Raw genomic sequence first — 144,179 nt, 5'->3', positions numbered from 1 at the left:
TAAATAAATAAACAAACAAACAAACAAATAAATAAATAAATAAATAAATAGATAAAATTTTAGAGAGAAAATTATCAAAATAGGCTAAGCACTAGAGACAATTTATGGGAATTTTAGCAGTGGGACTTTCATTAAAAAAATTTGAGAACAGTCTATAGGTAGGGAAAATAAAACATGAAGATATTGTCTTAGGGTTTTATTGCTGTTAAGAGACACCATGACCTCAGCAAATCTTATAAAGGAAAACATTTCACTGGGGCTTGCTGTGGAATAATCTTCTTATACACTGTAAAGATTTGTCACTCGGATTGGTTTAATAAAACATTGACTAGCTGGTAGCCAGGAGGGAAGTATAGGTGGGGTGACCAAACTAAGGATGCTGGGGTGAAGAAGGGTGGAGTCAGGAGAGTTGTCAGGAGCCATTGTTACAAGCTATTACAGTTTGCAGGATTATGAAGTAGGGATATAGCTGTCATTTAATAAGGTCAACTTATCAGAATAAGGATTCTGCTGGAGGAAACCATCACGCAAGGCATTTTTGGAATTACTGCCTTTTGAATGAATTGGCTGTTTTCTTGCTATAGGCTTTTCCCATCTGTTACAAATTTGGGATTCATTTCCCACAGTTTAGTGGTGTTCTGATCATTTATTGGGCACGATTTCCCCTATGCATTTGGGGTATAATGATAACATTCCCTAGCTATGTGTGAAACAGTCACACAGTCAAAACCTGTTTCCCACAACCAGGTCTTTGTTCCTTTCTCCAATGTAAGTGTAGAGATCTGCCTTCCTGCAATTGTCTTCATTGGCAAGCATTTGCTCAGTGTTAAGTGTCCAGGCAAAAGTATCTCATTTGAGACATTCTCAGACACCCAAGCACACAGAATTACATTTCTGAATTTATTGATTCACAGCCTTTAGACAGATAGGGAATTAAGTGTGCCCTGGTTTCACCCTACTAGTAGATAGGAAAAGTGTTGCCACAAGCTAACCTCACACTAACAAATACTTAACACTTTGTACTTACTTTCACCTTGGTTTATTAATTACCTTATTATCTAACCACTCTTAGGAATGCAGTATTACAGATGGATTCCCCCTTTTCCCTTCTTAGATTTCCCTAATTGATTTAAGATCTCTCTCCCTCTCATTTGACCCTGTTCCCTTTAGAAGTTTACTGAGGCTATTACAAGTCACTCCCACCTTGAGTCATAAAGAAAACCTGACAGTTACCACCTTGTGCAGTTCTTATCTGCCTTTATGACCCTGAAAGAATTCAAGCCTTGTGACCTTGCTTTGGCCAGAGAATTGCTGATTGTATGTGAAATGAATGATAAACAGCGCTGGTGGCTGCGCTGGTTACTGGCAGAAAGGTCATGGTCATGACAGAACCTGGTTGCTTAGTAGTGGAGAGCTTTATTAGGAGGAAGAGGAGGAGGGATAAAAGGACCAGGCCTGGGGAGGAAAGAGAGAGAAAGATGGTGGAGTGTGGGGAGAAAGAGAGAGAGAGCAGAGCAGAACAGAGAGAGGGTGGGGGTCTGCATCCATCTTTTTAAGGGCTCCCGGTGAAGGGGGCTTAGGGAGCTACACCATGCATGTGCTGATTGTGTGACCACACCGTGCATGTAGTCACCAGTGCACACTGATGACGTAAGATGCAAGAACCTTTGCTTAACTCCTGAACTGTGCCTGTGCAGTCATAGAGTTGGAGTGAGGGCAGAATTCTAACAGTGTATGCATAAAAACTAGAAAACTTTGGAGACTCTGGGTAGAAGAAAGAGAGAACAGTGGTGAGATGAGGGAGTTTACTTAGAACAATAAAGAGATAGACTGAAAGAGCACAGTGCGTAGACTGATTCTTTAGCCTTCAGATTAGATCCTTAGCTGGTTATAGAGTCTCCTTTGAACTCTGAGAGAGAGCCTTTGAGGCTGGATCCTTAAAGGCCTTTGTTAGAGAGTTGTGAGGAGATACAGAGAAACAAGATGGGCATGCTGTACTAAGAAAAGGTACCAAGCCATGTGGCAAAGCATAGATAAGAAATACGGGTTAATTTAAGTGTAAGTCTGAGCTACTGGCTGAGCATTTATAACTTATATTAAGCCTCTGAGTCAGTTATTTGGGAAGTGGCTGCCCATTATTTGGGAGCAGGTGGTCAGCACAGGAAAACTCCACTTATGGGGGCTGGCTTACACTTCAGAGGTTTAGCCCATTGTCATGGTGGGAAGCATGGTGGCACAGGTAGACATAGTGCTGGAAAATGAACTGAGAGTTCAACATCTGGATCCACAGGCAGCAGGAAAAGAATGTCATACTAGGTATGACTTGAGCAAGTGAGACCTCAAATCCTGTCCTCTAGTGACACATCTCCTCCAACAAAGCCACACTTACTCCACCAAGGCCACACTTCCTAATAGTGTCAATCCCTAGGGGCCCATGGGGGCCATTTTATTTCAAGCAACCACAGACACTTTGAGTCAATGTCTGTTGAGAAAATACACATGTGCCTAAATCCTCATCAACAGAGATACAGCTCTATGTTACAGAAAGCTGACATAGATGAATGGAGCCTTGAAAATATGGGCTAGACATTGAGATGATATGGATCCTACTTCCGCCTTCCCAGAGGCACCTGTCTTAGAAACAGTGGGTGTGGCTCCATCTCTAGATTCTACAGAGTGATCTTTTATTTCTATAACCACCAGGATGGGATGCCCTATATAAATTTTGCTAGAGACTTCAAATTCAAAGCATTGCTCTTTCCTCTTCTTTCTGTGACACCACTAGTTTTTCTTCTGTTCTGATATTCTAAGGCTGAATTGATTCAGCCAAGTCTTCAAGTTTTCTGGAGATTTATAAAAGGAATTATATTCTGTCTTTGATTCAAAGAAAGGATTTCTGAGTTCAGTTGTCTGCTAATAGAAATGCCTCTGACTTAAAACACATCTTTGCTACCCCATATGTACTATGAGAAGTGCTGGTTAACTAAGGTTTCCCCTTAGTCTACAATACTCTCCTGTATGTTTTGTGTTGCCGGGACCACAACACCTGACAGAAATAATTTCAAGGAATAAAGATTTACTTTGACTCAATTTCAGAGGTTTAAGAAAGGCACAGTAGAGCAGAGAAGTTCACACTGTAGCCAAGAAAGAGAAAAAGGGAAATACCAGGACTCTGCTGGCTTTTTTCTTTCCTCCTTTTATTTTGTCTATATAGCCATGGGATATTGTCTTCACATTTAGGATGGGTCTTTTTCCCTTAGTGACCCTTTCTGAAAATACCTTTATAGGTTTCTTAGGTGATTCTAAATCTAGTCAAGATGATAATGAAGACTTAGAATCATGCTCCCTTATAATCAGTAATATGTATAAAGGCAATAAGTCAACACAGATGGATTAATATTCTTCTTTTATTACATATTACTAGTTTGTTCTCAGGAATGATACTTTCTTCATTTGCAAAATTGGGCTAATAGTAATTAATTCATTAAAAAATCTTAAACACAAAAGGTACTGTTATGAGAACACAATTTATTTGAAAATCTTTATGTGAAAAGTAAAATTTTCTTACCTGAAGTGGCAGAGTATCAATTTTGCTTTTGAAGCCACAGTCAAAAACAACAGCACCCAGCACTTTCTGAGATGCAAAACCAAGCAGACTATAGTTCTCAAACTCTGCTTCTGAAGGAAAACCTTGAACTACAGGGAGACAAAATTATCTGTTTAAATAAAAACATCTGATAATCCTGTTTGAGAGGTAAGATACTACTTTATACAGATAAAAACTTATTAAAATATTGTGAATCTTGTGACCTTTTTTCTTAAATGTTGACTTTGGGTACAAAATCTTAGAGGTGTTTTATAAAATTCTACTATGAAAACATTATGTGATGTAGCACAATGTACATCCAACCAAGACAATCTACAGAGACAGAAAGCATTCTAGTGTTTCCTGATATGGCAGAGTTCAGAGACATACAGTTTCTTTGGAGGTGATAATAACATTAACGACTGCCATAGTGCTTGTACCACCCAAGTACACTGAGATCCACTGACACATATACATTAAATAGATATATGGTATGCTCAAAAAACAGGAGCACAGAGGATGCATGCTCTGTGAACCTATCAAGACACTCTTACGGACTGATTTGGACATTTAAAATATTTTTTCCAGCCTCTCCTGGCTCCTTCCCATTTTAAGGCTTGTAATTCTAATAAGTCTTACCTTTACTTCTCCCTCAATTCTCTTTCCAGTTGTCAGTCCAGGACTTCCTTTCCTACATTGGTACCATATTTGGAACTGGATTTTCAGATTTCCATGAAGATGGGTTATGTATATTCCACAATTTTAGCCCATATCCTAAAGGATTTTAGGGTTACCTTCTTAGAGGGGAGAATGACACAGAAACAAGGGAAAACTGGTTCCTCTGGGTAGAGACCTAACATTTCAAGCTACCCAAAACATAAAAGAGTTAGTCCAGTTTGGCAGATTTATGACCCGGACAAGGGACCACCCCCCAGGAAGGCAGGATCACTGCTAGGAAGGCAGAAATGAAAAAAAGAAAGAAAAAAAGTGGAATAATTATTCCTCGAATGAGATTTCTTTCTCTGGGCAGCTGCTGAAATTATACTTTTTCTGTCCTGTTATTTTTCTTTTTTAAAACTGTAATAATTTTTCTTTGAATAAACTTTAGCTTTGCTTGACTTTCAAAGATATATTTGAGGGTTACAATATTGCTGGCATAGTTTTTAATTTATGTAGAACTGAAAGCTCCAGGGCTGGGGACACAGCTTATCAGAAGGCTTGCCTAGAATGTAGAGGACCCATAGGTGCAATCTGCATTGAAAACAAACAAACCCAAGCCCCCAAACCAATCTTCACAAAATGATAACCTAAAGAGAAATATTGACGGACCTTTGTTTTTAACATTACAGCAAGGTAGAAAAATACCAGTTTCAGATCAACTGTAAGAAACAGAGAATGACTTATAACTCCAAAAGCAAGCACTTCTGTATTATATAACAGGAATCCGAATAACTCACATCTTTCTTATTCATCATGAATTTTGTATCATGCTTAAGGAATCAACTAGCTTCAAGTTATAAAGATTTTCTCACATGTTCTCTTCTAAAGGCTTTATCATTTTACATTTAGATCTATGACTCATTTTTAGTTAATTTTAGAGAAGATATGGATTTTCATTATTATAGCTGTTGGTGTCCAATTATTCCAGTACTATTGTTGAATAGATTTCTTTCACCACATTCTGGTGCATCATTATCAAAGTCATTCTGGTGTTTTAGTGTAATAGATCTACGTTTGGGTTCTCTCTTCTCTTACTGATTTGTCTGTCTCTACCAATTCTACATTGACCTAGTTATTACCACCACATTGCAAGTCTTAATAGTATAGAACACAGGATCCCTTTCAACCTTAACTTTCAGCATTATTTTGTTTTTACAGATATATCAGTCTTTTCTAGAAAACTTGCTTGTCTAACCTTTTATGGTGGTGTTGAGATTCTTCTTTACATTCTCCATAATTTCTGTTACCACATCAATATCAGAAGGTATGTAAATCAATTCCCAATCCTTGGCATCTTTGATGAAAGAAGGTATGGTAGAAACGGATTGAGGCTCGAAATGATTTGGCTCAGCAACATCTATACCAGTAAGTGTACGGAATATCAACAGCATTATTACAAACAACAATGCTGCCAAGACTTCTGTTACTGAACTAATCATCCGCCTCTTCTAAAATTAGAAAAAAATTATTGATTAGCTTAAGAGTAAAGAGTACACATTCAATACAAATGGGAGTTTTATGATATTTTTACTTCTGGACCACCATAGAATAAAGGGACAATGTATGCTTAGGACCTGAACTTATGACCTGTCAGCCATTAAAAGTATGGTATATATTCTATGCATTCAGTTCTCACAAATAATCTTACAGATAACATAGAAAACTGGTGCATCATCATTTATAAGTTGTATTGGCAAACTATCATGTGCTATTTATACATGCTGAGAGTGGACTATGGGAGTGAGGAACCCTTTCTTCATATTTGAACCTGTTTATCTCAAGGGTCCTCCAAGAATCATTGTTCTAGGAAGGCTGGCCCCTGATGCTGTGGCAAGGAGGAAGGGAATAGCAAACAGCTAACAGTATTAAAAACCATGTGGCCTTGAGAACAGGTAGAAGTAACCATTTCCATCTGAGGTTGCTATTGTTGATCTCACGTTATAATATACCTGTGCTGGGAATGAGAAGCCAGAAACTCATCCATGCAGAGGACATTCTGCCTTGGACTCTCTGTCAGGCACCCCAGCATGACTGTTTAAACAGTGCTTCCCCAGATGCTTCTGCTGGATGTAATAAGGACCTGATTTGATGTTTTGCTGTCTATCTGCCACTTTATATTTCTTCTTTTACTTAAAGTCCTCACCCAAGGGAGCACTGCTCTGTCTGGGATTCTCAGTCCCACACTCTAGCAGACTGTCTCAATGGGACCTCCCCAGTCAATGTCTACTGATTTTGTGAACACACACTTTTGTTATCTATCTGCTGCTTTCCTTTTGTTCTTTCACTTTAGCTTGCTGCATGCTTACTAAACTTCCTCATTTGAAACTGAAACTATAGCTCTTATAAGTTATTCTCTGGACAGAATAATCACTAAATTAATGATGCCTTTGTCACAATGTCTCCTAAATTAATCTAAGTAATTGTTAAGCTATTTAGAAAATGAGGCCATAGGGCAACTATAAAAGGACAAAGCCAAACAAACTCCTGGGCCCTTAGCCTGTTACACACCAAAGTAGAGGATGTCCTTCTCTTTCAACACTTTTGTCATGACATGCCAGATTATGAGACAAGGCCAGTATTTACAGACTAGAAGCTCTTCTATGACCAGACCACCTATAATCGCTGGGATTTTACATAGCCACTTGAATGACCACTAGTAAATCCCAAATCTCTCAAAATGAAGAAATAAGGGGACAGAATTCTTATTAAAGAAAAGCTTAAATAAAGATACCTTGGTTCACTTATTCTGTGTTGACCTTAAAATCACTAATTTTAGAAGATACCCAGTTGGACAGTATATCATTAGTTTTCTACAAGATTTTCTATAGATTCCATCTCTGATATGTGGATTATAATTAAGTTGCCTAGGTTATTTTGCAAGACCTTTAAGGCTACTTTGGTAAAACACTGACTTTTGGCCCTGCAACTATCTACTGTAACTTGAAAAACAATGACAAGCTTTGGTACCTCTGCTTTACTAGTCTGTTTCACTCCTCTCTAATCTTTGGTCAGTCTGTTCAGTGCTGAAAATAGATATGGAGATCACTTGAGAAATGTGTTCAAAACTATAATTCAAGGTTAAATGAATCTAGATTTGTCTAGTCTCTCTCCCCCAGTTCTCGTGACCAGAAACATTAGACTGTAAAGGAAGGAAAGAGGGAGTACCTGAGTTCCAGGAAGTTCTCCATGTATTCCCAGAAAGGATGTCCTTCCCTTTGTTGGCTTCTCTCTCCATTACTTTCATAAACATGCCTTTCCTATTTTAATCTCCTTCAAAAGCAGTCTCCACACCAACCTAGAGGCAGTAGCTACAGACACTCCTGTGTTGCCTTCCTTTTTCTCTGCAGTAGAAGCCCTTATCTGGGGATTTTCTTCTGGCCTTTGTATATATTACTACCTCTAAGTTCTAGGCCTGGGTTCTGAAGTCCCCTTGAACTATCTCAACTACCTCTTCCCTTCTCCTCACTTTTTCATGTCACTCTACAGTGTTGATTCATTGGCTTTTATATATTTGGAAGATCTACCCACAGTTTTGAGTTTTTCAAAAGTGCATGCACAGGTGTACACAGACTGCAATGGAACCAACAGGCTCTTATAGACATTCCCATTCATATCTTTACCTACCTTTAATGTAAAATTTTTCCAGAGAAGAACTGTTAATTGGTTGACTGTCAACCTATTCATCTTCTTCAAAAAATGTGTGCTCAACTGTAGGGATGAAAGGTAGTTTTCTTCCTTTTTCTTTTCTTTCTTTCTTTTACAATGGTGAGTTACCTAAAATGTGAGCAACAAACAATGGTGTTATTTCTTTTTACTACATTTCTCTTTAATCAGTCTCAAAATTGATAAGATTACATATCTGAAATGAAGCAAATTCTGTTGGTCCTAACTTTTTCTATTAGTATTCTTAATATAAAATAAAGATTTTTAATAGTTAATGTAGAAACTGGAAAGTAGAAAAATGTAAGTAAGATGTGGTTCCATTTTTTTCCAGGTAAAAATGATATAATACTAACAGGATCTGATTTTTTTTTAAAAAAAAATTATGTTCTTAATATATTAATCATAATAAGTAAATTGTCACTATTACAGCAACAAACAAAAAAGGCAAATTAGTGGAAAGTATCAATTAGTATGTTTTCATATGCTCAGAATATAACACTCCATTCCAAGTGTTGATGTGTAAACGTATTTAAATTCCACTATAGTATTTACTGCATATTTACTGTATATCATCATATTCTATGCTAGCTATTGAGTATAAAATCAGACTCCATTTAAGCTCTGATGGTATTAATTTTAAAGGGTATCAGTTTGAAAAATCACTCTATGGTAGACTTTCTAGCATGGCTGTATGAGAAGGTCAGAATCTACTTCTAACAGCAAAGTAGCTATTAAATTGCTGAAAATTAAAAACACAACAATTACTAGGTGTGGTGGCACACACTTTCAATACCAGCACTCAAGAGTAAGGACAGATAGGTCTACATCATCTGTTCTAGTTCAATGATGGCTATATAGTAAGACCCTATCTAAAGAAAATAAAAATAGAGAGAGGCAACTGCACCTGGGTCCCACCGCTGGACACAGGCCACCCCAGGAGGACTTGACCAACTTGGCCCCAGTTTCCTGCCAATCAGTGGGCCTGCAGGAAGGCTCCCCTTTTCCAAGACTGCAGGCAGACACTGCAGTCTCCACACCCTGCCCCCACACCCATCTGTTGGAGACCCCAGGCACTTCCTGAGAATCAGAGACCAGCCCCCGGCTTCCATCCTGCCCTGGAACTCCCATCTGGACCAGAGGATTTCCCATCTGGACAAGAGGAGCTCACATCTGCACAAAATAAGGAGACATCAGGGACTTCCTGAGACTCAGAGTCCAGCCCCCCAGCTGCTATCCAGCCAGCACTCTCATCTGGACCAGCACTTCCATCTGGCCCAGAGCTTCCATCTGGACCAGAGAGAGGCTCCTAAATCTGTCAACTCTCTCTGGACCAAGTACACTGATAAGACCAAGAACGAACCCAAGAGGAGATGGGCAAACGTCAAGGCAGAAGTACATACAACAAAATAAAGAGCAATACAGCATCACCAGAACCTAGCCCTTCTCCAACAGCTAGACCTGAACATCACAGAATGGAAGAAGAAGAAGAAAACAACCTTATAAGTAACATCATGAAGAGGCTAGAGCCTTATATAGAAGAAATCAAAAATAGAGGAACAGACAAACAAAAACTGGGAAGAACGCCATAAAAAACTAGAGGAAAGGACAATTAAAGCAGAAGAAAACAATAAACCTTGAGTGAAAATCATGAAAAAGCAAGGGAGACAATCCAAGACCTGAAGAGGGAAATAGAAAAAATGAAGAAGACACTAGCAGAAGGAATGTTGGAAATAGAAAATCTGAGTAAACAAACAGGAACTTCAGAGGCAAGTATAACCAAGAGAATGCAAGAGATGGAAGAGAGGATCTCTGGTGTTGAAGAGACGGTAGAAGAAATGGATTCATCAGTCAAAGAAAACACTAAAACCAACAAAGTCATGACCCAAAATGTCCAAGAAATTTGGGACACCATGAAGGAGAAGAATACCAACTCAAAGGCACAGAAAATATATTTAACAAGATCATAGAAGAAAACTTTCCCAACTTAAAGAAGGAAATGCCTATGAAGATACAAGAAGCCTATAGAACACCAAACAGACTAGACCCCCCAAAAGAGTCCCCTCGCCACATAATAAACAACTAAATGTATAGAATAAAGAAAGAATATTAAGGGCAGCAAAAGAAAAAGGCCAAGTGACTTATAAAGGCAAACCCATCAGAATAAGACCCAATTTCTCAATGGAGACTTTGAAAGCCAGAAGGACCTGGACAGATATAATGCAGACACTAAGAGACCATGGATGCCAGCCCAGACTAACATACCCAGCAAAACTTTCAGTCATCATAGATGGAGTGAACAAGACCTTCCAAGACAAAACCAGATTTCAACAAAACCTATCCACAAACCCAGCCCTACAGAAAGCACTAGAAGGAAAATTCCAACCTAAGGAAGGCGGATACACCCATGAAAACACAGGCAATAGATAACACCACAGCAGTAAACCCCAAAGAAGAGAAGTACACACACACTACCACCAAAAAAATAAAAATAACAACAGGAACGAACAATCACTGGTCATTAATATCCCTTAATATCAATGGACTTAATTCACCTATAAAAAGACACAGACTGACAGAATGGATATGAAAACAGGACCCATCTTTCTGCTGCATACAAGAAACACACTTCAAATTCAAAGACAGACACCTCCTAAGAATAAAAGGCTGGGAAGAGACTTTCCAATCAAATGGTCTTAAGAAGCAAGCAGGTGTAGCCATCCTAATATCCAGCAAAATAGACTTCAAACTAAAATCAATCAAAAGAGATGATGAGGGACATTACATACTCATTGCAGGAAAGATCCACTAAGATGAAGTCTCAATTCTGAACAACAGAATTGGTGCCCCAAACAAAAGGGCACCCACATATGTAAAAGAAACATTACTAAAGTTTTATCACATATAAAACCCCACGCATCAATAGTGGGAGACTTCAACACCCCACTTTCACCTCTGGACAGATCGGCCAAATCGAAACTTAACAGAGACATAATGGACTTAACTGATGTTATGGCTCAAATGGATTTAATCGATATCTACAGAACATTCCACCCAAACAAAAAAGAATATACCTTCTTCTCAGCACCCCATGGAACCTTTTCTAAAATCGACCACATACTTGGCCACAAAACACATCTCAACAGATACAAAACAATTGGAATAACCCCCTGTGTTCTATCAGACCACCATGGTTTAAAGTTAGATTTCAACAACAGAAAAAACTACAGAAATCCTACAATCTCATGGAAACTGAATAATGCTCAACTGAATCACCAATGGGTTAAGGAAGAAATCAAGAAAGAAATTAAAGACTTCCTAGAGGTCAATGAAAATGAATACACTACATACCCAAACTTATGGGATACTATGAAAGCAGTGCTAAGAGGGAAACTCATAGCACTGAATGCCCACATAAAGAAGCTGGAGAAATCTCATGCTAGGGACTTGACAGCACATCTGAAAGCCCTTGAACAGGAAGAAGCAAAGTCTCCCAGGAGGAACAGACGCCAGGAAATTATCAAATTGAGAGCTGAAATCAATAAAATAGAAATAAAGAGAACAATACAAAGGATTAATGAAACAAAGAGTTGGTTCTTTGAGAAGATCAACAAGATAGACAAGCCCTTATCCAAACTAACCAAAAGACAGAGAGAGAGAGCATCCAAATTAACAAAATCAGAAATGAAAAGGGGGACATAACAACAGACAATGAGGAAATCCAGAGAATCATCAGGTCATACTTCAAAAACGTCTACTCCACAAAACTGGAAAATCTAAAAGAAATGGATAATTTTCTGGATAGGTACCACATACCTAAGTTAAATCAAGACCAGAGAAACCATTTAAATAGTCCAATAACCCCTAAGGAAATAGAATCAGTCATTAAAAGTCTCCCAACCAAAAAAAGCCCTGGACCTGATGGTTTCACTGCAGAATTCTACCAGATCTTCAAAGAAGACTTAATACCAATACTCTTTAAATTGTTCCACACAATAGAAGTAGAAGGTATATTACCAAACTCCTTCTATGAGGCTACAATCACCCTGATTCTTAAACCAAACAAAGATGCAAGAAAGAAAGAGAACTGCAGACCAATCTCCCTCATGAACATTGATGCAAAAATACTCAATAAAATTCTGGCAAACAGACTCCAAGAACACATCAAAACAATTATCCACCATGATCAAGTAGGCTTCATCCCAGGGATGCAAGGGTGGTTCAACATACGAAAGTCCGTCAATGTAATACACCATATAAACAAACTCAAAGAAAAAAACCATATGATCATCTCACAAGATGCAAAAAGGCATTTGACAAAATCCAACACCCCTTCATGATAAAGGTCTTGGAGCGATCAGGAATACAGGGAACATACCTAAACATAATAAAGGCAATCTACAGCAAGCCAACAGCCAACATCAAATTAAATGGAGAGAAACTCAAAGCAATACCACTAAAATCAGGAACAAGGCAAGGCTGTCCCATCTACCCCTATTTATTCAATATAGTACTTGAAGTTCTAGCCAGAGCTTTAAGACAACATAAAGAGATTAAGGGGATACAAATTGGAAAGGAAGAAGTCAAGTTTTCCCTATTTGTAGATGACATGATAGCATACATGAGTGACCCCAAAAATTCAATCAAGGAACTGTTACAGCTAATAAAAACCTTCAGCAACATTGCAGGATACAAGATCAACTCAAAAAAAAATCAGTAGCCCTCCTATATACAATAGACAAACAGGCTGAGAAGGAAATCAGAGATACATCACCCTTTACAATAGCCACAAATGATATACAATACCTTGGGGTTATGCTCACTAAGCATGTGAAGGACCTATATGACAAGAACTTTAAGTCCCTGAAAAAAGAAATTGAAGAAGATGTCAGAAAATGGAAAGATCTCCTATGCTCATGGATAGGAAGGATTAACAAAGTAAAAATGGTGATCTTACCAAAAGCAATCTCCAGATTCAACGCAATTCCCATCAAATTACCAACACAATTCTTCACAGATCTGGAAAGAATAATACTCAACTTCATATGGAAAAACAAAAAACCCAGGAGAGCCCAAAGAATCCTGTACAATAAAACAACCTCTGGAGGCATCACAATCCCCAACCTTAAGCTCTACTATAGAGCTACTGTAATAAAAACAGCTTGGTACTGGCATAAAAACCAATATGTGGACCAATGGAATCGAACTGAAGACCCTGACATTAACCCGCACACCTACAAACATACAATTTTTGACAAAGAAGCCAAAAATGTATAATGGAAAAAAGAAAGCATCTTCAACAAATGGTGCTGGCATAACTGGATGTCAATGTGTAGAAGGCTACAAATAGATCCATATCTGTCACCATGCACAAAACTTACAACCAAGTGGATCAAAGACCTCAACATAAATCCAGTTGCTCTGAACCTGATAGAAGAGAAAATAGGAAGTACTCTTGAATGCATTGGCACTGGAGATCACTTTCTAAATATAACACCAGTAGCACAGACACTGAGAGAAACAATCTATCAATGGGACCTGCTGAACCTGAGAAGCTTTTGTAGAGCAAAGGACACGGTCAACAAGACAAAGTGATAGCCTACAGAATGGGAAAAGGTCTTCACCAACCCCACATCTGACAGAGGGCTGATATCCAGAATATATAAAGAACTCAAGAAATTAGACATCAAAATGCCCAACCGTCCAATTAAGAAATGGGCTATTTCTCAGCGGAGAATTCTCCACAGAGGAAGTTCAAATGGCTGAAAGACATTTAAGGAATTGCTCATCATCCCTAATTATCCGGAAAATGCAAATCAAAACGACTCTGAGATACCACCTTACACCTGTCAGAATGGCTAAGATCAAAAACACAGAAGACAGCTTATGCTGGGCAGCATGTGGAGCAAGGGGATCTCTCCTCCACTGCTGGTAGGAATGCAAGCTTGTACAGCCACTTTGGAAATCAATATGGCACTTCCTTAGAAAATTGGGACTCCATCTCCCCCAAGACCCAGCTATAGCACTCTTGGGCATATACCCAAGGAATGCTCAATCATACACAAGGGCATTTGCTCAGCTATGTTTGTATCAGCTTTGTTTGTAATAGCCAGAACCTGGAAACAACCTAGATGCCCTTTAACTGAAGAATGAATGGATAAAGAAAATATGGTACATATACACAATGGAGTACTACTCACCAGAGAAAAACAATGACATCAGGAGGTTTGCAGGCAAATGGATGGATCTAGAAAAAATCATCCTGAGTGAGGTAACCCAGACTCAGAAGGACAAACATGGTATGTACTCACTCATAGGAGGATACTAGATGTAAAAGAAAGATGACTAGACTGCTACACAACTCCAGGGAGACTACCTAGAAAATGGGACCCTAGGAAAGACCCAAGGATCACCCAATGACAGAGAAATGGATGAGACCTACATAAACAACCTGGATGACAGTGGGAGTAATGAAGGGCAAGATTGGAGGGAAAGAAAGCTTAGGGGAGCAGGAGATCCCAGCTGGTTCAAGAACAGAAAGGGAGAACGAGGAATAACAGACCATGATAAATGAAGACCACATGAGAACAGGAATAGGCAGAGTGCTTGAGATTTCCCGGAAATCCACAATGATATATCCTCTGTAGTCTGTTGGCAATGGTCGAGAGAAAGCCTGATCTGACCTAGTCTGGTGATCAGATGGCTAAACACCCTAACTGTCGTCCTGGAACTCTCGTCCAATAACTGATGGAAGTGGATGCAGAGATCCTCAGCCAGGCCCCAGGTGGAGCTCCAGGTGTCCAACTGTCGAGAAAGAGGAAGGTCTGCAAGAGCGTGAATTGTTGAATTCAAGATTGCAAAAAGCACAGGGACAAATAGCTAAACGAATGGAAGCACATGAATTATGAACCAAAGGCTTTGGAGTACCCAGCTGGATCAGGCCCTCTGGATAAGTGAGACCATTGAATAGCTTGATCTGTTTGGGAGGCACCCAGTCTGTGGGACCAGAATCTGTCCTTAGTGCATGAGCTGGCTGTTTGAAACCTTGGGCTTACACAGGGACACTTTGCTCAGTCTGGAAGGAGGTGACAGGACCTGCCTGTACTGAATCAACCAGGTTTAAATGAATCCCCAGGGGTGCCTTGATCCTGGAGGACATGGGAATGGAGGGGAGGGGCTGGGGGGAAGGTGGGAATGGGAGTGCGAGGGGGGAGGACAGGGGAACCCACGGCTGATGTATAAAATTTAAAACACATAATAATAAAGAAAAAAATAAAAAAAAAAAAAGAAATGTATGTGCATCAAGCCACAGGCTTGTGACAGTTTTATTAAAATCTTCTGTCACAACATTCATGGAAATAAAATTTATATCGTTTTAGTACAAAAAAAAGAAAATAAAAATAAAAACACAACCATTATAAGAGTCTAACAATTGACTTAGAAAATAAAGAAACTTTTATTCAAATAATTTATTAAATCTTGGAAAGAATACTGAGTTGGAGCTTTTGAACCATCTCTCCCACATTCTCCCTCCTGAACCGTCATCTTCTTCCCCTACCCTATCTGACTCCATGTTAGTTCTAGCTGGGAAAATCTGATTGAGATGAGAGCCTCTCCAAAACTCTAATATTATATTATGGTTGTACCCTATGATAGGCTGAGGACCCAGTTTTTCTTCTCAGTACTTTGATCTCTAATGCATCTCTGCACTGACTAATACACAAAAAGAAGCTCCTCTAAAGCTGAGAGTAGCCCAGGTCTATGAATATAAACATAAACTTTGAAGGCAATTTGACAGCAGGACCATTTAGTAAGATAACAATACCAGGTTCTATGCTAGGACTTATAACCTCCCCTGCCTTGGGCTTTTGACCAAGTGTATAGTGTTAGGCATAAAATTCCACCCCATGGAGCATGCCTCAAATCAAATCAGAAAGAGGTTATTAACCCCTAACAGTGTTCCACTATTGCACTAGAGGGCACATTTTTGCCTGGCAGGTTGGTATTGTAGCACACAGGGTTTAGTGGTGGGTAAGACCATATATTTTTTTTTGTTTCCTAAGTCTGCATAGCACCTTCTAGTAATGTGAAAACCAGCCAGTAGGGAGGAAGTTCTGGTCAACTTGATATTAATTTTTGTGTGTTCTGAAACCAAAATGTGTGGTGTCTTCAGGTGAACCTACCTTCAATAGGGTTTTACCATGTAGTTAGAGTGAGCAATCACAAGCAATGGTAATAGCTTCTTGACAAAGGAAACACTGAATAAAGAGAAGTGGAAAGACTTTAAGAGCCAGAGGTTGGGAAGAGGACATGTGAAATACTACTTTTTGTACATGACGAAGTTAGCCCACACATGAATTCACAGCAGCTGTGGTTACCTGCATGCGATCAAGCCAGCCAAAATTTTGGCAGACTGGGCAGGTGCTCTCAGAACCTACCGTTTACAAAGGAGCTATTGACAATTAATAGCTGCTGGGGGTGTGCTGTGGAACAATCTTTGTACACTGTAAATATGTATTGCTCTCATTGTCAGTAAAACACTGATTGACTAGTGGCTAGGCAGGATTTTTGGGGCAGAGAGAATGCTGGAAGAAAAAGAGTGAAGTCAGAGGAGTTGCCAGACAGAGAGAAAGGAAGCAGCACATGCAGGAGAGGTAAAAGCCATGAGCCTCGGGACGGCACATAGATGAGGAGAAATGGGTTAATTTAAGTTATAAGAGCTAGTTAGTAATAAGCCTGAGCTATCAGCTGAGCATTTATAATTAATAGTAAATCTCTGAGTGGTTATTTGGGAAGTGGTTATTTGGAAGAACAGAGCTGATCATGGTCCTGATGAAAAACTCCACCTACAGGGGTGGTGTGGAGGAATCTTTGTTTTTTGAGAATGTGGCCACTGGTAGTTTATCATGCTTTGGTGGATGGCTTCACATCCATAAATATATGAGCAGCACTAACTTGACTTAGTGTAGTTATCTTGGCGGATACAGTAGATGGAGGGGATAATGGGCACGGAGGCGGGGGGGACAAATGTGGTATTTCATTGCATACATGTATAAAATTCTCAAGAACAGGGTCTGGGGAGATGGCTCAGAGGTAAAGAGTACTGGCTGCTCTTTCAGAGGTTCTGTGTTCAATTCCCAGCAACCACATGGTGGCTCACAACCATATATAAGAGATTTGGTACCCTTTTCTGGTGGGCAGGTATATATGTAAGCAGAATACTATATACATAATAAATAAATCTTTAAAGAAATTCTCAAGAATAAAAAATAATTATTAAAAAAGTAAATAAGAGAGGCTTGGAGATTCTCTTTCTATCCAGGCCCCATTCATAAGTAGGAAGCCTCTCTGAGGATCTATAAGCTGAAAATCCACTCACACATTTGATTATAGGAAACATATCAACCCCAAAAGAAACTTCCAGCCTCTAACAGTGTGAAAAACTGACTGTTGTTGTAGTCACTCAGCTTGTGCTATTTTGTTACAATGGGCCTATAAATACAAGGACGTGGATACTAGACTTTAGAAATGGCTTCTTCTTAACTGTCTCAAATAGATTGATTCAAAGAGCTAAAGGAAAAAACACAATGGCATTTCAACAAATTAAAGTATCAACAAGCATATACACATTAAAGACTTAAATCAAGGAAGGGGCAGAGGAAGATTTGAATAGGCAAAAGAACCCATAAGCTTGAAATTTGGTCAAACTAAACTATCCAGTTTGAAAGCAAGAAAAAGTTGACAATAGACTAAAAGAAAGGGAAAGAAAAAAATGATAAGTGGCCAACAGAAACAGTAAAAGAATCTTTATCAGAGTTCTGGAAAAGGGAGTATATTTGTACCATCCAATAAAGCAGAAGAACATCAGAAAAGCTACATTAGAAAGGATAAGAAAATGGTTCATGCTGGCTATGTCATCTCTTCATCAAGTAGCATGTGACAGCACTGAAAAGGATTTCCTTGGCCTCTGACTTCTCCTGTAAAAGAGATGCTGAGGGTGATACCCAACTTCTCTAGTATTTAGGGTACTAACTTGGTTCATCTGGAACATTGACAGAATCATCACAACTAGACCACTTACTGAAAGCTGGAACAAATTAAGGGTGTGGTGGCTCTCAGTGACTAGTATCTTGTCCCTGACAGTACCTTCACCTTATCATGGAGATGAGGCACTTAGCCCATCTGATGGTTAGCCCCAGCCAACAGGCTTGACTATGGAGGATAGGCTAACCATCCACATTCAATGAGTGCTTCACTTTCATTGCTGGGAACACCATAGAATACCTGCTCAGGTCTATTGGAACCTGTATATAGTCTTCTGAAGAGTAGTTCCCAGTTCTGAGCATGATGTATCACAGCTGACTTGGCTATGACCCACCAGAGTGGTCTTATGGCCATCTCATCTATAGAAACTAATGAATGTCAAACACATACCAAACCTAGAGCTGCTGGCTAATCTTCCCTATCTAACACAACTACACCCTAGCTAGCAGAGCTATCCATCAAATTATTGCAAACTTAGCTATGGAGATATATGCAAGAATTGCTAGATGCTGATTACGCATGAAGACGCAAGACAGTGACTGTACAACTATGTTTACCTGGAATCAAAATCAATATTCTCTACTAATGTGACATGTCTCTACGAAGACAGATGAGTCTTTTATTGTGAAAGACACAGTATCAACGTTGTAGAGTCAGTAAACCTGACAGGAACATAGTATGGCAGGAACCAAAAGAAACATGAATCTAAGTGGGGATATATAGCTATTCTGTGCACTAAATTATTTTATATTTGAATTTTAAACAACAAAATGTCAGAACATAAAACATAAAATCAACAAATTTAAAATCTGATGAACCCTAATAAAACTAAAAAGAGAAAGGAAAGGGTATGAAAAACAAAAAGAGGGGACATCCCTTTAGATCCTATAGGAACTGTAAAGAAAGAAAAACAAAAAGTATATCAAATTTAAAGGTCATTAAAAGATAATTCCAGCTGCTCAGAGGATGCTGAGCACCAGAAACTCTAAAATACTGCAATGGAATCACAATTTCATATGAACATTTAGAAACACAGTTCTTCTTTATCTACCGAAAGTGGTGAGATGAATTTTATAATAATGTATCTATCCAAATAAAATACAAATATACTTGCAGTAATAAAAATAGAAACAAATATACAGTCTACCCATATTGATATTAAATAATATCATAATAATAATTTGTAATATATAAAGTCTAAAATCCCCAAAGTCAGCTAGCAATAATTGAAATTACAGCATATAATTATAAAGAAATGTCACAAAGTAATGCAAATGATGAACTGCAACTACCCGCTATCACTATAGAAATAAATCTCAACATAATATTGATGGATAATAAAAGTTATAGACATTAGCTCTAATTCATCTAAAGTTCAAGAGGCAAAACTCCAGTCTATGTTGATTAAGACTACATCACATCAAGTATACCAAAAAGGGGAGAATGATTATTTCAAATAGCAGAATATCTGCAAATTAAGACTAAACTGGAGCCTAGTAAGTGGTTCCAACTTCCTGAAAATGTCTTATAGCATACTTTAATGGGTAGTAAACAATTTCCTGCTTTGCTATTATTTTTAATTTAATTTTTGAGACTTTCATATGTAAGTACTATATTTATATCATTCCCACTCCGATCCCTCCCCTCCAACTTCTCTAGAGCTCCCCTATTCCCTCTCAAATTCATGACCTCTTCTTATTTAATTATTATGGTTAGGTCCCAAACCCCTGTTCTTCCCAAAATGGCAGCACTGGTGACTTTGTCTTAATAGCAATAAAAGGATTGCTATTGGGTAAACAAGGAGATCAGAAAAGCAGATCTCATAAGGTGGAGATCTTAATCCTTCAGGAACCTCCCTTAACCTTCCCCCAAAGACCAACTCTCTCAGACAAGGGCACCCACTTCCAGGTCAATATGGATAGCCTATCACAAGGATTCCCACCCTGCTGCCTGTCATATAAAATCTGCTTGCTTTTCTGCCAGTTTTGCTCTTCTCTCTGCCCTGAGAGATGGCTTTGGTAACTTGATCCCCAATAAACCTTTCTTTCTACCCACAGAGTGACTTAATTCAGTAGTTTCTCTGCATGCTGCTTATAGTTATGTTTATATATAACCTACTGAGTCCATTTAGTATTGCTCATATGTACATGCGCTCATAGCTGACCACTTAGAATTACTTAAATCATCAGGATGTTTGTCCCAGGAGGGAACAGTCTCTCTTTTGGCAGCCACTGATTGCTTGTAGCTCTTCATCTAATGGTAAAGTCTTGTAAAACAGCTCTCATCTATCTTGGCATGCCAACTGGTGTTGGGCAGTTGTTTGGCCAACCATATTGTTCATGTTTCCTGTGTGCAGCTTTCCTGTCATGTCAAGAAGATATTATCTAGGTGCAGGGATCCAGATCCTATGACTTTTATAATCTTTCTGCCTTTTCTCCAATGATTTTCCCCAAAGACCAGCTCATCAGGAGAAAATTCATGCCTGATACTGCAAACCTGGCCAACTACCTGTTCACTCCAGTGAACAGACACCTTGAAGGAGAATCTTCATTTTTCTAAGTCAATATAATTTCTAACTATTCTAAATACTCTTACTCACAGATAAGTGTAGTTATCACACCTCATCAAAGAAGCTTATTTTTGTAATGCATGGGTGAGAAGCCAGCCCAATCTATTTTTGTAATTAGGAGCTATTTTGATATTCTAGTCTACTTAAGTTTCTGTTTGCTTGGAATTGGGCTGTGCCCCAATCCATAGCCACAAAATGGGGCTTATAACAGTTGTTCCCAGAAGATTTCTGCCTTAACTGCCTGGTCTCACTTCTGTAACACACTTGCTTGTAAAATCCCCCTATTAACAGAGCTTGAGAAACTGGCTGAGGGTTGTTTTCCTAAACCCTGCATTGGGAGAAATAGCTCCTGTGTATACAATTAAGCTTGCCTTGATTTGTGGTCAGTAGTCTTTCCCCTTGTGTCTGTAGGTTCAATAGTGGAAACTATTACAAGATCCATAACTAGTCAAAATAGGTGCCCATAGGGCTCTCAAACCCAAGTGATACATTTCCAATGCTACCTTAAAAAAACCCAAAACACCACCACCAAAACCAAAAAACAAACAAACATACACAAACAAACAAACAAAAAACCCACAGGATATCTCTACATAGCCCTGGCTATCCTGGAAATTGATATGTAGATCAGGCTGGCCTGGAACCCAAAGGTTTGCCTACCTCTGCTGGGATTAAAGGCATGCCCTACCATGCCTGGTTAACAATGCTATTATTGTTTAAATTATTGTGATGGTTTGAAAGAAAATGACCCCTATAAGTTCATAGGGAGTGTTACTTTTAGGAGGTATGGTCTTGTTGGAGGAAGTGTGTCACTAGGGGATGGGCTTTGAGGTCTCAGATGCTCAAGCCAGGTCTAGTGTGACAGCCATTTCCTGCTGCCTACAGATCCAGATGTAGAACTCTCAGTTACCTCTCCAGCACCATGTCTGCCTGTATGGTGCCATGCTTCCCGCCATGACTATAATGGACTAAACCTCTCAACTGTAAGCCAGCCCCAATTAAATGCTTTTCCTTTATAAGAATTGTCATGGTCATGGTGTCTCTTCACAGCAATAAAACCCTAAGACAATTATATATTATGGTCTCCATGTACTACTACTGCACGATAGATAAATTTTTAAAATGTGTTTTTCCCATTAGGTGATAAGGAAAATAAGTGCATATACATAATTCCTACTATTTATTGATAAAAATGTGATGGTTAATCATAGTTAAGATTTTAATTACTATTCCTGAAAGATTAAAAAAAAATGCCTCAAACATGTACGAGCTGTACCCTAGCAACCCACAAGACATTGAAGACTATTCTTAAAATTGACTGATATTGTAAAACTTGCTGTTCTTGTAAGATAATAGGTCATAAGGTTAACTGCTATTTGTTTTTTTTTAAAGATTTATTTATTCATTTTATGTATATAATTACTCCATCTGCATGTTTGCCTTTATGCCAGTTGAAGGCTTCTGATATCTGATCCCACTACAGATGGCTGTGAGCCACCATGTGGTTAACAGGAATTGAACTGAGGACCTCTGAAAGAACAGCCAGTGCTTTTAACCACTGAACCATCAATCCAGCCCTGTTTCTGTTTTTTTTTTTTTTTTTTAAAGTCTTGCTTGTTTATTCTGCTCAAAAAGATGACAAATACAACTACAAGCCATGTTAAAATGAGACCCTGCCTACAGGTAGGCAGAATACATGTAATCTTGTCCTAATAAGCCCTGGGCTGACAGTCTTGATGCCAGTATCTACATATTAAGCCTCCAATTTATTAAAAATTTATTAATAGACTGGTGAATCTCTAAATGACCACAGACCCATAACAAAAAGAATATAATCTTGTCACTTGCAACAACATAGATTTAACTAAATGTCATGTTAGGTGAAATGTCAGGCACAGATAGATAAGCCCTGTGTGTTCTCTTGTATGTGGGATGTAAAAACAACAACAACAAAAAAGAAGTTTATTTCCTGGACGCTGAGGTGGTTGCCAGAGGCAGAAGACAGGGATATGGGATGGGTGTGGGGTAGGGAATACTGATTAGTGGGTCCTGAGCTATAGTCAGATGGAAGTACTAAGTTCTGATGTGGTATTACTCAACAGGATGACCAGAAATGACTATAATGCACTGGATATTTCATAGAGCTAGGGGAAAAATTTTGAAACTTTGAAAATTTTCACCTTAAAAAATAAGTTCACCAGCATATTTAGCCTGACCTAATCATTAGGCAATAATATACATCAAAACATAACACAATATTTAACATGTATAATTTTTATGTATCGAATTAAAAGAAATCTAATAAAAAGTGTTTTTGATATGCAATTTTCTGAAGCAAAATTGGCATCTGCTTAGGACAGTATCTAAGACACACAATAAAACTGACAAATGTTGACCAAAGGTATTTTCAAAGTGCAGAACAAGAAAAAGTGATTATTAGTGAGGCCAGTTCTAGGTGGGTTCATTAACTGTCACCATTCCATCAAGACCCCATCATGGGAATACAGGAGCAAAAAGTACTTATGTCACAGGATAGTTAAAAGTCTTCTGGCTCCTGTGGAAGATGTTGAGGAGCAACATCCTTTTACTAAAAAGTGAGAAATTATGGAGGAACCAATAGCTTTTGTTTTTCTAACATAACGTTTTCTCCTTTTTTCCTTTTCAAACACTGGCCTGAACTTAGCTATGCTCATTAAATTTCTCAAGTTGGAGCAACCTCCGACTCTGTGCAGTCCTATCCATTCAGTTCTGCAATACACATTGGGGATGGTGCAGAGGCGGGGCTGCCTGCCTTTCCTTTGCCTTACACCTGAGCTGTGGCCCTGGCAGTCTCCCCACTCCTTATATGGGAAACCGCGGGAGTTGCTCTCCTGAAACGTGAGCTGTTCCTCAGGAAGCTCCAGCCCAGCCCAGCCCAGCCCAGCCCTCAAATGTATTTCAAACCTCGAAGAGTTCTAGTTGACAGGCTTCAGGAAGTTGACCGGGGAGGTTCCGACTCTCACCACTCCGGCCTCACAACCGCCGCCGCCACAGCCCGTGCTTCCTCCTCTGAGGGGCGCGTGTCTATCGGGTCACGTGGCTGGCGTGGCTAGCGGGACTGGCACTTCCTCTCCTTACCTGGATCACGTGGCTACCAGAGCAGCATTTCCTCTGACCGGAAGTGTGGGGGCAGGGGCGGAGCCCGAGGAGCCAAGGACTGTGCTTGTGGTGAGCGAATATCTAACACTTATTTTATCTTGTAGTAATGTCTCCGCCCTCATTTCCGTCTGCAACAATGTTAAGGTTTTCAGTTTTTCTTATTCTAGATAAAGGTTTGTCAGTGTGTCTCTTTTCAAATACCTAAATTTTGTTTTCACTGATTTTTCTCTGTTAATTCTTTTTTTGGTTTTGTTGTTTGTTTGCTAGTGTATATGCTTCCCCTATTTTTCTACTGCTTGTATTCTTAGGCATACAGTTTGATTCTTGATTTGAAATTATTTCTTTGTTTTGGAAATCTCCATTTATAGCTACACATTTTCCTCAGCTCAGCTGTTGCCTTTTGAGGTTTGGTATGTTGTGATCTTATTTAATTTTCTGAAGACATTTTGTAATTTGTTTTCTTTTTTTTTTTTTTTTTGACTCATAATTCGTAGTTTTTAATTTTCAAATATGTGTGAATTTCCACTATTTCATTTGTTATTGATTTCTAGTTTTATTAACCATCTTTGGTAGATGAGGTTGTAAAATATCAGTATTTTTAAATTGAGCCTTGCTTTGTTTTTCCTGTTAGAGCTGTGACCCAAACCCAGGTGCTTGCTAAGCAAGTGCTCTACCATTGAACTGAAAGACCCCAGAGCCCTGGGATACTTTCGTGTGCGAGAGGGCTCCCCCAGAAACCAAGATTCCAAACCAGCAGATGCAACACTCAAGAGGAATGTATTCAGCACTGGCGCAAGTGGGCTCTCTGTCCTGGTCAGTCAGAGAGCCTGGAGCAGCGGTTACGAGCATTTTTAAAGGCAGAAATTACAAAACTAGCATAAGATACCAGGTGCCCTGGGTTTGGCCCAATTTAAAAATCATCATATATTTCAGCAATCATTTTGTTACACGGGAAATTTTGTAACATTCGTCGTAAACTGGTTGGCTCGGGGAGGTCTAGGGGGAGCGGTTACTCTGGAGGGGAGTTCGCATAGTTATAGGCTTGTGATTGGCTGACATTTGACCTAGTTTGCTGGACTCACCAGATGGTCCTTATCTTGGGTCCTATTTGAGGAATTTTTTTAAACAGGGACTTATTATTATTTTAATCTATAATTGCAGACCTTGTCCCAAGGCCGACAGCTGGGCTCTGAAACTTTTTACTTATTTCCAGGGAGAGGATGGGTCAGTGTCTAACACAAGCAAGTTTACAGAAGCAAAGTCAGCAATTTGCAATTGTAAAATGTATCTCTAATTTTTTTTTCCTCAGAACCAAATCACCAACCCACCCCTACCGTGGCTTAAGATTCAGTGAATTCTAGAGAATGTTCCAGATACACTTGAGAAAGATGTATATGCTGTTGTTATTTGTTGGAATGTTCATCATATGTATGTCTAAGTACCTATTGGAGTGTTGTGCTGTTCGTACCTTCTGTTTCCTCATCATGGCCACCATCAAGGTGTTTTTATTGCTCAATCTATACCCTCTGTATGTGTGTTGTTGTAAGGCCAAAACAGAAGCATAGCTTTCCCCACTCACTAAACAGTGATAGCAATGAACGTTGCTTTAGACATTAATCATACCTTTCTGCTGACTTGCATCATGCTACATATACCAAAGGAAAAGCTACCCAGAGTGTTGACAGTCCTAGAGCTTCATAAAAACCAAATTCTTCTTTATATAAAAAGAACAGAAATGTGTCTTCTGTGTACAATTTAAACCATTTTAAATTACATCTTATTTATTTGGGGTAAGGGCATATCATTTGAATGTGGAGGTCAGAAGACAACTAGATGGAGTCAGTTCTCTCCTTCTACCATGGGGGTCCTGGGGATCAAACTCAGGTTGTCAAGCATGACAGCATGTGCCTTTACCCAATGAGCAGTCTCACTGGCCTGGATATTATTTTATAATTGATGAGTTCCAACTAAGGGCTGAAAACTGAGGGAACCATCCTGACACACAGCAGCTCTATTGACTGGCCTGCAGGTCTACCAAGAGCCATCCTACCTGTGGGCTCATGAATTGCAGAGATGGTAAGATGTCAGAGCTCCTCCTAGAGGATACCAACTCCCTAGACAAGAATGGGGGGGGGGAACGCTTTGTATCGCTCCATTTATACTCTACTCTTTTTCTTTATTTCAGGGGAAGCAAGAATAGAAAGAAAAGTACATTATTTTTAAAGGAACATTTTTTTTTTTTTTTCTGTTCATGCCCTTCAATTTCTCTCTCTTTTTTTTTTTTTTTACCATGGAAGTAAAAGTCCATTATTTGGAATTTTGGAAGTAGTAATATCAAACTTTGATAGTGATTTAACTTAGACATATCAGGAAATGAGTCGGTGTGTGTGTGTGGGTGTGTGTGTGTGTGTGTGTGTGTGTGTGTATTTGTGTGTGCATGTGTGTGGAAAATTTGATTTGTTGCATGTTTATGCTCTTCTTGTCCACAGTCAGCTGCTAAAATGAATGCACTTCTATTTGGGCAGATGTTATGGTACCATCACCGCTGGATGTCTATGCTAAGGACTCAGACCACGGGAGAAGAGGTCCTTCCAAGATGAGAGCTGCACTTTCATCTTTCTAGGAGAGAAACATGGCTCTAAAGAATGCTTTTAGATTCTCTTTTTACATATTGGAAACAGGACATTCAGATATATCTTCAGTGAAGAGGACACAGGGAAGTATTTATTACACAAATATATTTACATGAAAATATACAAGCACAAGATGTCCTTCCCATCTACCCAGCTGAAGTACCCCCCCCAAAAAAAAATATCAATATCACCAGCTGTAACTGAATCTCAAGGCACCTCTCTCTCATAATCATTTCCTGTGTTGTCTTGATTAGCAAAAGCCAGGAAGACTTGGTCCAGGGTGATTTGACTGATGGAATAATCTTCTAAATTGAATTGTTCCTTTGCTTTCTCCAAAATGCCAAACATCTTAAACAACAACAAAAGCATGTAGTTGTCATTGCAGCCCCCTAGTTCCCAGAGGGGCCTCTCCTCCTCCTTTCCCCAGTTTCTGTCAAGTGTATTAAGTTAGACAAAAGGACACACAGAAGGGCAAAATCAGAACGCAGAAGACACAGGTAGTTGAGAAATGGAGGAGGCTGTTTTCTGTCTCATTCTTTTGATGGACATGAACTAATAATGGAATTTAAGGGTAGTAATCAAAGACATTTTAAACTCTAGGCATTTGAAGAGGAACATAAACACTCCACTGCTTCCACAATTCCACTGTCTGGACCCCCAGCACCCCATCATTAGTGCTCCCCTAACATGCAGTAGTAGAAGGAAATAGTTTCTGATCACCTTTCCCCAGCTGTTGTCCTTGCTGGGAATGTAGTAATTAAGGATCCCTTGATTCTCTTGCTTCAAGTCACTACCTAAGACAGGAAAATAGGAAAATCTTACAGGTTTCTTTAAAAATTATCAAAATAGTGCTGTACCTGCTTAATGTTATGTACCATATAAAGGTGAAGAGTTGGGTTAACACAGGAGGAGATGTGATCCTCTTCCCCCAAAACCTGCTCTTTTTGGTATACATATATAATAATATAATGCCGTCTAGCTTTATTCATGTTGCCACAAATGACAAGATTTCCTTCTTTTTTAGGGTTAGTTTCCCTACTGTGTGTGTGCATGCTAGCTTCCATATGTGTATCATATTTTCTTCATCTATTATTCCTCAACAAATCCTTAAATTGTTTTCTTTTTTGACTGTTGTGAGTAATGCTGTAGTAAACATGGGAGTGCATATATCACTTTGACATTTTTTTTTTTACTTGTTTTGGATATATAATCAGCAGTAGGTTGCTAGATCATAGGCTAGTGCTATTTTTATTTTTTAAAGGAATTTCCATTTTTAAAAATACTGGATATATTAATTTACACCCCACCAACTTTTTACTGATACCTAAAAAAGAAAAGCTCTTGACTTTTGTCTCAGTCCCTGTTCTATTGCTGAGAAGAGACACCATGACCACGGCAACTCTTATAAAGGAAAGCATTTAATTTGGGGCTCACAGTTCCAGAGGGTAGGAGGGTCTATGATCATTATGGTTGGAAGCAGACAGGTATGGTGCTGGAGCAGTAGCTGAGAGCGTTACATCCTGATCTGCAGGCAGCAGACAGAGAGAAAGCTGACTGAGAGTGGTACGACCTTTCTGAAACCTCAGAGCCCACCCCCAGGGACACACCTCCTCCAATAAGGCCACACCTCCTAATCCTTCCCCAAATGGGAAATAAGTGTCCGTTCTCATTTAAACCACCACACAGCTTCATACTATAGAACTTGATGTCAGCTGTGGGCTTGTGGCATATGGTATTATAAGTATGGAGGAGAATTTCTATTGTATCTAATCTGTTGAAACATTTTAAAATCATAAAATGTTGAATTTTGTCTAAAGCTTTTTCTGTTTCCATTAAGATGAGCGAATACATTTGTTGTTCACTCTGCTAATTTGGTATTACAGGTTTGTATATGTTAAGTGACACTTTAGCCATTTGGTGATGGTGAATGATCATTTTTGAATGAAGTTTTCCTCTTGAATGAAGTTTGCTAGTATTTTGTTAAGGATTTCTTTTCCATGCTCATTAGGGACACTGTAATTTTTCTTATAGTGCTCATGACTAGTTTTGGCATCAAATTTGAAAGTATTTCCTGTTCTGCAGCTTGTTGGAAAGAAGAATGTCCTGCTCTTTGTTCTTTTAATAGTAATGAAATGAGAAGCATCCAAACTCAGCTTCTCATCCCCACGACAGGCACATTACCCATTGAGCCATTTTAGGTCAGAGACAGATCAGCCAGTCCAAGCTCAGGGAGAGATCTTGCCTTAAAGCATAGAGGAAAATGTCCAACATCGACTTAGCCCTCCATACACTCATGCACAGGTGGTGTACCTGCACACATATATATGCACATATACATACCACATATAGGAACATATACAACATGTTTGCTTAGTAAAATTACAGGTACATTATTTTTTCTTTTGATGTAAAATTCTTATTATGTGGAAGATAATTACAATCCAATGTTTTTTCCAACATAATATTTTTTACATATTGCACCCCTATTTACTCACTTCCCAGTCTTCCCAGGGTTGAACCCCACCCTTGTCACCTCCCCCTGAAAAAAAAAAAGAAGAGGAAGAAAAGAAAAAAAAGTTCAATTTATGTTGCTCATATACTCACTGGTATGGAACACAGTCAATTCTTTATGGATACATACATCTGTATGTCTCATGGGGAAATCATAGTCACTGAGTCCAATGCTAAAGTGATTATTTGGTTTTCCTCACATCTGTTCTCAATGTCTGCTCTACCATTGATTGTTAAAATATATTGTCAAAGTTACATTCCTACAGTATAACAAATAATACTTTCCATTGCCCAAAAGATGAAATTGCAACTCAGCAGCCTGCGACACACCAGGAACTCCTGTAAGAGTTTGCTAAAAATTGTTATTATATCAGTGCTTTATAGTTAGGCTGAGAAAGAGAAAATACTTGCTATTGCTTGCATTGTTCTCTGTGTGCAGATAAGTGCTCACTGAGTTGTCACTCAAAAGAAGAAGGATTTTTGTCAGGAGAGACACACCTGCTAGAGCTTGCTAGCACTGATAGCCAGAAGCCTTAATAAGATGCTTAATGAGACGGGGGAACATCCCTTAAATGCTTTGCATAGATAATTCGTGAAAACAAATGAGAATTGTGTTAAAATATGACTTTAGAGGTGTAATTTATCTGGATAAAACAAATTAGGAAGAGGTCCTAGAAGGTGTCAGAGTTTGGTTGTCAGCCTCTGTTGTCTGGGAGACTTCTTAGTGTAACCTGGCAACAGAGGTTTGTGGTGATAAAGGAAGCATGGAGGATCACTGAACATCAGTAATACATGGAGATGAGATTTCAAACATAAACATTATGGGTGGTGAGAACAAACCACAGAAGTTAACACATCTCTAAATTGTTCCACACCATTGGAACAATTTAACTTACCTGGAAATGTCAATCCTATGAAACTTTTAAAGTCCTTTACTGTTTCCTCATACTTGACCTTGACCTTCAGAATATAAATATCACCAAACTTGTTCTTGAGGTACTGAGGGCTACCCAGGCATGTAAGCTTTCCTTTCACCATTATGGATAGCCTTGTACAGAGAGCTTCACATTCCTCCATGCTTGCAAAACAAGGAGGCAAAACAACATGAAACTAAGACAGACATTCATTGAAAGTAATTGTACATTGTACATCCAAACATTGCCAGGATCTTGTTTTCAACTACAAGTTGTATTTTCCAATAAGCAAATTCATGGTTAGGAAGTATATTGTGGGGTCTAGAGGTCAGCCTTGGGTGTCATTGCTGTGGGCCACAGGAATATATCATAAGAACTCAATTGGTTATGGCAAAGTTACTACCTGGAGGGATCAGGGAATTCCTCAAGAGGAAGCCAAATTCCAAGGAGCTTTTGGTGTTACTTGGCTTGTTATATATCAGCTATATTCTGTTATGAAAATCATGTATGCCTTCATAGTTTTCCCAATTGACTTTTCCCTAAGAAGGACTAACAGTGTAGACTGAACACTCTCTGGACATACACATTCCAGGTATTTGGAGAACAGCCTCAGGAAAGGCTTTCTCTGGAATTATATATCTCTCTTAGCCACTTTCAAGGACTAACAGTGATAACAGCTCACAAGCAAGTCTCCTGATTTAAGGTAAATTCCACAAGGAGACACCACCTAGGTCAGGTGGATGTTATATAATAGCTTTACACAATTTAGCTCAGACCCTTCCTTCTTATACTGGGACTTCCAGGGCACTGGACAGAGAAGAGAAAAGAGAATGGAAGGACTAGATGGGGAAGAACTTGAGAGGAACAAACTGAGATGGGAAGAACTAGATTGAAGGGCTAGAAGAGAGTACTAGAGGAATGAGATGGAAGATGAGGAAGAGCCAGATGGGGAAGAATAAGATGAGGAAGAACAAGATGAGAGAGAAGGAGGTGGGAGAGGAGCTGATATGGGAAAGAACTAGATGGATGAGAACTTAGAAGGGGCAGAACTAGATGAAGGAATTAAGATAGAATCTAGAGGGTACAGCAGATAAATGTAAAGAGAAATTGGGCAAGAAAGGAACTAAAAATGAGAGCAGACTATAAGCTTGTAGAGAGAGAACTGACACAGAATAATAAAGTATATGGACTAGGGAATTTCATGTACATAGACTCATTTCTTCTCATCAAAGATTAATTATCAGCTGGTTGTAGATTCTTCCTGGACCCTGGGAGGGGACTATTGAGGAGCTGGACCCCCATAGTCCTCGATATGTCATCCTTTTTATCACCATCTGCCTTGTCTCTGACTGGGCCCTGGCGTGAGGACCACTGATTGAGGCTGGGCTGCCTGGTCAGCCCCAGGGTTCTGCCTGTTTCTGTCCAGGACCGGGATTGCAAGCATGTATCACCACATCTACCTTTAAACATATCTTACAATTTATTTTTCTATGTATGGGTGTTTTGCCTGCATATATGTCGGTGTGTGTGTGTGTGTGTGTGTGTGTGTGTGTGTGTGTGTGTGTGGTGTGCATGTGTACAGTGCCCATGAAGGCCAGGAGAGGGCATTGGATTCTTGGGACTAGAGTTACAGATAGTGACGAACTGCCATGTGGATGCTGGGAATTGAACTCAAGTCCTCTGGAAGAGGAGCTTAACTGCTTTCAACTGCTGAGCCATCTCTCCAGCTCCCACACTCAGTTGTTTTTCTTTCTTTCTTTCTTCCTTTTTTTTTTTGTATGTGGGCTCTGGGCATTCAGCTCAGGTCCTCATACTTGAATAGCAAGCACTTTACTAATTGAGCTATCTCCCCAAGCCCTGAGAAGTGTGTATTTTTAAAGGATAAATAACAGAACACTGGTTCCTCAAATGTAATATATCTCCAACTTTCTGTTCTCTACTCTTCATTTTAAAAAACACACTGAAGATTCTTTGCTATCCCATTTATTAGGATTAATATGAATCTTAATTCCTAACAATAAACTCATTTCTCATCAAATATACTGTTCAATAGTCCTGGCCCCCAAATAATTGACTTTTATAGCTACCATATTTCTTGCCTACCCTTAGCCAAGTCTCCAAAGAGCCATACCTGTGGGATGTTATAATGATGGCCTTTCCACTTTCTCGAGTCTTTATTACTGTGTCCCAGAGAAGGCGTCTAGCTTTTGGGTCCATGCCAGTTGATGGTTCATCCAGTAAGATAACTGAAGGCTTTCCCATTGTGGCAATAGCAGTGCTCAGCTTACGTTTGTTTCCTCCACTTCAGATCAATGGGGGGGTGGTGGTGGAAGAAGTGAAACTATATCTATCAGTTATATCCAGGAAAGACTTAGCATAGATACTCCTAGTACTGACAGTTCCAACAAAACACAAATGTAGACATCGTCATGCAGTTTCAATATGGCTTTAACAAAGCATCAGGTCCAAGTATGTATACCAAGTGCATGCACATATATAACATAGAAGGGTAACCTTTCACACGTGTGGTTTTGGCTCCATTTGTTTACTTGTTATTAGGATGTATAATCCCCACCCCAATTTGAAGGCCTACATTTCTCTCTGTTGCAAGACAGAATTATAGAAACAGTAGGGAGAAGAAAACACACCCTATTCAGGTTTCAGAAGCCGTATTTCAAATAGAATCAGGATATGAAGTTTCATTTCTGAAATGTGGAACTGTTACTGTGAAACCCAACAGAATAAGATGTTATTCAACTTAGCATTTACTGTCAACTTGACATAGCCTCAAATCACCTGAAGAAGTCTCAATCAAGTAAACTTCCCTTATCAGGTGGGTTTGTGATTATGTCTGTGAGGAACTGATTCAAGAAGGCTCATCTAGGTAGGTGGTCCTGAGCTAGAGAAGAAAGCTCACTAAATGTGAGCCTGTGAGCAAGCCAGCTAGCAAGCAGCATCCTCCGTACATTCTATCTGTACAGTATTGGTTATGAACGAATGCCCTGGTTGGAGGTAATGGTGCACAGAGCAGGAAGCAATCCTGACTAGGTCTGGGCCCTGACTTCCTTTGGTGATGGACTGTGACCTGGAAGTGAAAGCCAAATGAACCCTTTTCTCCCTGAAGTTGCTTTTGGTCAGAGTGTTTTATCACAGCAACAGGATGAAGCTAGGACATATGGTAACACAGTCAGGTAATTGTGTGGCAGAGAAGCTTAGGTGGAGCTTTGGGCACTTGTGTCAGACACCAGGAACAAAGGGTGTGGTTGGGGAATATTATTTCAAGCTGTGTTACTTTTGCTTATGTGTATTAGTTTAACTCCGTGAAGCTGTGTTACTGTTCCTGTCTAAAACACCTGATGTTCTAATAAAGAACTGAATGGCCAGTAGCAGGGCAGGAGAGGGCGGGGGGAGAGGTGTGGCTGGCAGGCAGAGAAACTATGTAGAAGGAGAAATCTGGGAGAAGGAAAAGAAGAAATAGCCAGAGAACAGGGAGGACTTAAGGGGCCAGCCACCCAGCTACACAGCAAAAATGGAGTAAGAGTAAGATTTATAGAAGTAAGAGAAAAGGAAAAGCCCAGAGGCAAAAGACAAATGGGCTAATTTAAAGTTAAAGAAAGCTGGCAAGAAATAAGCCAAGCTAAGGCCAGGCACTCATAATTAAGAATAAGCCTCAATGTGTGATTTGTTTGGGAGCTGGGTGGTGGGCCCCCCAAAAGGGCCCAAACCCCCAACATCAGGATGCTTAAACATTATGTGCATGGATGACAACAGTAGTTAAGAAGCTATGGCAATGACTCACCTGTAAGTGCTGATAAGATAGTTGGAATGAGGCTCCAGATCCAAGGAGTTCAAGTACTTGTTCACATAGGGCTGAATCTGATGCTCAGAGACTCCCCATATTCTCGCATACATGATCATTATTTCCCGACCAGTCATGTATTCCAGCAGAGCATCAAATTGAGGACAATAGCCAATTTTTGACCTCACCTAATTACAATAATTGCTGTAAGTGAAAAACTCAAGCCATCTAGCACCTTGTGAACATTCATAGACAAGGCAGGAGGCCTGGGGTTCTCCAGACCATGATTCTAAGAGTCCTACCAAGAAGTTTTCTTTTTTGAAGGGCTACAAAATTATAGCTGGTGAATCTATTGTAGTCTAATGGAGTGACTGGTTCTCATATTCAGTTCTAATGGTCATGGGGAGTAAGAAGTCAGAAACCAAGTCCCAGGTCCCATTCAGTTTGAAGGAGTGTTAAGATGTACGTCTTCCTCTTAATCAGGGGCTCCAAGGAGCATGGCCAGCATGGATCCTTTCTTTACTGTTCAACCCGCAGTGCCCTGTACATGCCTGTCCCTTAGTGAGGTTGAACCAAACCAAAGATAGCCCTCAGCTTTGCAAATAGGAGCTCAAAAGTTATGGTTGCTTTAGAATTTAATTTTGTTTCCAGTAGTTACACACAGCCTAGTTAGCTAGAGAAAAAGGCAATGAACTTAAATTAATAATTAATTGATATTGATCCTAGATTATTCATGCTTCTAGAGTTGGCATGGTGCAATTCCCTTCCTCTCTGGCTAAAATGGCTCTTAATAATGTATTTTCCACTCACACCTTTATTTTTTTTCTCTTGACCTCTCTTTAGGATCCATATACTAAAGATATAATAAAAAACAATTAGTACAAGTCAAATTAGAAAATTATTACCTATGTACAGAAAATAATTCAGACATTATCAGAAAACACACATGATGACCCTCAGCTTCTGTCTCAGGTTGATTCTAAGCACAGAGATGGTTAAAAAACCTACTAAACTCACCAGAAACAATAAACAACTTCAAACAGAGAATGGGGAAGACTATAATTTCTAGAGTTACCACATTGTTCGTCCAGGTTTTAGCAAAATCGACAAGCATACAATGAAACGGACAATGCAGTTCATTGATGGGAGCGGGAATCAGAAACTCTGCCAACCTGAAAGAAGTTTTGATGGCCAATCTGCTCAGCAATGACTTTGAAATAGCCATCTTAGATGCTAAAGTAACTAAAGGAACTTGTGGGGAAAGTCAAGAAAATGGCATATAACTATTAATAGAGAGATAGAAACCCCCAAAGAAAACATAATAGGCATGCGTTACTGTAAGGGCAAGGTGTGGGCACTCCAAAGGTGTAGAAGTTAAAGACCTCATTAGTCAATGAATGGATTGTGAAAGAAACCATAAAAGAATTTAGAAATTATTTATAGATGAGTGAAAAATGAAATACAACATATCTCAGTTCATCAGACTTAGTAAAATCAGACTGGTGAGTTACTGCAGGGACTGGCCCAAGCCACTCAGAGGTGGGTAGTGATTTGAAAGAGATGCACAAAATACAGAAGGCAGCAATGTCCTCTCCATAGATGGAAGGAAAGACAATGTATGACCTAAGTGAAGGGGTGCTCTGTGGAGTTCATATGAAGCTTTGTGGAACTCAACTCAGGATTGGGGCTAGTTTCTACACGGTTAACATATGTCTTACCTTTCGGTTTGAAGTAACAACCTACAAATCTTGGTATATTAAAATGGTCCTTCACACTATGCAGAGCAAAGATTGCAATTGCATGGCTCTCATAGTAGTCCAGGGCCCTGTGCTTTCTTGATCAGGGATAAAATATAAAAAGCAGGGGGATCTGGAGGACAGGTACACACTACAAATACACTACAAAATAAGAAAACAGTCTGGGGGCATGGTACATGCCTTTAGTCTAGCACTTGGGGTGTGGAGGCAGGGGTCTGATCCAAGGTCCTCTTTGGCTGCATAGCAGGTTTCACGGTGGACAGGTGTTCTGGGAAGCCGAGTGGCAGCTTGGCCCTGAACACGGCAACTAAAGTCATTCTTTCTCTAAGTTCACATATTACTTCATCAATGTCTCCTCTGGATGGATTTTGTTTTCTTGAGTTCTCTTTTCTCAAACCCCTCATTTTCTTAATCTGTTAACTTTGATGTTTTTAAATTTGTAATATAACATGTTTAATATATTAAAAATATTGGTTCTACTTGTATTCACTAAATAGAAATACAGTTCCATTTATAACATCAGTCAAAGTGGAGAAAGGGGTTAATCAAGGAGTTTAAAATGTTATACACTCAAAACTATAAAGCACTTCTGAAATAAACAGGTGTATAGATAAATCATGATTGTGAATTGAAAGACAATATTGTTAAGAAGCCAAAAATACCCCCAAATTTACAGTTTTGAGGTAATCACCATCAAAATTATAATGATACAATTTCCTTTTTGCAGAAACAGAAAAACCTGTTCTAAAGACAATCTGTAATCTTCAGGGAGCCTAATCCCCCAAAATATCTTAAAAATGAAGAAGGAAGTTGAAGGACTCTTCTCAAATTAAAAACGTATCAAAATGTTACAATAATCAAACAACTGGGACTATCAAGAAAGGCAGATATATAGGCCAGTGCAACAGAATAAAGACCTCGAATAGAACCTTAGGTCTGGCATACTGGCTCCTGCCTGTAACCCAGCATTCCAAAGGCTGAGGGAGAAGGAGAACCAGGAGTTCCAAGCCAGTTTGGTTTACATAAAAATTTCCAGCCCCATCTTTCAAATACCTTAATTGGTTAATTATTTTGATAAGGATGCCAATGATTAAAGGATAATCTTTCCAAAAAATCGTATTGGGAAGATCAAAGTTGGACCTGTCACACAAAATAGATCAAAGATCTAAATACAGAAGTTTATAAAGTTCTTAGAAGAAACCATATAGAGAGAGCTTCATTATAGTGACTTGGCAATGGACTTTTGGATCTGGTAACAAACTCCACAGACAACAAAATAAAAATTGTTCTTCATGAAATTAAAATCATTTGTATACCAGAGAACAAGGGAAGGGAAACATCAGCTCATAGAATGGGTTAAATATTTACATATAGTGATTAGTGTATGGAATACATAAGCACTCCTCCAGCTCAGTAACAGAAGCGTCCAAATAAAGGACTTGAATACACACTTTCCCAATAAAGACTTAAATGGCAGCAAGTATGTAGGAAAAGTGCCCAATATCACTAATCTTTAGGGAAATGTGAATCAAAACTACAGTGGGAAACGGTTTCACATATTAGCATGGATACTATAAAACAATACAATGACACAAGAAAGAGAAGCACTCATCACATACAGAAATTGCAACTGCTATGTGTTGCTGACAAGGATGTAGATGGGGAAGCTCATGTGGAATATACTATGATACTCAAATCTCTAAATATATACTTTAAACAACCTAAAGTGGGTACCCAATGAATGTTTGTTGCTATGGTTCTGGCTGGGATATGTACTGAATGCTGGCTCCCTAGCTTGGCTTATTGGGAGGCAGTGGACTCTCTGTTGTGGGACCTGGTGGGATTTCCAGAGGTCAGGTTCTTAAAGAGGATAATGGGTGCCTGTTTTCTTCTATTTTCTCATTTGTTTCCTGGTGGTGAAATATATGGTTTTGATCTGCCATGCATTCCTGTCATGATGTGCAACCTTGCCATAAAACCAAATACCACAGAGCCAACAAATCACACCCTTGAACATTTGAAACTGCACAAAATGACTCTTAAAAAACAAGTTTTCTGATTTCCGATGGGGGCGGGGCAGATGGCGGGGCGCGGCTCTGGCTCTGACAGGGTGGTGCTCGCCTAGCAGCAGACTGTTTGGGTTCCCTGCCCCTCAGCTGCCCTCTAAGGCTGGGCCCCAGCATCCGTGACCTACTTGTCCCCGTATTCATATGCAAAATTGATACAGCCTGTACTTGGAGTTGTTTTCCTCAGCCAGCAAAGACGGGATTTGTTGCTTCATTTGGGGAACATACCTTTGTGGAAAGGTTCATGTAGCTGGAACCCAGGGCTTTCTGCATGCTAGGTATTTCTGTGTGGTGGAAGATGCCAACTGAACTTATCACATTCACTGCAAGTCCCCTGAACCACAGAAGAGTGAGACAGGATGGCAGACAGGCTTATGTCCTTTCTATTCTTCCTCTGCACAAGACCCCAGCCACTTCCTGAGACTCAGAGACCAACCCCCAGCTCCCGTCCCCCCCGAACTCCCATCTGGACCAGAGGAGGACCTGACCAACTTGGCCCCAGTTTCTTGCAAATCAGCGGGCCCTGTGGAAGGCTCCCCTTTTGCAAGACTGCAGGCAGACACTGCAGTCTCCACACCCTGCCCCTACACCCATCTGTTGGAGACCCCAGCCACTTCCTGAGAATCAGAGAACAGCCCCAAGCTTCCATACTGCCCTGGAACTCCCATCTGGACCAGAGACCAGAGGAATTCCCATCTGGACAAGAGGAGCTCCCATCTGGACAAAATAAGGAGACATCAGGGACTTCCTGAGACTCAGAGTCCAGCCCCCCAGCTCCTATCCGGCCAGCACTCTCATTTGGACCAGCGATCCCATCTGACCCAGAGCTTCCATCTGGGACCAGAGAGAGGCTCCCTAAATCTGTGAACTCACTCTGGACCAAGTACACTGATAAGACCAAGAACGAACCCAAGAGGAGATGGGCAAACGTCAAGGCAGAAGTACATACAACAAAATAAAGAGCAATACAGCATCGCCAAAACCTAGCCCTTCTCCAGCAGCTAGACCTGAACATCACAGAATGGAAGAAGAAGAAAACAACCTTATAAGTAACATCATGAAGAGGCTAGAGCCTTATATAGAAGAAATCAAAAATAAAGTAGAGGAACAGACAAACAAAAACTGGGAAGAACGCCATAAAAAACTAGAGGAAAGGACAATTAAAGCAGAAGAAAACAATAAATCCTTGAGTGAAAATCATGAAAAAGCAAGGGAGACAATCCAAGACCTGAAGAGGGAAATAGAAAAAATGAAGAAGACACTAGCAGAAGGAATGTTGGAAACAGAAAATCTGAGTAAACAAACAGGAACTTCAGAGGCAAGTATAACCAACAGAATGCAAGAGATGGAAGAGAGGATCTCTGGTGTTGAAGAGACGGTAGAAGAAATGGATTCATCAGTCAAAGAAAACACTAAAACCAACAAAGTCATGACCCAAAATGTCCAAGAAATTTGGGACACCATGAAGGAGAAGAATACCAACTCAAAGGCACAGAAAATATATTTAACAAGATCATAGAAGAAAACTTTCCCAACTTAAAGAAGGAAATGCCTATGAAGATACAAGAAGCCTATAGAACACCAAACAGACTAGACCCCCCCCCCCAAAAGTCCCCTCGCCACATAATAAACAACTAAATGTATAGAATAAAGAAAGAATATTAAGGGCAGCAAAAGAAAAAGGCCAAGTGACTTATAAAGGCAAACCCATCAGAATAAGACCCAATTTCTCGATGGAGACTTTGAAAGCCAGAAGGACCTGGACAGATATAATGCAGACACTAAGAGACCATGGATGCCAGCCTAGACTAATATACCCAGCAAAACTTTCAGTCATCATAGAAGGAGTGAACAAGACCTTCCAAGACAAAACCAGATTTCAACAATACCTATCCACAAACCCAGCCCTACAGAAAGCACTAGAAGGAAAATTCCAACCTAAGGAAGGCAGATACACCCATGAAAACACAGGCAATAGATAACACCACAGCAGTAAACCCCAAAGAAGAGAAGTACACACACACTACCACCAAAAAATAAAAATAACAACAGGAACGAACAATCACTGGTCATTAATATCCCTTAATATCAATGGACTTAATTCACCTATAAAAAGACACAGACTGACAGAATGGATATGAAAACAGGACCCATCTTTCTGCTGCATACAAGAAACACACTTCAAATTCAAAGACAGACACCTCCTAAGAATAAAAGGCTGGGAAGAGACTTTCCAATCAAATGGTCTTAAGAAGCAAGCAGGTGTAGCCATCCTAATATCCAGCAAAATAGACTTCAAACTAAAATCAATCAAAAGAGATGATGAGGGACATTACATACTCATTGCAGGAAAGATCCACTAAGATGAAGTCTCAATTCTGAACAACAGAATTGGTGCCCCAAACAAAAGGGCACCCACATATGTAAAAGAAACATTACTAAAGTTTTATCACATATAAAACCCCACACATCAATAGTGGGAGACTTCAACACCCCACTTTCACCTCTGGACAGATCGGCCAAATCGAAACTTAACAGAGACATAATGGACTTAACTGATGTTATGGCTCAAATGGACTTAATCGATATCTACAGAACATTCCACCCAAACAAAAAAGAATATACCTTCTTCTCAGCACCCCATGGAACCTTTTCTAAAATCGACCACATACTTGGCCACAAAACAAATCTCAACAGATACAAAACAATTGGAATAACCCTCTGTGTTCTATCAGACCACCATGGTTTAAAGTTAGATTTCAACAACAGAAAAAACTACAGAAATCCTACAATCTCATGGAAACTGAATAATGCTCAACTGAATCACCAATGGGTTAAGGAAGAAATCAAGAAAGAAATTAAAGACTTCCTGGAGATCAATGAAAATGAATATACTACATACCCAAACTTATGGGATACTATGAAAGCAGTGCTAAGAGGGAAACTCAGAGCACTGAATGCCCACATAAAGAAGCTGGAGAAATCTCATGCTAGGGACTTGACAGCACATCTGAAAGCCCTTGAACAGGAAGAAGCAAAGTCTCCCAGGAGGAACAGACGCCAGGAAATTATCAAATTGAGAGCTGAAATCAATAAAATAGAAATAAAGAGAACAATACAAAGGATTAATGAAACAAAGAGTTGGTTCTTTGAGAAGATCAACAAGATAGACAAGCCCTTATCCAAACTAACCAAAAGACAGAGAGAGAGAGCATCCAAATTAACAAAATCAGAAATGAAAAGGGGGACATAACAACAGACAATGAGGAAATCCAGAGAATCATCAGGTCATACTTCAAAAACGTCTACTCCACAAAACTGGAAAATCTAAAAGAAATGGATAATTTTCTGGATAGGTACCACATACCTAAGTTAAATCAAGACCAGAGAAACCATTTAAATAGTCCAATAACCCCTAAGGAAATAGAATCAGTCATTAAAAGTCTCCCAACCAAAAAAAGCCCTGGACCTGATGGTTTCACTGCAGAATTCTACCAGATCTTCAAAGAAGACTTAATACCAATACTCTTTAAATTGTTCCACACAATAGAAGTAGAAGGTATATTACCAAACTCCTTCTATGAGGCTACAATTACCCTGATTCTTAAACCAAACAAAGATGCAAGAAAGAAAGAGAACTGCAGACCAATCTCCCTCATGAACATTGATGCAAAAATACTCAATAAAATTCTGGCAAACAGACTCCAAGAACACATCAAAACAATTATCCACCATGATCAAGTAGGCTTCATCCCAGGGATGCAAGGGTGGTTCAACATACGAAAGTCCGTCAATGTAATACACCATATAAACAAACTCAAGGAAAAAAACCACATGATCATCTCACTAGATGCAGAAAAGGCATTTGACAAAATCCAACACCCCTTCATGATAAAGGTCTTGGAGCGATCAGGAATACAGGGAACATACCTAAACATAATAAAGGCAATCTACAGCAAGCCAACAGCCAACATCAAATTAAATGGAGAGAAACTCAAAGCAATACCACTAAAATCAGGAACAAGGCAAGGCTGTTCCCTCTCCCCATACTTATTCAATATAGTACTTGAAGTTCTAGCCAGAGCTATAAGACAACATAAAGAGATTAAGGGGATACAAATTGGAAAGGAAGAAGTCAAGTTTTCCCTATTTGCATATGACATGATAGTATACATGAGTGACCCCAAAAATTCAACCAAGGAACTGATACAGCTAATAAAAACCTTCAGCAACATTGCAGGATACAAGGTCAACTCAAAAAAATCAGTAGCCCTCCTATATACAGTAGACAAACAGGCTGAGAAGGAAATCAGAGATACATCACCCTTTACAATAGCCACAAATGATATACAATACCTTGGGGTTATGCTCACTAAGCATGTGAAGGACCTATATGACAAGAACTTTAAGTCCCTGAAAAAAGAAATTGAAGAAGATGTCAGAAAATGGAAAGATCTGCCATGCTCATGGATAGGCAGGATTAACAAAGTAAAAATGGCGATCTTACCAAAAGCAATCTACAGATTCAACGCAATTCCCATCAAATTACCAACACAATTCTTCACAGATCTGGAAAGAATAATACTCAACTTCATATGGAAAAACAAAAAACCCAGGATAGCCAAAAGAATCCTGTACAACAAAACAACCTCTGGAGGCATCACAATCCCCGACCTCAAGCTCTACTATAGAGCTACCATAATAAAAACAGCTTGGTACTGGCATCAAAACAGACATGTGGACCAATGGAATCGAATTGAAGACCCTGACATTAACCTGCATACCTATGAATATATAATTTTTGACAAAGAAGCCAAAAATGTACAATGGAAAAAAGAAAGCATCTTCAACAAATGTTGCTGGCATAACTGGATGTCAATGTGTAGAAGGCTGCAAATAGATCCATATCTGTCACCACACACAAAACTTAAGTCCAAGTGGATCAAAGACCTCAACATAAATCCAGTTGCTCTGAACCTGATAGAAGAGAAAATAGGAAGTACTCTTGAACGCATTGGCACCGGAGATCACTTTCTAAATATTAACACCAGTAGCACAGACACTGAGAGAAACAATCTATCAATGGGACCTGTTGAAACTGAGAAGCTTTTGTAGAGCAAAGGACACAGTCAACAAGACAAAGCGACAGCCTACAGAATGGGAAAAGGTCTTCCCCAACCCCACGTCTGACAGAGGGCTGATATCCAGAATATATAAAGAACTCAAGAAATTAGACATCAAAATGCCCAAACATCCAATTAAGAAATGGGCTATAGAACTCAACAGAGAATTCTCCACAGGGGAATTTCAAATGGCTGAAAGACATTTAAGGAATTGCTCAACATCCCTAATTATCTGGAAAATGCACATCAAAACGACTCTTAGATACCACCTTACACCTGTCAGAATGGCTAAGATCAAAAACACAGAAGACAGCTTATGCTGGGCAGGATGTGGAGCAAGGGGAACTCTCCTCCACTGCTGGTGGGAATGCAAGCTTGTATAGCCAGTTTGCAAATCAATATGGCACTTCCTTAGAAAATTGGGACTCCATCTCCCCCAAGATCTAGCTGTAGCACTCTTGGGCATATACCCAAGGAATGCTCAATCATACCACAAGGGCATTTGCTCAGCTATGTTTGTATCAGCTTTGTTTGTAATAGCCAGAACCTGGAAACAACCTAGATGTCCTTCAACTGAAGAATGGATAAAGAAAATATGGTACATATACACAATGGAGTACTACTCACCAGAGAAAAGCAATGACATTATGAGGTTTGTAGGCAAATGATGGATCTAGAAAAAATCATCCTGAGTGAGGTAACCCAGACTCAGAAGGACAAACATGGTATGTACTCACTCATAGGAGGATTCTAGATGTAAAATAAAGATCACTAGACTGCTACACAACTCCAGGGAGGCTACCTAGAAAACGGGACCCTAGGAAAGACCCAAGGATCACCCAATGATAGAGAAATGGATGAGATCTACATGAACAACCTGGACGACAGTGGGAGTAATGAAGGGCAAGATTGGAGGGAAAGAAAGCTTAGGGGAGCAGGAGATCCCAGCTGGATCAAGAACAGAAAGGGAAAACGAGGAATAATAGACCACGATAAATGAAGACCACATGAGAAAAAGAATAGGCAGATTGCTGGAGAGGTCCCCAAAAATCCACAATGATACATCCTTTGTAGACTGCTGGCAATGTTTGAGAGAAAGCCTCCTCTGACCTAGTCTGGTGATCAGATGGCTAAACACCCTAACTGTCGTGCTGGAACTCTTGTCCAATAACTGATGAAAGTGGATGCAGAGATCCTCAGCCAGTCCCAGGTGGAGCTCCAGGTGTCCAACTGTCGAGAAAGAGGAAGGTCTGCAAGAGCGTGAATTGTTGAATCCAAGATTGCAAAAAGCACAGGACAAATAGCCAAACGAATGGAAGCGCATGAATTATGAGCCAAAGGCTGTGGAGCTCCCAGCTGGATCAGGCCCTCTGGATAAGTGAGACAATTGAATAGCTTGATCAGCTGGGGAGGCACCCAGTCTGTGGGACCAGGATCTGTCCTTAGTGCATGAGCTGCTGTTTGGAACCTTGGGCTTACACAGGGACACATGCTTAGTCTGAAGGAGGTGACAGGACCTGCCTGTACTGAATCCACCAAGTTTAAATGAATCCCCAGGGGTGCCTTGATCCTGGATGACATGGGAATGGAGGGCAGGGGCTGGGGGGAAGGTGGAGGTGGGGCGGGAGGGGGGAGGACAAGGTAACCCATGGCTGATGTATAAAATTTAAAACACGTAATAATAAAGAAAAAAAAGTTTTCTATCTAAGGTATTTTTTATAGGTATAGAAAGCTGACTAGTACATTTCATAGTGATGTGATATTATTATTTGTAATAATCAAACAGTAGATGAATGGGTAAACAAAATGTCCTATAATTATACAATGGAGTGAACATCTAATACATATATTAACCCTAAAGACAATGGCAGCTGAAATATGCCAGGCAAAAAGGAACATTTTTATGTACAATATCTAAAACACAGTCAAATCTTACTGTCAGAAAGTAGGACATTGGTTCCCAAGGGGTGAGTGAAGGAATGGACAGTTATTGTTTAATGGGTAGATTTTTCAGTTTGGGATGACTAAATACTTCTAGAGATAAACTGTGGTGATGCACACAATGTCACTGAATTATAGAACCATTCAGAAATGCATTAGATGGTAAATTTTACATCATCTATTGCCATCACGATAAGAAGATATGCTAAAGAACATTTTAAAGACAAAACAAATTAAACATTATCAACAGTCACATAAAATGTGAGAGATTTTCAAATGGCACACTGGATAGATGCCCCAGGCTTGAGAACATTTACTGAGACTTTGTGATGCAGAGCCAGCCACTGATGAGCTTCTGTTTGGCTTGTGTGCCTGGTCTCCTTTTAAATTTGGTACTTTCTCTCACCATGATGTTGATTCAGGCTCTGTTCCCTGATGATAAATCACCTAATTCCCTTTGTATCCTGACAGTCCAGGGTGGGCAGTTCACACTGCCCTTCTGTCTCCTCAGGGGCCTGCTAAGTGCTGTTGACTACTGGAATGTGAAACTTTGACATTCTTTTCTGCTTGAAGCTCTTAACATACTTCTTCCCAAAGTTGCCAGTCTCCTCCAGCTCCTGCAGCCAGTAGCCAGCACAGGTACAAAGGCTGGTGGTGGTTTTGCTTTGATTTGCAAGCAGTCTGAAAGGCCATCCTGTTTCAGAGCTCTCAGTGACATGAATCAAGGCCCTGGTTGCAGCTAAACTCCCTACAGGCAAGTCATCCTCTGCTTATTTCCGCTGCCTTACACCCTTCCAGCCCCATGCGATACTTGTCTTCTCCACTGTGGTGAGGACTTGCCTTTCACTCCTGCAGTTTCAAAAGACACTCTTGTCATAGGTGATGCTCTTATTACCTTTCTTTCTCTTTAAAAATTTGTTTTCCTCTCCAGAAGCCACAATATCAGCATCTGTACCTATCACCATTGCTGTGCATTATCCCTAACTTTCTGCCTGCTGCCTGCAATCTAGTCATCACTCTGTTCACCTCTTAGCCTGGAATAGCTTACCTTTAGGATGTTCTTGGTGATGCTAATGCCATCAATGAACACATCTCCAGTGGTAGGAGTTTTTTCTCCGGTCAAAATTTGGAAGGTAGTTGTTTTACCTGCTCCATTGAATCCAAGTAATCCAAAGCACTCCCTCTCTTGGACAGCAAGGGAAATATTTTTCACAGCCAGAATGAATGGGTACTTAAAGTATATCTTTAAAAAAAAAACACACACACACACACACACCCACAATGCAACACAATTTAGTAAAGGATATTTGTAGAATCTATAAAGAAATATTGTGGACAAAGTGGTCATGCCCTCAGATAGTGTCACAAGAAGTTCACAGAAGAGTTTGCAAAGGCCCTGAAGAACCACGGTGAGACTGATGCCCACAGATTTCTCTTGATGGGGCTGAAGACAGAATATGAGTGCCATGGAATACCCTTACCTTTGTGAGCTCCTTAATAAGAACTGGGGAATTCAGAAACTCTTCAGGCTGGTGTAGAATTTTCTTTCTCTCGTTTTCTACATCTTTATCTTCAGATTCCCCAGAAAATTCCTTGGAAATTATATCCTGTATTTTTCAAGACAAGAATCGTACATGTGGATATCTTGTTAGAGGCATCTGTCCTAAATGTAGTAGGTTTGTGAAATCTAAACACATGTCTAAATGGATGCTTTGAGCAATTTCCAAAGGGCTTTCAGAGTATTATTTCAGTGGTCACATCCAAAAGTAACAAGTAGTTCATCACAGAAATGAAGGTGGGTAGCTGAGAGAGGGAAAAGCTATTTTCAAGGTAGAAACCATGAATTTGTATGCTCTAAAGAATGACTCAAAACTTTAAAACACTTATGGGCATGAATGGATCTCTGTATCTATTTCTGTGTCTTGTGCCTTTTCTTTGGCTCTTTTCCTTCTGTTTTGTCCTATTGTGATTGGTTTGTTTTTATTTTATCTTATTATGTTACATCTTATTATTATCCCTTAGAAGCCTATTTGTTTTCTAATGAGAGAGAAAGGGGGCGGATCTGGATGGGAGGGGAAGTGGGAAGGAGTCTCGAGTAGGAGGAGAGGAAACTGTAATTGGGATATATCATGTGAGAAAAAATATTTTTAGTAAAAAAAAAATAAACAAGCAGAGAAGTTATTTTGTCACCCAAACCTAAGGATGGAGATCAGGGAAACCGAAACACATGGTAATGTGGATGGAAAGACGGCTCAGCAATTAGGAGCACTTACTGCTCTTGCAGAAGACCCAGGTTCAGTTCCTGCATGGCAACTCACAACCACTTCTAACTCCAGTTCTGGGGAGCTAACACTTCTGCTGGCTCTTGTATAGATGTGGGATACATACCTTCATCCAGTCACATACATATACATAAATAAAAATAAATAAATCTTTGATGCCTTTAATCACAGCACTTAAGAGGCAGAGAGGCAAGATAATGTCTGTAAATTCAAGGCCTGGTCCACATTGTGAGTTCCAGGCTACCTGGGGCTACATAGTAAGTCCCTGTCTCAAAAAAAGAAAGTGCATTTTTAAAGTGTGGTAATAAGTAAACTTTGAAGAACTAAAAGGGAATTAGATGGGCATGGTGGGGAACACTGGTAACTTCAGCATCTGGGAGGTAGAGGCAGGAGAATATGAGTCCCAGGCTAGCCTGTGCTTTTTGTAAGTAGTTGTGTATGAAGGTCTTTGAGGATGAACCCTCTATTACAACCATCATTTTGTAAAACCAGGAATGGAAAATGTAGGATTCTGATTAAAAAAGAACTAGATTTGTGTCAAATCTCATCCGGAACTGTCAGTGTCTTCAGTTGCATCACCTGGCTTGCCTTTTAGAAGAAGTTTGTGCTCCCCTACCAGGAATCCATGTGTCTGGAGCTGCATGTGGCTTGGCTCCCTCTCTTTCATGGGTACCCATCTTTTCCTGGGCATTCTTTAGCTGTCCTGTCATGACCTTCATGAATTTCTTAATTGCCTCTTTCAGCCTTTGGAATACAGTGTACTCTTTCTTATACTAACTTTTCCTTACTCAGGTCATGTGGAAACAGCTCTGTCATCTTACCTAGAAGCCTACATTATTACTTTCCACTTTTGAGACAGTGTCTAAGTTACCTAGGCTGGTCTTGAATTCCCTCTGTAGCTCAAGAGTGCCTTGAACTTGTGATCCTCTTGTCTCAGGCTCCTGAGTAGCTGGAACTATAGACCTGTATCACCATATGTGGTTTGATGTATATATTGTTAAATGCTCATGTTATAATCAGTGAGAGCTTTAAGAGCCATAACTTTAAGCTTGCTAAAAAGAAATCGGGAAACTAACAAAGGAAAAGAAAAACCGAAAGTGAGTAGAACAAAGGAAATGAGAAAAATAAATATAAAAAACTGAATGCAAGAGAAAGTTGTCAGCAATAGATAAAATTCATAAAGATAAACTCTACCTCTTCAAAATGATAATCAAAATGAATTTTACTTTATTGTAGGTAATACCTCACCAGGACTTTAAGGAAGGACATTCCAGTAGACACTGTTATTTTTCTCTATTAACTGAGGTAGTAATATACAGCACCTATTTTCCTTGTCTAATTTTTCTACTACTAGAGTTTTTTTTCTTGGCTTGTTCCATGCTTAAGTACTTACTGTATTGTATTTCTTGTAGACACCAAAGTAAATGTATCGATGGATAAGCATTCTTAATTTCCAAACAATATTCTCCCAAGAGAAAATGAAGAGAAGGAAAACTAAGCCTGTGATGCTCATAGCAATTAAATACTTTCCAATCATATGCTCCTTTAAAGAATAAATATTCTTCTCAATACCTGAGGATGGAGGGGAGAAAGATGAAGGTATCACACTTAATCTTATTGTGCAACACTGACATAATAAAACGCCAAATAAGAAACAGGATAAAGTGAGATGTTGGGCTAAACTTAGATACAGTATTCAGGAGCTTGAGGAGTGTTTATTCTCCTCTGAAAATGCAGTTTGAGAGAAAAACTTTGAAGACTGACCCTCATTAGTATATTGCATAGTAACATAGTAAGAATATAAATATTAACATGGGTACTGATTGTCTAACAATAAAGCAAGACAGCCAGCCCACCTTGCCAGCTGAGATTCCAAGCATGTGCTACCAGCCCTGGCTTTTTATGTGGGTTTTGGGAACTGAACTCAGGTGCTCATGCTTATATGGCACTTTAATGACTGAACTATCTCCCCAGCCTAATACTTGAAATATATACTTACAAAAATAACTGCAAAGAGGGCACAGAGAGTTCCCTGTACCCTGTACCCAGTCTCCCTTACTATTCACCAGGTATGATGCATATTATCATGAGTGGACAGATATGAATACCATATATTTAAAGTACCAGATTCAGTCACATTTCCTAGCTTTTAATGTAATGTCCCTTTTCTGTTCCATGTTCCAATCCCAGATACATTACCCTTAGCAGTTATCTGTATTTTCTTGGCTGTGGTTATATTCCTGTTCATGATTATAGTAGTGTTGTTGTCTTTGGAGAGGAAGCCCATGGAGGAAAGTGCCCTTTCATCATATTAAAAATGAAGTGCATATTATCAGTGTGAATTGGTTCTACTAATATTGACTTGAGTACCTGTTTGATGTTATGTTTTTAGCTCTCTCTGCTGTACTCCTGTTCCTTCTCCTGCTCTTCCATACTGAGCATTGAAATATCAAATTTAAATAAATGCATTTGTATATAATGAATAAAAAAATAAAAAATAAATATCATAGTTCCAATGTTTACATAAAAATAGTCCAATAATCTCGTTCTACATATTGACCTATAATACAACTCTATTTTTATTGCCCAAATTGCTTCATTTGGGGTCCTTGGACTCCTCCTTGTACTTTTTAACTAGTGTGTGCCTGCATATGTGCCTGTGTGTGTGCATGTGTGTGTACACATACAACCTAACATGAGTGTGGAGGTTAGAAGACAACTTTGTTCTATCTTTGTGTGGGTCCCAGGAACTAAACTCAGGTCACTAGGCTTGTGTGACAAGTACCTTTACCTACTGAGACACTGTGGCCCCTAGATTAACCTTTTAAAGAATCATATTCCATAAATGTTTGCAATGCATGTATAAATACATTTGAATCTTGTGTTTTTCATTTATTTTGAATTCAGCAGCTACATTAATTTATTATAAAATCTAATAAATTATTAGGAAAACTGATATTTTAAGAGAACATCATATTTAGTATTCTTAGTAATTTTTTTCATTTCTCACACTTTAGGATTATGGTTTCAAAACACTTGATTCATCGCAAAGCTAATAAGCTACACACATACACATATTAGGCACAACATCATAGTGACATCTGTGTACCTGGTTCCTTCAAGTGATGTCCACACATACTTACCTGCTCCCTCACTTTTCCACCCCCAGGGGTGCCCATAAATTGTATGCATTTTTATCTACATATAAGTGGGTCAATTATGTATCCTTAAAATAACAACATATTAATTCTAAATATGAATAGTTTGAAATTGTACATTTTGTGCTGTCTTCTGGAAACTATGTTCCCCTTATGTTATAATTTCTACAATTCTCAAATGGGAAGTGAAATAGAAACAACATCACAATAATCATGATTCCCTTCATCAGGTATCAGCATTTGTACTTTGCCACATTTACCCCACCTCCATATTCTGATACCATAAGAGAATCTGCAAATGAACTGCCTGTATAGTTTTTTGAAAAGAATATTTTATTTTATGTCTTGTGTTTGTACCTTTTTTGCCTTGTATTGTTGACTTCCTCTTTTTGCTGGGAATGATTGTTTCACAGACCATCAGTACCCCAGCCATTCTGTGGGATGGTGCTGATCAGTCTGGGAAGACCACTTGGGTGTGTGGATTATGGAAGCCATGTCTCTTTGTTGAGTGAAGAACAGACTTGTACCCACTGCTCCCTGTGAGGTTGGGTGTGTGTGTGTGTGGACAGTCTTCTCATTCCCTAGTAGGCTTTGTGTTCTCCAGTGTCCTGAATTGATGCTATTTGTTTTCATCTTTTTGTACAAGCTTAAGTCCCTAAGAGACAATTCTGCCTTTCGAGTTTTTCTTTTTCTTTCATGCAAAACATCCTGACTACAGTTTCTCCTTACTCATTTTTTAAAAAAATTTTTTATTTTTCAAGCATGTTGGCTAGTTTTATGTCAACTTGATACAAGCTCGTTGGAAAGGAAGGAGGCTTGTGGGATATTTGATCATACTGTAAACCAAAGTTAACATTTGTGTTAATTAAATAAAAATCCACCTTGGGTCAGGAGGTGGAGCCAGCAGTTAGTTGACAGAAAGTAATCAGAGAGTCAGAGGGAGTCTGGAAGTTAGAGAGACACACAAAAAGTAGTAGGGAGGGATTTTGAGTGTGATGGTCTTTTTTGGTTTGGCAGAGTAGAAGGATGCTCTCTTTCTGAGATGCCAGCAAAGAGAGGTCAGCTAGTTGCTCCTCAGCCTCTCTGAGCTGGTAGGTTTTTACCCCAGCCTCTGGCTCCTGAGTCTTAAACTACAGCCACAGGAGGCAGATCCAGTGGGACATGAAAATCTCATCAGGCCACTACCTGAGAAGTGGCCAGTAACTGTGGAGCACAATTATTGGTTGAAACAGAAGTAGATTCAAGTGCAACCACTATGCTGGAGGAAAAACAACAAAGCCTCAATTGAAAAAAAAAAATGCCTCCATAAGCTCAGGCTGTAGGGTATTTAATAATGATCCAAGTGGAAGGGCCCAGCCATTGTGAGTGGTGCCATCCCTGGGCTGGTGGTCCTGGGTTCTGTAAGAAAGCTGGCTGAGCAAGCCATGGGGAGCAAGGCAGTAAGTAGCACCCCTCCATGGCCTCTACATTAGCTCCTGCTTCCAGCTTCCTGCCATGACTTCCTTCAATGATGAACAACCATGTGGAAGTGTAAGCCTAATAAACCCTTTCCTCCCCACCTTGCATTTTGTCATGGTGTTTTATAACTATAAGTAGGACACGAAGAATGAGAATTTCCCCAAACTTTCGCAATGCATCAAACCATAAACCCTGTAAGTTCTGGCAATATAAGCAGAAGAAATGTTGATTTACCCTAAGCTACATGGAAATAATACTAATCATGAAAGAGAATAAACATATTAACAATAAATAGCTTATTAAATTTTCTTTTCTTTTTTTTTTTTTTTTCCAGAGCTGAGTACCGAACCCAGGGCCTTGCGCTTGCTAGGCAAGCACTCTGCCACTGAGCTAAATCCTCACCCTATTAAATTTTCTTATGATCTTAGACAGTTAGCCTCCCAACACAGAACATAATAAAATACACAAATCAATACATTGGAAACAAACACAAAATGAATCAATAAAATTGAAAGCTTATTTTCTGACAAGTCTTATAAAATTGGTAAGCCATTTCAGGATTAATCAAGAATGAAAAGAAGGGCCAGCAAGATGGCCGATTGAATAAAGTCACTTTCCACCTAACCTGATGACCTGAGCTTGACCTCAGGGTCTACTTTGTAGAAGAACTGATAATTATAAGTTTTATAAGTTGTTTTCTGACCTCCATATATGTGCCCCCAACAACCCCTCAAAATACATGCACATACATGTTGGGGAGTATTATTTTAAAGTGTGCTGCAGTTTTTCATACTGCTTTTGTTAAAAATTCAAAGATGTGTTTGATTAAATAAAGTTAACCTGGGAGCAGGAGGCTGAGTCAACAAGTAGCTGCTAGGAAGTGGTAAGGAGGAACTACAGATAGCAAGGGTGTTTTAAGTGGGGCCTGAGAGAAGGACGCTGGGTTTTTTGGAAGACACCAGCAAAGGAAGAAGGTTAGCTACTTGCTATTCAGTCTCTCTGAGAGAGCAGAATTCCACCTGAGCCACTGAATGTGAGTTCTTTAGATTTAGATAAAGTTTCCCTTAGTAGCTTGAGGGAAAAGAATCCCCTCAGGCTGTGGCCCTTGTGGCTGAACTGCTGGTAATAGTGGAGTTGCAGTCTCTGATTAGGACAGCCATTACTTAAGGGGCAGCCACAGTAGATAACAGAAAACAGATAAACACACACACACACACACACACACACACACACACACACACACACGCACACACACACGTGCACGCGCACGCATACACAGAAAGAAAGGTCTAGTGGCAACAGAATATTACAGATGCTCAAACTATCCTAAGGTATTCTGAATGAACTTACCCCAATAAAAGTGAAAGTTTAATGGAATGAAATGATCCCATGAAACTATGAGAAACACCTTGCTCAATGTATTAAATAACCAAAGCATGAGACCACAGAATGCAGTCTTTATTTAAAAAAAAAATCAACTGCAAGCAGTACAGCTATACCCATAAAACCCTCCAGAGGAAGTATAGGGCTAATTGTGACAGCTCTGTTGTTTTGCTATAACACCTAAAAACCTCAGGGACAATCACTGAAACAGTAGAGAAGCCAGGCCTCACCTTCATTGTAATTGTGTTACACTTGATTTTGCCACTGCCCTACATAATTACATTAAAACTATTGGGCATCAAAGAAAGAGAAGCAGATGACAGAACTGAAGAAAATGTTTACAAGTCGTGTATCAAAGGGCATCTTCTAGTGTCTAGAATATATAAAAACAAGGGTCCCAACTAAAAATGGGCAAAGACCTTTCTACAAGAGAAAAGATACCCATGCGGGCAATAGGCACATGGAAAGAGGGTAATGTCACTAGACATTAGGGAAAGGCAAATCAAAATCTAAATGAGATTCGACACCTGCTAAGATGGCTGTGATAAACGGAAAAGAAAATAACAAGTGTTGGGTGGGGATATGATGAAACTGGATCTGTCATATATTCCTGCATGAAAATGTTACCAGATTTCACTAAGACCCAACCATACCAACCCTTGGTGTTTATTTCTGTACAGTTGACCCAGTTGGAGTACTGGGATGCCCTCTGAGGCCACTCATGATTGTTTTAGATACAACCAACCTTATTAAACACACAATCCCTTCCCCATTCTCTCACAAATAAGACATTTTCAGAATTACATATTGAGTGATGCTTTCCGCTATAAGGGATTCCCAAGGTCAATGAGTCATTCTATGCTTTCCTTTACCACAAATCTTTTTTTTTTTTCTTCTTGCTTTTGTTTCTGGCCTTTCACCATAATTGTACCGATTTCTTCACCCAAACAGCTGCTGCCTACTTTAATTTACCTATTAAAAAGTCTTGAGTCCCTCCTGTACCAGGTATTACTCTACTAGACACTGGAAATGGGTTTTGCCTGTTCCTTTATAGGATGTGGACTGGCGAGGGTGTGCAATTATATGGGACAGTGGTATAACAAAAGCAAGTAGAACACAGTTACAGTACAGATCTTTCCCCTAGAAGCTCTGTCCCCTATGGGAGTTCTGGTCCATAAAAGCTGTGTGACAGGGGCTAGGGAGATGAATCAATGGATAACACAATTGCCTTGCAAGTGTGAGGACCAGATTCCACCTACCACACACATAAATGTCCAGCAGGCATGGCAAGGGCAAGCTAGCTACATAGACTAGTCAAATTGGTGAGCTGTGTTTTCAGAATGAAACACTGTCTCATTAAACAATGTGGGGAGTGACCCAGGAAGGCACCCAGTGGCAACCTCTGGCCTCCACTTGCACATTAACATGTGAATATGCACTCCCACATATAGATATACACATGCAAAAAAAAAAAAAAAAAAAGGCTGTGTGACAAAAAGTCAGTTTTCTTAACTGATTATAAAAAAACATAACTTGAGCTTGTTGTGAAGATGTAAAGCTCATAGACAGCTGATTCCTAGTAGATCTTTTCCCATGTAAGATCATAGGCCTTTAAGCTTAACTTGGACTTGATTTTGATATCATATACCCTGCCCTCATCTCCCGACACTGTGTACCAAATCTAGGGACATATGCATACCAGAAATGCATGCTGCCACTGAGTTACAGCCACAGCCTTCATGACAGTTGTGCTAAGTCACTCAGGATGACCTTGAACTCGAGACCCAACTCACAATCCTGTGTCAGTGTTCCAAGTAGTTACAGGCCTGCCTAGTGAAAATGGTTTGTGAATTAAAACTGTTCCTTTGAAAGATAAGCAGGTTCCTCACTCCATCCATGCTTTGGGCATCTGATAGCCTAGAGACTTAGACATCCCGATATACTTACTTTCTTTGCTACAATTCAGGTATTTAGGGACAGCCTTTTTCTGGATGCACTGTATTTTCCTCTGGTAAATGACAGTATAGTCACCAATGCACTTCCCAAGGTTGTATGTGGGAAAGAGCAGGAGTGCGTTGAGCAGGAAGGTTTTGGTGGTGTTAGACATGGTGGTTGGTAATTCTAAAAGGTGACAAGAACAGGTTATGTAACAGGAAACGAACCACCTCCACGATAAGAAGTCCCCTAGGAATGATCAAATCAAGCTCAGGGAACTGAAACCCACGTGATTATCTTGCTAATAGGTTTTGACATCATTTACAGCTTGAGTTTGTGCCAATGATTACAGAATTCTGGAAAGTCTTTTTGTGAAGTAGAGCTACCTGTGGCTAGAATTTCCTCTATGAAAAGAATTTTAGCTAAGTACTTGATGCTTATAGTACATTTCTGATTTTCTACCTTTTCTGAAATCTGGTTTAGTAGATTGCACTTTAAGAAATACAAGTTTTTGTGTTTGTTGGCCCAAGCTTATCATGTGTATGAGGACATTTTTTTCCTCCCTCCCTCCCTCCTTCCCTCTCTTCATTTTTTTTTTTTAGGATGTTTCCAATGGTGCAGCAACTGTGTATACACATGTTTACTGTTTCCTAATCTACTTGTCATTATATCTATTTCTCAAGTCCTTTCAACAACTGATGGCTCTGTGGGGGAGTGTATCTGCCTAGTATGTTCACTTTCTGTTCAGTTAAGTTTTACTTCTTTTTGTCCATAATTCTTCTCGCCTTGAATGTTATTCCTTTTGAAGTCATATGGCCATTAAATTTTAGCCTTCACAACATTAGTAATTAGAACTATACAGTTTTTCCACATAGCCATTTGGCTGCAGAGTGGCTTCTGCTCCCTAAGGAGATCCTATTTCCTGTTACTGTTCCTTGGCCCATGTTTAAGTTCTCAGGAGTATGCTCTTTTTCCATTACCTTCTGCTGCTGATTTGTAATGCACCAGCATAATGATGAAGGCACTTCCCCTTATGTATTAGCCTGGACAGTGCACCATCTACTCGGCTTTGTAGATATCATGAAACAGTGTGTTCGTTAACTCACACTCAGTGAAGGGTTTGCTTTGTAGGTACCATTTGTCAACTTCTCCCCACCGTCTTGTCCATCAGTCCTAAGAAAGGTGTAGAAAAATCTTCTCTCATGATAGTGTGTTTTTGCAGCTACGTGGAGTAGTTCTGGTAATTCTGAGTATGTTTACCTCCTGATTATATTGTTGAGTAAATAAAATTGTAGAATTCTTAGCAATTTATGCTAAAATGAATCTGTTATCATGTTGTAATCCTCTGTGTCTCCAATAATTTTAACATGAAAATACATTTGATCATATTACTGTAACAGTTCAAGTTTTTTTTTTTTTCTATATACACATCTTTTGTGACTACTTACTTTGTGTGTGTTAGTTTCTGAAACCATGCTTCTTGTAAACAGCATGAACCTAGAACTTGGGCTTGGAGAATCCGTTCTGCCAACCTTGTCATTTACCTAATGATCCTGCTTTGTCACTTAGCTCTAGTACTGGTGTTCTGTGCTAATAATGACTGTCCCATCACTCTCTGCTGTTTCCCATTTCGCTCTCCCCTCTCCACTTGCTTCTTCCTTCTGGACTGGACACATTGTGCTTTGCAAGTTAAACTTTAAAGTGTTGCTCTGGTGGTGACACTGGACATTCAGAAATGTCCCTTTCTGGTTCAGCTTTGGGCTGTGGCATTCCTTTAACCTCAAGGCCCCACTTGGAGCAGGGACCTTCTAAAGTTTTCAAATACTAATTCTTTGTCCTTTACAGTTTCTTTCTAAACTTTATTGGCTTATATATTAGAACCTCTCTACCCTCCAATGATTTCAAATTTTTATGTTTTTTGTTGTTTCTATGTCACAGGATAGCTTTAGTGTATTTCTTTTGTGTTAATCTTCAACCTATTACTTCTCACTTTAACTATAGATGATTTTTAAAACTCTAATCTGCAGAAGCCATTTTAGCTTTGTTTTTAATTGACTTGAAATAATTGTATATATTTATGGAATAATATATGTTATGATAGATATACATACTGTGGAATGATCCAATAAGAATAGTTAGAGTACTCATATCAAATATTTTCATTTGTGGTGAGATTACTTAAAATAATCTCAAATATTTAATTACATATTATTATGAAGAATAATCACCTTGATGTGAAATATAACCTTAGAATAGATTCTTCCTGCCTAACCATACTTGAGCTTATTTTTATTTAAACGTTTTATTTATAAACACTTTCCAAATCTATTTGTTTTGAGTGTTTTATTATTTATTTATACTCTGAGACTCTGTTACTGCATACATTTTAAAGTATACACTATATTTAGGTTTGAAGTATATTCAGGTTTGGTTCTTTTACTACAGTATTTTCTTTGGGGGATGGAGAGATGGCTCAGCAGTTAAGAGCACTGACTAATCTTGCAGAGGACCTGAGTTCAGTTCCCAGTACCCACATAGTGACTTACAATCACCTGTATCTCCAGTTCTAAGGGATTTGATGCCCTCTTCTTGTCTCCAGAGACATCTGTATGCACATAGTATACACACAGACAAGCAGACACACATACACAAAAATAAAAACAAGCGAAAAATTTAAAATCTTATTTATATGGAATTTAACTCTGAGATTATCAGGAAGTCAAGGAATTTGTATATGTTTTTATTACTCACCTGGGACCATAGTCATCTGAAATTATTTAAAACAAACTACAAATGTTTTTTGTTTTTTTTTCCCTCGCAGTTACTATACTTTTAGAACAAAAATGTATGCAAGTACTGATGAATTCTTTAGGAAAATACTTGTTTCTGTATCTATCCAGGTCAAATAATCCCGAGTTTTCTGAAATTGGGTGTGAAAGGTCCATGTAACTACCAGCCTTGTGAGATTTGTCAAAAATGCCAGAAGTACACAGTGAAGAAAAAACCCCATTTCCAACAAATGGTGCTAGGAAAAATGGGTGTCTACATGTAGACAAATGAAAGTAATCACCTATCTCTCACCCTGCATTAAATCAATTCCAAAGGTTCAGAGATCTCAATGTATACCCCAAACTCTGAAATTACTACAGAATCATTGAATCTAAACTATTGGAAGTGATAGAGAGGTTCTACTGAGGACCTGAAGCTCAGGTGGGGTCTTGGCTTTAATACAAGGATTCTGGGAAGCACGATCATAGAAACTCAAGAAAGGTTATTGAGATATACCTAATACAGACCTATCCCAAACCCTAGAACTTAACTGTCACTAATGTCCATCTCTTTGGGCTTGTTTTGGCTACTAATTTATTTATTGTCATTTCCAGGGAAGGGGACATTTTGTGAAGTGCTCACACTTACGGGATACTATTACAGTATCTATCAAGATACTGAAAATGCCAGAGACATAATTGAACATGATAAGTTTGATGTAGGCAGAGGTGCTTTTAGAAAACAGGAAGCTCATCAGGTATGTGAGGGGAATGGCAGACCATCCGAACAGTGTGAAGATCAGCATTGTTTCCAGAATGTGGTAGTCTGTAACATAAATATCAATTTTGCAGTATTTGAACACAACCTGAAACAGAGGGGACAGAGACAAAAGTTAGGCCAGGGTCTCTCTCTCTGTCTCTCTGTCTGTCTGTCTGTCTGTCTCTCTCTCTCTCTCTCTCTCTCTCTCTCTCTCTCTGTGTGTGTGTGTGTGTGTGTGTGTGTGTGTGTGTGTGTGTGTGTGACACACACCCTAAGCCACAACACTCAAAAAAAAGAAAAAAGAAATCCAAGACTTTCATTGTCTGCCTCTTTGCAATTGATAGCACCTACAGCTTATGAGCATGGGTTCAGACCAGGTGCACATTCTCTTCACCAGGGGACATTCCAGCAAGCAGAATCATTACCATGTCATTTTTTATTTAATTTTTCTCCTTAGAAGAGTTTCTCTAAAGATTCATACACAAATATTAGACACAAAGCTAAGGGTAACCAGGCTACCCTCCACAACCCATAGAAGCTAGGTAACAAGGAGGACCTTAAGAGAGAGATGCATGGATTCCCCTAGGAAGAGGAAAGAGATAAGATCTCTTGAGTAAATTGGGAGCATGGTGGGGGTGTAGTGGGGTGGGAGTAAGGGGAGGTGGCAGGAGAACGTGTGGGAACGGGATGGTTGAATTGGGAGAGGGACAGAGAGGGAGGTCAATGAAAGAGATATCTTCATAGAGGGAGTCATTATGGGGTTAGGAAGAAGCCTGGTGCTAGGGAAATTCCCAGTAATCTATAAGGATGACCCCAGCTAAGATTCCAAACAGTAGTGGAGAGGATCCCTGAGCTGGCCTTCCCTAGATTGGTGACTACCCTAACTGTCATCATAGAACCTTCTCCAGTAACTGATGGAAGCAGATGCAGGGACCCACAGCTAAGCACTGAGTGGAGCTTCCGGAGTCCAGTCAAAGAGAGGGAGGAGGGATTGTAGGAGCAAGGGATGGGGGTGCTCAAGATCATGATGGGGAAACCCACAGAGACAGCTGACTGGAGCTAGTTGGAGCTCATGGACTCTGGACGGACAGCTGGGGAACCTGCATGGGACTGAACTAGGCCTTCTGAATGTGGTGACAGTTATGTGGCTTGAGCAGTTTGTGGGGCCACTGGCAGTGGGACCAGGATTTATCTCTAGTGGCATGAACTGGCTTTTTGGATCCCATTCCCTATGGAAGGATACCTTGCTTAGCCTCTATACAGGGGGGAGGGGCTTGGTCCTGCCTTAACTTGATATGCCAGACTTTGTTAACTCCTCATGGGAAGCCTTACCCTCTCTGAGGAGTGGATGGGGGTTGGGGGAAAGTGGGGGGTGAGCTGTGGCGGTGGTGGTGGGGGACTATAATTGGTATGTAAAATGGAAAAAGACCTTTTAAATAATAAAAAAAAGAAACTAAAAAAAAATTCATACACAGAACCAGGAGACTCTCATACTAACGATAGCTACCAGCTTTCCCAGAAAGTAGTTGATTTCTCTAAACATTTTCCTCATATTTCATCAGTTGCCTCTCATTGATATCCCTTGCTTTTAATTTAGCTTTTGTAGGTCTAGTCTACTTCTCACATTCATTCCAGAACCTCCTTCTTTGTTACATATAATTCACATGGAAAACCAGAAAAGGAAGCATACATTTAGAGAGACCTGAATCTTCTCCAAAGTCCTGAAAACCACCATTCTACACTCTGATTCTTGGAATCTGACTGTTTTGTATATTTCATAAAGTAGAATCGCACACTGTTTGGCTTTGGGAGGTTGCTGTATTTTGTATAAATATCTTCTGCCTTCATCTACAGTAACAGCAAATGTGAGGAGCAACTTCTTTCTAAGGCTAACTGATGCTGCATTGTATGCAGATACCATATTCTCTTTCTCTATGCATCTGCTGGTAGTCATACGATCTCCTCCACATTTTGACTGCTGTGATTAGTATGTAGTGAAGGTAGGAAGATGATGTATCTTTGAGAGTCTGGTTCCATCTCTTACGTCTACGCCTGGGATGTTTAATTACAGGGTAGTAGCTTTGAATACCTTGAGAAGGCTGCCATGTTGCTCCTGGCAATATTCATCTTTCTGATTATCACCAACAGGTGGAAAGTTTTCCAATTTTTTCAAAACTACTTACTTTGTCATATTTTTTTTTTTTTTGTAATAGCTATACTAACAGATATTTGAACAAAGATTTAAGATAAATTGATGAGAGACTTAAAACTAGGAAAGGTGGCAATAGTCTAGTTCAGAATACTGGGAGATGCTGGGTGGTGGCAGCGGCACACGCCTTTAATCCCAGCACTCAGGAAGCAAAGGCAGGCGGATCTCTGTGAGTTCGAGGCCAGCTTGGGCTACAGAGTGAGTTTCAGGAAAGGTGCCAAAGCTACACAGAGAAATCCTGTCTCAAAAAAAAAAAAAAAAAAAAAAAAAAAAAAAAATAGAACAATGGGAGACAAAACTTAATGCAGCTGGGTAGGATGAAATATGAAGCACAGCAGGAATCGTTCTACTTTACACAGTTTTAGAACTCAGCAAAAGGTTTAAAGGAAACACTGAGAAATCAGTTCAGAGATACACTTGTAGTATGACAAAGGAAGGCTACTTCCTTTAATAAAGCACCTGAAAGTTACTTTCTCAGTCTACCTTAAGACTTTTGGATTACTTGTTTATTTACACAGGTTCTCGTTCACCCCAAGCTGACCTTGAACTAGGTATGTAGTTGAGGATGACCTTGAACTCCTAACCTTCACTTCTCCCAGATCATCACCACCATTCCAGTGCTGAAATGTACTTGATAAGATAATGAGCAAAGATTGTTTTTTGGCATAGCTATGTTTATGAGAACATCAGTTAGGAGAGGGATTTTTCTTGTGGAACCAAGGGAAAATAAACTCTCACAAACATTGTCTGGCACTCACCAGTAGTAGGCAGCAAGAAATGAAGAAGATGATGAAGTCAAACATGAGAGCAGAAAGCCAGTACACAAGGACAGGGACCCCACTTAGAAACTGCATGTGCTTTGCCTTGGTGGTTCTTTCAGTCACTGTCAGGAGGCAAAAGCCACTGACCAAAAGAGCCATGCCCAGCTGGATTTTTAAGGCAACCACCTTTCCTTCTATACTCCTATAGAAGAAACAAAAGGAAGATAAATCAGAAGATGCAGCTTTCCATCAGTGGCCATTTTTTCACAGAAATATAATTGGATAGGGTGGTAAGAATGTATTTCAAGTGCAAAAGTAAAAACATGGAACAAAACATACCCTAGACTTTTTTTAGCCCGGGGGTCTGGCTGAGGTTTATTGGAGACTGTTATGGAGACATCAGCACCAGAAAGTGACATGAAAAGAATGTTGTCTAGAACTGCCAGGGACAGAGATGGTGAGTGGTAGGCTTCATTGTTGAACAGAACAGTGAGCTCTGTTCTATTTGCAACCACCTCCATGGAAAGTGCAGTAATACATGAATGGATGCATTCTTTGTTTCCCTCCAAGTATTTGAGTAGGTCACCTAGGGTGAAGATACAATACTGGTCAGTGGATCCGACATACAGATCACACTAATGTATGGCATCAAAGAACAAATAATTGCATTTCTCACCACATTAAATTTTGCCAAGATAATTATTTTGCTGTTATCCTTAGGACTTTATTCCACCATTAAATTCCAGGATTTCTCATTGTATTTACTATAACTCAGACCACAATTTTGCCTGTGTATTCCTTCAACTTACCTACCTGTCTTTAACAGATTGGTAAGAAATGCCACTCACATCACAGAGGTCACAAAACTCTGCTCTGATAAAATGGAAAAACTAGGTGAACAATTTTTAAAATCACCTTTTGAGAATAAGCAGAGCTAGAAAGCAACAAAAGTTTTTGGGTCAAGACCCTAAAAAGAATAAAAGCATTGAGGGGAACCCAACAGACTGCTCCCTTTTGAGTGGTGGGAAAGCCCCTTAAACCTCCAGTATCCTGCCCTGCACAGTAGTGAGGAGGAGACAGACTGAGCTGGACAAATGTCATCCAGCCCCAAGTAAGGATCACACAGCCCTGCAGTGGGTTGGGTGATATCCACCCACATAGGTATTAGCTTGCAAATCATTTCACTGTGTCTACTGATTGCAACACCAATCTATTCTGGAAATACTCTAATGGGCACACTTGGAAATGTGTTTTACCAGCTATGGGCAAATCCCAATCAAACTGACATCAGATTCACAACAAGGTTTGTGTAGACTCATTCATAATAGCATTTCATTACTCTTATTATTTTCAAACCACTTGTCTTCTATTCTCCAATCTACTTCTTAACCCATTTTATAGGCTATAATTACCTTAACATCCAAGAGATACAAACTTAACATTTAAAGAATTATGTATCCTGAAAAATGGAATCTATCTCAAGAATACAAGACTGCCTCAATGTGTGAAAACAAATGCTATACATGATACCCTTTGGCTAACCAAAACTACATACTCAAGTAAGTCTATGAAGAAAAAGTTTAAGGTACAGAAGAACTTGGTCATTTACATATTACTGGGAAAACTTCAGATGTCTTTCAATGAGTGAATGGCTAAATAAACTATGATATGCCCATGTGATAGAACAGTAAGTAGTTAGCCATTTAAGAGACAAACGTTGGATACACACAATTATCACAAAAATCACACTAAGTAAAAATGCCCATTCCAAAATGTTATACACTGTGTGATTCCATTTTTATATCACTCTTGAAGTGATCAATCTACAGAAACAGAATAGAGTTCCAAGGATAAGAGCAGGACTAGACAGGAAGTTAGTGTGGTAGTGAGGGCAACAGGAAGGAAAAATGTGGTGGAAATGTTCTTTAATTATAAGTGTATTTCAGTAGCCTGACTCCATACTCATATTATAGCTTTGCTAAAGATTACCATCAGTGCACAATGCATCTCAATGTCTTGTAAATCTACATAAACCACAAAATAAAATATTAGCAAAACAATACAGCTAAATGGTACTTATTCTGACTCTCTTCCACATATAAAGAGAGAATAAAATCCATGCAATCCACTTAATGTATCTTTTGAACACATCCTCTTTCCTCTAGCCCTGTTATTCTTGTTCCCCTACCTAGACTGCCATTGTAACACCGCAGCTGATTTGACTGTAGTTTCCCCCCTTTTTCAGTGTTTTCCCCATATTGCATCTGAGAAGATGATGTTGATCTGTATGCTTGTTACATGACAGGAACTGGTATAGGAGCTGGAGATTCAGAGGAGGTTCTTAACTCCCCACAATTTCTGTTGAGAGGCAGATAACTAATGCACAGTTGCCATTTGGTGTGATGAAGCCCACCAGTGAGCCATGCTTCTAAATGAATGAAGGGGAGGCAGTTTTGTTCTGTCTAAGAAGGCAGGCAGTGCTTCCTAAGTTACTGTGATGCTAGAATACTCTTCCAGAGCTCACATTCTCTCAATTTATGGTGCTGCATTGCTCCCAGAATTGATAGGAAATGAGTCTCAGTGCAAGGTATGACTTACTTATTGCATTACCTATAAGTAACTGGGCAGCAAAGCCTCAGAAGTCTCCAAATCAACATGGGCTATTGCCACTGCCCTTGGTCACCTACCATAAGGTCACAATAAGACCAGAATACTGAAGATGCTACACATTTGGCTATAGGATGGAGAAAAATTAATCCCCAATGGACCAGGACCCTCCTCTTGTTGGCTAGTCTTCATGGTGCTAGCAGGTGCTGTAGAGACTGCTCAGGGGAATAAGACAATGGTCTAACACCGCACTGGACTGCATGCTGCAAACTGACCTATCAGGCAAGACATAACCACTGGTACAGTAGAGCCATGATTGTTATGGGGTAACTAATCACTTTGTGATTGGATTTGAGTTCTGCTCCACAGGAGGGAATTTCATGAATAGTACTGAATTACTGGTCACAAGCCCACAGAGTGAGAGGTCCAGATAAAATGTGCTATTTTTATTTTGTGAAATAGTCATACTGTTACATTAATGTATAAATATTTATGTTTATACCAATAGACCTGAGGTCACTCAGCCTTGACCAGAGAAGTTTCTTTTTGCAGTGGGCATCAGTCAAGGGAAAGATGCACAGCTGGTAATTTTGTTGAGAATAAGAGATTGTGTGCTCAAGGCTAAATATGGGACATCTATATTGACCCTCTAACCACAGCTCAGGGGTCATCTCAGAAGAGGAGGCAGAAAGAGTGACAATGCCAGAGGATGGGAGGAGTGTAATGAAACGCTGTCTTTTGGACACCATGTGGCTATTGCACCCATGGACTCACAGCAACTATGATTGCCTGCACAAGACCTTCACAAGATCAAGCCAGTCAGAATTTCAACATAGATGGGGTAGATGATCTCTATACCTCATCCTTTACCAAGGAACTATTAGCAATTAATAGTTTCTAGGGGACAGGAATTACTTTTTGAGTGTGTGGCCACTGGTAGGCTTCCCATGGTCCAGTGGCTGGTCCCATGCATGCACATATGGGAAGCACTAATTGGTTTAGTGGGTTATAAAGAAAAATATTGTTGTGAGAGGAACATGTTGGGAAGATATGTGAGGAATTGGAGGGGGAAAATAGGTGGTTTATATTTTTATATTTTGTTTACATCATTATGAAATTCTTAAGAATTAAAAAATATTTAGTGTTGCTAAAGCATAGATCATTTCAAAAGAAAAGAACAGATTCAAAATTACCTAGAATATATTTCACCATTGGAAAACATTTTTCTATGTCTATGGCAAAGGAAGCAATTTCTAAAGGATTTAATATCAATTCTTTACCATAAACAGCAAATTTTTATATGCATTTTGAAATATAGAGACAATATAAAACTTAATAAAATATACTTATGAAAGGTCTGTGACTAAGATAATTAGAACAAAATTTAAAAACTGATGTGTCAACTTCTTAAAAGGAAGTTGGGTTGAGAAAGTATAAAGATATTTTTCTATACTTGACTAAGTTTCAGCAAATGAAGAGATAATAACATTTCATTGAAGGCAGGTGATAATGGTGGGTCTATTATATTATTCTGTTGTGTTTCTACCCTTGTTCTTAATAAAAGAATAGCATACTCAGTTATTTATTTGATGTTTTAATGGACAAAACATCCTTCAATCTAAACAATCTTTTCATGAGTCAAGATACCGTTTTCATCTGGTATCTTTTCTGTGTGGTTTTGGTTAACAGCTGCTTATTTCTCTCTCTCCCTTTCCCCTCAGCCTTCCATGTGGGCCTCATTCATAGTATTCAAGTTCTATTCCACTGAACTAAATCCTAAGCCTTGTTTGAGTCTCACTGTGTAGCCCAGACTGGCCTTGAATTTGTGATTCTTCTTCCTCAGCCTCCAGGTAGAAGGGGTAAGTCCAGCTCATCTATCATTGTGAATAAAAAGATTGCTCAAATTAAATTACAAGTATTCAGCAGAGCAAATGTAAAATTTATTGCTGTGTTTTTAGTAACCTTCTCTGAAAGTCTTCAGGATTCTTGTTTTAGGTATAATTAATAGATTTTTCTGTTCCCCCCCCCCAATAATAAGTTTGTTCACTGACACAGTAAGCCAGATAAAGCCAAACTGAGAAGTATAACAGGTATATTGAGCAAAGCAACTCCCTGGCAGGTTCACTGGCCTCAAAGAATGAGGCCAGAGAAGTTGTGCCCTGAAGTAAAGCAGGGAGATTTTATAGAGTGTAGATGAAGGATGATGATGTATCTGCTACAAGCTGCGTTTGTGCCCAAGTCTGGTCAAAAGCTGAGCACTTAGGTGGGGACTTGGGAGGCTGGCGGCATTGGGGGAAGAAGTTGCAGTAGCTGCCAAGAATGCAGAACTGGGCTTTTGGCACCTTTCCTTTGTTTGGAGACTCTCTGGGTGGGTGGGGTTTAGAGAGAGAGAGAGAAAGAGATAGGAACTGGGCTTCTCAGACTGTGCAGAGGCAAGCTGGAGGCGCCAACTGAACAGTTATCACTACAAAAAAACTGAAGTTCAGGACTGGAGGCCACAATTCCATGCTGTCTTTCATTGTGCCAAAAAGGAAAACTATGCCCAATTTCATAAAACTTGTACTCAAGCACCTCCTTTTATCCATTTGTCTGTCTGTCTGTCTATCTATCTAGCTACCTATCTATCTACCATTCTGTCTATCTATAATCTATCTAGTGTGTTTGACTAGGAACAGTAAATGCTCATAGTCAAAGTATAACCAATGCCAATGAACTTTTGAGACCAGGAGCTTTAATAAGGATATTGCTATTGTTTATGTTTATTATTTTTTCTCTGTGGTATAATGGGTGTCAGGAAGTTGAGCCAGGTGGTGGTGGCACACACCTTTAATCCCAGCACCCGGGAGGCAAAGCTAGGCGGATCTCTGTGAGTTCAAGGCCAGCTTGGCCTACAGAGTGATTTCCAGGAAAGGCGCAAAGCTACACAGAGAAACCCTGTCTGGGAAAACCAAAACAAACAAACAAACAAACAAACAAACAAACAACAACAACAACAACAAAACCCACGAATGGACCAAGTTAACATGTTATATTATGACCTTTCTTTGGAAGTGACCCAGATACATTATTGAAAAGACAACTTTCTGTTTCTTTCTAAGTTAGTGTCACCTTGTACTTCCTTAAGTTTGTGGTTGCCAGGTTTTAGTATATTCTCAAGGTGTGTTAAGAGACTTGTTGTCAAATTAGATTTCCCAGAAATAGAAAAAGGCACAATGGTTTGACCATATTCATCCAAATTCATTTGCCTTGTTTTCTCATCTTCATAACTAAGGTCATGAGACTTCAGGAGAAAGAGAGCAGAGATGACAAGTCCCAGTATCTGCACCAAAAGCGTCTTCCAGTTTCGCCAATTGTACATCAACCTCTTTATGAACATGGCGTGGAACTGCTGACAGTGGAGGGAACACTAAGCAAGAAGGAGAGAAACAGCATTACTGCAGCCCTTAGACCTCAATGCATTGTTCACACGGCAATTCACTGACACCGATGCTCTGAAATTTTGTGGTGTGGAAGTTTTATGGCATAAATACACACAATTTAAGCACACACAGCTTATGTAAGTAAATAAATTATTGGAGGAGTCCCCAAACATATGATGGTCATCCATTTAGTCTAAGGCAAGGGGCAACAAACCATGGCCTTTTTATAAATAACTCTTTACTAGAATGCAGCCAAGCACATTGTTTCTAGACCCTTGTGCAATGATAGTTGAGTGATGTTGACAGAGACCATGTAGTCTACAGAACCCTCAACATTTGCTACCTCTTTACATTGACTTGCCTGACTTCTGACATAGCATAGTATGTAAAGTGCTTAAGTTTAATGTATATGATACTAAAAATGGCAACAGGATGATTTTTCCTGACTCCTGGAAACCACTATGTCCAGGGTGCATTATAAATGCAAAAACAAGGAAGGAAATGCTTGGCAGCCCAAACGAGCTTTCCATGATGAGTCCCTCACTGATTTGGAAACCATCTCATATACAGAAACTACTCTTGAAAGACTTAGAACTCCTAGTTGATAATTTGAAAATCAATCTTCCTAGTATGCTTACGCCAACTTGAAGGAACAGATAAGTTTCTGGGTTTTCAATTTGGGAAAAAAAATAAAATAAGAACTGCAGAATAATGGTAGTAAACAGTGAATCTGTTTCTGGAGTCCATCCCTCTGCATTTAAACACTGATTAGGCTGGGGTCACAACTGCTCACACCGTGTTGGTCCTGCAGTGGCTGAGAACTCTACATTCTTTTGGTTTATGTATTAATACAAAACAAAACTCTTGAAAACTAACTCTTGCTTCAGACACCTATTTCTTAGCAAAGGTTCTTACCCCAGTATTAAACACAGTGGTCGGGTCTTCACTGTGGGTGGGGAAGCCTCCTCTTGTACTACTTGGAACACCCTTATTTTTGTTCTCCTTGCTTCCCACTGGGGGAGACTGAGTAGCCTGGATATCTTGCATGTGACTGACTCTATATTAAAAGACAAACAATGCTTGTCATTTCAACTTATCCTACTATCCCTTGCTTGAATAATGTGAGTTGCAACCCCTGACTCCAAAGGACTCTTGGGTTATTGCTTAATGGTGACCCAGTAAGTAAGAATGATGTTAGTTCCCAAACACCAGCACACTTCCAACCCTTGTCATGCTTACATTTCTAAAGTTTGCAATCTCCAAGTTTGTCAAGAGTCTTTCCCTCCAAGGATTTCCCTTTTCCTGTATACACTTACTAACCTAAGGAAGACTTCTTCCATGGTAGTGATAGAGACGCCAAAACTAGAAATGCCAAGTCTCTCTTGATTCTCTTCCAGAGCAGTAAAGAGAGCTTCAAACCTCAAGAGGGAGAAGAAAACAGGCTTGGACTAAAGGAGATGATTTTTATACTTAATTCTTTTTATTTGAAAGAGATATCCCCTCACCAACACTTCAATGCTTATTATAAATTCATGCTTCTATTCTGTTAATTCAGAAAGGTGGGACAAACAGAAAGAGCAAGACAACTAACTGTCATAGTAGATTGTTTTCCATGATACTTTATTCTTGGCTACATGTAACTTTGATTTTCTAATACAACTATTAAGATACTCTATGAGGAGCTTGACAGTTAATGGCTGACAAAGAGTCACTGTTCTTTGGAGGCATGGCCACTGTAAGGTTGTACATGGATCACACACTGTTGGATCACACACCAGCTGCCTATTCCTGGTGGATTTTTGTCATCTTTACTCCCAAGAGCCACCATTTAAACTATCCTAGTTGCTTTTCATTTTATTTTTGAGACAGTGTCTCACTTTATGGCTCATGTTGGCTACAAACTCATACTCCTGTTTTATGTCTCCTTCTAGGATTGCAGGTATGTATCACTGTACCTAGTTTTGAAGGCTGTTATTATGGGAGTGGTGGAGTTTGTATGTATGCTCTGAGATTGAATTTAGAGCTTTGTGCTAGCAAAGCACTTAACTGCTACCCTTTCATTATCTTCGTGCTTTTCTTCACTCCATGTCCGAGTAGTCACATGGACTCTATTTACAACAAAACGCTCAGTATCACTCATTGACCCCGGAAAGCTGTAATAAGCAGGTGGCATCTGTCTCTTTAGTGCAAGTGGCCGCTATGACACAAGTTTTGACTCCTTAAATAAACACTATTTGCTAAGCCAGAAGAAACAAGGAAAAACAATTATTTCTGAGTATTTAAAAACCAACTGGTTAGCATTCTCTAGAGCCATACCTCTGAGTATATTCTTGGGGTAGAATAAAAGACAACTCATTTCCAATATTAGTCTTCAGAGTGGCTGTTGGTGCATAGTCATGGATCAGTTTTGAGATTTCATCAATGTCACAGTGAGGTTCCTTCACCATGACTATGTGGTATCCAATGCCTGAGAAAACACATTCAGAAAAGCAAATTGAATGGTTTTGTACTTCCCATATTCTCATGAGGTCATACCTGATTTCTGTGGTTTGGATAAACTAGAAGAAGATAGAGTATGTCATAAGTTGTTTGACTACAACTCTAAGAAGCACAGCATTGTGTAATATAGTCATAATTAATTATATAATTGTAAATATATCAAAAGGGATTAATGATGTTCTAGATTGTAAAACCAGATAGAGCAGAGATAACATTAAAAGCTACCTGACCTCTCTTTCTACTGATACTGAAATTAGAGAAATCAAGATTAATATGCATTAAACAGATGATTCCTGGGTCCATGTTATATGTCAGAAACTACATAAATTGAATGACATTTATTTCCTTCAGAGATTTTCACAGCAGAGAAAGCTTTGCTGAATATTCTGTGTTTACACTCTGTCCTCATCTCCTCCCCACCACCCTGCACCTCCTCCCTTTTCTCCTCTCACTCTTCCACCTTAGACTCCTCTTATTTCTCCTCCTTCTTCACAGGTCTTCCTAAAGGTGTGGGAAATCCCTCCACAGTACTCTAGGATCTGTGCTCCTAGCAATGACATTCTGGTACCCTAGACTTGGACAGCAGAACTCAGGGAAGTATCTCTGGGGTATCTGGGCCCATTACCTGACAAGGGTCCTTTGAGAAAGGAAGGGGGAAGGGAGGAAGAGAGGAAGGAGAGAGGGAGCACAAGAGAGCAAGTGAGCAGCAGGACACTGAAGAAATTAATGAGGGGGGTCAGGAAATCAAAGAGCGTATGCCAGAGTCAGAGGCCTCACAGCCTGAAGGGAGCACCATCTTCCTATATGTCTCAAGCTCTCTTAACAGTAACATTCTGTTTCCTTCCTAAAACATTTGAAGATAATGATGAGCAAAATCCAAACAAAGCTGTACCACATTGCAGGATTGTCCAAATATAGATTCTATTGACTTTGTCTTTCATAAACATGCTTGACAAAGATAAGGTTATATGATTCTTTGAGATAAATACTACATACTTTAGTTTCTACTGTCATTTTGTTCATAAAAATTATAAACTATGCCCATAAATAAGCAAGCATATATAATAAACATAATACTATATATTATGGAAAGTTAGAAGCAGAGATTGACTAGATGTAGAAATTACAGGATAACGACTGTAAAATACCATGATAAATATATTAGCCAATCTACTAGAAATAGGAAAACAAGGTGTTATGTCAATCAGACATTTTGCAGACTGATGAAAACCATAAAAAAAAAAAAGCCATTGGGAACAGCAGAAAATTATAAATAAAGGGGCCACTTAGTCTCAGTGGCAGAGGAGAAAGAGGAAGAGAAGGAATCAATAGACCTGATAAATGATCACTAAAAGTGATCCAAATGGTAATTCAAAATGTTAAGTGTAAGAGGACAGAGAAGACCACAAGTGGAAAATCACAGTTATCATAAAGTAGAAAATAATTGGAGAATTTAACATGTCCTTGTAAAATTCCATCCTGGAAAATCAATCAAAATGCTGTCAAACAAAAATTACATATCCATTGAAAACATAAGAAATGAGGATGAGTTTAGTTTATGGCCCTGATGATGTCAGTGTGTCCTAACAGAACTTCCACCGTGACCATCGGAAAGAAATAGGCAGATGTGAATGCACAGCTTCAGTCGGCAGACAAGAGGTGGCTGAGGGTCCACGCCTGTGAGATGAAGACGAGATGATATGTGCGATCACGCCACTTTTGCTCTGAGGTGTAGCAAAGGGAAACACCAACAGCTTCCAGTGCCACATCCGAATGGAGAAGTTGGAAATCAGAGAGAGGGAAGACTCAGACTACAGCTACAAGTTGTGAAGATGATTTGAGTGCAGAGCTCTGCAGAGAAATAACATTGAAACCAGAACTAGAGAGACGTGCATGTGTGGGGACCTGAGTTTGAATCCCTATCACCAACATAAACATCCAGCATGGCATGCATGCCTCTAACCCCAGAGTGGGAGGGTTAAGGCAGGCAGATCCTGGGAGATCATTATGTGACTCTGGTTCAGTGAGATACCCTGTCTCAGGAATAAGGCAGAGAAGAATAGAGGAAGACGCCCAATGTCTTCCTCTGGTCTCTATGTGCGAGCACATGAGCATGCACACCAGCACACACACACACACAAAACACGTACACACACAAATAAACATTAAAAGAAGTAATCACAGAAACCTGATAGGGTGTCTCCATTAGTCTTTACTGAGTGACAGGGTATATAAACACAAAGAGGAACTCTATGTTATTGGATTTACATTTTTATCCTTTTATCACCTCACAAAAGACTAGAGCTCACATAGCTAAACCAAAGTGGAGAACCAGTGATGATCATCCAGGATATTTAATGAAGTCTCCATGGGGTTCATGCTTTGGCAGTAGAACTGAAATATACTTAGTAGATGGTACCCTAGACACACATTAGAAAAAGTAAAAAGTGGGTCTTGATGAACAAAATGCTCCAACTGGATGTTGGAAGAGAGCACAGAATTCTTGAAAGAAATCTCCTCTAAAAAAGTCTACATATTCAACAATACAGCATATAATTTTTAGCAACCAATCAAAACATTCTGGATATTCTAAGTAGCATGAAGTAATGCTTAGCCAGGGACAAAAACAAATAGAGGTGGACCCAGAAACTAAGGCATAGCAAGTAAGCAAAACCTGGGAGTTCACCAGCATTAGGCATGTCTGGAGAGAAATGACACAGTTCTTCATAGTGAAATAAGAGAAGCTTCACAAAAGACAGAAGTAGGGAATGCCCATTCTTATGTGATCACGGCACCATCTCCAGAATAGAACACAGAACTACAATTATAGACTTTAAAAGATAGGCAAAGTATCTTTTCAGACAAAAACAGGGTGAGGTTATAAATCAGTAACAGAAAAAGGCTGGGGACTTCAGAATTGTGAGGGAATTAAACAGCATACACCTAAAGAGCCAATGAGTTTTACACACACACACACACACACACACACACACACACACACACACACACACACACACACAAATCACCAGGGAAATTAGAAAGTTATCTACCCCCCTCTGATTTCTATTTCTATAACTCTGTATCTACTCACAATCTCACTGATGGACAATTGCATTAGATCATATTTATCTGGAAATCATGTGAGGGAAATGAGTGTCAACACCAGATGATACAAAAAACACAGAGTGGGAGATAATTTTGAAGAAAATAGAACCACCATTCAAAGGACTTACAGCTGAATGTTGGTTGAATACAGCATAGGGATCACTCAAGTTTTGACTATATATACAAAACCAATGGGAATTAGGTTAAAAGATTATCATTAAGGCAACAACACCCTAAGAATAATCAAGGGAAATGGACCATATTGTCTTTTCAGGAAGACGGAAGAGCCACAGCACCGCAATGTTCCCTGGACCATGATGGCAATGCGATCGCCCAGCACATCAGCTTCGTCCATGTAGTGGGTGGTCAGCAGGATGATACGGTCCTGTTTATAGGCTTGAAGGAGATCCCAGGTGGCCCTCCTCGAGGCTGGGTCCATGCCGGATGTTGGCTCATCAAGTATCACCACCTAGAGACAGAACAATTCTATGACTATGTAAAAACGCACTGATCCCACAGGTGTCCTACCAGTACTGGGCTTGTTCTTATTTGGATCTTTAAGCCAAATCTTCAACTGAGCAAAGATAGTAAGTTTACATAAAACTAGGACTTCTGTACTAAAACCAAACCCATGGTCATTTTATACCAATGAGGTTGACAATGTGAATTCCATCTGAGCTGCTTTCAGTGTTAAAATATTTGTCAGCTTTCAGATTTATGTCACTGGATATTGAAACCAGCCACAGTACAGAATTAGTTTGTCCCCTTTACCTTGGAGCCCCCTATCAGTGCTATAACGATGGCGAGTTTGCGCTTCATTCCTCCACTCAGTGACTTCGAAAATGCGTCATGTTTCTCCAGCAGGTTAAAAGCTGACAGCATGTTGTTAGTTTCCTCAAGATACATCTTTTGAGGTACCCCTTTTACCTAAAAGAAGGAGGTAGAGCTTGTATAGCACTTTCAGCTTTAGTCTTAGAAGTTTCTTTAAAACATCATTTTCTGTTTTGAGAATTTTATATGTGTATATAATGTATTTTGATCATATCAATCTCTCCCCTCCTCTTCTGACTCCTATCAGCACTTCCTACCGTGTTTCCCTCCCAACTGCACATTGACTTTCATAACCCACGGAGTGAAGTCAGCGCTGTCTGTCTGTGGATGCATGTGGGGCTGTGGACTGGAGCATGAGTCACCTACCAGCAGCCACCTTCCCTATCCAGCAGCAATCACCTGCCAAAGCTCCTCGTCCAGAGACGGGGCTTTGTGAGTCCCTCTACAGTCTATGCTGGAGTCTTGACTGGCTCTGTCTTGTGCAGGCAAGCACAGCTGCTATGGGTTCATGAGCATGGCTGTACTGAAGGTAAGATCCAGTCCTTACTGATACAATTGTCCATTAGTGAGATTGTGAGTAGATACAGAGTTATAGAAACAGAAATCTCCTTCCTTACATCAACTCCAGAGTTATTTATCCCCCTTTCCATTCCTTAAGTTTAGAGGAAAATTCACCTAAAATCATGTCTTGAACTTTGTAAGAATAAGAATATTGGTAGCTGGTGATCTGAATGAATGAGGAGGAAAAAAAGAGACATCCTTGGCTCACCCTACAGTAGAAATAGAGGTGTTCTGATACTGTCAAGTGATCAAACAACAGGTTCTGCTGAGGACACAAGCCCAAGGATTTCCTGATTTGTGCCATATTCTGTGAGATGTCATATCCGTAAACATAGGCCTCTCCTCTGGTTGGGGGATAGAGACCTAGAATCAGGCAGATTATCAAACAGAAGAGCCTTTGTGAGAAAACATGCTCATTTGCAACTTGGCCAAAATCTATACATGGATTGCTCACTAATGTTGTAAATTACAAAAAAAATATTCATTGGCCACTTTTGGGATCATATTAGAAATAGTTTACAGCATTTTTCCTGTTTATCTGATTATTGTGATTTTTTAGTATTCAGTATTATATGTATATATATTATTTAGTATTTATTGGAATGATAAAGGCATGAAAGTGTAACATGGGGACAGTCCAGTACCACCACCAGCCACTTTTCAACACTTACTATTTATAGTACAACCTGTTCACGGCCATAGATTCAGGCACATACCTTTTAAACTGGAAAACCTACACCATAAAACTGTTATCCTTGAAGAACTTAAATTTTCTTGGAATAAAAAAGTACACAGTCACCTAAAATAATTTCAAAATGGTTCAGATGGTAATAAGTCTCAGGCAGCTGTAATGAGCGGTTAATTTTAATAAGGAGAAATATTATTTTAAATGTGACAACTCAAATCTTTTTGAGAAAGGATCTTATGTTGCTCAGAGTGGTCTGTTGAACTTTTGGGCTCAAAAGATCCTCATACCCCAGTCTCCCAAGTACCTGGGACTGCAGGCTTGCTGGATTCCCTATCAATAAATTCTATTTGAAAACAGCCAGAGTGACCAAGGTCATAAAGTGCCCCTGTTGTCCTGGAATCTGGATTTTTCAGGATTGTTACAAAGTTTTCATAATAAACAAATTATCCTAATTTTAGTTGTTCTAAAATGAAACTATCACTTTCTAACATCTAGCTTCTGTCATGGACCTTCCACTCCTGGGTTTAGTAATTATAAAGTTTGCCTCTATGCTTCCAGTGAGATTTTGTTTAAAAGTTTGTTTTGTCTGACATTTGGATTTCCACTTTCTTACTGTTGCTCTTTGCATGATACAGTTTCTTTTTACTGTCAGTGTATTCACACTTTAGAATCTAACCTGTGTCTCCTACAGAAAGCTATTGTAGTGATGAAGCTTAATATTTTATCCCACCTGACAATCCTTTTTTGCATAGACCAATAATCTGAATTTTCAAGTAACTTTATTTTTGAGAACTTCATACATGAACATTACCTTTGTACATCACTTCCACCCTCATTTAGCTCCTTCAGTATCCCACTCCCAAATCCATGGTGTTTTGTTATTGTTACTTGCACATGCACATATACACATATGTATAAATGTATGTATATGTGTATATGTATATATAAGCTACCAAGACCACTTTGCTTTGTCCATATGTAAGTGTCCAGTGCTGACTACTTGGGATTGAACAACTAATGTATGAGCTCTTCTCTCCATCTCTCAGTAGTTATTGACCACCTGTAGCTTTTTGTATAGGGATGGGACCATGTGGGATTTCCCGTTTTCATTAGCATGTCAATTCATTGTGCTAGTCTTACTCAGGTAACCATGTTGTTGAGGGCCATGGGTGTCATGTCCAGGGTGCATGAACAGGAGATTTCCTGGGCCTCTGGCTCTAAACAATCTTTATGCTCTCTTTTCCTCAATTATCCCTGAGTCTTAGACGGAGTTATGTTGGGGTTAGCCACCTCAGAGTCATGTATCATCTGCATTTTGTGCAGTTGTGGACTTCTGTAATAGTATCCACTTGTCGCAGAAAGAATCTTCTTCAGTGAGTGGCAAAAACTACACTTACCTGTGGGTGTTAGGATGAGTGTTTGGAGTACAGATAGAAGTTTTGTTTGCTCAGTGAAATGGTGGTAGTAGGTTCTCCTATGGATCCATAGCCTCTCCAGCCATGGGTAGTTGGCCGGGTGTCTAGTACCAGGGATCCATAGCCTCTCCAGCCATGGGTAGTTGGCCGAGTGTCTAGTACCAGGGATCCATAGCCTCTCCATCCATGGGTAGTTGGCCAGGTGTATAGTACCAGGCAAGAATTCCTGTTGTGCAGGCCATACATTCAACTAGAAAGAGTTGGTTACCCCCAAGATAAAGTGCCACTCTTGTACCCTTGGAGCATCCTGTCATGAGGGCCATTGTTATGGTTCATGTCCTTTCATTTGGGTAGGGCTTTTCTCCCTTGACAGCTTGCATATCCCCTTCTGATACGCTGAGAGCAAGTCCTGAGGAGGAGGCTGGTGGGTCAGTTCCAGTTCATTGCCTTCAAATCCTGTGTCCAAAGTGTGTCCTAGCTTCCAAAAATATTGTACTGAGTGAGATAATCCAAACCCAGAAAGACAAATGTGTATGTATAACCTATAGTAACCCTAGAAACCAGGACAGTAAAAAGGGACCAGGGGTTGGGAAGGAGTGCCAGAAAGGGGACAAAGCAGTACCCAGGTGCTACGAATGGGAGAGTGGGAAAAGGCAGGGAAGGGATTTAACTATGGGGGAGAGAGAGGCAGGTGGAAAAGAGAAACACTAAGGATTTTGAAAAAGGACATAGGGAATCGTATTATTTTGTATTTACATACAATTATATGTATATATATGATATCAAATATGTGTATATGTATCATTTTATTTTAAATGAAGTTATGCCATTTGGGATAATAATGCTCTTCCAGGATCAGGTCTGAGAAACCCTACCCACATTGTTGTCTGGGGCATTTAAGAGACACTTGAAACTCCACAGGCCATTGCTGTTGTTCCTGCATGCCTCCTGGATTTTGAAGCAAATAATCCATATTTAATACAATTATTGATGCAGCTCTGTATCCATTGGTGCTTTCTTTTGCATTGAGTAAACATTTCTACCACAGTATTTTTATTCCTTTCATTCTTTCCTCACTATTTCTTGTCTGCTTGTTTGTTTGTTTGAGTTAAGGTCTCATGTAACCCTGGATGCCTTGAACTTGGTATGTAGTGAGGATGATCTTGAACTGCTTATCTACCTGCATCTACCTCTTAAGCACTGGGTCACAGGCATGCACCCTCACTCTCGACTGCCAATGGGTTTTGTTTATCTTTGTAGTTGCTTTGGTGTTATTTCAAATTCATAGTAATTTAATTCCAGAGAAGTGAATGATTGTGACCTCTGAATAGCTCTCCTGCCCTTTTTTCTGATAATATTGATTATACATGGCATCTGTATGTGTTACCACTATAATGTAGTAGTATATTTTGTTTATTAAGGAAACAGTGAAAATATATTAGTAGAGATTGTTACATGTCCCTTCTTCTTTAACACTTGTGGTAGTTTGAACAGGAATGGCTCCAGTAGGCTCATAGATTTGATTGCTTTGTCACCAGAAAGTGGCTCTATTAGGAGCTGTGGCCTTATTGAAGTAGGTGTGGCCTTGTTGGAGGAAGTGTGTCACTGAGGGTGGGCTTTAAAGTTTTAAATGTTCAATCCAGGCCCAGTGTCTCTCTTTTCCTGCTACCTACTGATCCAACTGTAGAACTCTTGGCTCCTTCTCCAGCACCATGTCTGCCTGTGTGCCATCATGCTTTCTGCTATGACAATAATGGACTAAACCTCTGAACCTGTAAGGCATCCCCAATGAAATGTTTTCCTTTATGAGAGTTGCCATGGTCATGGTATGTCTTCATCTCAACAGAAACCTTAACTAAGACAAGTTGGTACCAAGGACTGGAGTATTGCTGTGATAGGCCTGGCCATGCTTTTGTTTGGAGGAATGTGGACTTTGGGACTTTGGGTTAGGAAAGCTGTGGAATGCTGTAAGTGGAGCTTAACAGGCCATACTTGTAGGAGCATGGGAGGCAGTGGTGCTGAGGGTGACTTGAACTGTGGGGGCCTGCTCAAGAGATTTCAGAATAGAGGAATATTAATATGTGTCCTAGAGACTAGTCTTGTGATATTTTGGTGAAGAATGTGGCTTCTTTCTGCCCTTGTCCAAAAAAAAAGCTGCCGAGACTGAATTGAAGAGTTTTTAATTGATTCTGTTGGCAGAGGAAAATCTCAAAAAAGTCTAGTATTGACTTTGTCATGTGGTTATTAGTGTTCACTCTTATTAAGATCTGTAATGAGCAAGTTGAGCAAGGAAAAATACGAAGTATACAGTTCAAGGAGCAAAGTGACGTGGGATGGAGCTGAATCCTGTGTTCATGGAGATAAGCAGATTAAAGAGAAGTCTGTTATTAGATGGAATAAAGGGAGTGATGACCTTAGGGCAGGACCCCACCCAGCTAAATTTCCAACTTGTGAAAAGGAATGAAAGAAAAATATAGGGCTGGCATGGTAGTTCACACCTTTAATCTCAGCATGACAGACGCAGGAGGCAGAGGCAGAGGCAGAGGCAGAGGCAGAGGCAGAGGCAGAGGCAGAGGCAGAGGCAGGAGGCAGAGAGGCAGGAGGCAGGAGGCATGAGGCAGGAGGCAGGAAGCAGGAAGTAGAGACATAGGCGAGCAGATCTCTAAGTTTGAGGCCAGCCAAGTCTACAAATCCAGTTTCAGGACAGCCAAGCTTAGGCAGTGAAGGAAACCACAAAAACAGAAAGATGGTGAAGATGTAATTGGATGAGAGGGCATGTTCCAGCCCCAGCAAGTAGCAGAACTTGGCAGCTTCACACATGTGATTCTGTCTTTAGAGTCAAGGATAGAAGAAAGGGGTTATGGAATCGCCCTCAATAACTAAGGAAAGCCACTGAGGCCAGGCATATGCTAGGGGTGTCCCTGCATGGAGGCCTAGAGAGGCCATTCTGTGAAGCTGTGAAGGCGAAGCCTGGATTGCCCTGGAGGTCCTAAGATGTTGGAGATGCCAGAGCCATGGGATACTTACTGAGAAGAGCTGCTAAGAAGGAGTGGAATTAGCCAAAGGGAAAGAAATGCATTGCAGTCAACAAAGCTGGAGGACTTGGGAGAAGCTGAAGAGTGCTTGATATCAGGCCTGGATGCAGAGTTTGGAGTTGGCTCAGCTGGTTTTCAGTCTTGCTTTGGTGCAGTATTTCCTCATTATATATATATCAATATATATATTGATTTTACAAGGGGTTACAATTAAGAGATTGCATGAATCTCAGAAGAGACTTTGAATTTTGGACTTTTAAACAGTATTGAAACTGTAATAGGCTATTAGGACTTTTGGAGTGGAACTGAATACATTTTTGCATTATGATATGGCTACAAGCCTATGGTGGCCAGGGAGTGAAAAGTGGTGGTTTGAATAGGAATGGCTTCCATATTCTCAAAGATTTGAATGCTTGGTCACTAGGGAGTGGCACTATTTGGAGGTGTGGCCTTGTTGGAGTATGTGTGGCTTTGTTAGAGGAAGTGTGTCCCTGGGGGTGGGCTTTGAGGTTTTAAATATTCAGGCCAGGCCCAGTGTCTCTCTCTCTCTTCTTGCTACCTGCTGATCCAGATGTAGAACTCTTCGTTCCTTCTGCAGCATCATGTCTGCCTGTGTGCTATCATGCTTTCCTGTGTGACAATAATGGATTAAACCTCTGAACCTGTAAGGCAGCCCCAGTCCAATGTTTTTCTTTATAAGAGTTGCTAGGGTCATGGTGCCTCTCCACAGCAATAGAAACCCTAACTAAGACAACACTGCCCTTTTGATTTTTCCCTTTCTTACCATTCATTACTATCTTGGTAATACACAATGATAGCATCTTTTTGACAGTTGTACTTATTTGGTGGTACCAGTGATGATGGGGTTTGTACATTTACATTTCTACCTGGGTTTACTTAGATTCAGCCTGAGAACTTCTTAGTATTTCTGGGAATGCAGTCTTCTTGAAATGAATTCATCTGGGAACGACATTCAATGTTTTGTTCATCTGGAAAGGCCATTCATGTTTTGTTCATCTGGGAATGGCATTCAATGTTTTGTGTGGGAGGCCAGCTCCCACCTTTTAAAAGGGTTTCTATGAGGAGGAGAGAAGGATAAGAAACTTTTAGATAGGAAGACAGCAAAGAGGAGAAAGACAGAAACACAGGATAGCTTCTGGGGAACCTGGATCAAAATCCAACGGTCTCTTCTTCCTCTTCAAAAGGGCATTTTAAAACAATGCCAAAGGAAGGGGCAAAAGACCTCTCCCTTCTAGATCAAAGCACAATGCACAGCCAAATGCAGACCCTTCCAAACACCTGGAAACCATGCCCGTGGTCAAATCATCCCCTTATGCAGCCCTGCTGGGTAAAGCAAACTCAGATTCTCGGACCTTGAGTGAGTTCTCACTAGGAAGCCTCTGTGGGTCGCCACAGTTTGGTTCATCTGGGAATGTGATTCTTTCGGGTTCACTTCTGTTTCTTTCAGCAGTTTTAATGTGTTGCCTCACTCACATCTGGCTTGTGTTGTTCTGATAAGAAGTCACCTCTCAGTTTCACAGGGACTCTGTTGCAGGTAATGAACGACATTTTTGGTGCATTCAACATCTTTGTCTCTGTTTTTCAGAATTTACTATAACGTGTTAGGTATGGACTTCAATTTATCTTATTGAAGATTTGTTGATTTCTTGCATAAGCCATTTGATGTTTTCAATAAATTTGGCAAATTTTCAACTTTCATTTTCTAGAATACTTTTCTCCTGCTTTCTCCTTTTCTTCCCCATCTGACACTGATAATACACATACATTCAGTGCATGTAAAGGTGCCTGCATTTCTCTGATGCTATTAATTTTTCCTTTTCTGTTATTCACATAGTGTCTATCAATCTTTCTTCAAATTCACTGATTCTTCTGTCATTTCATACCAACTGTTAATTTCTAATAATGAACTTTTTACTTTGGTTCCTGTACTTCTTCTATAAGTTATACTTGGTCCTTCCTCCTTTACTTCATCTCTCCTGCTCCTCCTCCCTCTGCTCCTCCTCCCTCTGCTCCTCCTCCCTCTGCTCCTCCTCCCTCTGCTCCTCCTCCCTCTGCTCCTCCTCCCTCTGCTCCTCCTCCCTCTGCTCCTCCTCTCCCTCTTCCTGCTCCTCTTCCTCCTTTTTCCTTTTTTAAGCTATCTGGGTCTGGGGAGATGGATTAGTTAGTAAGGTGTTTGCATGCTTGTTGTACAAGCATGAAGCCCTGAGCTTGGATTCCCAGTACCCACAGAAAACCCAGGTACAGCGGTATTACCTATCACTCTAGCACTGAAAGGTGGTGAAGGGTCGAATAGGAGGCGGGGCTTAGGCAGGGACAAAGTCATTTCTGGGGCTCCCAGACTAGGCCCAATAGCTGAAAGGATGAGCTCCTGTTTCAGTGAGAAACTGTCTCAAGATATATAAATAAATAAGGTGAAGACGTGACTTCTAGCCTCCTCACACAAGCACACACAACTGTAGTAACTTTACATACTGATTACCCTTAATCCTCAGCAGGCTGTTGTCTGTTTGTGCATTTAATTTCGGATTTAGCTGGAGGATTTCAGTAAGTTCCCTTTCTTCTGAAATGTGGAGTGTTGGGTGTTACTCTGTGAAGCAGCTATTTGTGGTTTTTAGATGGCTTTCTTGGGTTTTGTCTTTCTTTTCTCTGTTAAGCTTCCCTGATTCATTGGGGATTATGCCTGGCAGTTAGATTCAGTAATGGATTGATCTTCTGTCCTTTGCCATAATACACTGGGGCCGTTCTGCTTTGCAGTTGGATGGGGGGGAGGGTGTTTTTAAAGCAAGTCTTTGAGGTTGTTCTGACCCTAACAGGACTCCTCAGCGATCTTGATTCTTAGCTCCCTAAGGACCATCTATTCCATTGTTTGCCTACCTTGTTTCTCTCAGTTTTCAGACACTGCAAATGGTTTAGTCTTTTGTTGTGTTTCTAGCTTTGTCAGCTTCACTGGAGCACTTGATGTGGGGTTGGCCTTGTGGGCCAAAGGTGAATATTGTTTTTAATCTAAGTATTTGATAGATTCAAAAGGAAGATGTATATATAAAAATGTTGAGATTGTTTCTTACATGTATTGATGGTTTCACTATATTTGGTATACTTGTATTCTTCTTAAAAATCCAAATTTCAGTCTAGAATCATTTTCTTCCTGCCTGAACATTTCACACTTCTTAGTTCTCTACCCCTTCCCCCGGCAGCCTAGGATCTGATGTACCAGCTCATAGTGGGCTATAAACAATGCCTGCTTGGCTGTTGTTGGGCTGCTGCTTTCCAAATACAGGACCTGGAGCCTGGTGATTAAGTCTTACCACTGTCCTGTCTACTGGCTCCATCAATGGCTGCAGGAGTGGTGCTGAAGCCTCTAAATGCAGATGTGTCTGCTGCCTTTTCAAATCTTTCAGTTTGTGCTTTGAGGATTTTGGTGCTCTGTTCTTAGACACATACGCACTATGAAACATAACTGTCTTCTTCATGATCTTTTAGTCATTATGTAATCCTCCCAGAACACTTTTACATTTTTCATTTATTTACAAACACTAACTTTTATATTTTTACAGTGCTTACAAAGTGGACTATTACACTATATCATGACAGTTTTGTTGCATTAACCCCAGTGTCTGGGTAAGGAATGCCTTCTTGATAGAGCTGAACACCTACCTGAGAGGATCGACAGAGTTGTGGATTTTCCTGCCCCGTTGTGACCTAGAAGAACAGTGATCTGTCCCTCATATATGTTCAAAGACAAGTCCTCAATGGCTATCTTGGTGGTGTTGTTCTCTTGGAATACCTGTTGGTGGAAGCCCATAAATGTTAGGGATGTAGCCTTAAAGGGGGAAGATCTGTTTGAAGAAACAAGGTGAGTTTTAGAATTTCACAGTAGGGGTGCAATCTTCCCACGTCAATCCCATCCATCCCTTCATTGTTTTAGTTACCACCTTGAAGCTGGCAATGCCACACTCAGTCTTTATTTTGGGAACAGAGGAAATGGCTCAGTGGGCAAAAGCACTTGCCATACAAGTATAAGGATCTGAGTTCAAATCCCCAGAACCCACATAAAATCCAGACACATCCTTGGTCCCAACAGGGACATGGGAGGCAGAGACAAGAGAATTCTTGGAAGCTAGTGGGCCACCTTACCTGGCATGTACAGTAAAAAAACAACAGAGACTAAATTACAGTTTGCTAACATCCATTAAAAAAAGTTTATCAAAATGTTTGGAGTTCTGGAGAAGTCTAGGGAAAAAGCTGAATTTTGCACCTAGGTTGAAAAAAGCAAAATAGAGACATCTTGTAATATAATGAAGCTGGGAAAGGCCTATAAGAGAATAAGCACTCTCTACCCTCCTGAGTCTTTTGCAGCTGTAGAGTTAGGAGCTCAGATCTCAAGTTTAGGCAGACTCTTGAGAAGGGAGGAAATATCAGAGAACATGAACCACCTGAGCTGCACGCCTGCAGAACATCCAGCAAAACAGACAGATCAAGTGTTGCCTCTGCCCTCTCCCAACAACCACCCAGGCAAAAGAGATCACAAGTAGATGAATGGAAAGCATCAGTGAACAGAAATTATAATGTTTACCCACTTAAGCTACAAAGCTCCATTAGATACACTTTGAATTGGCAGCACAGGCTGGGTGGTGGTGGTGGCACACACCTTTAATGCCAGCACTTAGGAGGCAGAGGCAGGCGGATCTCTGTAAGTTTGAGGCCAGCCTGGTTTACAAAGTGAGTTCCAGGAAAGGCGCAAAGCTACACAGAGAAACCCTGTCTCGAAAAACCCAAAACAAACAAAAATAAAGAAAAACCAAAAACAAACAAAAATAAAATGGCAGCACATATAGACAACATTGCTGTGGGATGTTTAAGTATGTCAAATGTGTTGCTCTGATTGGTTAAAATAAATAAAGTGCTGATTGGCCAATAGCCAGGCAGGAAGGATAGGGTAGGCGGGACAAAGGAGGAGGAGAATTGTGGGAAACGGAAGGCTGGGGTGGGGTGGGGTGTTGGAGAAACCTGCCAGCCGCTGCCATTACAAGCAAGATGTAAGGTGCTGGTAAGCCTCGAGCCATGTGGCAACCTATAGACTAACAGAAATGGGTTAATTTAAGATATAAGAACTAGATAGCAAGAAGCCTGTCACAGCCATACAGTTTATAAGTAATATAAGCATCTGAATGATTATTTTATAAATGGATTGTGGGACCACAGGGGCTTGGTGACACCTGTAGAGAAGCTCTCCAGCTACACAACATGGCACAGGTCAGAGGGAATCTGATTATCTTCTAGTAGAAAGATCCACTATTTACTAAGTAATGTACAGATATCATTTTTATCTTTCTCTGGAGAAGTAAATGCAATGGCTATGAACTCTTATTAGCATAAATAAACAAAAATTGGTGAATATTCAACATTTGTAAACCTCATATTGAAGGTTTACAGTGAGTACAAAGTAAATCCCAGCTTTAGTAGGAAGGGAGGTCATGAAAGAATACCTTGTGCAGGTGTTTGATCTGGATGCCTGGCATCAAGTCAGCTGGTTCGGCTTCAAAATACTTGCTTTGAATTGTCTCATGAAATTGGGTGATTTCAGGATTTGTTTGAGGTGTGTCTCCAAACCAGTAAGAGCGCTAAGAAGGAATAGAACTGATGTAACAGGTGGAATGGAAAAGGGAACACTAGTAAATACATTGACCCAACAGTGTTTGCACTGAGCTGGGCTGCATACAGTTCTCGATACCAGATTTTAGAGCAAGCTAGCTATAGACTCCTCATGTCCCCCTCCAGGGTCTAGCCTGGTAAGTACCCCTACAAGCAGATTCTCATTCTTTTCCTTAAAGACCCACCAGACTTATCCCAGATCCTACAGCAAGTGCCCAGTCCTAGTCTGGCCTCCCACACCTGTGCAGCATAGGACCTCAAGAAACCCCACAGGGTCCCACATCCCATACCACTGCCTAGTCAACTCCACCTGGGCTATAGCCAACTTCCTAGGCTTCTGCCAGGAGCTCACCTGGAAAGTATCTCTGACCCCATCATCCACACCTTCCCTTAATCCCATCCTATTTAGCCTGGTTCTCACAACCTGTGTATCAGCCTCGTCTGGCCTTCCATTGCCTCACTTTGAAAGAGCTTAAGCTTGAGTCAGAATCTTCCCCACCCAGCCACAAACCACAGGACTCTCTAGCATAATATCTGACCTTTCTACTCAGACCCATCTGTCATCACAGTCTGGCTTCAAGCAGGAAACACATGAATACCAGGACAGTCCCCTCTGTTCACCTAGCTTTGTTCCACCCAAGACATTCCCAACCTCTAGTCCCAGCCCACTCACACATCTTTTTGTCTTCCCTAGCCTGTTGTGTTAATAACAAATTTAGAACTAAAAGGAAAGCCTTGCAAGTAGAATGAGGCAAGCAGAAGACAGAATATCAGGTCTCAAAGATAAAATAGAGGATCAAGACCAAATAAGCAAGGAACAAGAAAATTTAACCCCCCCCCCAAATATGAAAAGAATCACATGGGAAATGTGGGATACCATAACAAGGCCAAACCTTCAAATCATAGGAATTAGATGAAGGAGAAGCATTTCAAGTCAATGGTATAGACCAGAACCTTAAAAAGATCATAGAAGAAAACTTTCTCAAACCAAGGAAAGACACACCCATATGGATACAAGAAGCACAAAGGACACCAAATAGACAATAAAATAAAAATAAAATAGACAATGAAATAGAAAATCCCCATGGCATATCATAGTTAAAACACTAAGTATATATCACAAAGAAAACATATTAAAAGTTGCAAGAGAAAAATATTCCAGTCACATATAAAGGAATACCAATACAAATAATAGTTGATTTCTCAATGGAAACTTTGAAAACTGGAAGAGCTCAGAGAAATTCATTCCAAGTCCTAAAAGCCTATGACAGCCACATAAAATAATATACCCTGCAAAGTTCTCTGCCATATTTGAAGGGGAAAGAAAAACTTTCTACAACATAAGGAGCCTGAAAAATATCTGTATCCAACAAACCAAAATTATGAAATGCCATGGACCATGACATAAATGCAGCAGACAGCAATTGATATTCAACACACTAGGTTCTCTGGTGGGGGAACCTCATTCAAGCAAGGCTTATGAAGCCACAGACTCTGTAATATCATTTGCTTCTGTCTGTAATTTCACTTGTGCAAAACAGCTATGAGAATATCCCCACTACCTGTACAGTAATGTGTCTATCTCATGATTATAGCTCAACCTTATGGGCATTTATATCTGTGTACTGTCTAGAAGATGACTGACTCCTCATTAAACTGTATTGTCCATCTGGTATCTATGTTAGCTTACACAGTGTTTGATGAAGAAATATGAATACAAAGAATTGCTACACAAGTCAGGAATTATATATTCCTGAGAACTGTTTAATATCACAGCTTAGGTTGACATAAGAAAATAGTTGCATCTCCCCAGCTTTAAGATAACTGTATACCATTAGCTGATTTAATGCTTCAAAGTGACTTTAGATTAAGCAAAATGCTTTGCTAATGGGTTTTTAGATAAACATTCCCTATCTTAGTTCACAAGGACATACTGAGCTATCTGGCTAGGTTGTAAATACAAAAAAGTCCAATTATTGCTAGCTGGCAAATGATCTACTCCTTGTACCCATTCCTGACCTCAGTTTGTGAAAATATATTCTGACTAGTCAAGGCTACAGATAATAACTTGACTCTGTAGCCTCTAATGAGGGCTGCAGGTGTTCTTAGACAATCAGAAGTTACATGCAGAATAGGAAAATATATTTTAAGATTTAAAACACTTTTTATGTCACTGTGCCTTGGAAAATGCCAAGTGGGCTTATATTAGGGGATTTAAGATAAAACTGAGTTCTTTTTTTTCCCTCCTTTTTAAATTTATTATATTTGTGTTTTAATTTTACATATCAGCCATGGGTTCCCCTGTTCTCCTCCCTCCCGCCCCCCCCCCCACGTTCCCCCCAGCCCCTCCCCTCCATTCCCATCTCCTCCAGGGCCAAGACTCCCCTGGGGATTCATTTAAACCTGGTGGATTCAGTACAGGCAGGTCCAGTCCCCTCCTTCTAGGCTGAGCAAAGTGTCCCTGTGTAAGCCCAAGGTTCCAAATAGCCAGCTCATGCACTAAGGACAGGCCTGGGGCCCACTGCCTGGGTGCCTCCCAAACAGTTCAAGCTATTCAATTGTCTCACTTATCCAGAGGGCCTGATCTAGTTGGGGGCTCCACAGCTTTTGGTTCATAATTCATGTGTTTCCATTAGTTTGGCTATTTGTCCCTGTGCTTTTCCAATCTTGGTCTCAACAATTCACACTCTTACAGTCCCTCCTCTTTCTCTACAATTGGACACCTGGAGCTCCACCTGGGGCCTGGCCGAGGATTTCTGCATCCACTTCCATCAGTTATTGGCTGAGAGTTCCAGCCAATAACTGGACATCTGATCACCAGACTAGGTCAGATCAGGCTTTCTCTCGACCACTGCTAGTAGTCTACAGTGGATTTATCATTGTGGATTTCTGGGGACCTCTCTAGCACTTAATAACAGACCATGATAAATGAAGACCACATGAAAACAGGAAGATAAACCTGAGTTCTAACCAAAGCATTTATGACACAGCTCTCTTTCCGTAAACGCTCCGAGAAAGCCCAGCATTTCTGTTAATTACAAAATGTTAGTTTAAAATGTTACTACATTTAGAAATATAGGATGTATACACAAATTCCTTACTTTTCTTAGACTCCTCAATAGCTTAGTTTTATAAAACTATCTCTCCAAATAGATAACAATAACTAGATCTTTCTTTGTAGCTGCAGCTACACTTTACAGCCAATTAAGACATTGAGATTTATGACTTGTATGTTATCAGGATGGCTCTGTCCCTTGTCATTTACTGAAATGTGACCTTACAATACAGTTCCTATATTCAACATGAAAGTTTCTGTTGAGTATGTATAGCTGTAAGAACAAAGAGAGGAGGAGGGAGCCAACATGAGAAAACAGACAGGGACGCTAACATGAGAAAAGAGAGCAATATGAGAGATTAAAGAAAGTTGCCATCAGAACAAGTGTGTTCCTTTCCTAAAACCCTCAGATAGAGAAAGTTCCTGAAGCCCCACTACTCTGCAGCATCCTCTCTACAACCCTGTAGCAGCCTGGACGCTGCTCTTACAGGCTGCATTAAAGAAAGACTTCATTAAAGTAGCAATATTTTTGGCTGAAGAGAAAAATGCACATAGCAGAGAGACTGTGGAAAGACATATGAGGTCATAATTATTAAAATATGAAGGACCAGTGAGAAGACAAGCAAAGTAAAAAATCAACAACACATTGATCACAATGAACACACACATTTCAGTAACAATTTTAAATATCAATGACCTCAATTCCACAATCAAAAGACTGAGACTGACTGAATGGATCCAGAGCAAAATCCAGCTGTCTGCTGCCTACAAGAAACATATCTTAGTCTTAAAGATAGGCCTCACTTTAAAGTAAAAGGATGGACAAAAGTAACCCAATAAAAAAGGACCAAGAAGCAAGCAGGTGCCACTATCCTAGTATCTGAAACCACAGACTTTAAATTAGAACTAATTAGATTTTTAAAGGGACACTTCATTCTAATCAAGGGAACAGCTAACCAAGAAGACATTATTATCTGACATACTGGCACCGAACTCAGTGTGCCCAATTTCATTAAAAAAAATTTATCATTGGATTTAAAGACACAGATTAACATCAATCAGTTAATAAAAGGTGATTTTGATATATCACTTTATCCAATAGTCAGGTCATCTGGACAAAAAATAAACAGAATACTCAGAATTAATCAACATCACACATCAAATGGACTTAACAGAGATCTGCGGTTATTCTATTCAAACACCAAAGAATTCACATTCAACTCTGCAGCACATGGAAACTTTTCAAAAACAGACCACATCTTGGAACATAAAACAAATATTTTCAAATTTGAAATGATTGAAATTGCTCCTTGTATCCTATCTGACCTCAATCAAATAAAACTTAAAATTGATGGCAAAATCCTCTAGTAAATACACAAACTCAAAGACATTAACAACTCATTACTAAATGATGAATGGGGGGGGGGAGTCCGAGGGAGAAAAAAAAAACAGAAAGAAATTTTTAAAAAAATTTCCTGTAATTTAAATTACCACAAAGATCTACAGAATAAAGGACATCAAGTACTAGAAGGGATGCAGGAAGAAAAGGGATCCTCGTTCACTGTTGGTGCAACTTCAAACTGCTGCAGCCACTGTGAAAACCCATGTAGAGAATTATCAAAAAACTAAGAAATCTTCCACATGATACAGCTATATCAATCTTTGGCATATGCTCCAAGGACTCAACATTCTACTCTGAAGATACTCGCTCAGCCACATTCATAGCTGTTCTATTCACAATAGGTAGGAAATGGAGACAACCTAAATGACCTACAGTTGATTAAGGGGTAGTGAAAATGTGGTGGATATACACCATAACAAAGCCTGTAGTAACTGCAGAAACCAGGAAAGCAGAATGGAACTGTTGTCAGCAAAGAGGGGTTGGGGAGCAGTAGCGAGGGGAACAGCAGGGTACAAGTGATCTTATCAGGGAGATAGGGAAAGAGGGAGATTTGTATGGAGGAGAAAGGAGATAATTATACTAGGTGGGAGGAACATAAAGAGAAGTAGCAGGATATAAGTGCTCTGACAGGGGAAAAAGGAAAAGCATGGGCACTTTATGGAAGGGGAGGAAGTAAATACAGAAGAAGGAGGGAGTTGGGTTAAATAATAATAAGAATGCCCGAAAGAGCCACAAGTATTAATTATTTACCAAAAAATCCCACAATACACATAACTCCATGTATAAATATACATGTACAGTTTTAGTGTATTTTTCTCATCTGGGCTACTGGTTCTCTTTCCAAGAGGGAAAGAACACTTATAAGAAATCCCAATACCAGACATGAGAAGCTGCCTTTGAGTTGTTGGCCAGAGCTGTCCAAGAGACTCCCAAAACATATAGCCTGTTGCTGTTGCCCTTAGAAGGTAAATCCTTATTGCTGAAGACACCATGTGTTTCAAACACAGAACCCAGAGTCCCCTGAGCTGGAACAGACATGTCTACTTCCTCCCTGAGGATCAGCTTTTGTGATACCAGAAAGCACCGTGCAAGCTTCCAAGGGAGGGAGGCAACCAACAGTCCTACCCAGCTTATAAATCAAATCAATGGCCAGACTGGCAAGATAACCCTAATGGTGTAGTAGTGGCATATCTATCTTGGTGGTAACCAACAACTCTCTTGGTCTTATGACTAGCTCAAGAAGAAGGAGACTATGCCTGGTTCTGGAAACCTAGTTAACTACTATTAATGAAGCCATAATTGTTGGAGGAGAATCTATAATCACTACTTTACTAAACCAGCATAATTGTCTAACAATCTATAATCATTTGCCCACACCCCTCATCAAAGAAACTTCTCTTTGCAACAGATGGAGAACATAACAGAAAAGCACAACTAGTCAAAATACACAGTTGTGGAGCCCAGTCCCAATGGATATATCTACAAAACACTCCCCCATGTAAGGCTCAGAGACCATTACAGAAGTGGGCCTCAAGGATTCTAAGGATCAGGGAACTTGCTGTGATTGTCTCCCAATACTATCAGAAGCTACTCCCATAGAGTCACCAAAAGTGAGCTGAACAAGGAACACGCTGAACTTGAAAGAGAGCAGCTCATGGTCCTCAGCCCTACACAAACAACCATCGGCAGCTGAGGAAAGCTGGGAACGGGAGGGTCAGTCTTCCCCAGGGGAGAGCACACCAACTGGTTGTCCGGTTTTAAGAGGTCAGCCCTGAAAATTCATATACAGGTAGCATTATGTGGACTGAACAGGCTATACTTAGGGATATTTATGTATATACATATACACATACAATAACAGATTTTTTTAAGAGGCCATGACTTTGAAGGAGAATAGGAGGGTGTGAAAAGAAGAAAAGGACAGGAGAAATGTAATTAAATTGTAATCTTAAAAAACAACTGACCCCCCCCCCCAAAGTAAATATTTGAGAGGGTAAAAGGAAACTATTGCCAACTGATGTCATAGAGAGAGTGCTATATCTCTGTCACATCTTCTCTAAGCAACATGTAGGCCAAAGATTTCCATGCTATTTCCTGGAGCTGGGTAAGAAATCTGGACCAAAGGTGATGAGGATCCAGATGTGATTAAACTTCTCTGGGTTGGTGTCCAGAGTCTCAATGCTGTTACCTTCTTTAAAAACACACAGCCTTTCTGAAATACACTACTGACAATGTGTGGACTCGTCCCTCACAATCTTCACACTTTGGTCAGTTTCCAGCTCTTACTCATGGGTTATGTTTCCCCACATATAGTTACAGATATCTGCAATAATAACCTAGGACTCCATGACCTTACCTTTATCGTCTGTCTATGTAAATGTGAGGGCTCAGGCTATATTAGGGAAACAATAGTGGATTAGTATGGCAGGAACATAGATAAGGATGGCTCTCCCACCTTGTCTGCATACTCAGTGTAAAACTGACTAGTGATTTTCTTTTAAGATGTTTTAGACCAAATTCACAAGGATTCACCTATGAATAACAGGCACCAAGACTCACCGTCATGAAAAAGTTCCATGGCTTGGGCACACCGTACTCTCCTGGAAAGACAGCTTCTATATACCAGGCCACAAGGGCATATAGGAAAGCATCAACTAAAAGCATTCCTAGCACATAGGCAAATGAAAAGCTGTCTTTATCCGCTGATGAAAATATGTTACTCCATTTCACTCCAGTTTCTAAGACAAATCGTGAAACATTCAATTAGATGCCAGAGGGACTAAAATAGTTCTTCATCTGTATTGTAACTGAGTGGCATGTTGGTGCTCTCTGGAGGTTCCTGTGTAAATCCACTAACTTCCTACAGCCTTAGCATGTCGGACTGCAAGAGGACATCTGAATAAGTCATTGGGAAACTATCTCTCACTATACCCAAACAGAGAAACAACTAGAAATGAATTGAATAAAAATGAACTACACAGACTTCGGGAAAATAGAATTTAATAAAAATAAGCAGACCTATGGACTAAGATGATGATTCCTCTCATTGCTTTGCATGCTAAAAATCTCACTGGAATACATAATTTTGGAGAAACATAATCATTGAAATGTAGGGATAAATTCCTGCTCCAGAAGAAACAGGAAGGGGATCTTCTGGACACCTAATAAGTTTGGAGAGATTGTGAAGTCACTCATATGTTAGTATAAAGTAGAAGAAAATTTTGGAGGACAGTTTAGCAATCAAAATTAAACTATGAATAACTAGTAAGGTATTAACTATGCATCTTCTAGAACACAGCAAAGTTTACAAGGTCACTACTCACTCTTTGTCTCTGCATCAATTAGGAATTTAAATCCGAATGCCATCCCAACATTGTAGTTGAAGGACCAAATCAGCTTTTGCTTGAATGTCATATGTTCATACTTTGAATACATGATAACATATGGGAAGTAGGTGAGGAGAAAAAAGGAACTTCCTAAGCTCATAGCAAAATTGACTGCAAATGTAAAGGGAAATGTGGTCAACTTAAGCAATTTTGAGAAACACAACATATAAATTGGCTTTTTATATGTACACTAAGTAAGCATTACAAGAAGTGAAAATGTCTGTTTTGTTTACCACTATTTTTCCGAGAACATAAGTGTGATGTTTGCAATGCAGTGTGTACAAAGATATTTCTGGAAATAAAAAAAGGGCTGAAATCAAACACATAAAGAGCTCATATTTCTGGACTTGTTTGTTCTATATGCAATGAATATGAACATCATAACTGTTATTAGAAATTTATAATTTTATTACCACTCAACACAAGACATTATAAATATAAACAAACTATTGGAATAATCAAAATATTCATTCAGGCATTATGAGGTTGGTCTAAGTCATGGTAATGGATGAAAAGAAGAATTCCTGAATAAGTCAAGAAACTACAATTCAGTGTTTAAAACAACACAACAAAAACCCAACTAGATAGTTTTTTAAAAAATTTTTTCTTTATTTTATTTTACATACCAACCACAGTTTCCCCTCTCCCCTCTCCTCCTATTTTCTCCCCCCACCTCCCCTCTAACTCCCTATCTACTCCTCCCCCACCTCCATCAGATGGGGCAAGGTCTCCCTTGGGAATCCACAAAGCATGGCATATCAAAGCATGGCTCTGTTGCTTCAGGACCAAGCTCCTCTCCGCTGCATCAAGGCTGAATAAGGCATCCCACCATAGGGTATAGATTACAAAGAGCCAGCTCATGCATCAGGGACAGGTCCTGGTTCCCCTGCTAGGGGCCCCACAAAAGATCAAGCCACATAACTGTTACCCAGATGCAGAGGGTAGATGGGTTTTAGAGTATTTTGAAGTTCCAAAATGTGATTTGATTTTCAGAGTTGCCATTTAATAATAGTTGAAATACTGCTGTATTCAGCCAAGAATTATGAAGCATGCAAAGAAGATGATATAAGCTATTCATATACAAAAGAAAAATGAAACAACACCACAAAGGAAATACTTGCCCCTGTGGAAGGCCAGAGAATGGACTTCTTAAACAAAGACTGTAAACAATCCATCTAAAATAAGCTCAATTCCTGAAAGAAAGAGCTGAGGGGAAGTAGGAAAAAGAGATCTCTACTTGTAGAGACTATCAATGAAGTGATGAAATTATGAAAGGAACTAAGCAGATGCTCAGACTGCAAGTACACCAAATGAATACTTTACACGGCTGAGCAGACAAAGGGGAAAAGCAGCAGTTAAAAATAGTACTACTGGCATTACGCACTCTTAAGGAGCAGTAAGAAAAATAGAATAAAAACTTGGCAGAGTCTAAGAGCCCTGGGGCCGCTCTCAAAGTCACCTCCATATGCAAAGAGCAGTCATAGAGGAAGAAAGTAAGTATTTGATTTGAAGAACTGTCATTGAAAACTTTTACACTTAAAAAAAAGGGCACAAACCTCATCTAAACAAAACAAAACAAAACAAAACAAAAACACCACTTCAAATAGGGAAGTCAAAGAAGCTTATGCTGAGACACATCCAGAATTTAAAAAAAAAAAAAGTCAAATTCCAAAGGCAGAGAATTGGCAAAATAAAGTGCTGAAGGTGTCACTCAATGGTAGTGTGCTTGCCTAATATACTTGAGGTCCTGGGTTACATTGCAGAATTAGAAAACAAAACAAAAGGCTATGGAGTCTTTTTTTTTTTTTTTTTTTTGAGCTGAGGATGGAACCCAGGGCCTTGTGCTTGCTAGGTGAGCACTCTACCACTGAGCTAAATCTCCAACCCGACTATGGAGTCTTAAGGGAGAGAATTCTGTCCAGTACAAGACTATAGCATACTTCCCTCTTGGACTCTAGAGGCCGGAAGTCACTGGAGTGACATCGTGAAAACAAAATAAAAACTTGTCAACCAAGAATTCTCTATGTGGCAAAAACCATCATTTAAGAATCCAAGAGAGACTTCTTGGTTCTGGGACCACATATCAGGAGTTTGGTCCTTAGCAATTTTATTATTATTTTATTATATATATTTAATAATAACAAATATAGAGCTGGGGAAAACATTTTCACTCTAGTATCTTTCTGAGAAGAGAGGAGATACCATTAATACTTGAGCTGGAGCTCAACAAAAGTCTTTTTTTAAAATGTTATTGAAGCTAACGTCATAAACTGCTCATGATTATGGCATTAATTATAATTTATATAAGAAAATAATCAGAAGCTATACAGAAGAGGAAATGAGATGGGATTCAAAATAGAAGGTACAAGGAAGAAAAAGATGAGGCATATATAAAATAAATGGCTGACTGGCAGATGCAAACCCTTCCCGATTAGACATTATTATACTTGTGTCAATGTACTAAATGCCATGGCATGAGTTAAATTCCGGAAAAGCAAGGTGTCAGAATGTATTAGACGTCAAAGATACAAATTAATCACAAGTCTAGAAAAAGTCATCCATGCCAGAGTGAAGTGGCTAAACTATCAGACAGAATGATAGACTTTAAGAAAGAAAGAAGGATCTTGGGAATAAGTTTTTGAGATGGGGGTCTAGCTGTGTAGCCCTGGCTGGCCTGGAACTTACTATATAGACCATACTGGACTCCAACTTTTGGTATTCTTTCTGCCTCAGCCTCCCAAGTGCTGAGATTATAAGTGTGTGCTACCATACCTGTCCAACATGGCCAAATTTTCCAGAAGAGAAAATACACACGAGTCATTGGTAACATACACATAAACTTCATTAGTACCTGATGAAATGAAAATTTATTTTCAGTTTCTCTTCTGTGGTACTGAAAATTGAACCTAGGGTATCACATATGCCAACCAAGGGCTCTGCCATCTAACTATACTTCCAGTTTGAAAAAAATGTAGATTTAAATTGTTTTTATGAGCAGAGGTGAGTGCCTGGGTTATAGTCAGAGAAGCAACTGTGCCTGGGTCACACTGCTGGACACAGCACACTCTGGGAGGACCTGACCAACTTGGCTCCAGTTGCCTGCCAATCCGTGGGCCCTGCAGGAAGGCTCCCCTTTTCCAAGACTGCAGACAGACCCTGCAGTCTCCACACCCTGCCCGCACACCCATATGCTGGAGACCCCAGCCACTTCCTGAATATCAGAGACCAGCCCCCAGCTTCCATCCTGCCCTGGAACTCCCATCTGGATGAGAGACCAGAGGAACTCCCATCTGGACAAGAGGAGCACCCATCTGGACAAAATAGGGAGACCCCAGGGACTTCCCGAGACTCAGAGTCCAGCTCCCCAGCTCCTATCCGGCCAGCACTCTCATCTGGACCAGCACTTCAATCTGGACCAGAGCTTCCATCTGGACCAGAGAGAGGCTCCCTGAATCTGTCAACTCTCTATGGACGAAGTACACTGATAAGACCAAGAATGAATACAAGTGGAGATGGGCAGATGTCAAGGCAGAAGTACATACAACAAAATAAAGAGCAATACAGCATCACCAGAACCTAGCCCTTCTCCAACAGCTAGACCTGAACATCACAGAATGGAAGAAGAAGAAGAAGAAGAAGAAGAAGAAGAAGAAGAAGAAGAAGAAGAAGAAGGAGAAGAAGAAGAAAACAACCTTATAAGTAACATCATGAAGAGGCTAGAGCCTTTCATAGAAGAAATCAAAAATAACGTGGAGGAACAGACAAACAAAAATGGGAAGAACGCTATAAAAAACTAGAGGAAAGGTCAATTAAAGCAGAAGAAAACAATAAACCTTGAGTGAAAATCATGAAAAAGCAAGGGAGACAATCCAAGACCTGAAGAGGGAAATAGAAAAAATGAAGAAGACACTAGCAGAAGGAATGTTGGAAATAGAAAATCTGAGTAAACAAACAGGAACTTCAGAGGCAAGTATAACCAAGAGAATGCAAGAGATGGAAGAGAGGATCTCTGGTGTTGAAGAGACGGTAGAAGAAATGGATTCATCAGTCAAAGAAAACACTAAAACCAACAAAGTCATGACCCAAAATGTCCAAGAAATTTGGGACACCATGAAAAGACCAAACCTATGAATAATAGGGACAGATGAAGGAGAAGAATACCAACTCAAAGGCACAGATGTAGATGTATCCTGCTTGTTAAATAAGAAACACAGAGCCAGTTGCAGAGTTAAAAACCACGAGGTCAGAGCCAAAGCGGAGAGAGGAGGAACCGCAGAAGCAGTGAAGGGTAAGGTTTTCCGCTTTGGCTCTGACCTCGTGGTTTTTAACTCTGCAACTGGCTCTGTGTTTCTTATTTAACAAGCAGGATACATCTACACACAGAAAATATATTTAACAAGATCATAGAAGAAAACTTTCCCAACTTAAAGAAGGAAATGCCTATGAAGATACAAGAAGCCTATAGAACACCAAACAGACTAGACCCCCCAAAAAAGTCCCCTCGCCACATAATAATTAAACAACTAAATGTACAGAATAAAGAAAGAATATTAAGGGCAGCAAAGGAAAAAGGCCAAGTGACTTATAAAGACAAACCCACCAGAATAAGACCCGAATTCTCGATGGAGACTTTGAAAGCCAGAAGGACCTGGACAGATATAATGCAGACACCAAGAGACCATGGATGCCAGCCTAGACTAATATACCCAGCAAAACTTTCAATCATCATAGATGGAGTGAATAAGACCTTCCAAGACAAAACCAGATTTAAACAATACCTATCCACAAACCCAGCCCTACAGAAAGCACTAGAAGGAAAATTCTAACCTAAGGAAGGCAGATACACCCATGAAAACACAGGCAATAGATAACACCACAACAGTAAACCCCAAAGAAGAGAAGTACACACACACTACCACCAAAAAATAAAAATAACAACAGGAACAAACAATCACTGGTCATTAATATCCCTTAATATCAATGGACTTAATTCACCTATAAAAAGACACAGACTGACAGAATGGATATGAAAACAGGACCCATCTTTCTGCTGCATACAAGAAACACACCTCAAATTCAAAGACAGACACCTCCTAAGAATAAAAGTCTGGGAAAAGACTTTCCAATCAAATGGTCTTAAGAAGCAAGCTGGTGTAGCCATCCTAATATCCAGCAAAATAGACTTCAAACTAAAATCAATCAAAAGAGATGATGAAGGACATTACATACTCATTGCAGGAAAGATCCACCAAGATGAAGTCTCAATTCTGAACATTTATGCCCCAAACACAAGGGCACCCACATATGTAAAAGAAACATTACTAAAGCTTAAATCACATATAAAACCCCACACATTAATAGTGGGAGACTTCAACACCCCACTTTCACCTCTGGACAGATCGGCCAAATCGAAACTTAACAGAGACATAATGGACTTTACTGATGTTATGGCTCAAATGGCCTTAATCGATATCTAAAGAACATTCCACCCAAACAAAAAAGAATATACCTTCTTCTCAGCACCCCATGGAACCTTCTCTAAAATCGACCACATACTTGGCCACAAAGCAAATCTCAACAGATACAAAAAAAATTGGAATAAATTCCTATGATTTCAACAACAACAACAACAACAACAACAAAATCATGTCAAAAATCCTACAATCTCATGGAAACTGAATAATGCTCAACTGAATCACCAATGGGTTAAAGAAGAAATCAAGAAAGAAATGATAGACTTCCTAGAAATCAATGAAAATGAATACACCACATACCCAAACTTATGGGACACTATGAAAGCAGTGCTAAGAGGGAAATTCATAGCACTGAATGCACATACAAAGAAGCTGGAGAAATGTCACACTGGTGACTTGACAGCACAACTGAAAGCCCTTGAACAGGAAGAAGCAAAGTCTCCCCGGAGGAATAGATGCCAGGAAATTATCAAATTGAGAGCTGAAATCAATAAAATAGAAATAAAGAGAACAATACAAAGGATTAATGAAACAAAGAGTTGGTTCTTTGAGAAGATCAACAAGATAGACAAGCCCTTATCCACACTAACCAAAAGATATAGAGAGAGCATCCAAATTAACAAAATCAGAAATGAAAAGGGGGACATAACAACAGACAATGAGGAAATCCAGAGAATCATCAGGTCATACTTCAAAAACGTCTACTCCACAAAACTGGAAAATCTAAAAGAAATGGATATTTTTCTGGATAGGTACCACATACCTAAGTTAAATCAAGACCAGAGAAACCATTTAAATAGTCCAATAACCCCTAAGGAAATAGAAATAGAATCAGTCATTAAAAGTCTCCCAACCAAAAAAAGCCCTGGACCTGATGGTTTCACTGCAGAATTCTACCAGATCTTCAAAGAAGACTTAATACCAATACTCTTTAAATTGTTCCACACAATAGAAGAAGAAGGCATATTACCAAACTCCTCCTATGAGGCTACAATTACTCTGATTCCCAAACCAAACAAAGATGCAACAAAGAAAGAGAACTATAGACCGATCTCCCTCATGAACATTGATGTAAAAATACTCAATAAAATTCTGGCAAACAGACTCCAAGAACACATCAAAACAATTATCCACCATGATCAAGTAGGCTTCATCCCATGGATGCAAGGGTGGTTCAACATACGAAAGTCCGTCAATGTAATACACCATATAAACAAACTCAAGGAAAAAAAAACCCACATAATCATCTCACTAGATGCAGAAAAGGCATTTGACAAATCAACACCCCTTCATGATAAAGGTCTTGGAGCGATCAGGAATACAGGGAACATACCTAAACATAATAAAGGCAATCTACAGCAAGCCAACAGCCAACATCAAATTAAATGGAGAGAAACTCAAAGCAATACCACTAAACAAGGCAAGGCTGTTCCCTCTCCCCATACTTATTCAATATAGTACTTGAAGTTCTAGCCAGAGCTATAAGACAACATAAAGAGATTAAGAGAATACAAATTCGTAAAGAAGAATTCAAGCTCTCCCTATTTGCAGATGACATGATAGTATACATGAGTGACCCCAAAATTTCAACCAAGGAACTGATACAGCTAATAAAAACTTTCAGCAACATTGCAGGATACAAGATCAACTCAAAAAAATCAGTAGCCCTCCTATATACAGTAGACAAACAGGCTGAGAAGGAAATCAGAGATACATCACCCTTTACAATAGCCACAAATGATATACAATACCTTGGGGTTACTCTAACTAAGCATGTGAAGGACCTATATGACAAGAACTTTAAGTCCCTGAAAAAAGAAATTGAAGAAGATGTCAGAAAATGGAAAGATCTCCTATGCTCATGGATAGGAAGGATTAACAAAGTAAAAATGGCGATCTTACCAAAAGCAATCTCCAGATTCAACGCAATTCCCATCAAATTACCAACACAATTCTTCACAGACCTGGAAAGAATGATAATCAACTTCATATGGAAAAACAAACCCAGGATAGCCAAAAGAATCCTGTACAATAAAATAACCTCTGGAGGCATCACACTCCCCGACCTCAAGCTCTACTATAGAGCTACTGTAGTAAAAATAGCTTGATACTGGCATAAAAACCGACATGTGGACCAATGGAATTGAATTGAAGACCCTGCACACCTATGAATATATAATTTTTGACAAAGAAGCCAAAAATATACAATGGAAAAAAGAAAGCATCTTCAAGAAATGGTGCTGGCATAACTAGATGTCAATATGTAGAAGGCTGCAAATAGATCCATTTCTGTCACCGTGCACAAAACTTAAATCCAAGTGGATCAAAGACCTCAACATAAATCCAGCTACTCTGAACCTGATAGTAGAGAAAGTAGGAAGTACTCTTGAACACATTGGCACCGGAGATCACTTTCACCAGTAGCACAGACACTGAGAGAAACAATCTATCAATGGGACCTGTTGAAACTGAGAAGCTTTTGTAGAGCAAAGGACACGGTCAACAAGACAAAGTGACAGCCTACAGAATGGGAAAAGGTCTTCACCAACCCCACATCTGACAGAGGGCTGATATCCAGAATATATAAAGAACTCAAGAAATTAGACATCAAAATGCCCAACAGTCCAATTAAGAAATGGGCTATAGAACTCAATAGAGAATTCTCCACAGAGGAAGTTCAAATGGCTGAAAGACATTTAAGGAATTGCTCAACATCCCTAATTATCCGGGAAATGCAAATCAAAACGACTCTTAGATACCACCTTACACCTGTCAGAATGGCTAAGATCAAAAACACAGAAGACAGCTTATGCTGGAGAGGATGTGGAGCAAGGGGAACTCTCCTCCACTGCTGGTGGGAATGCAAGCTTGTACAGCCACTTTGGAAATCAATATGGCACTTCCTTAGAAAATTGGGAATCCATCTCCCCCAAGATCCAGCTATAGCACTCTTGGGCATATACCCAAGGTATGCTCAATCATACCACAAGGGCATTTGCTCAGCTATGTTCGTATCAGCATTGTTTGTAATAGCCAGAACCTGGAAACAACCTAGATGCCCTTCAACTGAAGAATGGATAAAGAAAATATGGTACATATACACAATGGAGTACTCCTCAGCAGAAAAAAACAATGACATCATGAGGTTTGCACACAAATGGATGGATCTAGAAAAAATCATCCTGAGTGAGGTAACCCAGACTCAGAAGGACAAACATGGTATGTACTCACTCATAGGAGGATACTAGATGTAAAACAAAGATGACTAGACTGCTACACAACTCCAGGGAGGCTACCTAGAAAACGGGATCCTAGGAAAGACCCAAGGATCACCCAATGACAGAGAAATGGATGAGATCTTCATGAACAACTTGGATGACAGTGGGAGTAATGAAGGGCTAGATTGGAGGGAAAGAAAGCTTAGGGGAGCAGGAGATCCCAGCTGGATCAAGAACAGAAAGGGAGAATGAGGAATAATAGACAATGATAAATGAAGACCTCATGAGACCAGGAATAGGCAGAGTGCTTGAGAGGTCCCCAGAAATCCACAATGATATATCCTCTGTAGTCTGCTGGCAGTGGTCGAGAGAAAGCCTGATCTGACCTAGTCTGGTGATCAGATGGCCAAACACCCTAACAGTCATCTTGGAACTCTCATCCAATAACTGATGGAAGTGGATGCAGAGATCCTCAGCCAGGCCCCAGGTGGAGCTCCAGGTGTCCAACTGTCGAGAAAGAGGAGGGTTTGCAAGAGTGTGAATTGTTGAATCCAAGATTGCAAAAAGCACAAGGACAAATAGCCAAACGAATGGAAGCACATGAATTATGAACCAAAGGCTTTGGAGCTCCCAGCTGGATCTGGCCCTCTGGATAATTGAGACCTTTGAATAGCTTGATCTGCTTGGGAGGCATCCAGTCTGTGGGACCAGGATCTGTCCTTAGTGCATGAGCTGGCTGTTTGAAACCTTGGGCTTACACAGGGACACTTTGCTCAGTCTGGATGGAGGTGACAGGACCTGCTTATACTGACTCTACCATGTTTAAATGAATCCCCAGGGGTGTCTTGATCCTGGAGGACATGGGAATGGAGGGATGGGGCTGGGGGGGGAAGGTGGGAGTGGGGGCGGAAGGGGGGGAGGACAGGGGAACCCATGGCTGATGTATAAAATTTAAAACATATAATAATAAAGAAAAAAATTATTTATTAAAAAAAGAAAACAAATGAAATTGCTTTTATATAACACTTCACAACTCTAATTTGGGGCAAGTCTATTATTAAGGACATAGAAAAATAGGAATTCTCACATTCCAGTGGGATTGTAATTTCACAAAAATCCCTTGGCATGTGAACCCTGAAAGGGTAAGGAAGAAAGTTTTATTTGTCTTTGTTGTTAGAGACCATGCTAATCACAACATATGAGAATGTGTGAGTGGATGAATGGATGAATGAATAGCCATTGATTTTATTGTCTATTCTCATTTCAATCATCCAAAAACTTTTCAAAACCTACCTACTACCTTAAGACCACTTTCACTTGCATTATTGTGATCTAGGATCTTCTTGTATGTATGCTATGACTTATTAATTTTCATTGCTCTCTGCATGTCTTCTGGTGGCTAGTTTCATACATTATCCTGAATGTACTGTGGGACACACAGATTAGACATTGTTTCTCTGTGTGTCTGAGTGCCCCTAGTTGAGGTCAGCAGTTGAGTCTGTTGACTTAAACCGGTTTGATTGCCCTACCTTACACTGAGAACCCAGAAGGAACAGACGGAGGGAGGGAGAATTCTCTTTTTCTTCCTGACTGCCTTCATGTCCAGAACACTAGTCTTATCCTGCTTGGGACTAGACTGATCCACTGACTCCTCTCATTATTAGGCATCAGAACACATACTGGAATTAATCAGTGGCTTTCCTGGATCCCTTGGTCACAGATTTCAGATGGGGAGGGTAACTTTTCGGCCTCCATAACCAAAATAAACCTCATCATAATACCCCTTTATTTTCCATTGTTTCTGCTTCTTTGGAGAATTCTACAATAATTTTTGTGCATATTATATCTATACTCCAGAGGTCAAACCCACTTCTGTGGGAGTAGGCACTGCATTTCAAATACCTAACAGACCAACAACACACATTTAAGTACAAGAAGCAATTCTGCTGTTTTCTTGATTTTCTCATCATCAAGCTAGCAGACACTGTTCTCTCCAGGTCAAAAACCATCTGCATCTCAACAATTTCTGGTGGAAGGGCTAGATGGATACAAGAGACAGTTCAGGTTAGAAAGAACACCCACATATGATCAAATACGATCACAGCAACACACAAATCCTGTGCTTATCAATTTTCACCACTCACCTCATTCTGTTTCTTCTTTTTTAAAAGGCAAAATCTCATTAGTCCAGGCTGGCTTCAAACTTACTATAATGTTGAGTATATCCATAAACTCCTAATCCCCTGCTTCTGCCTCACAACCACTGGCATTACAGGTGTGAGCCAACACTCTGCACTTGCTCTATTTCGAGGGCACAGGCCATCTCAGAGCATAGAGACTAGGGGTGTGGTGGTAGATAACATTTAGGAGGAGTGTTCAAACATAGTGTTTGTTTGTTATTGAGCCTCTTTCCCAGGAAGAATCATGTACTCACCTTTATTAAACAGTGTGCTAACCATAAAACTGAAGAATATAGATGAGATGGCATAAAGTGACAAAAAGACAAAGACAAGGATTGGATCATTGTATTGGAAGATTTGTGCAGGTTCAATCTAGCAAAAGAATTAGAAATCTGGTTTAGTCATGTATGATGTGTTATCATGACAAAGTATAAGAAAAGAAATGCCCTTAAATACGTTATTATTCCTGGTCAACACTAGTGACACACTCAAGGAGATGAAAAATTAATACTTATTTTGGACAGGGTCTCATAGAGGCCAAACTGGCCTTGAACTCTTTGTAGCTGATGATGATCTGCCTCTGTCTGCTGGGATTACAGGCATGCGCCATTACTCGCTGTTTATGCAGGGATGTGTATATGTTAGACAAGTACCTTAAAAGCCTTCATCTCCAGCACCAAATGACTCATTTCTCATAGAAGGTCTGCCTAGGCTTGAAATGAAGTCTGCCAAGAGACCAAGCAGCTCAGATTCTACAATGATGTCCACACAAGCTAAGTTTTCCTTTCCCGGTACCAAAGATGTTAGGCTGCCTCTGTTTCCCTCTTAAAGTTTAGACACAATATACTGGACTCAAAAAGATACTTGCCTTGAAAAATAAAATCGCGCATATAAATATGATGTTAATAGAATACAAACAGAAGAATGTGACGAAATAGGCAACCCAGAGCATCCAGTTGCTCAGTCCTATCATGAGTTGGTATTCCTGTGGGAGAATTACCACAAATTAAATATCATGAAAAAACACATACACAACCACACAGTGCCTTAGAGTTCTCAAAATGTACTGACACATTATCTAATTTCATATTTATGGCCCAAATCTCCAAGTTAAAGAGGATAAAACTTGGCCCAGGATCTCCTGTAATTTCATTAAAATTGTTCAGCTAGTGACTGAGTCCTGTAGTTTTTATAAGCTCAGAGGTCATTTCTCCAATAATTGCCTGATACTGTTAAAGACACAGAGTGCATGTAAACAAAGCTACAAACCACTAAAATATATCTTTCTTATAATTATATTTCTAGAAAAAGATATAATATTTAAATTCAATCATAAAACTTGAGAGTACTAAAATTAAGATGAAAAGAGGAAAATGCTCACAGCTTTAGCAATAATCCTTATAAACAATCTATTTTCTTCAGAAGTAGTTGTTTATAGAAATATGAGGTATTTTGAGTTTTAGCAAAAGCATATTCAAAGCATTCACAAGGAACATAATGTTAGCTTAGATTAAGAAAGGTCAGTTGAAAGGTCTCAATATTCAGAAGCTACTTAAAATATTTTTATTGAATTTTACTAATGTATCAATTTAAATATTCTATGACTATAGCCCACTCCCGATTTCTACCTGCTTTATACATACAAGATTCTCAAGGAATGCCTTTTGAATTAATGAATGCATGACTGGGAAGATCTGTGAACATATGCATGCTATTCAAATCTCTTTAGAGTGGTTACAGGTTCGTGCTATTACCTGTAAGAGACAAAAACAAGATAAAATGTGCCATTAAGTTTTCTGGAGTTTAATACTTGAAACAGATGCACTTTGCAAAATTTTATCTATCACCTATCTATCTATCATCTATCTATCTATTATTTATTCTTGTGTTTGTGCATGCATATGTGTGTGCATGAGGTATGCATGTGGTATGGTGCACATGGAAGTCAGAAGACAATTCTTGGAAGTTGGTTCTCTCCTGTCACCTTCTGGGGTCCAGGTATAAAATTCAGGTCATCAGGTCTGTGTGCAAGTGCTCCTGCCTGTGAGCCATCTTATAGACACTTACTTAGCAAACTTTAATAAGCACTTACAGCAACAAAGTACATTTAACAAAAGTAGTGCGAGACTTGTACATAGAAAGTGCAAGACATGGTTGAATGAGATGACAGAAAGTCGGAATAAATGCAAAGCTCCTCATTTCATGAACCAGAACACTTAATATTGCTAACATGGTAAGATCCCTTAATTTAGTGTACAAACTAAACACAATCCCCTTTTAAAGATCTTTGTACAGTTACATGAAACCTCAGAATCTACATAAAGCCCAGAATGGCAGCATGTCAGTAATCTTAATACTCCTATGACAAGATAGGAGGTGGCAACAGGGGACTCTCTAGAGGCTCATGAGCCAGCCTGCTGCACATATCCATGAAGAACAAAGAGACCCTGTCACAAGCAAGGTGGGAGGTGAAGACCAACACCCAAAGCTGTCCTTTGACAAGCATGGTATGGCATGTAGGCACCTGCACTCAGACACATAAACATATTCACAGATATGTATTATATGCACATACATAAACTTAGAGATTGACAAACACTAATAAAATTCATATGGACATTCAGAAGACCCAGGGTAGTCAAAACAATCTTGAAGAAACCATCACACTATCTGGTTTCAACACATACTGCAATGAGCTTGCTGTGCACAGATCACCAGAAAGGTCTGAGTGTACCTTACAACTCACTTTAGACGTATACCATTAATCTTGATGAACTACACATTTGCTAACAGGTGGGAATATTTTCTATTTTTCCCCTGTATTATTATTTGATCTATATGTTGTTTATATAAGTTTGTTGTTTAATTGCCAAATAACTGTGAGCTCTATTCTTCACTCTGCTGTTCCCAGAGAAAAACATGCTTTGTATTATCCAGGCCTTTTCTGTTCCCTGAGATGTGTTCTGTGACTGTTTCATATCCAGTCTTGGTTTAATGTTCAAATATTTGTGTTTTCCTACTTCTGTGACTCTTATTAAATATGTAATTTAATTCTCTTGGTATAGAGATCATACTCTGTTATTTGAGGCTTCTGGTATACCCACTATACTTACAAAGAATGTGATATTACAGATACATTGGATGTCGTATCTATAAACATCATTTAATATATTTGTGAGTTTTGTTGAAATTCACCTCATATTTTACAGCAGAATTGAGTTGAAGTGGAAATACAAAAATATATCCCATGAAATAGTCATCCAAATGGAGCTGGGGTAGCAGAAGTATTAGTAAACAAAAATGTTTTTACATCAAAATTATTATAGAAGTCAAGGCTATTGTGTTTTGAAAAAAAAGCCATTTTATCATGAAGATGCTACAGTGAAAGACATGTATGAACCAAAAGCAAAATCAACAAAATACACAAAGAAAAACACCAACAGGATTAAATGAGGCAAAAATCACTGGAGACTTCAATATAACGTTTTCAGTCACAGAAAAACTGGACACAAAGAAGCTCTGTGAAAAATGGAGGATCTTCAAACAACACTACCCAACTGGATTCAAGTGACAGAACATGAAATCAAACGAAATAAATTCTCATTTCTTCCTTAACCATATCCAGAATAAATGTTAGCCTATAAAGAAAGTCTTAATATATTTCATTTTTTACATCTTAGTTTTTTATTTACTTTGCCCATTGTAATTTTAAATTTTATTCTTTTCTTTTTTTTTTTTTTTGAGCATGATATTATGTGAATTATCTTTTCTTATCACAAAGGGATGAAACCTGAAATCAACAACAGGAAAACTGAAAAAAACATTAACAGGTAGAAATTAACAATGCATCCTTCAAGGACCAGTCAAGAAATAACAAGGAAAAGTAGAAGACAAAAACACAAGACACCAAAGCTTATGGGACGCAGTGGAAATGGGGCTGGAAGAGAACTTTACAGCTAGAGAGGCCTGAGGTAAAGAAGAAAGAGCTACAGCCAACAGCCTAACTTTTTACCCCATGAGCCTAGAAAAGAAGGACAAGCTAGACACAGGCACAGAGGGAGAGGGTAACCCAGATTAGAGTGAGATAAATAAAGCAGAGAAGATGCAGACGGCAGGGAAAAGTCGAGACCAAAGTTAATCAGAATGGCAGAAATCTGTCAGACCAGCAAAGAGTCTGGGAGCATAGCTTCTGATTTTACAGAAACGAGTCACAAGAGAGGATCATGAACCGCTGAATGGCAAACAAAAATTTGAATAATGGAGAGAAAATGGAGAAATGTGTAAGAACATGATACCTATTAAGATCAGATAAAAGAAGAACAGAAAAATTGTCCAGACTTATAACTAATGAGATCAGATCAGTATTCAAAAACCACCTGATAAATCACTAACCCTGGACTGGATGCATTGAGTAGTTTGAGGGTAGTTGATATTCAAATTATATCTGGAATGTTCCTTAAAGTAGTCTTCCATATACTGAAACTAAGAGTCATCTAAAAAAATTTGAATAAAGACAAAATTATAGAGAATTGCCACAAGTGTGCGCTTTGAATGGCTGCACGTGAAAACAAACTGTTGGTTTTGAACATAAGGAGCTAATTCAACCTTCCACATAAGTTCACCCCACACTTCCAAATTTTCAATGTAAACGCTGTCTACAAGAAAAATAGTTACCTTCAATTGGTTTTCCTTTTCCCACACAATGGACTGAACCAGGGTAAGATAATTCATAAAGAAGGTACATGCCATTGTTAGAGGGATGAAAATATTAGCAAGTTTATGGAAGAAATCCTGATGAAAAGCAGGGGTTGGAAATCTCTGAATGAAAAGGCTGGTGTCATTAAAGAGTGCTGTCGCACCAGCACCGCCATGATGTAGCATGATGGCCTTGTCTAAGGCATGTTGCACGGCCAGGAACCCTTCACTGATGTACCCTAAAGGAGAGAATAAAGATTCTAAGTAAAATGACTAACAACATCTGAGCTGAACAAAGAAAAACAGTAATTCGTGTATAGCCATGCATTGTATATAAATGTTCTGGCAACGAAGGTGATCTCATCCCTTTGTCATCTATGACAAAGTGAGACAGCCACCCTAGCCTGTGTGAACTCATGTTGATGTCCACATGATGAGATGGGAGCTGTCTAGCAATGTCCTTCTGAGGCCTTATGCCCTTGGTAGGTGACACATGACTAGATGTCAACGAGGAAGAGCAGAGTTAATTTTAACCAGGCTCTTCTCTTGGTCTAAGATCCTCAACAGCCCCCACAGCTTCTCCACACAAACTCAGAATGAGTCCAATTGCTGTGAATAAAGATGGTCTAGCTCTTTCTTCTTCAAGCATTAGGACTTTCTAGTTTCTCTTTCTGGGTCAGACGAGAATTTAGAGTAATTTGTTGCACTGAATTGGTGAGAACAAATATATTTTCTTTGTTCCTGATGTTAGGAGGGGAATGCACAATGTTGAAGTGGTAAGCTACACATCTTCCACATGTGTGCTGTATTGGATAGGTACTTTTATTGGTACCTTTGGGTGAGGGAGTTTGGGGTTAGTTTTTTTAAAAATATGTTTTCATGCTAGAAAAATCAATACGATGGAAAATTACAAAAGCAGTACAGAGGGTTTCTGTATGCCATGCATCATCAAAGGGAGGTTGGATCACCCCATGCCATCCTGTATAAACAGAAATATCTCTGTGATGTTGAAATTTCATGAGAGGGAAGGGCTAGGTTTTTAAAGTCCCCAAAGGCTCTTAGAGGGGCAATAAATACAAAGACTGAGGAAAACTGCTGTTGACCATGTATCATGTTTCCTTAGCCTCAGATGCTGTTATCACAGCACAGTTCTCAAAACTGAGAACCTAACACAGGTGCAATACTATGTATAATACATAAGCTCCGTTTGCATTTCACCAAGTGTTTTCCTCAGTGTCCCTTCTCTGTTCCAGTTTCCTGCACAGAATGATGATGCATTGCACTTACTTAGTAAGCTGACGTGCTCTCCTCTCATCTATGGAAACTGCTCATGTCCCCCCCCCCCCCCCCCGCTTTTTTTTTAAATCAAAAATAGATATGTTTCCCTCATAGAAAATATCGTGATTACTGTTTCCCCTCCCTCTGCTCTTACCAGTCACTCCTCATCTCCCCCCACATCCAAATCTATATCTTTTCTGTCACCACTCATCAGAAAACACACAGGCTTCTAAGGAGTAATAATAAAATAAAAATATAATATAATAAGATAAAACAAAACTAACACATCAGAATAGAACAAGACAAACAGAAGGGAAAGAACCCAAGAGAAGGCCCAAGAATCAGAGACCCACTCATTCGCACACTCAGAAATCCAATAAAAACACTCATCTGGAAATATATATATTTTGTGTGTGTGTGTAAATAAGGCAAAATTTTAGAAAAAACAAAAAGCCCTGATATGACATTATGAGACACCCCCCCCCCCCAAGATGCCATTGATATTTTGTTGACCATCTATGGCTGGGCCTGCAGCCTACCCTTAAGAGTAGTTTGTTTTACCCATAGACTCCTTTGTAGGCAACTAAATTTTCATTTGCAAATGGTTATCAGTTGGAGACTGCTTATGGGTTAGTGATGGAGGCATGTGTCCATTTCTCCTTTCCACTCTAAGACTCCATCTGGTATAGGCCCATATAGGCCCTGTGCATGTTGCCAAGTCTCTGTGAGTTCATATGCATGTCAATCTTGTTGATTTAGAGGGCCTTGATTTTTTAGTGCCCTCTATCCCCTTTGTCTCTTACACTCATACCACCTCCTGTTCCATGGAGTCCTTGAGCCCTGAGGTGAGGGATCTGATGGAGACATCCCGTTTACAGCAGAGTATCCCAAGGTTTCTGCTTATGCATGATATCTGTCTGTGGGTCTCTCTGTATTTGTTCCTATCTGCTTTAGGAGAAAGCTTCTCTGATTGGCAGAGCAGGGCATTGATCTATGAATATAGCAGGAGGTCATTAGGAGTTAAGTGAGTAGTATTTTGTTTTATCATAAGTTCCTAGGCTATCTAGTCTTAGGTTCTTGGTCACTCAAGCAGTGCTGAGTATAGATTTTATCTCCTGGACTGGGCCTTAAGTCAAATCAGATATTAGTTGGTTACTCCTAAAAGCTTTGTTCCACCATTGCACTAGCATATCCCACAGTCAGGACACCATTGTAGATCAAACGGTTTGTGACTGGGTGGCAGTTTAGGTTTCTCCTTTAGTGATGTTAACTGTACCTTCCTATACCAAAGATGCTACCACTTAGGAGTGAAGGATCTATGTAGGCATTAGCTTGACTTATCCATGTTCAATGCGTCGTGTAAGTGTAGTCTTCAACAATGGGGTGAAGCTTTTCATGAGGTCCTGTGTATTAATTGTTGATTTTAGTGCCTGTGGTAACAGTGTTCTGTTCAGAAAGTCATCCCCTATGCCAACGAGTTCAAGGCTATTGGCCGCTTTCTTTTCTATCAGATTCAGTGTATCTGGTTTTATGTTGAGGTCTTTGATCCACTTGGAATTGAGTTTTGTTCAAAGTGATAAGTATGGCTCTATTTGGATTCTTCTACAAGCAAACCATCCAGTTTGACCAGCATCATTTATTAAAGATGCTGTCTTTTTTTCCAGTGTGTATTTCTGGCTTCTTTATAAAAAAATCATGTCTTCATAGGTGTGTTGATTTGTATTTGAGTCTGCAATTCAACTCCATTGATGAACATATTTGTTTTTGTTTTTGTTTTGTTTTGTGTGTGTGTGTGTGTGTGTGTGTGTGTGTGTGTGTGTGTGCCAATATCATGTTGTTTTTATTACCATAGCTCTGTAGTACAACTTGAGATTAGGGATGGTGATAACTCTAGCAGTTCTTTAATTATTCAATATTGTTTTAGCTGTCCTGGGTATGGTGATATTTTATTTGTACTGAAATGTGATTTTATCTGTATGTTAATAAATAAAGTTGCCTGGGGGTCAGAGCTAATAGCAAGCCATAGCAGAAGCTGGGTGGTAGTGGCACATGCCTTTAATCCCAGTACTTGGGAGGCAGAGCTAGGCGGATCTCTGTGTGTTCAAGGATACAGCCAGCATGAGGACACACACCTTTAATCGCAATACCAGCCTTAGAAGACCTGGAGGTCTGTATAGACAGGCAGTGATGAGGAGGTCATGTGGTTGGGTTTATAACCAATGAGAAGGCTGAACAGAAAGTAAATAAAAGGACAGACACACAGGAAGTAGGCCTCTTTGCTGAGGGGAAGGACAGCAGAGGCAGTGAGGGTAAGAAAGGGTTTTTAGCTTTTAGCTATTGCTCTGATCTCTTGGGCTTTTAACTCTGCAATTGGCTCTGTGTTTCTTATTTAATAAGACTGTTCATCTACACCTGGGTTTTGTGTTTCCTATGAAACTGAAAATTGTCCATTTGAGATTTGTGAAGAATTGTGTTGGAATTTTGATGGGAATTTCATTCAATTTGTAGATTGCTTTTGGTAGGATGGTCATTTTTACTATATTAATACTACTGATCAATAAGCATGGGAAACACTTCCATATTCTGATGGCTTCTTCAATTTCTTTCTTTAGTGTCTTATAGTTTTTTTTCATACAAGTCTTTCACTTGCTTTGTTAGAGATACCTCAGTTATTTTATATTATTTGACGATATTATAAAAGGTGTTATTTCCCTGATTTCTTTCTTAGACCATTTGTTGTATGTATATAAGATGGCTACTGATTTTTGTAAGTTAATTTTATATCTAGCTACATTGTTGAAAGCATCAACTGTAGGAGCTTCCCAGTGGATTTTTAGGGTCACTTACGTATACTGTCATATCATCTGCAGATAAAGATACTTCTTTCTTTCCAATTTGTATCCCTTTGATCTCCTTCAGTTGTCTTATTGCTCTAGCTTAGACTTCAAGTACTATATTGAATAGGTATGGAAAGAGTGGACACCTTGTCTCATTCTTGATTTTAGTGGAACTGCTTTGAGTTTCTCTCCATTTAAGTTGATGTTAGCTATAGGCTTGTAAACTGTAATTATTATGTTGAGGTAAGTCCCTTGTATCCCTGATCTTTGCAAGACTTTTATCATGAAAGGGTGTTGGATTTTGTCAAAGACCTTTTTGGCATCTAATGTGGTTTTTGTCTTTTAAAGTATTTATATGGCTTATAATATATCAATTTATATATGTTGATCCATCCCTGCATCTCTGGAATGAAGCCTACCTGACCATGGTGGATGATTTTTTAATGTGTTCTTGGATTCAGTTTGCAAGTATTTTCCTGAGAATTTCTACATCTAAGTTCATAAGGGAAACTGGTCTGTAATTCTCTTTCTTTGTTGGGTATTTATGTGGTTTGTGTATCAGGGTAACTATGGTCTCATAAAATGAATGGACAATGTTCTTTCTGGTTCTATTGTGTGGAATAATTTGAAGAATAGTGATGATAACTCTTCTTTGAAAGTCTGATAGAATTCTGCATTAAAACCATCATGCCCACCTGGGTGGTGGTGGCACATGCCTTTAATCCCAGCACTCAGGAGGCAGAGGCAGAGGCAGAGGAAGATGGATCTCTGAGTTAGAGGCCATCCTGGTCTACAGAGCGAGTTATAGGACAGCCGGAGCTACACAGAGAAACCCTGTGTGTGTGTGTGTGTGGGGGGAGAGAGAGAGAGAGAGAGAGAGAGAATGAGAGAGAGGAAAAGATAAAAATAAAATAAAATGAGAAAAACCATCAAGCCCTGGGCTTTTTTTAGTTGAGAGAATTTTAATGACTTTCTATTTCACTAGGTTGTGGTGATATTGTGTTCCCCAAAATATTGTGCATCCTAATAAACTTAACTGGGGTCAGAGAACAGAACAGCCACTAGACAAATATAGAGGCCAGGAAATGTTACACACACCTTTAATCCTAGCATTCCAGAGGCAGAGCTCTGTCTGGATCTCTGTGAGTTCAAAGCCACACTAGAAGCAGCTAGGCATGGTAACAAGAATCTTTAATCCCAGGAAATGATGGCAGAAAGCAGAAAGGTGAGGACCAGGAACTAGAGCCTGGTTAAGCTTTTAGGCTCTTGAGAAACAGTTCACCTGAGATTCATTCTGGATAATGACTGAGAAGCTTCCAGGCTGAGGAAACAAGATCAGCTGAGGGACTGGCCAGGTGAGGAAGCTGTGGCTTGTTCTGCTTCTCTGGTCTTCCAGCATTCACCCCAATACCTGGCTCCAGGTTTGTTTTTATTAATAAGACCTTCTAACAATTTGTGCTACACCAAGTAATTATAAGTATGTGAAGTTGTTTATTTGACCTTGATTTGACTTTGGTAAGTGATACCTATTAAGAAAATTATCCATTTTTAAAAATTTTCCAATTTGGTGGAGGACAAGTTTTTAAAGTATGTTCTTATGAGTCTTTGGTTTTCCTCAGTATCTGTTGTTATATCTCCCTTTTTGTTTCTGATTTTATTAATTTAGATACTCTCTCTTCCTATTTTAGTTAGTTTGGATAAGGGTTGGTCCATCTTGTTGATTTTCTTAAAGAACCAACTCTTTGTTATGTTAATTCTTTTAAAAAAAACTTATTATTATGTGTTTTAATTTTATACATCAGTTCCCCTGTCCTCCCCCCTCCCACCCCCCCCCCCACCTTCCCCCAAGCGCCTCCCCTCCATTCCCATGTCCTCCAGGACCAAGACACCCCTGGGGATTCATTTAAACCTGGTGGATTCAGTACAGGAAGGTCCTGTCCCCTCCTTCCAGGCTGAGCATGTGTCCCTGTGTAAGCCCAAGGTTCCAAACAGCCAGCTCAAGCACTAAGGACAGGTCCTGGTCCCACAGCCTGGATGCCTCCCAAACAGATCAAGCTGTTCAATTGTCTCACTTATCCGGAGGGCCTGATCTAGCTGGGGGCTCCATAGCTATTGGTTCATAATTCATGTTCTTTCTTTCGATTGGCTATTTGTCCCTGTGCTTTTTGCAATCTTGGATTCAACAATTCACGCTCTTGCAGTCCCTCCTCTTTCTCCACAGTTGGACACCTGGAGCTCCACCTGGGGCCTGGCTGAGGATCTCTGCATCCACTTCCATCAGTTATTGGACGAGAGTTCCAGCACGACAGTTAAGGTGTTTAGCCATCTGATCACCAGACTAGGTCAGATCAGGCTTTCTCTCGACCATTGCCAGCAGTCTACAGAGGATGTATCATTGTGGATTTCTGGGGACTTCTCGAGCACTCTGCCTATTCCTGTACTCATGTGGTCTTCATTTATCATGGTCTGTTATTCCTCATTCTCCCTTTCTGTACTTGATCCAGCTGGGATCTCCTGCTCCCCTAAGCTTTCTTTCCCTCAAATCTTGCCCTTCATTACTCCCACTGTCATCCAGGTTGTTCATGTAGATCTCATCCATTTCTCTGTCATTGGGTGATCCCTGGGTCTTTCCTAGGGTCCCGTTTTCTAGGTAGCCTCCCTGGAGTTGTGTAGCAGTCTAGTCATCTTTGTTTTACATCTAATATCTAATATCCGCCTATGAGTGAGTACATACCATGTTTGTCCTTCTGAGTCTGGGTTACCTCACTCAGGATGATTTTTTCTAGATCCATCCATTTGCGTGCAAACCTCATGATGTCATTGTTTTTCTCTGCTGAGTAGTACTCCATTGTGTATATGTACTGTATTTTCTTTATCCATTCTTCAGTTGAAGGGCATCTAGGTTGTTTCCAGGTTCTGGCTATTACAAACAATGCTGATATGAACATAGCTGAGCAAATGCCCTTGTGGTATGATTGAGCATTCCTTGGGTATGTGCCCAAGAGTGCTATAGCTGGGTCTTGGGGGAGATGGATTCCCAATTTTCTAAGGAAGCGCCATATTGATTTCCAAAGTGGCTATACACGCTTGCATTCCCACCAGCAGTGGAAGAGAGTTCCCCTTGCTCCACATCCTCTCCAGCATAAGCTGTCTTCTGTGCTTTTGATCTTAGCCATTCTGACAGGTGTAAGGTGGTATCTCAGAGTCATTTTGATTTGCATTTCCCAGATAATTAGGGATGTTGAGCAATTCCTTAAATGTCTTTCAGCCATTTGAACTTCCTCTGTGGAGAATTCTCTGTTGAGTTCTATAGCCCATTTCTTAATTGGACTGTTGGGCATTTTGATGTCTAATTTCTTGAGTTCTTTATATATTCTGGATATCAGCCCTCTGTCAGATGTGGGGTTGGTGAAGACCTTTTCCCATTCTGTAGGCTGTCACTTTGTCTTGTTGACCGTGTCCTTTGCTCTACAAAAGCTTCTCAGTTTCAACAGGTCCCATTGATTGATTGTTTATCTCAGTGTCTGTGCTACTGGTGTTATATTTATAAAGTGATCTCTGGTGCCAATGCATTCAAGAGTACTTCCTACTTTCTCTTCTATCAAGTTCAGAGCAACTGGATTTATGTTGAGGTCTTTGATCCACTTGGATTTAAGTTTTGTGCACAGTGACAGATATGGATCTATTTGCAGCCTTCTACACATTGACATCCAGTTATGCCAGCACCATTTCTTGAAGAGGCTTTCTCTTTTCCATTGTACATTTTTGGCTTTTTTGTCAAAAATTATATGTTCGTAGGTGTGCGGGTTAATGTCAGGGTTTTCAATTCGATTCCATTGGTTCACATGTTGGTTTTTATGCCAGTACCAAGCTGTTTTTGTTATGGTAGCTCTATAGTAGAGCTTGAGGTCAGGGATCATGATGCCTCCAGAGGATGTTTTATTGCACAGGATTCTTTTGGCTATCCTGGGTTTTTTGTTTTTCCATAGAAAGTTGAATATTATTCTTTCCAGGTCTGTGAAGAATTGTGTTGGTACTTTGATGGGGAATGCATTGAAGCTGTAGATTGCTTTTGGTAAGATCGCCATTTTTACTATGTTAATCCTGCCTATCCATGAGCATGGGAGATCTTTCCATTTTCTGACATCTTCTTCAATTTCTTTTTTCAGGGACTTAAAGTTCTTGTCATATAGGTCCTTCACATGCTTAGTTAGAGTAACCCCAAGGTATTTTATATCATTTGTGGCTATTGTAAAGGGTGATGTATCTCTGATTTCCTTCTCAGCCTGTTTGTCTACTGTATATAGGAGGGCTACTGATTTTTTTTTTTGAGTTGATCTTGTATCCTGCTATGAGGCTGAAAGTTTTTATTAGCTGTATCAGTTCCTTGGTTGAATTTTGGGGTCAGTCATGTATACTATCATGTCATCTGCAAATAGGGAAAGCTTGAATTCTTCCTTTCCAATTTACATCCCCTTAATCTCCTTATGTTGTGTTATAGCTCTGGCTAGAACTTCAAGTATTATATTGAATAAGTATGGGGAGAGGGGACAGCCTTGCCTTGTTCCTGAGTTTAGTGGTATTGCTTTGAGTTCTCTCCATTTAATTTGATGTTGGCTGTTGGCTTGCTATAGATTGCCTTTATTATGTTTAGGTATGTTCCCTGTATTCCTGATCGCTCCAAGACCTTTATCATGAAGGGGTGTTGGATTTTGTCAAATGCCTTTTTGCATCTTGTGAGATGATCATATGGTTTTTTTCTTTGAGTTTGTTTATATGGTGTATTACATTGACGGACTTTCGTATGTTGAACCATCCTTGCATCCCTGGGATGAAGCCTACTTGATCATGGTGGATAACTGTTTTGATGTGTTCTTGGAGTCTGTTTGCCAGAATTTTATTGAATATTTTTGCATCAATGTTCATGAGGGAGATTTGTCTGTAGTTCTCTTTCTTTGTTGCATCTTTGTTTGGTTTGGGAATCAGGGTAATTGTAATCTCATAGAAGGAGTTTGGTAATATTCCTTCTGCTTCTATTGTGTGGAACAATTTAAAGAGTATTGGTATTAAGTCTTCTTTGAAGATCTGGTAGAATTCTGCAGTGAAACCATCAGGTCCAGGGCTTTTTTTGGTTGGGAGACTTTTAATGACTAATTCTATTTCTATTTCCTTAGGGGTTATTGGACTATTTAAATGGTTTCTCTGGTCTTGATTTAGCTTAGGTATGTGGTACCTATCCAGAAAATTATCCATTTCTTTTAGATTTTCCAGTTTTGTGGAGTAGACGTTTTTGAAGTATGACCTGATGATTCTCTGGATTTCCTCATTGTTGTTATGTCCCCCCTTTCATTTCTGATTTTGTTAATTTGGATGCTCTCTCTCTGTCTTTTGGTTAGTGTGGATAAGGGCTTGTCTATCTTGTTGATCTTCTCAAAGAACCAACTCTTTGTTTCATTAATCCTTTGTATTGTTCTCTTTATTTCTATTTTATTGATTTCAGCTCTCAATTTGGTAATTTCCTGGCATCTGTTCTTCCTGGGAGACTTTGCTTCTTCCTGTTCAAGGGCTTTCAGTTGTGCTGTCAAGTCACCAGTGTGAGATTTCTCCAGCTTCTTTGTATGTGCATTCAGTGCTATGAATTTCCCTCTTAGCACTGCTTTCATAGTGTCCCATAAGTTTGGGTATGTGGTGTATTCATTTTCATTGACCTCTAGGAAGTCTTTAATTTCTTTCTTGATTTCTTCCTTAACCCATTGGTGATTCAGTTGAGCATTGTTCAGTTTCCACGAGGTTGTAGGATTTCTGTAGTTTTTTTTTTTGTTGTTGTTGTTGAAATCTAACTTTAAACCATGGTGGTCTGATAGAACAGAGGAGGTTATCCCAATTGTTTTTGTATCTGTTGAGATTTGCTTTGTGGCCAAGTATGTGGTCGATTTTAGAGAAGGTTCCATGGGGTGCTGAGAAGAAGGTATATTCTTTTTTGTTTGGGTGGAATGTTCTGTAGATATCGATTAAGTCCATTTGAGCCATAACATCAGTTAAGACCATTATGTCTCTGTTAAGTTTCGATTTGGCCCATCTGTCCAGAGGTGAAAGTGGGGTGTTGAAGTCTCCCACTATTAATGTGTGGGGTTTTATATGTGATTTAAGCTTTAGTAATGTTTCTTTTACATATGTGGGTGCCCTTGTGTTTGAGGCATAAATGTTCAGAATTGAGACTTCATCTTGGTGGATCTTTCCTGCAATGAGTATGTGATGTCCTTCATCTGTAGTGGATAGCCATCCCAGCATTGGCCTGGAAGTTCCAACCCCCTTTGAGGCTTCGGTAATGGTCACGCCCACAAGGCAGGGTGGAGGAGGAAGCGGAAGACCAAGGATCAAGAGGAGGCGAGGAGGTCTCTCTTGGTTCCGGGACCCTAGACGCTGGAGGTAGACCGAGCAGAGTTCTCCAGAGAACACCACCGGACTGTGCTATACCTTTGCCAGACCCTGCAACCTACCCCTTCATTTGTAAGTTACCCCACAAAATAAACCTCCCTTTTAACTACGTGGAGTGGCCTTAATAATTTCACCAATATTCATCATCTCTTTTGATTGATTTTAGTTTGAAGTCTATTTTGCTGGATATTAGGATGGCTACACCAGCTTGCTTCTTAAGACCATTTGATTGGAAAGTCTCTTCCCAGACTTTTATTCTTAGGAGGTATCTGTCTTTGAATTTGAGGTGTGTTTCTTGTATGCAGCAGAAAGATGGGTCCTGTTTTCATATCCATTCTGTCAGTCTGTGTCTTTTTATAGGTGAATTAAGTCCATTGATATTAAGGGATATTAATGACCAGTGATTGTTCGTTCCTGTTGTTATTTTTATTTTTTGGTGGTAGTGTGTGTGTACTTCTCTTCTTTGGGGTTTACTGCTGTGGTGTTATCTATTGCCTGTGTTTTCATGGGTGTATCTGCCTTCCTTAGGTTGGAATTTTCCTTTTAGTGCTTTCTGTAGGGCTGGGTTTGTGGATAAGTATTGTTTAAATCTGGTTTTGTCTTGGAAGGTCTTGTTCACTCCTTCTATGATGATTGAAAGTTTTGTTGGGTATATTAGTCTAGGCTGGCATCCATGGTCTCTTAGTGTCTGCATTATATCTGTCCAGGTCCTTCTGGCTTTCAAAGTCTCCATCGAGAATTCGGGTCTTATTCTGATGGGTTTGCCTTTATAAATCCCTTGGCCTTTTTCCTTTGCTGCCCTTAATATTCTTTCTTTATTCTGTACATTTAGTTGTTTAATTATTATGTGGCGAGGGGACTTTTTTGGGGGGGGTCTAGTCTGTTTGGTGTTCTATAGGCTTCTTGTATCTTCATAGGCATTTCCTTCTTTAAGTTGGGAAAGTTTTCTTCTATGATCTTGTTAAATATATTTTCTGTGCCTTTGAGTTGGTATTCTTCTCCTTCCTCTATCCCTATTATTCGTAGGTTTGGTCTTTTCATGGTGTCCCAAATTTCTTGGACATTTTGAGTCATGACTTTGTTGGTTTTAGTGTTTTCTTTGACTGGTGAATCTATTTCTTCTACTGTATCTTCAACACCAGAGTTCCTCTCTTCCATCTCTTGCATTCTGTTGGTTATACTTGCCTCTGAAGTTCCTGTTTGTTTACTCAGATTTTCTATTTCCAACATTCCTTCTGCTAGTGTCTTCTTCATTTTTTCTATTTCCCTCTTCAGGTCTTGGATTGTCTCCCTTGCTTTTTCATGATTTTCATTCAAGGATTTATTGTTTTCTTCTGCTTTAATTGTCCTTTCCTCTAGTTTTTTATAGCGTTCTTCCCAGTTTTTGTTTGTCTGTTCCTCTACTTTGTTTTTGATTTCTTCTATATAAGGCTCTAGCCTCTTCATGATGTTACTTATAAGGTTGTTTTCTTCTTCTTCTTCCATTCTGTGATGTTCAGGTCTAGCTGTTGGAGAAGGGCTAGGTTCTGGTGATGCTGTATTGCTCTTTATTTTGTTGTATGTACTTCTGCCTTGAGGTCTGCCCATCTCCTCTTGTGTTCATTCTTGGTCTTATCAGTGTAGTTGGTCCAGAGAGAGCTGACAGATTTAGGGAGCCTCTCTCTGGTCCAGATGGAAGCTCTGGGCCAGATGGGATCGCTGGTCCAGATGAGAGTGCTGGCCAGATAGGAGCTGGGGGGCTGGACTCTGAGTCTTGGGAAGTCCCTGATGTCTCCTTATTTTGTCCAGATGGGAGTTCCAGGGCTGGTCTCTGATTCTCAGGAAGTGGCTGGGGTCTCTGGCAGATGGGTGTTTGGGCAGGGTGTGGAGACTGCAGTGTCTGCCTGCAGTCTTGGAAAAGGGTAGCCTTCCCGAAGGGCCTGCCAATTGGCAGGAAACTGGGGCCAAGTTGGTCAGGTCCTCCTGGGATGGCCTGTGTCCAGCGGTGTGACCCAGGGGCAGTTGCCTCTCTCATGTTAATTCTTTGTATTATTCTATTTGTTTCTATTCTATTGACTTCTGCCCTCAATTTGATTATTTCTTGCCATCTACTCCTTTAGGGCATGATTTCTTCTTTATGTTCTAGAGCTTTTAGATGAGCTGTTAAGTTGCTAGCATGAGATCTCTCCAGTTTTTTGTTTTGTTTTGTTTTTGTTTGTTTGTTTGTTTGTTTTTTAAATGTGGGCACTTATTTCTGTGATTTCCTCTTCTGCTTTCATTATGTCCCATAAATGGATATGATGTACATTTATTTTCATTCAACTCTAGGAATTCCTTAATTTCTTTATTTATGTCTTGACTCATTTTTCATTTAGTAGAGAGTTATTTAGTTTCTGTGAATTTGTTAGCTTTCTGTTGTTTCCTTTGTTGATTTCCATCTTTAATTCTTGGTGGTCTGATAGGATGCAGGGAATTATTTGCTTTTATCTGTTGAGATTTGCTTTGTATCTGAGTATGTGATCAATTTTCGAGGAAGTTTCATGAGGTTCAGAGAAAGTATATTCTCTTGTGTTTGGGTAAAACGTTTTAAAAATACCTGTTAGGTCCATTTGGTTTATAATGTCTATTAGCTTCAGCATTTCTCTGTTTGGTTTCTGTCTGGATGACCTGTCTATTGGTTAGAGTGGGGCATTGAAGTCTCCCACTCTCCATGTGTGAGGGTCAAAATGTGATTTAAGGTATAGTAGTGTTTCATTTATGAACTTAAATGTGCTTATGTTTGGGGCATGGATGTTAAGAATTGAAATGTCATCTTGGTAGATTTTTCCTTTGATGAATATGTAATGTCCTTCCCAATCTTTTCTGAAGTTTATTTTGTTAGATATTAAAATGGCCACACCAGCTTGCCTCTATCTGTCTGTCTGTCTATCTATCTATCTATCTAAAACAATAATAATCAGAGAAAATGAAGATATCAGTTTGAGAGTGGGGCCAATGGGAGGGGTTGGAGGGACCTTACCTGAAAGGGGTGGGAGGGAGAAAAGAAACAGGGGAAAGTGATGCAATTCTATTTTAATTTAAAATGTATTGAAATTAATTGATTGATTAAACACTTTTCACCACAGGACTGAAGAAACATGAATCTGCCCCTCTTACAATGCAATGAGATAATAAGATAAATAGGTTAAACATATGCTCACCAGGACTGCCTCCGTCTTCATCAAATAGGTTTCTGGGTCCCTCAAGATGACCAGGCGGAAAGAGAAAGTTTGTAAACCAGCTGTGCTCTTGAAAATATGCATTAGCATTCATGTTCTTTTTAATATTACTAAAACGCAGGTGATATTTTACCTAGGAGGAGCAATAGAAACAAATTTTATATATATATGCAGAGAGAGAGCAATAAAAGAAAAACATGGCAAGAATCAGAAACAAATGACATAGTGTATCAGGAATATGAAATTCTGAGGGTATATAGGTGAGTATCTGCGTAAGTTCTGGACTTCAGAAAGTGACAGCAAACCTGTCATGTGGCACATCACGTGTGAGATATTTTGAAGTATTAATAACAGTTAGATTTTTGCTGTGGGTTTGTAGTAATCAAGTGCAGCAGGAACTCATGAATATTAAGAATGCATTTCCCTAGGAGGACGTCTGACATGCATACCGAAATGAGATATTCCAAAAAGGAATATAAATTTATATTCCCTTTATGTTAGCCAACTATTCCTAAAGACAAATCTCCTCCTTTCCTAAAAGTGGTTGAGGAGGACAGAGAAGGAAGGAGTTAAGATAGAAATGAGGGAAGTTGCATAATCCCTGAAAGAAAAGATTACTAATCTTAGAGAGCTGAGTAAACTTCAGGGTACATTATGTTAGGCCAAAAACCCTTTCTGAGACAAACAAATAGATAATTTTAAGAATCAGACCAGAGAAACTGGTTACATTAGCAGGGACAGGCAGGTGTGAGTAATTAACCAGATGTTGAAGTTTCAATACAAACATTTGAGGGATTACTTAACATTCAAGGACAGTTGCTGCTTCTTGGAGAGCTCATGTCCTAGTCAATGATATATTTACTAATGTGAAGTTCAAATTTGGTGATCATGATACATTTAGAATACTTTGGGAGGGCGGAAGAGGCAAGAAGCTGTGGGGTCAGGGGACAATGTGGAGCCCAGCAGAGGAAGGCAAGCAGGTAGACAGGACCGGGGAGACTGAGATGGAGGCCAACAGGGGAGTTTTGAAGCTATGCTGGAAACATTTCTATACACTGATGGGCCTACATCAGCTCTCAAGGAGACAATAACTTGAGGGGGGGGGGTGACATGCAGAAGCACCAAAGGGACAAAACAGAATGAAGAGAAAACAATGACTCACTGCGGGCCCCACTTTACCTCCCGTTGACAGCTGCTTGTACCCTGAGTGCAGAATTTGGGCTCTTTACACATCTACATTCTATGCTCTGTTCGTTTCCTCCAGTATCAGGGATGTTAAATTCAAAGCATTGTCTACATCTCTCCTTTTTGGGTGCAGTTATCAGAATCATCCCCAGTGTTGTAAATGTCCTGATTCGGTGTGGCTTGGTGAATACATGTTGTAGTGGTTCGAAAGAAAATGGCCCCCAAAGGAGTGACACTATTAGGAGGTGTGGCTTTGTTGGAGTAGGTGTGGCCTTGTTGGAAGAAGTGTGTCACTGTGGAGGTGGGCTTTGAGGTCTCACATGTATATTCAAGATTCTGTCCAGTGTGACAGTTCACTTCTTGTTGCCTGCAAGATGTAGAATTCTCAGCTACCTTTCCGGCACTATGTCTGCCTGCATGCTGCCATACTCCCAGCTGCCATGCTCCCTGCTATGATGATAGTTTAGATAGACTAAACCTCTAAAACTGTAAGCTGTCACCTCAATTAAATGTTTCCCTTTGCCATGGTTATGGAGTCTCCTCATAGCACTAGGATCCCTAACTAAGACACATGTGTTCTCAACTACCATTTAGTTCCTTGAGGAATAGGATCCGTCCTTGACGATGCCAAAAGTTCTTAGAACTTCTGTCTTGAAATTCCATTTGAATATTCACTTATTATTCTGCATCTACCTGTGATCTTTACCCAATGGAAGGGGGGCAGTCTTCATATTTGTGAAGATGCACTCACTTTGTCATAGCAAGCTTTTTGACCCAGGAAACATGTGCTTACTCCAGCAGCATCAGCAGGGTACATGCTGCTACCACCTTGGACGCAGCAGCAGAAGTAATATCCTTACCTGTCTGTATTTCCCAAGACCCCAGTTTGTGGAGAAGGCCTGGTAGGCAGTAAATACAATCCCTTCCTACTTAGCACAGTAATAGACACTGGAATTAGTTAGAATCGGACCTAAATCCATGCTGTGGTCAAGGGGCAAGGTAGTCTCTTAATTTTTAAGTGCATATGTGTGATTCATTAACTCCGGAAACCAGAGTACAGCTATGAGGCCTCTCTTTTAAAAACTTTTAAATTATGTATACTTGTATGTTTATGTTTAATTATGTATACTTGTATGTGTATATGCACATGGGTATGTCAGAAGTCTTGGAGCTGGAGTTACAGGTGGTTATAAACTGCCCAGTGTGAGTGTTAAGAACTAAACTCAGGTCCTCCAGAAAAGCAGTACACTTTGTATTCTTTTCCACTGAGCCACCTCTCCAGCCCCCAGCCATAGACGTCTGTGGAGAACTTTCTCACCTTCTTTGGCAGGGGGTCATTACTGTTTGTGAAGCTGTGGTCGAACACAATGGCAGCCAGAACATTTTTAGAGTTGGCACTTGACCTCATGTAGTCTTCAAAATCACTTTCTGAAGAAAACCCCGTAACTGTAGAGAGAAGAACAGTCTAGAAAGGCGGAGTGAATGACAGCGCTTCCTACCTGAAGATAGGAGCCATGAACACTTGTGAGGTAAGCTGGCTGACCAAAGTCTCCCAGTGCTGTGAAAGTTCCAGTGTGAGAAGAAATTAGGGGAAAGGTGTCATGCTATGGTTCCATAATATTTTAATCTCTGAACTAAAAATATACATGATTTTAATATTTGAGGTGAGTATATTTCAATAATTGAGATTTTCAATCAATGAATTGAACTTTGAAATTCAACCTGATTGACCTTAGAAAATGTGTAATTTATATTTTCCTAAGTCAAAAATGTAGTCATTCAGCATACAGTACATTTGTGCACAGTCCATTGTATACCCTAAAGATTTCCCTAGAATTGAATGGTTGATGTAAACAGAACATCAAACAGCTGCTGCAGTGAAAACCATGTGCCATGTAGTGTTACTCCTCAGACTGCAATAGCTTTATTGGTGTGATTTTTCCTCCAACAAATCCCTGATTCCCCAAGACATGCAATACAAGCTCCATTGTTGACTCTATTGATGGTGCTGGCTGGCATTCTCACCAGAGAAAACACCTCAAAACACACTCTCCTCCACACTTGTCCCCTGTACTTCCAGGAGTCACTGTTTCTGTATCTCACCAGAACTATCATGAAGCCAGTTCCCTCAGCTAATTTTCTCCATTCATTTCTGAAAGCAAATCCATGAACAAAAAACCAGTCCATTCTAAAGAATTCTCCATCATCTTAGCCCATATTTTCTATCTAGTAAACTTAGGAAACCTTGCTTGAGTTTACCCTTTGAAAGGCCTACATTTAAGTGAGTATGGTGGCTGAGTATTCATTTATGTTTGCATAAAAAAGAGTCACTCCTGCGCTGTTTGGAAAACAAAGGTATAGCCAGCCATGCTCTAAGAAAGAAGGAAGGTTGAGGTTACAGATTTAGGAGCCGACCCTGGTTCTGATGTTCCTGAGGCAGAGGAGTTGGACTGTATACTATTTAAAGAGGGGACAGTACTAGAGGGAAGTCCACACAATTTCTAATAGTGTTTGCCTTCATGAGAAATGGGAGAAATTGGTCTGAGAGTGTGAAGGTAAGTGAGGAAGTGGAAATTTAAAATAATTCTACATAGCTCCTCTAAACCAATACGCGGTGATCTGGACATGCTTTGAGTATGTAGCTCCATTGTCATTGTCACACCTTGGAGGAGGTAGAAGCTTGAAGAGGTGCATGTGAAAGTAATTAAGTCATTGGAGGGGCTGCTCTGGGGAAGGGTTAAGGAAGCTTTTGCAGGACCCAGGTTAGCTCCTGTGTGAGAGGGTGGTTAGAAAAGAGCTGGCCTGGACCTGCTTTGTATATCTTGTAGCCTCCTGTCTCTCCATGTGATCTTCTCTGTCAAAAGTGCTTCTATCACAATGCCATCAATTACAGTGTGATATAGCCAAGATGGTCCCCAGGTGGGGACACCAATCTTGTTCTTTTTGCCTCCAAAACTATGTGTTAAATAAACTTCTTTTCTTTATATGCCACCTGCCTCGGGTACTTTTTTATACTTAAATAAAATGGACTCAGATATAATCTTCTATGGATTGTGCAATAATGTTTTAAATAATTGACCACAAATTTAGAATAAAGACGTATTTATCCTGTATGTACCTGCTGCACACAGCAATACTCCTGATGCTATTCTTGCCCAGAGTTTAAAAGATCATTCAGAAACAATGAGGACTTGGCATCACAGAGCAGGATAATAACTTGGAAAACATCAATTGATCATCTAATGCTAAAATATTACTTTGGTTTTTTTGGGGTGTTATAGAAAAAAATTTATATGAACTTAACTTCAAGTTTAACCAGCTTTATAATAGTATACTTAGAAAGTTGACCCTTGGTTATAAGGATATCCTGTAGTATTTTGTGTGGAAGATAATTGCCCACTTAAATTTTTTCTAAAATAAATAATATGCATTTATGAAAATCTTAAACTAACCTTTCATATGGAAGTTTAAATCCCTTTTCACATTTTCAATAATATTCTGTACCATGATGCTGTTGGAAGGCACATAAGCCAATTCCCATGGATGAGAAGAAGAGGTGAAAACTTGAATGGAGGAAGAAACATTACTGATTGGTTGAACAGGATAATGGAAAGATTCCATCTTCTTTACAGCAAGAAGTTTGCGGGCTACCAAAAGTACAACACTGAATATAAACATCAGGATTATTTCGAAAACCAAAGCTCCAAACTTCCGCCTCTAAAAAAAAAAAAAAAAATGAAAGAACAATACCATTAGTTTTTCCAAGAGGCAATGATTGAACAAATGGCAATTTGTATGTATTAAGTTAATAAGATACTTCATTCAGATTACATAGGTGACCAATAGGTCAGGCTTCACTCTGGGAGAGACAAAATTTCATAGACTGTCATTGTTCTCTCTCCCATGTAACATTCTGCTATGACCTCACTCTGTGTAGAGTCTATGTTTGGAATAGATAGCCCCAGCCCTGGAACAGAGAAGAGTAAAACTGTGTAAATTAAAAGGCAGTGACTGCAATGTGAGAATCACCCTTTACTATCTCTGAGCTGTTGCAACAATACTATGCAGAGTTCAACTTACCTTTAAAGTAAAGTTCTTCCACAGAAGAATTAAAAGCTTTTGGGACTCCAGTGAAGCCATTCTTCTGAACTGAGTGGGAGTTCAACTCTGGAGGAAGAAAAGATGTTTTTTAGAGAAAAGAAAATTAAGATTATCTGAATCTTCAGATATGTGTGTTTCATTTGGAACACCCATTACAGGTCAGGAAATCTGGGGAGAGGGAAGGGGAGGAGCTTCAACAGGCAAGAGAGACAACTCGATGGTATAAAGACTTAAAGGGGGGGGTAATGGATTAGGAAGTGTTAAATTTGGGTAGAGGATGGGAGGGCAAGGTAAAGGAGGTAATATAGGGAGAGATAAATAACTCCAAAGACCTTTAGGAAATTCATATGAAAACCTACCTACTACTTTAGAAGCGCGCGCACACACACACACACACACACACACACACACACACACACACACAGAGAGAGAGAGAGAGAGAGAGAGAGAGAGAGAGAGAGAGAGAGAGAGAGAGCATAGACATCCCCCTAGACATCAAAGGCTATTGCCAATGCTATTGGCTACACTCCAGAGCTTGGCTGTAAGACCATAATTCTGAAGACACTGCACACTTTAGTCTAAGAACATGAAAAAAAAATCACGTTGGTTCTCACTGAAGCTTCATCCCTAACTACCTAGCTTTTGTGGTGCCCAAAGATGCTATTGGTGCTACCGAGTGAAAAGTTATCATCAGTCTCACCTAGCTCTGAACGTTGTGAACTACAGTAATGACTGACTGACCTGGTAAGATATGCTCACTGGTACAACAGTAACCGTAAATGTTATGGGAGAACCAATGGCTGATTTAAGGAAGATAAAACCTATACTCATCACAATTATCAGGGCCAAGAACCCTGAGCTTAGTTAGAGTATGGACCCTCAGGGAGAACCTATTACAGTTATTCTGCTAAATGGACATAGTATTAAACCAACTACTAATGGCTTGTCATTATACCAATAGATTATTAATCCATCTCCCAATCTTCATCAGACAAACATCTCCTTGCAGGAAATAGTGATTAACACAAAGGCCTACAAATGATGAAAGTCCAGAGAATAAGAGACTACAGAATACTTAGTCCTACATGGGCCATCTATATCATATACACTAACCCCAAAAGATCAGGAAGCCTTGTGGAAGAGAGGACAGAAAGAGTGTAAGAATTAGAGGTACTGCACATGTCTTCTGGACATGACAGGGCATCTGCACATAGGAACTCATAGTAGTTATGACAATATGCCCAGGACCTGAGAAAGTGAAAGCTAGATCAAATCCCAACATGGAGAGGGGGAGGCGTGGTGATATTGTGTCCCCCAATATATTGTGCACCCTAATAAACTTATCTGGGGTCAGAGAACAGAACAGCCACTAGACAGATATAGAGACCAGAAAATAGTGGCACACACACACCTTTAGTCCTATCACTTGGGAGGCAGAGAGATCCATCTGGATCTTTGTAAGTTCAAAGCTGCACTGGAAACAGCCAAGCATGGTGACATATGCCTTTAATCCCAGGAAGTGATGGCAGGAAGCAAAAAGGTATATAAGGCATGAGGACCAGGAACTAGAGGCCTTTTTAAGCTTCTAGCTTTTAGCAGCAGTTCAGCTGAGATTCATTCCAGATGAGGATTCAGAGGCATTCAGTCTGAGGAAACAGGATTGGCTGAGAAGTTGGTGAGGTGAGGTTAGCTGTGGCTTGTTCTGTTTCTCTGATCTTTCAGCATTCACCCCAATACCTGACTCTGAGTTTATTTTTATTAATAAGACCTTTTAAGATCCGTGCTACAGGGAGGTGAACACAAAGTCCCACACCTATCCAATTAGGTATTGGCAAATGATATGATTTGGCAGAGGAAGAGTTTCCTTCAGGAGTGTGGCTCCTGCTACATCAGCCATATTCCAGTGGAAGATCACACACCCAAAAATGTATGGGCAGCAGAGACTACTTAATTAATTTAAAAAAATTAAAAGATGACAAAGTCAAGAGGCAACTATGATCAGAACACAATGCACAAAATTCTCAAAGAACTAATAAAAAGTTTTAAAGCAAAAAAAAAAAAAAAAAAAGATCACCTAGCAGTGTGTGGCTTTTAGACAAGGAAATTACTTAAATTGTATTCATTTAATTTTCTAATACAGTTTTAAAATAACTAATCATTTGGGATAGCCGAGTAGTTATATATTCCTACATTTTAATGTATTTGGCATCTTTGGAGATCCTAATATCTACAAAATGCCATGCTCAGAACAAAGATTAATTAGTTATTCAAGTTTCACGTGTGAGAGTAACTACCAACAATAACAATGTTAATTGGGGAATGGTTTGTAATGGACTGAACATCTATGTTTATGTCCCTACCAAACTCATGTGTTAAATCTTAACAGCAGAGATGATGTTATTTGGAAATGGGGATTTTGAGTGGTGATATAAATGGGATTGGTGCCCGTATATAAAGCCCCAAAGACAGCCTCTCATCTCATTCCTCTGGCATGTGAGTACCTAAAGACATTATACCTGCCTGTGAGTCAGGAAAGGGACTTCCCAAGACACTGAATCTGCTGGCCCTTTCATTTCAGATATTCCAGCCTCCAAAACCTCACCAAAAAGTTCTGCAGTTTATAAGCCATCTAGCTTATGGATTTTGTTATAGCAGCCAAAATGAACTATGGGGAGATTAATTCTTAAATTTAATGACTATTATATTTATCATATGTTTACATTAGGTACACATGTATAATTGGGAAAAAATGAAATCCATTCCTCATAGAATGGACGGCATGGCAGGTAGGGACATTAAAACCGCAGCTCTTATCTTAACAGGAATAAGAGACAGTTTATTCTGGAGCTATTATGAGTGGCTATGGCCCAGGAACACAGATTTTGGTTACTCCAAATTCCATGTTCCAATGTGGTGGTAGTTTCACAGGGTTTTTATAATTTCACAGAACAATTAAAGTCATACATCAAGGCAACTTTAAAATACATTGGTGGGTACGTCAGAGAGCAGGTACAACGAGATGGGGGGAGCTGTTTTTTTTTTATTTGGTGACATCATTTTTATTTGATAAATTAATAAAAATTTAAAAAGTGGACAAAAATCCTTTTGAAACAAAGGATTTTAACAATTAGTATGCAATCATAATGAAAAGTATATGAGCTCATTTATACTCAAATTAATAAAGGATTTACAGTGCTTTTAAATTTTTGTTACAAGAAAATTAAATAATTTAGCTTCCTTTACCCAAAAATTATATGAAATTAGAATTGAGAATACATGTAAATAAATAAACTCTTTTTCTATATTTCACATATATATATATGTTTAATTTATTATATTTGTGTTTTAATTTTACACATCAGCCATGGGTTCCCCTGTCCTCCCCCCTCCCGCCCCCAACCCCACCTTCCCCTCAGCCCCTCCCCTCCATTCCCATCTCCTCCAGGGCCAAGACTTCCCTGGGGATTCATTTAAACCTGGTGGATTCAGAACAGGCGTACGGGGGTAGGGGGGAGCTGTTTTTATAGGTGCCAGATGCTGTCAGATGACATTCTGAGCTCCTGGACAGGTGGAAGCTAGTGTTCTACTAAGTTAATAGCTTCTAAAAGGTTCTTATTTATTACCATGAGGTATCAGTTCAGAACAGAATGGAGCAAGGAATGACTGTTTCTGAAGGCTAAAACTAGGCCCAGATAAAGAAATTAGCTTCTGAACCTACAGAATTCCAGACTCTCCACAGCACTGAAATTCCAGTTGGTCCATCAGTCTCTGCAGACAGAGACTTCCTCCTTCCTGGAGGTTGTTGTTGCTGTTGCTCACAGCCAACACAGCTTCTGCTCAGGGATTGCCATTCACTTGGGCAATCACTACGCTCCCTATCTGCAATCAGGCTGTTTAGGTCCAAGGCTGGACCACCAACAGCACCACCTTGCACAACTGACAGAAATGTGGGGGGAGGTACCTCTGAGGAGAAGAGCTGGAGCTCACAGCCATAAAGGAGAGTCATTAGATTAAAGCTTTATTTAATCTCAAGGAAAGTGAGGATGAATCTGAGGGAGATTGGCAATCACAGGGACTGTAGTCCAAAATCAGACGCAGCAATCAGATCAGGAGCCTTGTCAGCATGTGCGTATATTCACAAACACACACAAACACAAATATTCTCTGCGAAAATGCTGTCTGGGTAAAGGATATAATATTTTGGAATATAATAACAAGATATAAATAACCATAATATTACTAGAAAGTCTCTACTAGTGTTTTTAAATAATTATTTATTAGTTACTATGTATATGCATCACATGACCAAAAACAAATGTTAAAAATAAAATAAAATACATGCCAAGCAAATGGAAACCAAAAGAGTACAGAAGTGGCTGTGTTGGCTAAAACAGACACATGCTTTTAATTTCAGCTACTCAGGAGGCTGAGACAGGCAGTAATGGAGGCTGAGCCTGCATCATGCATCTTTTCTGACTAGTGTTATGAAACTTTGATATAAATAACAGGAAGTACTTTTAGAAAATTCACAGATACATGGAAATTAAGACAGCATACTTCTCATGAACAAAGGTGTCAATGACATTTAAAAAAAGTGATTATTGATATCTTGAGACAAGGAAGTAGGAACAACATACCAAACTTACAAGAAGCAGTAAAAATCACTCTACCAGGAAAGCCTAGAGGGTTAAAATTTACACCCCATACTCTCAGATAAACAACCTGCCCACACACCAGGGGACTAGACTAACAGGAATAAAACTAACTGAGCACACAGGTGCAGCTCAGGGGCCATCCCATCTGAATCCCACACAGTCCAAATGTCTCACTAGTCTGTGTTCCAAGCGAGGGAAAATTTTTCTTTTTCTTTCGAGACAGGGTCTCACTGTGGTAGATTTGATCTACAACTCAAGGGACACTGATGGAGCATCCTGCCCCTTCACTTTTAACCTCCTGTGACTTTACACCCTGAGCTGTGGTCCTGGCATTATCCCCATTCCTTATATAAATTGTGGGGAGGGGGTGGGGCGGTGAGGGGAGGGGAGGGGAGAGAGAGAGAGAGAGAGAGAGAGAGAGAGAGAGAGAGAGAGAGAGAGAGACAGAGAGAGAGAGACAGAGAGAGAAAGGGAAACTGAGCATCTGAAAGCAGTGTCAGAGCAGGGAACACAAGGGGAGGCTTGAAGGACTCACCACTACCGCTCCAATTCAGCAACCTCAACCACTAGCACCTTATCCACTGAAAAGCTCCAGACCGCCTAGTTAGGGAGAATCATCCTGCACACAGTGCTTTAGCCAACAGTCTTGCAGGGCAGTGCTCTCCTTCCCAAGGTTGTGGTCTGGGCTTCCAGCAAACCAATTATAAGTACAGACGTGGACCGGCCCAAAGTCACGTGCCAAGTGCGGTGAACGGTCAAGGAGAGTCAGATGCCGGGGAGAAGACCGAGGCACGTGCTGAGGGAGGAACAGGGGATGGGTTGGAAGTAGCGGCAGCGAAGCAGGACCACAGAGCATATGCCATGACCATATGTTTCTCCAGCTCCCCAACTTCATCAGTACAGGGGGAAACAATATGTGAGGGGTGGTGGGAAGCTTCAGACATGCACAGTAGTTGCGTGAGGGACACTAGGGGGCGCCAGACATAGTAGGTGATGCTTGCTCCAAATCCTACTTAGCCCAGCACTCACCATCCTTTGCTTCCTTTCCAAAACGTGGGGTGGTCTGTCCATAACCCCAGCAGCGTAGGGTTTCACTCACTCCCTTATCTTCTCCCCCGCACCCCTCACCCGCCCGTCTCTCTGTCTCTCCCATGCTCCCCCAAAGTCCTGGATCGATCGCCACATTTCTCAGTCCATTCCAAGTCCGCACTGATTTAACCCTGCGCCTGGGTGCAGGAGCCACCTCAACCCTTTGGTAACTCCCAATCCGCTTCCTCTGGGTTCATCAACTAGCCTGTCAATCATCCAGCCAACTCCACACCTATATCACACCCGCCCCCCTGCTGTGCAGGGTCATGAATGCTCACTCTTCTTGGATCTATCCCATCTAGATACCATCTTCCAGTGTAGCTTCATGTTAGAGTCACAGGTTGAGTTCCGGCAAGCACCACAAGTTTTCTATCTCTGATGTGTGTGATAGGAATGTTAATGGTTCTTGGCACCAGAGGATCGGGAACTAACGTGGCGTTGCGCCTTGTCAGGAGAGGGGGCTGTACGAACACCGCCGAAGCTTCTCTCTCAGCTTGTCTCTGGCATTTTTCTGGTTCTGGCCTGGCACCTGCCCTCAGCAGTGTGAACCACGAGTTCCCTCGTGCTCACAGTCCAGGATCATCAGAGCTCGCTGCAGCAGCAATCTGCTTCTCAGCGGGAGACTGTCAACAACCCAGACCCAATAGCTGTTTCCACTAGGCCAGTTTAGGCAGCTCATGCTCATGTTGCTGCTTGAAGTATCTCTGCAATAGCTTTGGTCCAGAGGTCAGGACCTTCCCCACACGCCGCTATCCTATGCTTGATCCTTGGATGTTTTCATTCATCGGCGATATCCGGTCAGGGTTAGTAACTCTTTAAACTTTTGCTGTGCAAATTGCAGTGTGACACCTTGTCTCGAGGGGAACAGTAACTGGCACACCCTGGTCAAACCTTTGAGCACCTGCCAATCTCGATGACGAAAATTAAGTAGCAAAACCTATTTTCCTTGGTCCTGAGATAATGTGATGATGCAGTCATGGAGAGTGGACAGTAAAAGCCCCGACATGTGTTTTCTGTTACGGAGAAAACCCAAAGAAAGCTGTACTGTTGCTAAAACAATAAAACGTGGATTGGCTTCTCAGTGCCATTTTGTTGCCAGTTTTTTTTGTTTTTGTTTTTGTTTTGTTTTTGAGGAGGGCGGTGGTCTGGCCAGGGGTTTTCAGATGCTTAGCTCTTATCTAAAGAATTAAAAACAAAGACTCAGCTGGGCAGTGGTGGTGCACGCCTTTAATCCCGGCACTCGGGAGGCAGAGCTAGGTGAATCTCTGTGAGTTCGAGGCCAGCCTGGGCTACCAAGTGAGTTCCAGGAAAGGCGCAAAGCTACACAGAGAAACCCAGAAACCCTGTCTCGAAAAATCAAACAAAACAAAACAAACAACAACAACAAAAACAAAGACTCACATAGATTTGCAAAAGTAGCAAGATAATCATACACATGCCCAATCATGCAGAGGCATAAGATGTAATTAGGGGATTATCTCTGAAAGTTCACTTGACAGGAGTTTGCATTCCTGGACATGCACCCCAAACTAGTTCAGACCAGATCAGCCTTTTCACTCTTCCTACAAGGATAGTTGAGACTATTCTTGGGTAGTAATCATTTAAATTTGATTTTTGATGGGAGCAGAGAAATGTACAGAGCCCAATCAATGCAGGAAAAGATGTGAGTGGGTTATGGGGTTCCTAAGTGCATTGTGCACAGAAGGTGTTTGTGCACAGTACATGCAGGCAAAGGAACAGGCTGCCAAGTGTATTGTTACAAGAGGGGCACACTTACAACCAAACCAGATAAGGTCCCTGGGTCCTAACCTGTCTCCTATGCTTGCCTACTTTCATTTCGTTACTCACAGTATCAACTGAGAATGCAAAAGTCTTGAAGGAGCCAGGGCACAGCAGCTCCAGACTGTTTGCTGGACAATTCCACATGGCCCTCCTACTTGTCTGCTTCTCTGTGAATCCTCCCTCGTGGTGCTCACAGCTCGATCCCCCTGCCTAGACTGTAAGAATTCATCCCGTCTGCTTTCCATCTTGAGTTGGGCCAGAGTAGAAAAGAAGAAACGTAATTCCTTTGTGCTGTTGTTTTGTTTTTGAGACAAAGTCTCATGTAGCCCAGGCTGGTATCATAGCTGCTCTGGAGCTGGAGCTGGATGGCCTTAAACTTCTGATCGCCCTGCTTCTACCTTCTTAATGATGGTGTTACAAGTGTATGTGGCTCAAAGCACACAGAAATGTTTCCTTTCTGTTCTTTGACTTTGCATGTTTTTGGTGAAAAGACTCCTGCTTTGTTTTCATCCCCCATTCTTTGCCCTCCATTACTGCCCCTCACTCCCAGTTTGCTCATGTAGATCTCATCTATTTCTCCTTTGCTGGGCTATCTATGTGTCCCTCTCTGGGTCCTCCTTGTTAGCTAGCTTTTCTGGAGCCGTGGGTTATAGTCTGGTTATCTTTTGCTTTATATCTAGTATCCACTTATGAGTAAGTACATACCATGTTTGTCCTTCTGAGTCTTGGTTACCTCACTCAGGGTGATATTTTCTAGTTCCATCCATTTGCCTGCAAATTTTATGATATTGTTTTGTTTGTTTTTGTTTGTTTTTTACTGCTAAGTAGTACTCCATTGTGTATATGTACCACATTTTCTTTATCCATTTTTCAGTTGAGGGGTGTCTAGATTGTTTCCAGGTTCTGGTCATTATGAATAATGCTACTATGAACATAGTTGAGCATGTGTTCTTGTGGTAAGATTGAGCATTGCTTGAGTATATGCCCAAGAGTGGTATAGCTGGGTCCTGAGGTAGATTGAGTCCCAATTTTCTGAGAAACTGCCATACTGATTTCCAAAGTGGCTGTACAAGTTTGCATTCCCACCTACAATGGAGGAGTGTTCTCCTTGCTCTGCATCCTCTCCAACATAAGCTGTCTTCAATGTTTTTGATCATAGCCATTTTGACAGGTATAAGATGGTATCTCAGAGTCATTTTGATTTGCATTTCCCTGATCAGCTGGAACAGTGACAGAGTGGGAGAGCAAGGGAAGCAATACTATGATAAATGAAGACATCATGGGAATAGGAAGAGGCAGGGTGTTGAGGAAGGTCCCAGGAATCCACAAGGATGACCCCGTCTTGGACTAATGTCAGTGGTCAAGAGGGTGCCTGGACTGGACTACTCCAGTGACTGGATCAGTGAATACCCTAACTGTCATCATAGAACCTTCATCTAGTAACTGATGGAAGCAGATGCAGAGATCCACGGCCGGGCACTAGGCCAAACTCCAAAAATCCAATCAATGAGAGAGAGGAGGGATTCTGTGGGCAGGGGACATTGAGACCATGATTGGAAAATGTGAAGAGATGACCAGCCACAATAGTGGAAACCCATGAACTGTAGACCAATAGCTGTGGAGCACCCATAGGACTGGACTAGGCCCTCTGGATACATGAGACAGTTGTTTAGCTTGAACTACTTGGGGGGCCCCTAGGCAAGGGGAATCCATCTCTGGTGTATGGGTGGGCCTTTTGGAGCCCAGTGCCTAGGGTGTGACACTTTGCGCAGCCTTGGTACAGGAGGAGGGGCTTGGACCTGCCCCAGCTGAGTGTGCCAGGCTCTGCTGACTCCCCATGGGAGACCTTGACTGGGGGAGGTGGAATGGGGGATGTGTTGGGGGGAAGCTGAGGGGCAGGAAGAGGGGGGGATTCTGTGGTTGGTATGTAAATTGAATAGAAAATCTCTTAATAATAATAAAAAAAGTTCAATGTCACTTAAAAAATACTCTTGATTTGAATTTGGGAAATTACTATTTACCTGACCTTTTAATTATTGACATTAGCTGTGTGCTTACATGAATATGTGTATGTTGTGGGAAAGATGATTTGCCTTGGGCCTTTTCCTCCTCCTATGCACAAGCAGCTGTTAAAACACAATGCTATTGCTCTTCAAGTTGTCTTATCTATACCGCCATCCTTTTTGGATGTTTTTGTTCTCAGAATACTCCAGAAAAAGACCTTGTCTCCACCCTGGTAAATGCTGCTCTTTCATGTTTCTAGGAGGGAAAACAGGATATTTTACCAATACCCTTAAATTTGTACATGCTAGATACACAAGTGACTAAGTCTATAATGAAGGGGATAAATTTTCTCCAGCAGGGAAATCTTTATTCTGTAAATATATTTACACAAAGTTTTATATATATACACATACACACACATGTCCCTCTCCAGACCCCAGTACAGTCGAATAAAGACATCATAATCACTGGCTGGAACTGAATCTCAAGGCACCGATTTTGCTTTTGCAGAACCACTTTCTATGTTATCTGGTTTGGCAAAAGTCAGGAAAACTTGCTCCAGGGTGATCTGACTGATGGAATAGTCTTCTAAATTGTATTGCTCTTTAGCTTTCTCCAGAATGTCAAATACCTTGAACAGCAACAGAAAACATGCAGTCACCATTGACAAGTTCCTCCAGACTCCGACCCAGAGAAGTCTCTCCTTCCTCTCCCAGTGTCCACTGGGTTCACATTAGAGGACAAAGGCTCTGAAGGATGAGAGGGGAAAGCTGAAGAAATAAGTAATTGAGAAACTAAGAGCAGGCAGTTCTCTGTCTCAGTTCTCTTGATGGACATAGACTAATCATAGAATTTAGGAGCAGAAATAAAAGACTACTAAATTCTAAAGGTATCTGAAAAGTAACACAAATGCACTACTGATACCATAATGCCAGGCATGATTCCACTGCCTGGACCCTAGCACCCCATTATTAGTCTTCCCCTAACACGCAGTGGTAGAAGGGCACTGTTTCTGGTCACCTTTCCCCAGCTGTTGTCCTTGCTGGGAATGTAGTAATTAAGGATCCCTTGATTCTCTTGCTTCAAGTTACTACCTAAGACAGAAAAATAGGAGAGGTGAGTATTCTTCAACATTTCATTTAAAACTGCCAAAATAATAGTTCATTGGCATGATATTATTATATACAGTGAAGAGACTAATGGGTCTATATATCAGTGGATAGGACTTACTCAAAAACATGCGCCTTATGGGGAATATTCTCATCCAAGCCACCATAGACAGTATGGCTCATGTTTTCAGAAGATTTATTACTGAAGAAATCATATTATTATGTGGAGTACATGGCAATTATTAGGCATATATTTTTCAACTCACATGTCTAATGTTAGATACTCATCCTCCTAAAATTAACATTATGAGACTTTACTGCTAACCCAATGCTGAGAATGTGGGCTGGGGCAATGTACTCCGGCCCGCGCATATTTCTATGGTGGCTTCAGAGAGCGGGAAGACACTGCCACAATAATTCTTGTGATTATCCAATATCTCTGCCACGTGAAAGGAAATACCCATACTACATACAGACCGCCAAAGCCTTTTAGTTTGCTTTACAAGTGTGTAAGAATTCACTAGTACAATCACAATGAAAATAGTAGTATCCTTTATGGACTTTGAACAATACTTGTTTATATCTGAATTGTGTATTTGTATATTAAGTTGACTTGGTTTAAAAATTGAAAGTAACTCATATGTAGTTATAATGATGCTAGATTTTCTTTACTATTAGACCTAAAGGATGTATTGTCACACAAATCTTTTTATTATATACTGTTTTAAACATAGAACTTAATTATTTAAAATCATTATACAGGAAACCTCTCATTCAGGTCAAATAATAACAATTCAATTACAGATGTGTACTACCTAACAAACCGAGGCCAACACTCACTGTTAGTTCTTATGCAGACGCTTCTCCAACATTTTCACTTGAGCTGAAATCTTTCACTTGCACATTTTTCAGAAACGACTTATGGGACATGTTTATGTTAATGTTTTTGTGACTCTGAGTCTTTAAGATTATTTTGGGGTTAAAAATTGTTTTTTGCAATTTTCCTCCCAAGTTATAAAAAATATATTGCATGCTGTCAAATCTTAAAACATTCTTGTCAAAGGCTGTGGAGATGGCTCAGTTGGTAAAGCGCTTGCCATATAAACATGGGGACCTAGACTTGAGCCCCAGAACCCACATAAAATCCTAGGTATGGTGGCATTCGCTTCTAATTCTTATGCTGGGAAGGTAGAGACAGGCGGATCTTGGGATTCACAGGCCAGCCAGCCTGGCCTACTTGGTGAGGTCTAGACCAGTCAAAGATACAACAAAAACAAAACACCATCCCCAGTGAGATGGCTCAGTGGGTAAAACGCTTGCTGCACAGCATGAGGCCCTGAGTTCAGGTCCTCAGTCCCCACATCAAAGCTGGGAGTGGTAGCATATGTTGTAACCCCAGCCTAGCAGGGTAGAGACAGGTTACTCCTAGTTACTTCAGTGAAAGACACTGCCTCCAAATATAGAGAGCAACTGAGGACCTCATTGACCTGAGGACTACATTGACCTCTGTCCTCCACAATCATATATACACATATACTTGAATGTATAGGTACACATACCCATAGGACAAAAATATACACAACATACATATGCATGTATGTGTAGGTGAGATGGGTGGCTTGTGAGGAACGATATCTGAGGTTTTCTTCCAGCGTCCATATATATATATATATATATGATCAGAGAGCCAGACACACACACACACACACACACACACACACACACACACACACACACACACACGCAATCTACTTCTGCCTGCCACTGACTTGGCTTTTAGTCTACAGAGTGAGCTGTACCTCTGTACTCCATTACCAAAGGGCAGTGATTTCATTGGAACATGCCTCGGCGCTCCGTTTTTCCGATACCTGGTTGACTTTCTCATGCTGGGCTTACCTCCTTTGGCTTCAGGACAACGGCTGACAAGTTTCAGTACTGCTTCTTTTCTGCTGACTTCACGCCCCTTTGTGACTGGCTTCCACCGGCTTGGCGTCACCTTACTCTACTTTCTCACAAATGTGCACGTACACTTCTTTGCCTTTTTCCTATTGTTCTTTTCTACAATCTCCATCCCTTTTGCACACTGCATATTGTTTGCTCTTTAGTTACATATCATGAAACTTTGCTAAGAAAATGCTCTCTAATGCTGTTGGCTGTAGAGCCTTCTATTGGTCAAGCAATTTCTCGGTTATTCTTTCCTGGTAGCTCTCCGACTTGTGGCCTGTTAGGCTCACACTGTGAGGTCGTCTTTTTCTGTTCTATAGCACCGTACGCGCTTCCATCGTGTTATGCTTCTACTTTGCACTAGCAGCGTTTTTCTGTGGAGAACAACCACAAGCTTTCCAACTCTTTGTGCTTATGGGAGATGAGTTGCCCTGTAGTTTAGGAATGTAAGGAATGGAGGAGGACAGAATAATGCTCGCAGCTTCTCAGCTGAGAGTCTTCCGGGATCTATTAAATAACAGACACCAGCGAGGTAGCTCTGCCATGTGCTCTTCTGAGTCTCCTTCCCTTCCAAACCCAGCTAAGGAAGGCTTTCCTCCAGAGCAGAGCTGTGTTGGCTTCTGCTCGGAGTCAGAAGATGCTGCTAAGGATTGACTTTTGTCCACTTTGAAGGTCCTGCCTTTATGTGGCCCTCTCAGCACATACTCCCCAGAGGCAGCCCAAGGTATCACCTCAGATCCCAGCCATCACACGGCCGTTAGCTTCTAGGATTTATATTTTCTTATAGCTTACTTTCCTGTTTCGTTTCTTTTATGTTTTCCTTCCTTTTTTAATTAATCTTTCATCTTTGGGGCTAAGAGGGAATATTCTACTTTTATTTTTGAGCCTTTTATTGCATTGAAACCTTTTGTTGTAATTTTACAAGATTCTAGTTTAATTTTACCCACATTGCTTTTCAGAGAATCATCCTATTTGCGACTTTTTTACAAAATGAATATATGGCCATATAATTTCCTTGATATTATATAAAATTTATATGCTAGAAATATCTGCTTTCTTGTGGTAACCCCTTTTAGAAATGCTTATTGAGCTGGGCGGTGGTGGTGCATGCCTTTAATCCCAGCACTCGGGAGGCAGAGGCAGGCGGATCTTTGTGTTTGAGGCCAGACTGGGATACAGAGTGAGTTCCAGGAAAGGCACAAAGCTGCACAAAGAAACCCTGTCTTGAAACAAACAAACAAACAAACAAACAAACAAACAAAAATGCTTATTGAAACTGCCCTTTGGCTAATGTTTATTTCTCATTTTTAAGGGTTAATATCTATGTGTATATTCAACATCAGTTCCCTCCTTTGTTGTCCTATATAATAGCTATTTGCTCAAGAATAATATAGGGAAGGACTGGGAAATGACACCTTACACTTAAGACCTTTCTCAAACCCACATTCCTATAAGATATGTGTGTCCACATCCTTAATGGGAGTTAGTATTTGGTATTCCTCCTGCAGAACATCAGACAGTCAATGAATTTCTGGGATCACAAGGCACCACAGAAAATAAAACTTTGATAAAATGAGTACTCAAAAAATGTTTGCCAAATGAACACACAGCAGCTATTTACCTTTTTGGAGATATGCACCTGCATGTTCTTACCGCATTGTTATCACCATGACCAATGCTGAGGTGATGATTTCTCCACACATCTATTCCCCACATCTGCTCTACTATTCATTTACTTGGTGATCCCAATTTCTCCTGTGTCGTTTCCTATTGCTTTAGACTATAAAATTCCAAATCTTTAGCTTAACTCCAGAGGAATTTCTGCTATGTTTTGCTCAGCCCAATAAGGTAGAAATGAAGAAAAAAACCCACTAATGTTAAAATCCTGCTAGGAATGTGCTTTAAATTTGGGAGGGAGACATGAGAAACAGAGAGCAAGGACAGCCTATGGCTGTCTGTGCCATACCCTGTGACCAGCAGGCAGAATCTTGCTGGATTTAACATACAGAAACAGAATTCTTTTTAATTTTTCTTCTCAAATGAATATTGAATTAGAGTCATAACATTTATAAAATAAATTTCTTGGCATCATTGAGTTATCAGATTTTTAAGACCAACCAACATCAGAAACAGAATGCTTGAGAGGGAAGAAACCATACTCATTTGCAATTCAAAACCATATCCTGACTGAGACAACAAAAGGTCAGAGTTACAATTTTTATTACAAGACCAAAAGAACTTAATATTTTTCTAGATTATGTTATGGCCTGAAATTTTATCTCTTTCAAAATGCATACATTGAAGTCCTAACTCCCCAGGAGACTTTGGAGATAGGGTCTTTATGGAGGTAATTGAGTTTAAATGGGTTTATAAGTGTGACATTACTAATCCACTGTGGCTGGTGTCCTTTTGGGAAAACAAAACAAAACTAGGCACCAGGGCACCAGGGCAATGCAAAACTACGGAAACCAACCCATGAGAATAAAGTGGGAGAGAGGGTGTCTGCAATGTGAGGCAGAAAGGACTCAGAGGAAGCTGCTGGCAGCTTGATCTTGGACTGCTGACCTCCAAAGCTGTGAGAAAATACATGCTGTTGAAGCTCCTCATTCTGTGGTGGTTTGCTATTGGAGTCGGTCCTAGCAGACTGATATGGGATAGGAATTTTGCTTAAAAAAAAAGAAAACAAAACAAAACTCAAACCTTCAAACTATGACTTCAGATAGTAAATCATCTGCCCGCTCATATGGATAACTATCTGATTCATCCACACAAGAGATTAACAAATACCATTTTTCTTGAACTCTTTGCGTGAACAGATACAGATACAGGCATGAACATCTATCTGTTCCCCCCCCCCAAACACAAAAGACCTCATTATTGGGTGTCAGACACACCAGAAGCTCATGAGAAACTACTGTTAGAGACACACAGCATGGAGGTGGTGGGACAACAGATATGACTTAACCGGCAAAGTTAACCTGACCTGACTTACCTGGGAAAACGTTGGTAACAAAGGTTTTAAAATCCTCTATTACTCTGTCATCAGTGCCACTTTTGAACTTGATATTCATGGTGTAAACACTGCCAAATTTGTTCTTGAGATGCTGAAGGCTACCCAGGCACATGAACTTTCCCTGCACCATGATGGCCAGCCTGGTACAGAGAGCTTCACACTCCTCCATACTAGAAAAACAAGATGCCAGAAGGACATAAGGCCAAATGATCTCTGTGGGAGGGTATTCTAATACCCAATATTTTGTGATCCTCTCTGAAGGGATGATTTTCATTTGCCTATTATCAGGGCCATAGGGAACAGAGGCATTTCAAAACTCAAAACAGTAGACGACCAAGTTTTGAAATGGAACATAAATATCACGAACATCCTTCCCTTATATATTCAGATATTCCTTAGGATTCCATCCATAAGAAGCTCACATTTTCTATACACTATTCCTGGCCCCGGAGATTTCCCTTTCATAGTCATAGACTTCTGCCCCACCCCATGTGAGCCACACCTGTGAGAGGTTATGACGATGACCTTGCCACTCTCTCGTGTCCGTATCACTGTGTTCCAGAGCATGCGCCGGGCTAAGGGGTCCATGCCAGTGGACGGCTCATCCAGGAAGACGACTGACGACTTTCCCATTATGGCAATAGCGGCACTCAGCCTACGTTTGTTTCCTCCACTTCAGAGTCAAGGGAGAGCAGGAGCAGAAGCACATATAGCTTTTCATTGATTATATACAGTATTATGTTATATATAATATTGTACATATTATAAACAGTAATTTAGTAGGTAACACATGTAATTAACACTCAGATTTTATTTACAGGAAAAAAACCTGCTAAGATTTCAGGACTGAGTACATTTGCTAAAAAACATTAAAAAGTGCTGATTACATGTAACTGTACTAGGACATGAGACCAAACCCAACTGGACACAGCAATTCACTTTCATCTGCAATGCAGAAAGATGCCCCTTTTTTGTCCAATTTGTTTTTAGCTATACTATCAGTTAAACTCTTATTCTTGCAGTTCCTTGGAATTTTCCTAACATATAAGCTACCTGGCGGCCAGGCAGAACAATACAGAGAACATCATCGTTGTCCTTGATGAGGAGATAAAGAGCCACAGCAGACAGG

At 40.0% G+C, this 144,179-nt stretch overlaps 3 protein-coding genes across 3 annotated transcripts in view; all 3 read right to left on the bottom strand.

Annotated features, from left to right (window-relative positions):
• The window catches only part of LOC118577265 (ATP-binding cassette sub-family A member 3-like), a 141,816-nt gene extending 133,826 nt beyond the window's left edge, over window positions 1–7,990 (bottom strand). The window contains exons 1-3 of the mRNA XM_036177397.1: window positions 7,931–7,990; window positions 5,502–5,754; window positions 3,569–3,696 (exon numbers count right to left, since the gene is read on the bottom strand). Coding sequence (XP_036033290.1) covers window positions 3,569–3,696; window positions 5,502–5,754; window positions 7,931–7,990 — 441 coding nt within the window. The remainder of the gene's footprint in view (window positions 1–3,568; window positions 3,697–5,501; window positions 5,755–7,930) is intronic.
• An 18,567-nt stretch (window positions 7,991–26,557) lies between these two features.
• Window positions 26,558–127,493, bottom strand: LOC118576013 (ATP-binding cassette sub-family A member 3-like). Its single transcript, XM_036176407.1, has 30 exons — window positions 127,434–127,493; window positions 126,806–127,070; window positions 124,672–124,799; window positions 122,151–122,301; window positions 108,398–108,657; window positions 104,592–104,708; window positions 103,978–104,095; window positions 92,789–92,962; window positions 92,025–92,203; window positions 84,843–84,977; window positions 83,011–83,140; window positions 74,406–74,560; window positions 73,577–73,732; window positions 73,064–73,274; window positions 69,518–69,668; window positions 68,522–68,620; window positions 68,117–68,258; window positions 66,891–67,188; window positions 61,515–61,761; window positions 61,173–61,377; window positions 58,095–58,311; window positions 54,690–54,863; window positions 48,137–48,315; window positions 45,943–46,068; window positions 45,510–45,704; window positions 33,575–33,762; window positions 31,907–32,077; window positions 29,758–29,939; window positions 27,071–27,144; window positions 26,558–26,698 (listed from the first exon to the last, which is right to left on the bottom strand). The coding sequence occupies exons 1-30, from the start codon at window positions 127,491–127,493 to the stop codon at window positions 26,558–26,560; spliced, it is 5,028 nt and encodes a 1,675-aa protein (XP_036032300.1).
• A 9,975-nt stretch (window positions 127,494–137,468) lies between these two features.
• LOC118576607 (ATP-binding cassette sub-family A member 3-like) overlaps window positions 137,469–144,179 on the bottom strand; it is a 97,317-nt gene continuing 90,606 nt past the window's right edge. Inside the window, exons 27-30 of the mRNA XM_036176812.1 lie at window positions 143,553–143,723; window positions 143,030–143,220; window positions 138,005–138,078; window positions 137,469–137,615 (exon numbers count right to left, since the gene is read on the bottom strand). Of these exons, the coding sequence (XP_036032705.1) occupies window positions 137,469–137,615; window positions 138,005–138,078; window positions 143,030–143,220; window positions 143,553–143,723 (583 nt within the window). The remainder of the gene's footprint in view (window positions 137,616–138,004; window positions 138,079–143,029; window positions 143,221–143,552; window positions 143,724–144,179) is intronic.

This window comes from Onychomys torridus, chromosome 1 (assembly GCF_903995425.1).
Source record: "Onychomys torridus chromosome 1, mOncTor1.1, whole genome shotgun sequence".
Classification (NCBI taxonomy): domain Eukaryota; kingdom Metazoa; phylum Chordata; class Mammalia; order Rodentia; family Cricetidae; genus Onychomys; species Onychomys torridus.
Note: the sequence above shows the minus strand (reverse complement) of the source record. Positions and strands in the feature narration are given on the sequence as shown.

What these genes read in the sequence shown, in the direction of transcription:
- LOC118576013 (XM_036176407.1), bottom strand. Translation starts at nt 127,493, where the DNA reads ATGGCTTCACTGGAGTCCCAAAAGCTTTTAATTCTTCTGTGGAAGAAC. An exon ending in CTTCCTGAAAAGACAATATG is followed by an intron (nt 69,669 to 73,063) that starts GTCCATTTCCCT and finishes GTGTTTTCTCAG; the next exon opens with GCATTGGATACCACATAGTC. An exon ending in CCACTGTGTTTAATACTGGG is followed by an intron (nt 67,189 to 68,116) that starts GTAAGAACCTTT and finishes CTTCTTGCTTAG; the next exon opens with TGTTCCCTCCACTGTCAGCA.